General features: G+C 42.5%; 3 protein-coding genes and 1 long non-coding RNA gene across 9 annotated transcripts in view; all 4 read left to right on the top strand.

The window, feature by feature from the left end:
* The first annotated feature begins 24,439 nt into the window (after positions 1 to 24,439).
* LOC118375353 (von Willebrand factor A domain-containing protein 5A-like) lies at positions 24,440 to 51,257 on the top strand. Its single transcript, XM_052467988.1, is given in 24 exon segments — positions 24,440 to 24,578; positions 33,587 to 33,637; positions 33,855 to 34,057; positions 34,741 to 34,963; positions 35,305 to 35,480; positions 35,656 to 35,770; positions 35,956 to 36,131; positions 36,445 to 36,533; positions 36,692 to 36,836; positions 38,030 to 38,109; positions 38,438 to 38,552; positions 38,704 to 38,795; positions 38,797 to 38,860; positions 39,077 to 39,180; positions 39,806 to 40,023; positions 41,035 to 41,064; positions 41,249 to 41,365; positions 41,539 to 41,589; positions 41,727 to 41,744; positions 42,119 to 42,139; positions 49,759 to 49,800; positions 50,007 to 50,158; positions 50,440 to 50,563; positions 50,832 to 51,257. Coding segments are annotated over 23 exon segments (2,478 nt in total). The 5' UTR covers positions 24,440 to 24,578; positions 33,587 to 33,594; the 3' UTR covers positions 50,912 to 51,257.
* LOC118375350 (von Willebrand factor A domain-containing protein 5A-like) lies at positions 24,447 to 82,713 on the top strand. 2 transcript variants are annotated; one of them, XM_052467990.1, is made up of 19 exons: positions 24,447 to 24,578; positions 59,535 to 59,585; positions 62,822 to 63,024; positions 63,723 to 63,945; positions 64,279 to 64,454; positions 64,630 to 64,744; positions 64,963 to 65,138; positions 65,458 to 65,546; positions 65,705 to 65,849; positions 69,605 to 69,684; positions 70,011 to 70,125; positions 70,278 to 70,436; positions 70,653 to 70,756; positions 71,114 to 71,331; positions 72,345 to 72,476; positions 73,638 to 73,685; positions 74,836 to 74,993; positions 76,718 to 76,841; positions 77,110 to 82,713. In XM_052467990.1, the coding sequence occupies exons 2-19, from the start codon at positions 59,543 to 59,545 to the stop codon at positions 77,187 to 77,189; spliced, it is 2,388 nt and encodes a 795-aa protein (XP_052323950.1). In that variant the 5' UTR covers positions 24,447 to 24,578; positions 59,535 to 59,542; the 3' UTR covers positions 77,190 to 82,713. The 2 variants fall into 2 exon arrangements, with proteins under 2 accessions (XP_052323950.1, XP_052323949.1); XM_052467989.1 differs by lacking the exon at positions 24,447 to 24,578 and adding an exon at positions 51,774 to 51,916.
* A 1,989-nt stretch (positions 82,714 to 84,702) lies between these two features.
* On the top strand, positions 84,703 to 98,832 carry LOC118375354 (uncharacterized). 2 transcript variants are annotated; one of them, XR_008068334.1, is made up of 4 exons: positions 84,703 to 85,118; positions 92,309 to 97,287; positions 97,983 to 98,104; positions 98,382 to 98,832. It is a non-coding gene; the product is annotated as an uncharacterized LOC118375354 (long non-coding RNA). The 2 variants fall into 2 exon arrangements; XR_004823788.2 differs by having other exon boundaries at positions 84,704 to 85,118; positions 97,983 to 98,832.
* Positions 98,833 to 108,439: 9,607 nt separating this feature from the next.
* Positions 108,440 to 109,939, top strand: part of LOC118375349 (heterogeneous nuclear ribonucleoprotein R-like) — an 8,420-nt gene continuing 6,920 nt past the window's right edge. For 2 of the 4 annotated variants that reach the window (XM_035761864.2, XM_035761865.2), the window contains exons 1-3: positions 108,440 to 108,620; positions 109,492 to 109,658; positions 109,782 to 109,900. In XM_035761864.2, coding sequence (XP_035617757.1) covers positions 109,496 to 109,658; positions 109,782 to 109,900 — 282 coding nt within the window. In that variant the 5' untranslated portion in view covers positions 108,440 to 108,620; positions 109,492 to 109,495. The remainder of the gene's footprint in view (positions 108,621 to 109,491; positions 109,659 to 109,781; positions 109,901 to 109,939) is intronic. The other 2 variants (XM_035761863.2, XM_052467986.1) reach the window with 1 other exon arrangement.

Here is a 109,939-nt window from a genome sequence, read left to right as displayed (position 1 = left end):
ACTCAGGCATAATTTACAAACGATGCATTTATATTTACTGAGTCTGCCAGATCAGAGGCAGTAGGGATGACCACATGTTCCCTTGATAAGTGCGTGAATTGGACCATGTTCCTGTCCTGCTAAGCATTCATCATGTAACAAGTACTTTTGGGTGTCAGGGGAAAATGTATGGAATAAAAAGTACATTATTTTCTTCAGGAATGTAGTGAAGTAAAAGTAAAAGATGTCAAAAATATAAATAGTAAGGGCCTCCCGGGTGGCATAGTGGTCTAGGGCACTAGCTGCGCCACCCGGCTCTGTCGCAGCCGACTGGGAGGTTCATGGGGCGATGCACAATTTGTCTAGCGTCATCCGGGTTAGGGAGGGTTTGTCCGGTAGGGATATCCTTGCGCACTAGCGACTCCTGCGGCGGGCCGGGCGCATGCTAACCAGGTCGCCAGGTGCACAGTGTTTCCTCCGACACATTGGTGCAGCTGGCGTCCGGGTTGGATGCTTGCTGTGTTAAGAAGCAGTGCGGCTTGGTTGTGTTTCGGAGGACGCATGGCCTTCATCTCTCCCGAGCCCATGCGGGAGTTGTAGCGATGAGACAAGATAGTAACTAGTAACAATTGGATACCACGAAATTGGGGAGAAAACAGGGTAAAATCAACAAAAGAAAATATATATAAAAAGTACAGATACCACAAAAAAACTACTCAAGTAGTACTTTAAAGTATTTTTACTCAAGTACTTTACACTACTGATCCAATAAAGATAGCTGTTTACCTGAATTGTATAGCTAGTATTCCATTCCAGCCATTCCCTTGCCGTGTGTCTCACTAGTAACTCAGCCCAGGCAGTTAATCATATGATCCGGTTCAAGCAGTCAGGCGCCAGCTGACAGACCATCCAAGGGCCATTTTTTGGGGGAGGGGATGCATGCCGGCAAAGTCACAACACAACACATCACTAAACAATACATGAATTGCACTATAACGGTGAAAAACCCTGCACACAAGCTGTTAGGGCCTACATAAAGCTGTCCCAACAGCAGAGTCCCAACACCTTACCACTGCTAGATCTGGCTATCAGCGGAGCTTTTTCTGGCAGCGAAACAGTTCATTCAGGCTTATTTACTGCCTTTAAAAAAAACATAGCTACTATGGGGTGGTAGGGTAGCCTAGTGGCTAGAGCGTTTGACTAGTAACTGAAATGTTGCAAGTTCAAATCCCCGAGCAGACAAGGTACAAATCTGTCGTTCTTCCCCTGAACAGGCAGTTAACCCACAGGCCGTCATTGAAAATAAGAATTTGTTCTTAACTGACTTGCCTAGTAAAATAAAGTTTTTTTTTTTTAATTAAAAATGGCTGACTTGCTTAAACAAATGTTGTTTCTACTGACAATTGAGATGTACAAACTATGGCATAAGAGGACAATCCGTAATTTCGATTAAGACATTAATGAGCAAGTTAGGACAGACATAGTCAATATAAATATTTGTTCAGCACTTTTGAAATGTACAGCTACAGAATTCAGAACATGGGCCGCTCTTACAGTGTTCTGCCTGTACACCAAGTCAGAACCGTAGGATAAATAAATGGGACATTTAAGCAGACAATGAAAGCTCTTACAATATTCAATGTTTACATTTCTATTAAACAGGTTATAGGCTACATGTGCACCACCAAGTCAGAACAGTAGGTGAAATTATTAGGGCCAGGCACATGGGCTACTAACAGCTTACTACACAACATGAAGTTAGTATTACTTTCTTAGCTACAGTATACATGGTCTCCCTGGCAGATTACATAATTTATGCAGCAACATACAAGACATTTTGGCTGCCGTTTTACGACCAATTGTTCTACTGTGTATGTTTTTCGCGTTATTTGTAACTTATTTAGTACATAATGTTTCTGCCACCGTGTCTTATGACCAAAAAGAGCTTCTAGATATCAGGACAGTGATGACTCACCCCATACTGGAAGAATACTTTTCTTTCTTTCGGGCGGGCGGGAAGGATTTACTTTAGACGCCTAACAATGCCCTCATCAGCGTCATTCGCAGGAGAAAGAGATGGAGGGATTGAAGCCGAAGGTCCGGGTGCCTTGCAAGGATCCAGAGAGGGGGTAATCTACCTTTACCATCGGTCCTATTAGCCAACTTACAATCAATCGATAATAAAATAGACAAACTACAATCACGTATATCCTCCCAACGGGACATTAAAAACTGTAATACCTTATGTTTCACCAAGTCGTGGCTTGAAAGACAACAGGATTAACATACAGCTGGCGGTTTTAAGCTTTTTCGGCAGGATAGAACAGCGTCCTCTGGTAAGACAAGGGGTGGCGGTCTATGTATATTTGTAAACAACAGCTGGTGCACAAAATCTAAGGAAGTCTTTAAGTTTTGCTTGCCTGAGGTAGAGTATCTCATGATAAGCTGTAGACAACAGCTTGAGCTTTCATTTGTATTTTTTTTGTAGCTGTCTATATACCACCACAAACTGATGCTGGCATTAAGGCCGCTCTCAATGAGCTGTATACGGCCATAAGCAAACAGGGAAACACTCATCCAGAGGAAGCGCTCCTAGTGGCCAGGAACTTTAATGCAGGAAAACTCAAATCCGTTTTACTTCATTTCTACCAGCATGTTAAATGGGCAACCAGAGGGAAAAAACTCTAGACCAGCTTTACTCCACACACAGAGACTCATACAAAGCTCTCCATCACCCTCCATTTGGCAAATCTGAACATAATTCTATCCTCCAGATTCCTGCCTACAAGCAAAAACTAAAGTAGGAAGCACCTGTGACTCGGTCAATAAGAAACTGATCAGATGAAGCAGATGCTAAGCTACAGGACTGTTTTGCTAACACAGACTGGAATATGTTCCGGGATTCTTCCAATGGCATTGAGTAGTACACCACATCAGTTACTGGCTTTATCAATAAGTGCATCGAGGACGTCGTCCCCACAGAGACTGTACGTACTGTACATACCCCAACCAGAAGCCATGGATTACAGGCAACATCCACACTGAGTTAAGGGTAGAGCTACCGCTTTCAAGGAGTGGGACTCTAACCCGGAATATTATAAGAAATCCCGCTATTCCCTCCGACGAACCATCAAACAAGCAAAGCGTCAACACAGGACTAAGATCGAATCGTGCTACACCGGCTCCAACGCTCGTCGGATGTGGCAGGGCTTGCAAACTATTATAGACTACAAAAGGGAAGCCACGAGCTGCCCAGTGACACGAGCCTACCAGACGAGCTGAATTACTTCTGTGCTTGCTTCGAAGCTAGTAACACTGAAGCTTGCATGAGAGCACGAGCTGTTCCGGATGACTGTGTGATCACGCTCTCCGTAGCCGATGTGAGTAAGACCTTTAAACAGGTCAACATTCACAAGGCCGCTGGGCCAGACGGATTACCAGGATGTGTACTCTGAGCATGCACTGACCAACTGGCAAGTGTCTTCACTGACGTTTTCAACCTGTCCCTGACCGAGTCTGTAATACAAACATGTTTTAAGCAGACCCCCATAGTCCCTGTGGCCAAGAACACTAAGGTAACCTGCCTAAATGACTCTCCGACCCTTAGCACTCACGTCTGTAGCCATGAAGTGCTTTGAAAGGTTGGTCATAGCTTACATCAACACCATTATCCCAGAAACCCTAGACTCACTCCAATTTGCATACCTCCCCAACAGATCCACAGATGATGCAATCTCTATTGCACTCAACACTGCCCTTTCCCACCTGGACAAAAGGAACACCTATGTGAGAATGCTATTCATTGACTACAGCTCAGCGTTCAACACCATAGTGCCCTCAAAACTCATCACTATGCTAAGGACCCTGGGACTAAACACCTCCCTCTGCAACTGGATCCTGGACTTCCTGACGGGCCGCCCCCAGGTGGTAAGGGTAGGTAACAACACATCCGCAACGCTGATCCTTAACATGGGGGCCATTCAGGGGTGCGTGCTTAGTCCCCTCCTGTACTCCCTGTTCACGCACCAAGTCAAGGTCCAAAAGGCTTTTTAACAGCTTCTACCCCCAAGCCATAAGACTCCTGAACAGCTAATCAAAGGGCTACCCAGACCCCTCTTTTACGCTGCTGCTACTCTCTGCTTATAATCCATGCATAGTCACTATAACTCTACCTAGATGTACGTATTACCTCAATTACCTCAACTAACCGGTATCCCCTGTATATAGCCTTGCTATTGTTATTTTACTGCTGCTGTTTAATTACTTGCTAATTTTATTTTCTATTTTATACTAAACACATTTTGTCTTAAAAGTTCTCAAAGCATTGTTTGTTAAGGGCTTGTAAGTAAGCATTTCACTGCAAGGTTGTATTTGGCACATGTTAAATAAAGGTTAAATAAAATACAAATGTGACAAATAAAATTGGATTTGATTTGAGTATGGCATTCTCTGGATTTATGGTGCTTTCCAGACAGCTGGGAAAAAACAAGGTTGAGTCATGATGACGTCAGTGATCTTCAGGTCGTAGCTCTAGAAAGGCCCGAGTTCCCAACTTACAATTCCAAGTTGGATGACCTTTCAAAATGTGTTTTGCCGGTCGGAGCTAATTTTTTCCCGAGTTCCCAGTTGTCTTGAACTCACTGAAGTCAGATTTCCCAGTTCTGTGTTAACAGTTGTTTTGAGCGCATCAGAAATCATGCTGGATTGACAGCATGGCCAATGTTGAATGTCTATCCTTTTAAGCTTGGAATAGAGACCAATCAACCCAGAATTAGGACCACACACCCACTCCACTGAATATCAGGCTAGTGATTGCTTTGCAATGCTTGCAGTTAGCCACTGATTAAATCCCCTCTCTGACTGCTCTGCCTTCAGAAAAGCTGTTGGACACTTCTGTTCTCTCTCGCTCTCTCTGTCTCTGTCTCTGTCGCTCGCTCTCTCTTCTCCCAGGCTCTCTGATGGGTGACCCAGTGGTTATGTTGAGCCTATACCCAGAGTTCCCCAAGGATGTGATGTCATCGATGACCTCACACAGGGAGTTCCTGATCATAGTGGATCACTCTGGCAGCATAGAATACCCCATTCACAATGGATCTGGGTCACAGGACCGTATTGGCAGTGCCAGGGTATACACACACACACACACACACACACACAGCAACCCTATTCTAGTGAATGAACAGCTCAATCTGCACAGGATTCACCACATGGTAGTTTGGAGTTAAATGCAATACACAGTGGTTACTCTGTACTAGTTCTTTAAGACTGTCCTATAAAGTTTATTGAAGAGTAAAGACACTTGTTGGACTTCTCTCTTGCAGGATACTGCTGCTCTTGCTGAAAAGCCTGCTTCAACATCATCGGCTTTGGGTCCAGTTATGAGTCCTTCTTTCCGTGAGTGTTTTCTCCTTCCAACCCGTTAAAATCTGTTCAAGTCAGTGTCTGAGAAGTTCAGTTGTTTACAAACACATTTAGCTATGTCATTCTAGGGTTGTATCATGTATGTTGCACCAGGTAATCTAAATCCAAAGATAAACAGTGACATTGTTTGACAGTTCATGTTTACATCTAATTATTTGCAGCAGGTAGGGGAAAGATTCAAATGTCCATGGCTTCTATAACATTTTGTGGTAATGACCCTTTGACCTTGTGTGTGTGTGTGTGTGTGTGTGTGTGTGTGTGTGTGTGTGTGTGTGTGTGTGTGTGTGTGTGTGTGTATATCTATCTGGACATCAGTAAGAGTGTGGAGTACAGCCAGAAGACTATGGATGAGGCTCTGCAGAATGTGAAGGGAATGAGGGCTGACCTGGGAGTTACAGAGATCCCCAGCCTTTAAAACATATCGACAGTCAGCCCTGACAGGTAGTTAACACAGTTTACTCATACACCTTATACATACCTCATACACAAATACACACACACACTGTAATTCACATGGGCTCCTCCTGAAACACCTGAAACTCCTCCCACTTTTCCATGACAACAATTACATGAACCTTATGTTCACTACAATGGCATGTTTAGTTATACACTTCCACCCAACCAATGGCATGTTTAGTTACACACTTCCACCCAACCAATGGCATGTTTAGTTACACACTTCCACCCAACCAATGGCATGTTTAGTTACACACTTCCACCCAACCAATGGCGTGATTAGTTATTGTTACACCCAATCAATGGCATGTTTAGTTACAGAGTTACACCCAACCAAACAGTGTATTTTGAGTGTGTGGTATTTAGAGTAACACACCTGGCTTACTGGGACTGGAAACCTGTGTTTTTCTTAAAAAATGGTTCTTCACCAACATATTCAGTGTTGTATTCAAATGTCTGATCGTTAGTTTCACAGATTAATCTTAAGTAGTTTAATACTAAAATATAAATTACTATGAATAATTTACATCAAATAAAACGTTAATTTCAGTCATGTGCATTGACATACACAATTAAAACGGTGTTGGAGTTTGTGTTGCAGAGATGCACTTGGAAAGTAAAGGAAGAAATACACAAGATGGGTTGAATAAAAATATGTATATTATATTTTAGACATGTATTTTCTTTTTTACAAATAAATAATTTCATATGAAAACAAACAAAACAAACAAAAAGTCACAGCACACACTTACAGTGGAACCAGTGCTGGGAGAAGTCACAGCACACACTTACAGTGGAACCAGTGCTGGGAGAAGTCACAGCACACACTTACAGTGGAACCAGTGCTGGGAGAAGTTACAGCACACACTTACAGTGGAACCAGTGCTGGGAGAAGTCACAGCACACACTTACAGTGGAACCAGTGCTGGGAGAAGTCACAGCACACACTTACAGTGGAACCAGTGCTGGGAGAAGTCACAGCACACACTTACAGTGGAACCAGTGCTGGGAGAAGTCACAGCACACACTTACAGTGGAACCAGTGCTGGGAGAAGTCACAGCACACACTTACAGTGGAACCAGTGCTGGGAGAAGTCACAGCACACACTTACAGTGGAACCAGTGCTGGGAGAAGTCACAGCACACACTTACAGTGGAACCAGTGCTGGGAGAAGTCACAGCACACACTTACAGTGGAACCAGTAATGGGAGAAGTCACAGCACACACTTAAAGTGGAACCAGTGCTGGCAGAAGACACAGCACACACTTACAGTGGAACCAGTGCTGGGAGAAGTCACAGCACACACTTACAGTGGAACCAGTGCTGGCAGAAGTCACAGCACACACCTGCAGTGGAACCAGTGCTGGCAGAAGTCACAGCACACACCTGCAGTGGAACCAGTGCTGGCAGAAGTCACAGCACACACCTGCAGTGGAACCAGTGCTGGCAGAAGTCACAGCACACACCTGCAGTGGAACCAGTGCTGGCAGAAGTCACAGCACACACTTACAGTGGAACCAGTGCTGGGAGAAGTCACAGCACACACTTACAGTGGAATCAGTGCTGGCAGAAGTCACAGCACACACTTACAGTGGAACCAGTGCTGGCAGAAGTCACAGCACACACTTACAGTGGAACCAGTGCTGGGAGAAGTCACAGCACACACTTACAGTGGAACCAGTGCTGGGAGAAGTCACAGCACACACTTACAGTGGAACCAGTGCTGGGAGAAGTCACAGCACACACTTACAGTGGAAGCAGTGCTGGCAGAAGTCACAGCACACACTTACAGTGGAACCAGTGCTGGGAGAAGTCACAGCACACACTTACAGTGGAACCAGTGCTGGCCGAAGTCACAGCACACACTTACAGTGGAACCAGTGCTGGGAGAAGTCACAGCACACACTTGCAGTGGAACCAGAAGTCATAGCGCACACCTGCAGTGGAACCAGTTCTGGCAGAAGTCACAGCACACACTTGCAGTGGAACCAGAAGTCACAGCACACACTTGCAGTGGAACCAGCAGTCACAGCGCACACCTGCAGTGGAACCAGTGCTGGCAGAAGTTACAGCACACACTTACAGTGGAACCAGTGCTGGCAGAAGTCACAGCACACCCATGGCACCTCAGATCTACACTTCTGTGGGGAGCTTGCAGGCCGATCAAGCTCCCTGCGAGCACAGCAGATGGTGTCTTCTTTTATGTAAAATATATATTTTAACACATGAAAGTGATTAACATGCTTTTGCCAAATGTAGAAATACTACAGAAACAATATTAATTGATACAACTGAGAGAGAGAAAAACAAACAGATTCTGAAGTACCTGAGAATGGTGACATGGGTGGTGTGACAGAGGAGGCCAGGGAAGCGTTTCTCTTCCTTTTCTGTGCTGCAGTTGAGAGAAAAAGTAGTGTTAGACAGAACATGTTTCATGAAAACCCTTTTCAACTTTTCTACATCAATACCTCTGGAGGAAGCTGCAAGAAGTCTTGGAGGAGGTAGACATGCCTTGAGGGCTGGTGCTATGGACTGTAGATATGTAAAGGGAGAAAATAAAGTTTAAACATTGCAGTTTTATAAAACACATAAAGTGTGACTAAGCGAAGGACCTTGGGACTAAACACCTCCCTCTACAACTGGATCCTAGATCCAGGTGGTAAGGGTAAGGAACAACACATCCACCATGCTGATCCTCAACATGGCCCTCAGGGGTACGTGCTCACTCCCCTCCTGTACTCCCTGTTCACTCATGACTGCAGGCACAACTCCAACACCATGATCAAGTGACACAACAGTAGTAGGCCTGATCACCGACAATGATGAGACAGCCTATAGGGAAGAGGTCAGAGACCTGGTCGTGTGGTGCCAGGACAACAACCTCTCCCTCAATGTGATCAAGGCAAAGGAGATGATTGTGGACTACAGGAAAGGGACTGAGCACGTCCCGGTTCTCATCGTCAGGGCTGCAGTGAAGCAGGTTGAGAGCTTCAAGTTCCTTGGCGTCCACATAACCAACAAACTAACATGGTCCAAGCACACCAAGACAGTCGTGAAGAGGGCACAACAAAACCTATTACCCCTCAGGAGCCCGAAAAGATTTGGCATGGGTCCTCAGATCCTCAAACGGTTCTACAGCTGCACCATCGAGAGCATCCTGACTGGTTGCATCACTGCCTGGTTTGGCAACTGCTCGGCCTCCGACCGCAAGGCACTAGAGAGGGTAGTGCGAACGGCCCAGTACATCACCGGGGCCAAGCTTCCTACCATCCAGGACCTCTACATCAGTTGGAGTCAGAGGAAGGCCTCTGGTCATATACTGTTCTCTCTGCTACCACACGGCAAGCGGTACCGGAGCGCCAAATCTCAGGCCAAAAGGCTTCTAAACAGCTTCTACCCCCAAGCCATAAGACTCCTGAACATCTAATCAAATGGCTACCCAGACTATTTGCATTACAACCCCACCACCCCCTTTTACACCGCTGCTACTCTGAGGTTATCATCTATGCATTGTCACTTTAATAACTCTACCTACATGTACTTATTACCTCAACTAACCGGTGGCCCCGCACATTGACTCTGTACCGGTACCCCCTGTATATAGTCTCGCTAATGTTATTTTACTGCTGCTCTTGAATTACTGGTTACTTTTATTTCTTATTCTTATTCATTTAAAAAAAAATGTTTTTACTGCATTGTTGTTTAGGGGCTGTTGTATTCAGCACATGTGACTAATTCAAATTGATTTGATTTGAAACCACTTCCTGAACTGGTCCCTGTCAATGTAGCCACTGTTTGACTGTTCATACAAGGCTTGTGGGGGGGGCTCCAAGTGTGTAGTGCCACCTGGGAAACACTTGGGGTAGATGATAAAAAGGGGGATGTCCTCCCCAGCTGCGTTGAAGAAGGCCAGCACTGTGATGTGTTCCTTGGTCCCCGGAGCCTGCTGGTACACTTGTTTTGCGCCCCAGGGAGCAAGCACTCTGTGCCTGCTCTGGTCGCTTCAGAGTGCACAAATTCATGTTGTTCCTATGACCAGAAAAAAGTGAAATATTCCTCAATATTAAAACAGACATGACACGCTGCTAATAATAATAGAAATGCAGGGTTATCGATACACTTGGCCACTCATTCCTTGCAGCTGCAGCGCAAGTGGAAGTAGGGAGAAGTTTGTTTAATGTTTTGTAATAGTGTTGGATTAAACAATGTTGACAGTGCAGAATAAAAACTTAGAATGAACTCACTCATGGGCTCCTGAGTGGCTCTGCGGTCTAAGGCACTGCATCTCAGTGCTATAGAGGTATCACCACAGACACGCTGGTTCAATCCAGACTGTATCAACACGGGGCATGATTGTGAGTCCCATTAGGCGGCACACAATTGACCCAGTGTCGTGGGTTTGGCCGGTGTAGCCTGTCATTGTAAATAAGAATTTGTTTGTAACTGACTTGCCTAGTTAAATCATGAAAACAGCAGCTCTTTGCTGTATTCTTTGACAGTCTCTCTCTGGTCATAGTTTGAAAATCTCACGTAGGCTCGTATCAAGCTTTGCTGTGGCCAGGGTCTTGATTTGAGCTATCGAATTGGTCAACGCAGTAGGTGCACTGATTTCGCCACAGATCTCCCGGTCCACCTGTTTGTCTTTTCAGACAAATATTAAATAGTTCTAAAAAAAGGAACAAGCTTTTATCAAAGATAACTCTGTGCTTTTATCAAAGATAACTTTGTGCTTTTATCAAAGATAACTTTGTGCTTTAATCAAAGACAACTCTGCGCTTTTATCAAAGATAACTTTGTGCTTTAATCAAAGACAACTCTGTGCTTTTATCAAAGATAACTTTGTGCTTTAATCAAAGACAACTCTGCGCTTTTATCAAAGATAACTTTGTGCTTTTATCAAAGATAACTTTGTGCTTTAATCAAAGACAACTCTGCGCTTTTATCAAAGATAACTCTGTGCTTTTATCAAAGATAACTTTGTGTTTTAATCAAAGACAACTCTGTGCTTTTATCAAAGACAACTCTGTGCTTTTATCAAAGATAACTCTGTGCTTTAATCAAAGACAACTCTGTGCTTTTATCAAAGACAACTCTGTGCTTTTATCAAAAACAACTCTGTGCTTTTATCAAAGACAACTCTGTGCTTTTATCAAAGATAACTTTGTGCTTTAATCAAAGACAACTCTGTGCTTTTATCGATGGCTTTTCAACAGACATTTTTGGTGATCGACTAGGGATGCCTTGAAGATCGAACAGTTGATCATGATGATCAGTTGGTGACCATTACTCTAACACAATACTCTAACACAGAAAATCAATTTTTGGACCTAACTTACCACTTTTTCCATGTGGTTTCTTCCTTCATAGACACCATGAAATGATGGCCTTTTCCTAAATCTTTGGTCAAATTAATAATGTTGTGTATGGTTTCTGAGAAATAAATGTGGCTCAACTTACCCCTTCTTCCGTAGCAACGTCCCTCTAAGGCCCTTCTGCTAGCTTGCTATCTCCGGCCCGCTAGCTGTCTGAATCACCGTGTCTCCAGCCCGCCGAGCTACTCACTGGACCCCTATGATCACGCAGGCTACGCATGCTTCACCCTAATGTCAGTATGCGTTGTCCATTGCTGTTTTGGTTAGTGAGCCTCTAGCCCTGCTCAATATGCCTTAGATAACTCTTTACTTCCACCTCCCACACATGCTGTGACCTCACCTGGTTTAAATGATGTTTCTAGAGTCAAAATCTCTTCCATCGTCACTCAATAAATAGGTTTACCTCCACTGTATTCACATCCTACCATACCCTTGTCTGTACATTATGCCTTGAATCTATTCTACCGTGCCCAGAAACATGCTCCTTTTACTCTCTGTTCTGAACGTACTAGACGGCCAGTTTGTATCGTCTTTAGCCGTACCCTTATCCTACTTCTCCTCTGTTCCTCTGGTGATGTAGAGGTTAATCCAGGCCCTGCAGTGTCTAGCTCCACTCCCATTCCCCAGGCGGTCTCATTTGTTGACTTCTGTAACCGTAAAAGCCTTGGTTTCATGCATGTTAACTTTAGAAGCCTCCTCCCTAAGTTTGTTTTATTTACTGCTTTAGCACACTCTGCCAACCCGGATGTCCTAGCCGTGTCTGAATCCTAGCTTAGGAAGACCACCAAAAACCCTGACATTTCCATCCCTAACTATAACATTTTCCAACAACATAGAACTGCCAAAGGGGGCGGAGTTGCAATCTACTGCAGAGATAGCTTGCAGAGTTCTATCTTACTATCCAGGTCTGTGCCCAAACAATTTGAGCTTCTACTTTTAAAAATTCACCTCTCCAGAAACAAGTCTCTCACTCTTGCTATAGACCACCTTCTGCCCCGAGCTGTGCCCTGGACACCATATGTGAATTTTTTATTTTTTTTATTTTTTTTATTTCACCTTTATTTAACCAGGTAGGCTAGTTGAGAACAAGTTCTCATTTGCAACTGCGACCTGGCCAAGATAAAGCATAGCAGTGTGAACAGACAACACAGAGTTACACATGGAGTAAACAATTAGCAAGTCAATAACACAGTGGAAAAAAAATGGGCAGTCTATATACAATGTGTGCAAAAGGCATGAGGAGGTAGGCGAATAATACAATTTTGCAGATTAACACTGGAGTGATAAATGATCAGATGGGCATGTACAGGTAGAGATATTGGTGTGCAAAAGAGCAGAAAAGTAAATAAATAAAAACAGCATAAAAACAGTATGGGAATGAGGTAGGTGAAAAAGGGTGAGCTATTTACCTATAGACTATGTACAGCTGCAGCGATCGGTTAGCTGCTCGGATAGCTGATGTTTGAAGTTGGTGAGGGAGATAAAAGTCTCCAACTTCAGCGATTTTTGCAATTCGTTCCAGTCACAGGCAGCAGAGTACTGGAACAAAAGGCGGCCAAATGAGGTGTTGGCTTTAGGGATGATCAGTGAGATACAATTGCTGGAGAGCGTGCTACGGATGGGTGTTGCCATCGTGACCAGTGAACTGAGATAAGGCGGAGCTTTACCTAGCATGGACTTGTAGATGACCTGGAGCCAGTGGGTCTGGCGACGAATATGTAGTGAGGGCCAGCCGACTAGAGCATACAAGTCGCAGTGGTGGGTGGTATAAGGTGCTTTAGTGACAAAACGGATGGCACTGTGATAGACTGCATCCAGTTTGCTGAGTAGAGTGTTGGAAGCCATTTTGTAGATGACATCGCCGAAGTCGAGGATCGGTAGGATAGTCAGTTTTACTAGGGTAAGCTTGGCAGCGTGAGTGAAGGAGGCTTTGTTGCGGAATAGAAAGCCGACTCTGGATTTGATTTTTGATTGGAGATGTTTGATGTGAGTCTGGAAGGAGAGTTTGCAGTCTAGCCAGACACCTAGGTACTTATAGATGTCCACATATTCAAGGTTGGAACCATCCAGGGTGGTGATGCTAGTCGGGCATGCGGGTGCAGGCAGCGATCGGTTGAAAAGCATGCATTTGGTTTTACTCGCGTTTAAGAGCAGTTGGAGGCCACGGAAGGAGTGCTGTATGGCATTGAAGCTCGTTTGGAGGTTGGATAGCACAGTGTCCAATGACGGGCCGAAAGTATATAGAATGGTGTCGTCTGCGTAGAGGTGGATCAGGGAATCGCCCGCAGCAAGAGCAACATCATTGATATATACAGAGAAAAGAGTCGGCCCGAGAATTGAACCCTGTGGCACCCCCATAGAGACTGCCAGAGGACCGGACAGCATGCCCTCTGATTTGACACACTGAACTCTGTCTGCAAAGTAATTGGTGAACCAGGCAAGGCAGTCATCCGAAAACCGAGGCTGTTGAGTCTGCCGATAAGAATTTGGTGATTGACAGAGTCGAAAGCCTTGGCGAGGTCGATGAAGACGGCTGCACAGTACTGTCTTTTATCGATGGCGGTTATGATATCATTTAGTACCTTGAGTGTGGCTGAGGTGCACCCGTGACGGCTCGGAAACCAGATTGCACAGCGGAGAAGGTACGGTGGGATTCGAGATGGTCAGTGACCTGTTTGTTGACTTGGCTTTCGAAGACCTTAGATAGGCAGGGCAGGATGGATATAGGTCTATAGCAGTTTGGGTCCAGGGTGTCTCCCCCTTTGAAGAGGGGGATGACTGCGGCAGCTTTCCAATCCTTGGGGATCTCAGACGATATGAAAGAGAGGTTGAACAGGCTGGTAATAGGGGTTGCGACAATGGCGGCAGATAGTTTCAGAAATAGCGGGTCCAGATTGTCAAGCCCAGCTGATTTGTACGGGTCCAGGTTTTGCAGCTCTTTCAGAACATCTGCTATCTGGATTTGGGTAAAGGAGAACCTGGAGAGGCTTGGGTGAGGAACTACGGGGGGGGCGGAGCTGTTGGCCGAGGTTGGAGTAGCCAGGCGGAAGGCATGGCCAGCCGTTGAGAAGTGCTTATTGAAGTTTTCGATAATCATGGATTTATCGGTGGAGACCGTGTTTCCTAGCCTCAGTGCAGTGGGCAGCTGGGAGGAGGTGCTCTTGTTCTCCATGGACTTCACAGTGTCCCAGAACTTTTTGGAGTTGGAGCTACAGGATGCAAACTTCTGCCTGAAGAAGCTGGCCTTAGCTTTCCTGACTGACTGCGTGTATTGGTTCCTGACTTCCCTGAACAGTTGCATATCACGGGGCTATTCGATGCTATTGCAGTCCGCCACAGGATGTTTTTGTGCTGGTCGAGGGCAGTCAGGTCTGGAGTGAACCAAGGGCTGTATCTGTTCTTGGTTCTGCATTTTTTGAACGGAGCATGCTTATCCAAAATGGTGAGGAAGTTACTTTTAAAGAATGACCAGGCATCCTCAACTGACGGGATGAGGTCAATGTCCTTCCAGGATACACGGGCCAGGTCGATTAGAAAGGCCTGCTCACAGAAGTGTTTTAGGGAGCGTTTGACAGTGATGAGGGGTGGTCGTTTGACTGCGGCTCCGTGGCGGATACAGGCGATGAGGCAGTGATCGCTGAGATCCTGGTTGAAGACAGCGGAGGTATATTTGGAGGGCCAGTTGGTCAGGATGACGTCTATGAGGGTGCCCTTGTTTATAGAATTAGGGTTGTACCTGGTGGGTTCCTTGATGATTTGCGTGAGATTGAGGGCATCTAGCTTAGATTGTAGGACTGCCGGGGTGTTAAGCATATCCCAGTTTAGGTCACCTAACAGAACAAACTCTGAAACTAGATGGGGGGCGATCAATTCACAAATGGTGTCCAGGGCACAGCTGGGAGCTGACGGGGGTCGGTAGCAGGCGGCAACAGTGAGAGACTTGTTTCTGGAGAGAGTAATTTTCAAAATTAGTAGTTCAAACTGTTTGGGTATGGACCTGGAAAGTATGACATTACTTTGCAGGCTATCTCTGCAGTAGACTGCGACTCCGCCCCCTTTGGCAGTTCTATCTTGACGGAAGATGTTATAGTTGGGTATGGAAATTTCTGAATTTTTGGTGGCCTTCCTGAGCCAGGATTCAGACACGGCAAGGACATCAGGGTTAGCAGAGTGTGCTAAAGCAGTGAGTAAAACAAACTTAGGGAGGAGGCTTCTGATGTTGACATGCATAAAACCAAGACTTTTTCGATCACAGAAGTCAACAAATGAGGGTACCTGGGGACATGCAGGGCCTGGGTTTACCTCCACATCACCCGCGGAACAGAGAAGGAGTAGTATGAGGGTGCGGCTAAAGGCTATCAAAACTGGTCGCCTAGAGCGTTGGGGGCAGAGGATAAGAGGAGCAGGTTTCTGGGCATGGTAGAATATATTCAGGGCATAATGCGCAGACAGGGGTATGGTGGGGTGCGGGTACAGCGGAGGTAAGCCCAGGCACTGGGTGATGATGAGAGAGGTTGTATCTCTGGACATGCTGGTTGTAATGGGTGAGGTCACCGCATGTGTGGGGGGTGGGACAAAGGAGGTAACAGGGGTATGCAGAGTGGATCTAGGGGCTCCATTGTGAACTAAAACAATGATAACTAACCTGAACAACAGTATACAAGGCATATTGACATTTGGGAGAGACATACAGCGAGGCATACAGTAATCACAGGTGTTGAATTGGGAAAGCTAGCTAAAAACAGTAGGCGAGGCTAATCAGCTAGCACAACAAACAGCAGGTAAAATGGCGTTGACTAGGCAACTGGGCCGACAGATAAAACAAACAAGCAGAATGGAGTACCGTGATTAATGGACAGTCCAGCGTGCGTCAGCTATGTAGCCAAGAGATCAGTGTCCAGGGGGCAGCGGTGGATGGGCAGGGAAGCTGGGCTGGCGAGTGTTATCCAGGTTTTTTTTTAATTTTTTTTTTTTAAACTAACAATGACTAAATAGCTTGTAGCTAGTTAGCTGGTTAGTGTCTGGAGGTTCTTGAGTGAGTCATAAAAATAAAATAAAAATTAAAAGTGATAGCGATTCCGTATCACAGTGGGTGAGGCAGGTTTCCGGAAGGTATAAACAAAATAAAAATCAAAGAGAGATAGAAAGTAAATGGGTTCAGAGTGTTTGGGATGCAGTGAGTCAGATGGTTAGCAGGCCTGTGCTAACAAGCTAACAGTTCGTAGGCCCGGGCTAGACAAGCTAGCCGTTAGCAGGCCGAATTAGCAAGCAGGGAGATAGCGAGGGCTAGAGAGCTAACCTTTGGGGGACGTCGCGATGGGGTGAGTCTGTTTATTCCTCTTCTTGCGGTGATATCGACAGACCGGTCGTGGGCCCGGGTAATTGTAGCCCAGGAGTATGCTACAGGAGCTCTAGTACGCTGGGTGAGCTGGAGACACAGCGTTTCAGAAAGCTCGCGGGCCTTGGCCAGCAGATGGATCTTTGGCGATGTCGCAATGAAAAAGCCTGTTGAAACCACCTCGGACGATTATGTCGGCGGACCAGTCGTGATGGATTGGCGGGGCTCCGTGTCGGCAGTAAAGGGTCCAGGCCAATTGGCAAAAGAGGTATTGTTGGGCCTCTTCGGCTAGTCGGGAGATGGGCTTAGCTCAAGGCTAACTGTAGCTTGTTTTGGGACAGAGACGTTAGCCAGGAGTAGCCACTCGGATTGCAGCTAGCTAGTTGCGATGATCCGGTGTAAAGGTTCAGAGCTTGCGGTAGGAATCCGGAGATGTGGTAGAGAAAGAGCAGTCTGATATGCTCTGGGTTGATGTCGCTGGTGTCCTAGTTAGCTTAGAAGACCGCTAGCAATGGCTAACTGAGTACGAGCTAGTAGCTAGTTAGCTGGCTAGCTTCTGATGGTGGTTCCGGTTCTAAAGTAAAGTATAGAAAAAGCAGATCCGTACCACATTGGGTGATGCGGGTTGCAGGAGAGTATATTCAGCTCTAGTTTGAAAGTGAGATTAAAATATGTACAAAATATATACAGAAAAAAAACGAAGAAAACTATATTTACACTAGACAGGACGGGACAAGACAAAACACACGTCCGACTGCTACGCCATCTTGGAAATCAGTGAATCAATCAATTGATTGCCCCCCCATGTATTTTCAGAGCTCGTGCTGTTAGATGACCTAAACTGGGGACGTGCTGAACACCCTGGCCATCCTAAAATCTTGATGCCCTCAATCTCACACAAATTATCAAGGAACCTACCAGGTACAACCCCAAATCCGTAAACACGGGCACCCTCATAGATATTATCCTAACCAGCCTGCCCTCCAAACACACCTCTGCTGTCTTCAACCAGGATCTCAGTGATAACTGCCTCATTGCCTGCGTCTGTAATGGGTCTGCGGTCAAACGACCACCCCTCATCACTGTCAAACACTTCCTAAAACATTTCAGCCAGCAGACCTTTCTAATCGACCTGGCCCGGGTACCCTGGAAGGATATTGACCTAATTCCGTCAGTAGAGGATGCCTGGTTATTCTTTAAAAGTGCTTTCCTCACCATCTTAACCTGTTACTCCTACCCCCTACTTTTTCGAACATTCTGTTGAAAATCGCGCAACATTTCAGCGCCCTGCTACTCATTCCAGGAATATAGTATATGCATATGATTAGTATGTGTGGATAGAAAACACTCAGACGTTTATAAAACTGGTTACATCACGGCTGTGACTATAACAGAACGTGCGTTTCATCGAAAAGCGCAGGAAAATCTGATCACTGAAAATGGGAAAATATATCCATGCGCCACTAGAACCCATTGTTGAATGTGATCCACATTAAATGGGGCCGAGGTTGCAATACCTACAGCTTCCACACGATGTCAACAGTCTTGTCATTTGCCTACGATTTGTTTCTTGGTCAAACGGACACAAGGTAGCGCCTTTCTTCCGGTCTCCGACCGGATATTTTGGTTGAGATTTACCCGGACATTATTTCCAGACGTACAGCTATAGAATATACATCGCCTCGTGATCAATTTGATCGCTTATTAACGTTTACTAATACCTAAAGTTGCATTACAAAAGTATTTTGAAGTGTTTTGTGAAAGTTTATCGTCGACCTTTTTAATTTAAAAAAATGACGTTATGTTATAAAACGCTATTTTTTTCCTTGATCACACAGTCTTCATAGATCGATATCTAGGCTATATATGGACCGATTTAATCGAAATAATACCCAATAGTGATGTTTATGGGACATCTAGGAGTGCCAACAAAGAAGATGGTCAAAGGTAATGAATGTTTTATATTTTATTTGTGCGTTTTGTGTAGCGCCGACTATACTAATTATTTTGTTTACGTCCCCTGCGGGTCTTTTGGGGTGTTACATGCTATCAGATAATAGCTTCTCATGCTTTCGCCGAAAAGCATTTAAAAAATCTGACTTGTTGCCTGGATTCACAACGAGTGTAGCTTTAATTCAGTACCCTGCATGTGTATTTTAATGAACGTTTGAGTTTTAACGAGTGCTATTAGCATTTAGCGTAGCGCATTTGCATTTCCTGATGTCTAGATGGGATGCCTGCGTGTCGGGTAGGAGTAAGTGGTTAAATAAGCATGCCCCATTCCAAAAAAAAATAGAACCAGGAAAAGATATAGCCCTTGATTCACTCCAGACCTGACTGTCCTTGACAGCACAAAAACATCCTGTGGTGTACTGCATTAGCATCAAATAGCAGATGTTCATCTATAAGTTCTGAAAGAGCTGCAAAATCTGGACCCCTACAAATCAGACGGGCTAGACAATCTGGACCCTCTCTTTCTAAAATGATCCGCCGAAATTGTTGCATCCCCTATTACTAGCCTGGTCAACCTCTCTTTTGTATCGTCTGAGATCCCCAAAGATTGGAATGCTGCCGTGGTCATCCCCCAATTCAAAGGGGGAGACACTCTAGACCCAAATGGCTACAGACCTATATCTATCCTACCCTGCCTTTCTAAGGTCTTTGAAAGCCAAGCTAACAAACAGATCACCGACCATTTTGAATCCCACCGTACCTTCTCCGCTATAAAATCTGTTTTCCGAGTTGGTCATGGGTGCACCTCAGCCATGCTCAAGGTCCTAAACGATATCATAACCGCCATCGATAAGAGACAATACTGTGCAGCTGTATTCATCAACCTGGCCAAGGCTTTCGACTCTGTCAATCACCATATTCTTATCGGCAGACTCAACAGCCTCGGTTTCTCAAATGACCTCCTCGCCTGGTTCACCAACTACTTCTCAGACAGAGTTCAGTGTGTCAAATCGGGCCTGTTGTCCGGACCTCTGGCAGTCTCTATGGGGTGCCACATGGTTCAATCCTCAGGCCGACTCTTTTCTCTGTATACATCAATGATGTCACTTTTGCTGCTGGTGATTCTTTGATCCACCTGTACGCAGACATCACCATTCTGTATACTTCTGGCCCTTCTTTGGACACTGTGTTAACTAACCTCCAGACAAGCTTCAATGCCATACAACTCTCCTTCTGTGGCCTTTAACTGCTCTTAAATGCAAGTAAAACTAAATGCATGCTCTTCAAATGATCGCTGCCCACACCTGCCCACCCGTCCAGCATCATTACTCTGGACGGTTCTGACTTAGAATATGTGGACAACTACAAATACCTAGGTGTCTGGTTAGACTGTAAACTCTCCTTCCAGACTCACATTAAGCATCTCCAATCCAAAATTAAATCTAGAATCGGCTTCCTATATCGCAACAAATCATCCTTCACTCACGCTGCCAAACATACCCTCGTAAAACTGACCATCCTACTGATTCTCAACTTCGCCGATGTCATGTACAAAATAGCTTCCAATACTCTACTCAGCAAATTGGATGCAGTCTATCACAGTGCCATCTGTTTTGTCACCAAAGCCCCATATACTACCCACCACTGCGACCTGTATGCACTCGTCGGCTGGCCCTCGCTTAATATTCGTCGCCAAACTCACTGGCTCCAGGTCATCTATAAGTCTTTGCTAAGCAAAGCCCCGCCTTATCTCAGCTCACTGGTCACCATAGCATAACCCCCCCATAGCACACACTCCAGCAGGTATATTTCACTGGTCACCCCCAAAGCCAATTCCTCCTTTGGATGCCTTTCATTCCAGTTCTCTGCTGCCAATGACTGGAACGAACTGCAAAAATCACTGAAGCAGGAGACTCATATCTCCCTCACTAACTGCACCAGCTGTCAGAGCAGCTCACAGATCACTGCACCTGTACATAGCCCATCTGTAAACAGCACATCCAACTACCTCATCCCCATATTGTTATTTATTTTTCTAATTTGCACCCCAGTATCTCTACTTGCACACTCATTTTCTGCACATCTATCACTCCAGTGTTTAATGGCTATTTTGTAATTATTTTGCCACTATGAACTATTTATTGCCTTACCTCCCTTATCCTACCTCATTTGCACACACGGTATTCTATTTTATTATTGACTGTATGTTTGTTTATTCCATGTGTAACTCTGTGTTGTTTGTGTCGCACTGCTTTGCTTTATCTTGGCCAGGTCGCAGTTGTAAATTAAAACTTGTTCTCAACTAGCCTACCTGGTTAAATAAAGGTGAAATGAAATAAATAAAAATGTAGCTCAAATTACCCAACTCTCCCCGACAGTTATGTGTTTTAATTCAGTCTGCCCACAAGCACAAGAAAATGGTAGAAGTGATCAGGATTTGGTTGATAGCCTAATTTTGGTGTTTGATTACAACTAACAACAATAATAGTGTTTCCTGGGTGTGTCCCTGTCAGGTGTTTCTCCTTTGGGGTCGGGGAGGGGGCCAGCACTGCTCTCATCTCTGAGGTGGCCAGGCAGGCCAGAGGGCACGCACAGTTTATCACAGGACAGGATGCAGCCCAAAGTAAGATCTTATTAGTGCGTGTGTGTTGTGTGCATGTGCATACGTAAAGAGAGTGCTGTAATGGTTTTATACCTTTCCCACCTCCGTCACTCTCAGCAGTGTGGGAGAGTTCTACAGATTAGGGTGTTTCACCCTTGTGAGAAAACAAAAGCATTTCTGGGGTGGCCAAGCAGGCCAGAGGGCACGCACAGTTTATCACAGGACAGGACAGGATGCAGCCCAAAGTAAGAGAGCTTATCAGTGTGTGTACATGTGTAAATTGAGGGCTGTATTGGTTACAAACATTTTCATCATTTTCATCACCTTCCTTCATCACCCACCTTCCTTATTCTCTATTGTTTTATCTCTTTCCTTTTTTTAATGACATTTTTTACCACTCTCCCACCTCCTTAACACTCCTCCCTCAGGTGATGCAGTCTCTCCGGTTTGCCCTGCAGCCAGCTGTGGTGGACATCTCAGTCAAGTGGAATGTCCCAAAGGAGGTGTCTGTCACCCTTCTGTCTCCACCAATCAGAGTGCTCTTCCAGGGTCAAAGGGCTCTTCTGTATGCCCAGCTCACTGGGGAGGTAAGGGCTCTGCCTTCTACTGTTATGTGTGTTAATATTATTTAACATACAATTTTTCAATGTTCAAAGGACATTGGTACGGTCATAATTTATTTGCAAGACAACATTTCCTCTTTTGTTTTATCTCTTTTCCTCTCTCAAACCTCAGGGGACACAGAGGGCTCGATAACAGTGAAGTACAGCCTGGCCAAGCAGCCTGTTGAGAACCAGCTGAGCTTCAGTCTTAAGCCTACAGAGGACACTGGGTAAAAACAACACCGCAGGCCTTGGTCAGATGCATTAAGGGAATGTGCCACTATTTACAGGCAACACTGCTATGATGCTCCATTAACAGAAACTGTGCCAGCACTTCTAATGCACTTCAGCTATGTAGTATGATTTGATATATATAGTACTGTGGGTACCCCCATCTTATTATCGACCCTCATCTTTCCCACTCCGTCTTAATCTCTATATCCCTCCTCTCCCCCACTCCAACACTAAGACATCATTTACAAGCGAAGCATTTGTGTTTAGTGAGTCTGCCAGATCAGAGGCAGTGGAGATGACCAGAGATGCCCTGCACATCTGATGAGTGTCGGAGCCGGTGTAGTAGGATTCAATCTTAGTCCTGTATTGACACTTTGGCTGTTTCATGGTTCGTCTGAGAGCATAAGCGTCCAGATTAGTGTCCAGCTCCTTGAAAGAGGCACCTCTAGCCTTTAGCTTGACGCGAATATTGCCTGTAATTCGTGGATCCTGGTTGGGAAATGTATGTACGATCACTGTGGGGACGAAGTCGTCAATGCACTTATTGATGAAACTGGGGACTGAGGTGGTGTACTCCTCAATGCCATGGGTGAATCCTGGAACATGTTCCATTCTGTGCTAGCAAAATAGTCCTGTTGCGTATAGTATACTTTTTTCCCTCTGGTTGCACTTGTGACATTCTGGTAGAAATTAGGTAAAAAGGATTTAACTTTGCCTGCATTAAAGTCCCCGGCCGCTAGGAGCACCACTTCTAGATGAGCATTTTCTTGTTTGCTAATGGTTTTATTCAGCTCGTTGAGTGCGGTCTTAGTGCCAACATCGGTTTGTGGTGGTAAATAGATGGCTACTAATAATATATATAGTGTGGTCTACAGCTTATGAAGTATTCTACCTCAGGCGAGCAATACCTTGAGACTTCCTTAATATTAGACATCGCGCACCAACAGTTATTGACAAATATACACACTTCCCCGCCCTTCATTTTACCAGACGTATCTGCTCTGTCCTGCTGACGCACGGAGAAGTCAGCCAGCTCTATATTATCCGTGTCGTCGCTGGGGTATCTGTACTTTACTTTATTATTTATATTCTGGACAACTTTTACTCTCTGCAGGGAGCCTAGTGGTTGGAGCATTGGGCCAGTAACTGAAAAGTTGCTGGATCAAATCCTGAGCCGACAAGGTAAAAATCGGTCATTCTGCCCCTGAACAAGGCAGTAAACCCACTTTCCCCAGTAGGCCGTCATTGTAAATATGAATTTGTTCTTAACTGACTTGCCTAGATAAATAAAGGTTCAATTTCAAATACAAAAATGATTTTTACTCCATACATTTACTACTTTTTCTCCATACATTTACTACTTTTTACTCCATACATTTACTACTTTTTACTCCATACATTTACTACTTTTTACTCCATACATTTTCCCTGACACCCAGAAATAGTAGTTACATTTTGAATGCTTAGCAGGACAGGGAAATGGTGCAATTCACACACTTATCAAGAGAACATCTCTGGTCATCTCCACTGCCTCTGAATCTGGCAGACTCACTAAACACAAATGCTTCGCTTGTAAATTATGTCTTAGTGTTGGAGCGTGCCCTGGCTTTCCATTTTTTTTAAATTGTGCTGTCTCATTTGTTTAATATAAGGAATTTGAAATTACTTTTACTTTGGATACTTAAGTATATTTTAGCCATTACATTTGTTTTTGATACCTGAGTATATGTAAAACCACATACTTTTAGACTTTTTCACAAGTAGTATTTTACTGGGTGACTTTTACTTGAGTCATTTTCTATTAATGAATCTTCACTCAAGTATGACAATTGTGTACATTTTTCGCCACTGTTGAACACACCTGATTAATAGGGTCCATGAGGAGTGGTTCGGTACCTCCTTATGAGGATGAGTAGGCTAGAATAGCGCCCACACAGACACTCTAGGATGATTTTTTTCGGGAACACACTCTGGACTACGCTTCGGAATCTAACCTCCCCTGGAGTTGCAGGGATACTCCCAATACATCCTTCACACCGTCAGATCAACCCTACAACCCACTATTCTTAGCTGCTTCAACAGTGCCCAGACCTATTTTCAACTCACTTAATCTCTAAAAGCCTTTTCGTTTTTTCTGCTTTAGTGAAAGAAAACCATAACGTCTTATTAAACCTAATATGGGCAGCAGAATGTCGTAACACCATACTTCAATCTGACAGAAGATATCTAATGAATTGACTGTCTACAAGCACAATGACCAGACAGCTATGTTTAGTGTTCAGTCCATTGACGAATTGCTATAGCCAATTGAAATATGTGCCTAATAATACGTTTAAAGCATAAGGTAGAAAAAAACTGCACTACAGATGCAAAAACAACGATTGGTTGAATAGGCCCAATGTGTCTTTTCACCAATGGTAAGGAAGATAACAGGCGTGACTATGAACATTGGCCAATGAGTTGATTGCGCAATGTTTTCTATTGACGTTAATCTTTATATACCAGGAAGAAGTAGCCTACTCGGATGTTAATGCTACGGGAACGTTGAAACGGTTAGATTTTTATCTCCAGGACCAGTAAAAGGAAACCATTGAAAACTAGCCTATCACATATGTCAAGGTAATATGTTACATGACTGCGTCGTTTATAGGATGATTCTCCTATTTATCTCAAAATATTCAACATATGTTGAAATGGCATGAACCTACTTTGCTTATTAATGTTGGTGGCCAATAAATGTTAGACAGAAATAGCCATTCATTTTGATTACATCCACATATCATACCATACTTATTTTATGGATGTATTTTATGGAGGTTTAGGTTGCTAGAATTAACGCAATGACAGCGGAGCAACGAGCAAAGTGACCACGCCTCAGTGTCTGTTCTAGAGTGCGCAACGTTACAGAACGTTCAGAAATTAATCATTTTGGGGAGACCAGAGGCAATTGTGATTTTGTGTGTGTTACTCTATTGCCCGGAGCCCACTTGAACTAGGCCAGTCATTTTCTTATGTAAGACACTTCCATCCATAGCTGCTTGAAGTAGGGGTGTTGAGGGTGCTGCAGCACCCCCTGATAAACTTTAAAAAATAAACTCACTTAATTTATTTATTTATTTATTGTTGACGTCAGAAGTTCACATACACCTTAGCCAAATACATTTAAACTCAGTTTCACAATTCCTGACATTTCATCCTAGTAAAAAATCCATGTTTTAGGTCAGTTAGGATCACCACTTTATTTTAAGAATGTGAAATGTCAGAATAATAGTGATTTTTATTTCAGCTTTTATTTAATTACATACCCAGTGGGTCAGAGGTTTACATGCACTCAATTAGTATTTGGTAGCGTTGCCTTTAAATGGTTTAACTTGGGTCAAATGTTTCAGGTAGCTTTCCATATTAAGTTGGGTGAATTTTGGCCCATTCCTCCTGACAGAGCTGGTGTAACTGAGTCAGGTTTGTAGGCCTCCTTGCTCACACACACTTTTTCAGTTCTGCCCACATTTTCTATAGGATTGAGGTCAGGGCTTTGTGTTGGCCACTCCAATACCTTGACTTTGTTGTCCTTAAGCCATTTTGCCACAACTTTGGAAGTATGCTTGGGGTCATTGTCCATTTGGACGACCCATTTGCGACCAAGCTTTAACTTCCTGACTGATGTCTTGATGTTACTTAAATATATCCACAATTTCCCCACCTCATGATGCCATCTATTTTGTGAAGTGCACCAGTTACTACTGCAGCAAAACATCCCCACAACATGATGCTGCCACCCCTGTGCTTCACGGTTGGGATGGTGTTTTTTGGCTTGCAAGCCTCCCCTTTTTCCTCCAAACATAACGATGGTGATTATGGCCAAACATTTTTGTTTCATCAGACTAGAGGGCATTTCTCCAAAAAGTACAATCTTTGTCCCCATGTGAAGTTGGAAACCGTAGTCTGGCTTTTTTATGGCAGTTTTGGAGCAGTAGCTTCTTCCTTGCTGAGCGGCCTTTCAGGTTATGTTGATATAGGACTTGTTTTACTGTGAATATTCCTCCAGCATCTTCAAAAGGTCCTTTGATGTTGTTCTGTGATTGATTTGCACCTTTCGCACCAAAGTACGTTAATCTCTAGGAGACAGAAGGCGTCTCCTTCCTGAGCGGTATGACGGCTGCGTGGTCCCATGGTGTTTATACTTGCGTACTATTGTTTGTACAGATGAACGTGGTACCTTCAGGCGTTTGATCTAGAAGAAAAAGAAACGCACACCTATTAAGACGAGGTGCTGGCTAGCGGAGTAGAAACTTGAAAATAAAAGAAAGCCGCACCGTCAGGCATTTGGAAATTGCTACCAAGGATGAACCAGACTTCTGGAGGTCTAAAAATAAAATTCTGAGGTCTTGGCTGATTTCTTTTTTGGATTTTCCCATGATGTCAAGCAAAGAGGCACTGAGTTTGAAGGTAGGCCTTGAAATACATCCACAGGTACATCTCCAAGCTTCTAAAGCCATGATATAATTTTCTGGAATTTCTCCAGCTGTTTAAAGGCACAGTCAACTTAGTGTATGCAAACTTCTGACCCACTGGAATTGTGACACAGTGAATTATATGCAAAATAGTCTGTCTGTAAACAATTGTTGGAAATATTACTGTATATCATTAACGTTTATGAATTAGCAAATTATCTAGCCTAGGCAACCAATGTGCATATCTAGCCTAGTGCATATCGAACACGCATTATTGGCTTCCTAGGCTACATATCATCATCATATATAGCTATTTCTTTACGTAACCAATATTTACAGTTACACCCCTGTTTCTGCATGAACATTTTGTTCCTCTCAAAACATCTTGAGTAGTCTGATGGTGCCCAGAATATATTGTTTGCAACTTATTTGGCTTTCCACTTCTGGGAGTACTTGGCCCATCCACAGGGGGTACTTGAGAAGACTCATGAGACCATAGGCCTACTGGTAAAATATACATAAGGGGGTACTTCAGTGGTACTCTGAACAGAGCAAAATGTACTTGGTGTTACATTAACTGAATAAGGTTGGGAAACCATTGCTCTACAGGACAGCAAGGCTATTTAAAGACATTTTTTGTAGAATTCGTACCATCTTCAGGATAAAATCACTTGTTTTCATAATTCAGCTGCTTGGCTCAGGATCATTTTAATACTGCGCTACAATTGCTCCAACCCTAGCAGTCTTGACAACCTCACGGGCCTATCAAGAGACAACAATAGTCATGTCATTCATGCTATCCAACATATAGATGTTAATGCTCAGGACAGTACAATGACATAGTCCCCCCCCACCCCCAAAAGCGCAAACATTTGCCCATAAAACATGCAGATAGTGAGACTTTTCAAGCCGGGATAGGACCAAAATGGGCATACTGAGTGAGTTTCATCACTCTAGCTTGTATCGGTTTGTAGAAATTCAAGGTGTTTAATTTGCCTCCGGTTACAATTGCCCCTGGTCTCCCCTGAACAGACATGAATCACAGGCTCGAACTTATTTATCTGCTGTGGTTAATGTTGCACTATTGCATATTCTACCTCGGGTATGATGGGATAAAGTAGCCTAAATGCAAGTGTGTGTGTTTGTTCTGAGAAGCTTCTTGCAAAATGTTTATATAATCCTGGTTGATCAAACTAGTGTTAAATGTTTACTTGCATCTGTAACTCCGTTTGTGGTAGCCTAAATCTCTGAAAGATTACATACCTGACCTCCAGGTGGCAGGTAGGCCTACCTCCTGACATTATTGACTATATATATATATATATTTTTTTTTTTTAAATAATTATTTATTACAAAAAACACAAGGAAGGGGTAACATTAAAGTATTAGAACATGAAGGACAAACAATACAGCATCAAGACACTATCAAACATGTATCAGTCTTTCCGCAACAGAGCCATCCTTGTGTGAGGGTGCATGTGCATGATAGGGATATAAAATATGTAAGTTTCCTTTTTCATGATCACAATCTTGTGAAACCCAAACCCTCCAAGATCCCCCCCACACAGTTCCCCAATAGCCGTCCCTCAACCATTCGAGGCCCATCCCACAGTCCCCCCCCACCTAAAAAATAAATAGATACAATTAATTCCATTCCCCATCCCCAAGAACCCCCCGACTGCACCAACAACCAAGAGAATGAACTAAAGAGAAAAAAGACAGAAGAAAACAGCAAACAACAATACACTTTTTTTTTAAATATTTTTTTTAGAATACATTTTAAACAAAGGACATCAAGGACAACTGAAATCATAACAGCGATGCCTACTTTGTTTGTGTGCATTTCTGGCACTATTACATGTATGTGTGTGTTCTTGTATGTGTTTATTTGAATGCGAGTGTGTGCATATGCATGTGTACAAACACCTGCATGGAATCAGCCTCAGGCAAACTGGCATTAGTTGTAAAAACACTGCCACTTAGTGTCATTCTACTTTTACTATGTTTTATTTAGACTTTTTTTCTCTCTCTCTCACACAGCAACTTCACTCCCACTTGTCTCCAATTCCACACACCAACCCTCAGCTTCCCTCAGCCCATCCCATCTCTCTGCTGGCCACCCACTTCGTGTTTTTCTACGCAACACATATCTTTCAACTATGCTGTGATGTTTAATGTACAATTTCAATCTATCTAATCGTATAAAATCTACAGATTGCGTGTTGAAGATAAATACTTTTACTAAGAGTATTAGTAATTGACTTACCCGGTCTCTCCAAATCTCCTAACAGTACTATTTATTATTGACTATTGCATTCCATTCTATTTTAAAAAATCAAATCAAATCAAATTTTATTTGTCACATACACATGGTTAGCAGATGTTAATGCGAGTGTAGCGAAATGCTTGTGCTTCTAGTTCCGACAATGCAGTGATAACCAACAAGTAATCTAACTAACAATTCCAAAACTACTGTCTTATACACAGTATAAGGGGATAAGGAATATGTACATAAGGATATATGAATGAGTGATGGTACAGAGCAGCATACAGTAGATGGTATCGAGTACAGTATATACATATGAGATGAGTATGTAGACAAAGTAAACAAAGTGGCATAGTTAAAGTGGCTAGTGATACATGTATTACATAAGGATGCAGTCGATGATGTAGAGTACAGTATATACATATGCATATGAGATGAATAATGTAGGGTAAGTAACATTTTATAAGGTAGCATTGTTTAAAGTGGCTAGTGATATATTTACATTTCCCATCAATTCCCATTATTAAAGTGGCTGGAGTTGGGTCAGTGTCAATGACAGTGTGTTGGCAGCAGCCACTCAATGTTAGTGGTGGCTGTTTAACAGTCTGATTTTACCAGTTCAACCAGAGATTACACTGGCTGGACATATATTGACATTATTGCATCAGGCTGCTGTGGTTTCATACTTTGTTGTTAACAATAACTTCATGCTTGAAAATGTAAATTTCTGCACAAAGCTTCTGTTTTTTCAGGAATTACTGTATGTTCTGGAAAGACCAATATTGTATTACTGTACAAAGCAATGTTCTTTTTCAGCAACCAGCAGTTCTGGTGCATGATCAACCAGGGCTTGATACAAACTTAAACCAATTTAATGAAGAAGCAACATTAGCACGGGAATGCCCCTGTCAGTGCGTGGGTCAGGGTTCCACGTACAGGGCTGCACAGTGAAGCTAAACACTCCAGGCCAGATGATCATCCCTGTCAGTGCCAGTTAAAAAAAAAAAAATGTTTGTAATAATGCTATTTTTAATCAACCTATTTAATTTATTCAATTACAGATGGATTACCGAAGCTGTTTGTTGGTTATGTAGATTATTATTCACACGTGCGCTGTACACACAGCCTGTATATCAGGGATCATCAACTAGATTCAGCCACAGGACATATTTTTCTTGAGTAGATGGATGGGGAGCTGAACATAATTACAAATAATTTGTTGACTGATCTGTGGGCCACCATCTAGGGAACCCTGCCATAGATAGTCTCTGTCTGGCAAAAAGAATGTGCAGCTTTGAAACAGTTGGTTGTTGAGTGGTTCAAAGTGTTGGTTGAATCCTTGGGACATCCCTACCCTCACCCTTTACCTAATCATTGTACATTTCAACTTCAATAGCATGTGTTGCAGAAGACATTGCAGAGCTACATTGGAAGTGTGTGTGTAACTGACCACAAGATGGAGTAGAAGATGCTCTTTCCTCATCCAGAACAATTCATAAACTTCCATTGGAATAATACAACCTTAACCAAGGACTGTTTTACTTGAACTGATAGCAGGTGCAAATGGTAATACTATATGGGTACCTTTTTCCAACCCATGTTAGAGCCGACAGGGAAACCTTCTTACAACTTCAATCCAGTTCAATGGCAGTTCAATGGCAGTTCAATGGCAGTTCAATGGCAGTTCAATAGTTCAATGGCAGATCCCCAGGCTTAGTTCAATCCAATCCATTTGCACTAAAGCATTCTGCTTCAATGAAGGAGCACTTTCTTGGCACAGCTGTCAAAGGCCTTCTTTCCCAACCACAGTCAGGACTGCCTTTTTATACCATTCTGACCATGTGACCTGGACTGGCTGTGTGGAGCTTTCCCTGGCCAGTGACTTCTCTCTGTGATGCCATTCCATCCCTTCCCAACCCAATCCAACAGGAACTAACACTGGCATGCAGACCAAAGCATGAATTGCCTGAATGAATTTACTCCTACCTCCGCTCCCCCATTCTTAAGAACAGGAACTAACACTGGCATGCAGACCAAAGCATGAATTGCCTGAATGAATTTACTCCTACCTCCGCTCCCCCATTCTTAAGAACAGGAACTAACACTGGCATGCAGACCAAAGCATGAATTGCCTGAATGAATTTACTCCTACCTCCGCTCCCCCATTCTTAAGAACAGGAACTAACACTGGCATGCAGACCAAAGCATGAATTGCCTGAATGAATTTACTCCTACCTCCACTCCCCCATTCTTAAGAACAGGAACTAACACTGGCATGCAGACCAAAGCATGAATTGCCTGAATGAATTTACTCCTACCTCCGCTCCCCCATTCTTAAGAACAGGAACTAACACTGGCATGCAGACCAAAGCATGAATTGCCTGAATGAATTTACTCCTACCTCCGCTCCTACCTCCGCTCCCCCATTCTTAAGAACAGGAACTAACACTGGCATGCAGACCAAAGCATGAATTGCCTGAATGAATTTACTCCTACCTCCGCTCCCCCATTCTTAAGAACAGGAACTAACACTGGCATGCAGACCAAAGCATGAATTGCCTGAATGAATTTACTCCTACCTCCGCTCCCCCATTCTTAAGAACAGGAACTAACACTGGCATGCAGACCAAAGCATGAATTGCCTGAATGAATTTACTCCTACCTCCGCTCCCCCATTCTTAAGAACTGGAACTACAGTTTTGATGAATTCAAATATGTTCACTACTCATTTTGGGATCTTATGAGTGTTGAAACATTTGGACAGTGCAGTCTTTGTTTTCTTGTTTATTTATATGGGCTCCGAGTGGTGCAGTTGTCTAAGGCACTGCATCTCAGTGCTAGAGGCGTGACTACAGACCCAGGTTAGATTCCAGGCTGTATCACAACCGGCCGTGATTGGGAGTACCATAGTGCGGCGCACAATTGGCCCAAAGTCGTCCGTGTTAGGGTTTGGCTGGGGTAGGCTGTCATTGTAAATAAGAATTTGTTCTTTACTGACTTGCCTAGTTAAGTAAAAATAAACGGTGCAATCTGCCCCCCAAAAGAAGGACTGTAAAACAAATACGATGTGCTGCACATGTGAGAAATACATCTGCTAAGTCCATGCACACACACTTGCATATTGTCCTACATGTGCTAATTACAGTTGATTGATTTCTGTTCTTCATGTTGTTGTTTTGTATCTATCTTATTGTATTTGTATTTATTGTTGTTTATACACCTCGTGGGTGGGGGCAATAGTTTAAAAAAATGGGAGAAGACTAGTATTTTGTAGTTGAATTACTCATTGTACAGTATATAAGAATATATCACTATGTTGCCAAAAATGTTTGACTGTTATTGTTTCCCTTCAATAAAATGCATTCAAAACTACTTTCTGCATATTTCTGCTACTTTCTTAGGTAATCTCTTGCTAAAACAGTTATTTTTACACCTATGCTGTACCTTTAGCAATAATAATAAACCTCTACTTTAGTAAAGAAAACAACTATGACAGGTGTGTTGTAATAAAAATGAGTGGTGTCCACTGATTAAAGGCAGGCTCATTATGGGACACAGGCCAGGTAATTATCAATTATAAAAAGTGAGACCAAATCATGTGATTGGTGCAACAACTGAATGTTGGTAGCAGTAGACCCCAGAATAAATACCTGTCCACCGAGAGAGCCACAAGATTGAACTTCTCTACTCTCTAGAGTTTTCCCTGTTAACACCATCAGCATTTCCCTTTACCGTGTCAATTGGGATCGAATTGACGTAATATTAGCCACTTTAAATGCAACACACCAAAACATACTATGCAAGAGATTTTGTTGTAGGCAGAAGGCACCAGAGCAGGATTCTATGGTACTCCTTTTGTGCACGTCTCAGCCCCTACACTACACAGACCGGTGCAGCATTAACAATCAGAGTTGCAGCAGGCTTATATGCCAATACACTATTGCCATATATGGATGTGTGCAATTTACTTTTAACTGGTCTGTGTTTACAGCTGTGAACGTGAGTAGCTGTGCTTGATTTGAGAAGAAAGTTGCATGTGCAAATTTTGTTCATATCCTTTGCTCGTTAGTAATTAGCCCAGTTGTTATAGATCATTTGTAGTCAGAAATAGGGGAGTGAATGCTTCCTACAAGAGCACACAATGTGTGCTTGAATACGCTAAGTAGCCAATAGGCAGAGGGTAGCATAATTTGTCTGATTCTCTGTAATAATGGTATGGGAATAATAATGCATTATATTTTGTAAAGTGATTTATTGCATCAAACACAACATTTTCATTCACCTCCTTATATGAAGGACAAGTGGATAAACAGGTTAATGTCAAGCCCTGCATGTTTAAAAAAGATCTATAATTATTATTTTTTTTAAGTCTCATGTAATGTATTCATACATTGAACACCACACATTGGCTGTGACTGTAGGCTGAATGATAGAACAGCTATTTCCATGTTAAAATGTTATGGGATGCATTTTTCTCCATTGTTTTGATGGTAGGCCACTCTGGTAGACCTTCAGTAGGATCAAATGGCCACAGTAGCCTACTTGGACACGGTTAAAACTGTAACTGAAAGTGGGTACAGCCTCTGTGTTCACAATTAAACGCGTGCTGGAAGTTACACAATATTTAAAACATGTCCAGTTTGCTTTCAGCAGACTTGAAATTTGCTCCGTGGTAAAAAAAAATGTTTAGGGAACATTGTTGGAGGGCCCTGCCAACATGGTTAGATAAACCTCTCAATGACTGTCATCCTACTGTCAGTGGTTGCATTCTGTGGCTGCCTTTATAAAACAATTCATCATAGACACTTGGCATATTACCATTAACTGTTTACTGTTGTACTGCAATTAACTTTATTCATGTAAGATGCCGGTAAAAGGACAATGATATGACACCTGACTTCTCCATACAGGAGCCAAAATGGTGAACTGCTGTGGATTGGTAACTGTCAAGAATGAACCAGGTACGGTTTGAAAGCAGACATGATTGTTTACTTCCAGTGTCTGTTTCTCTTCCTTTTTATGAAATAAATACTTCAGAACATTTATATTGTTTTTCACTAAATTAAACATTTACATGAGATGAGCCATGAATTACATTGACTATTTCCAAGTTGTTCCCAAACATTGTCATTGTCAGTTCTCTCTTCCATCTGCTCAATCCATCCCTCCTTCTCTCAGTGCCTCTGAAGAGTATTGCTGTGGAAGTGAGTGTGCAGGGGCATGTGGCCACTGTGAGCTCCACTCTGCAGTATGAGAACCAGGAGCAGAGTCCTCTGGAGGCCATCTTTGTTTTCCCTCTGCCGGGAGAGGCTGCTGTCTGCAGGTTCAGCGCAAAGATAGGACAGACTGAGGTGGTGGCTGAGGTTCAGGAGAAACAGAAGGTGAGGAGAGATGACAAGTCAATAATGAGACAAATGCAACTATAGACATTTTTATGAAATTTTCTGAGATCTACAAAAGTATACTTTATTGCAGGATTTGGGTTGATTTCATGTTAATACCAATCAATAATATGTTAGTACAAATGTTGTTACTAGTGTAATTAGAGTGTTTACTACACAGTTTTAAGAGCAACTCAGTTCCATGGCAACCTAATAATCCCTTCATTCTTAATTGGTAAATATCACTCCTCACCTCCATCATGTTATCTGGTGTGTGGTGAGCATTCTGGTACAAAATGGTTGCTGGGTACTATACATTGATGGTGGATGAGATGAGTTCCCCCCTTACTATGTAAAGTGCTTGTGGTACCTCAGTTGGTAGAAAGGCTCTATATAAATCCAATCCATTACTTATTATTATCACTTTATGGTTAACCAGCAGTCTATGACCTAGGGGCCTTCAAAAGTTATTCAGATGTTTGTTGACAGCTCTCTGCTCTCAGTATTAGACTTTGACCCTGTAAAACTGGTTCCCAACCTACTGCTTTGTCAAAGCGACTCTCTGTCAAACTCCATTGACCTGACTAGTGTCAGTCAGACGGCACCCTCCCCTGGATGTATGCTGCTGTACTATACTGTGTCAGGCTGATGATGCGTCCTTGTGGTCCTCTGTCCCTCCTCAGGCACAGGAGCAGTATGATGATGCATTGAGTTCGGGCCAGCAGGCTTTCCTATTGGAGGAGAGTGATGAGAGCCCGGACGTGTTCAAGCTGAGTGTGGGCAGTCTGCCTCCAGGGGAGAAGGCCTCTGTCAGCCTGGACTATGTGACAGAGCTGGCTGTACAGGCTGACGACGGCCTGAGGCTCTGCCTGCCCGCTGTGCTCAACCCCCGTTACCAACCCCAGGGTAAGAACATGGGCCCCTGTATAGAGACACAAACCACTAATACATCATAGGGCAGTGCAAAACAAAGTAGAAACCTTGTGGGCAGCAGTGTGACTAGGAACCAGTACCTGGTCCCATAGGGCAGTGGTCTTCAGTCCTGCTATTGGAGACCCACAGGGGATGGTGCAGGCTTTCGTTACTTTCCCGTTTTAATGATTGAATCATTATTGAATTAATCAAAGTCTTGGTGAGTTGTTGATGAGATGAAAGGAGTGTTAGTGTTGGGCTGGAACAAAAACATTTGAATCTGTGGGTCTCTCGCCCCTCTCTCTTCCTCTCTCCCTCACCCATCTCTCTCTAAGGGTCAGACAGTGGTAGTGCTGGCAGTGCCCAGGTGTCCTCGGTGCCCGCTGGTTCTGTCCCCTACAGTCTGTCCCTCCGTGCCCATGTGTCGTCCCCTCATCCCATCTCTGGAGTAGAGTCCAACTGTCCCCTGGACCCACTCAACTACCTCAACACAGAGAAAACCCAAGCCACGGTACTGTGTGTGTGTGTTCATGTGTAAGTGTGTTGCTTTACGTACGTATGAATGTGTACACTGTGTATGTCTGTGTGCTTGCACTCTCACTAGCACCATAAACCATCAGAATCCTTCATAGTTGTTCAATTCCCTCTCTGACTGCTCTGCCTTCATGTGAATGTTCTAACTGCAGGTCAGTCTGGCTGCAGGTCATCAGTTTGACCGGGATGTTGAGCTGTTGTTGTATTACCAAGACACCCATCAGCCTACTGCTATAGTGGAGGCAGCACAGGCTTCTGCCAAGCCAGGTGAGGGGGGTGTACTCTGTTGTAGATTGGTGTAGATGAGATCAATGAGTAGTCTAGTCTACTACCGTCATCCATGTTTATAGAGAGGGACATGGTGAGACTGAAGGAGAGGCGTCCAATAGAAATGGAGAAAAACTTTTGGACACTTATTTCTTTCTCTCGTTCTCGTTCTCTTTCTCCCCCAGGCTCTCTGATGGGTGACCCAGTGGTCATGCTGAGCTTGTACCCAGAGTTCCCCAAGGATGTGATGTCATCTATGACCTCACACGGGGAGTTCCTGTTCGTAGTGGATCGCTCTGGCAGCATGGAATGCCCCATGCACTTTGGGTCTGGGTCACAGGGCCGTATTGGCAGTGCCAGGGTACACACACACACACACACACACACACACACACACACACACACACACACACACACACACACACACACACACACACACACACACACACACACACACACACACACACACACACACACACACACACACACACACACACACACACACACACACAGCAACCCTATTCTAGTGAATGAACAGCTCAATCTGCACAGGATTCACCACATGGTAGTTTGGAGTTAAATCCAGTACAGTGGTTACTCTGTACTAGTTCTTTAAGACTGTCTTATAAGGTTTATTGAAGAGTAAAGACACTTGTTGGACTTCTCTCTTGCAGGAAACTCTGCTGCTCTTGCTGAAAAGCCTGCCCATGGGCTGCTACTTCAACATCATCGGCTTTGGGTCCAGTTATGAGTCCTTCTTTCCGTGAGTGTTTTCTCCTTCCAACCCCTGTTTCAATCTTGTTTTACATCTAATAATTTGCAGCAGGTAGGTGAAGGATTCAAATGTCCATGGCTTGGGTCTGTATTATGTTGTGGTGATGACCCTTTGACCTTGTGTGTGTATATCTATCTGGACATCAGTAAGAGTGTGGAGTACAGCCAGAAGACTATGGATGAGGCTCTGCAGAAGGTGAAAGAAATGAGGGCTGACCTGGGAGGTACAGAGATCCTCCAGCCTTTAAAACATATCTACAGCCAGCCCTGCCTCCCCGACCAGCCCAGACAGGTATCTAACACACCTTACATTCCTTACAGTGCCTTAGACCGAGAGGCACAGCAGTCTCAGGCACTGCATTTCAGTGCTAGAGGCGTCACTACAGACCCTCGTTCGATTCCAGGCTGTATCACAACCGGACGTGATTGGGAGTCCCATAGGGCGGCACACAATTGGCCCATCGTTGTCCAGATTAGCGTTTGGCCGGGGTAGGCAGTCATTGTAAATAAGAATTTGTTCTTATCTGACTTGCCTAGTTGAATAAAAATAATAATATTCACAAACACTCCCACAGAGAAATGTCTGTACTTTCTGTAACAATGCTTCCATTGTAACAGAACCTCATGCGTTGCTTTACTGTGGGTTATACAATGACAGTCGGGATGATGTTTTTCGTCAGCTGTCCAGCCAAAATGATAGTTAAAATGATCTAGATGAAAATAATAAATTGTGTGCAATGTTATCAGGTAACAATAATGTAAATGCCTTTGCTGAGGCCTGCCACTGTATCCTCCAACAGACATTTCTTTGTAAGTTTCTGAATGTCCTTTTATCTACTTTAGTTTATGCATACGTGTATAGATGACGCAATGTATAAAGACTGTTACCCAAAATACAGATGATGTATTTTTGATGATGCCAAAGGAACCACTGTACCATGTTTGACTAGGTTTGTTTTTTAGTGTCTCAACTATCTGAGTGGTCAACAAAAATCTGTCAGTTATTGTATCATTGTGGAGTGGCATTTGAATATTTGTTTCTTATCATCTCACTCATTGGCCTTCTATATACCTTACACACACACACACACACACACACACACACACACACACACACACACACACACACACACACACACACACACACACACACACACACACACACACACACAGTGATTCATACAGGTTCCTCTTGAAACACCTGAAACTCCTCCCACCTTTCCATGTGTAACGCGCAGGCTATGAACCCTGGTCTCCCACGGGAGCAACCAATGTCTTAGACCATGAGGGAATTCCCTTTTGGGCTTTGGGCATGTTTAGTTACAGAGTACCACCCTAGAAAACAGTGTATTTTGAGTGTGGTATTACTGGGACACCAAATAGACCTGTGTTTTTGGTTACTCAGGAAACATTCTCAGTATCAGTGCTGCACGTACATTATTTAACGTTGACACATTATCAACATACCCGCTCTGTCCTCCACAGCTCTTCTTGTTCACTGACGGTGAGGTGGGGAACACCAAGGAAGTCCTGGATCTGGTGAAGACGAATGCCGGTTCTCACAGGTGGGCCCACAAGCACTGTTTCCCCTATCATTACCTCGTTTGGGCAGAGATCCCATAGCTAGCTCTGTCACCTCCCACCTGAAAGAATTGGACTAACTGGTTTTAATAGAGTTTGTTACAGAACCCATTGCACCTGTCTGGAAAGTAAAGGTCTAAACACTGGTCTTTTTGACTCAAAAGATGAATTGTAAAACCCAATCTAAAGTAAACCTACCCAACCTGTCTGTGTTTTCAGTCACCCCACGAGGACAAGAAAATGATACAAGTGATAAGGATTTTGGTGTTTGATAACAACAATAATAGTGATTCCTGGGTGTGTCCCTGTCAGGTGTTTCTCCTTTGGGATCGGGGAGGGGGCCAGCACTGCTCTCATTTCTGGGGTGGCCAAGCAGGCCAGAGGGCACGCACAGTTTATCACAGGACAGGACAGGATGCAGCCCAAAGTAAGAGCTTATCAGTATGTGTGCATGTGTAAATTGAGGGCTGTATTGGTTATAAACATTTATCACCTTCCTTATTCTCTCTTGTTTTATCTCTTTCCTTTTTTAATGACATTTTTACCACTCTCCCACCTCCTTAACACTCCTCCCTCAGGTGATGCAGTCTCTCCGGTTTGCCCTGCAGCCAGCTGTGGTGGACATCTCAGTCAAGTGGAATGTCCCAAAGGAGGTGTCTGTCACCCTCTGTCTCCACCAATCGGAGTGATTTCCAGGGCCAAAGGGCACTTCTGTATGCCCAGCTCACTGGGAAGGTGAGGACTCTGCCTTCTACTGTTATGAATGTTAATATTGTTTAACATGCAGTTTGTCAATGTTCAAATGACACTGGTAAGGTCATAACTTATTTGCAAGACAACTATTTTTTGGGTCACGGTCCACGTGTTTCACTCAACCCTGTATTTCCTTGTTTTCTTTCTCTCATTCTGTCTGTCTCTTTCTCGCTCTCTCTCATTCTCTCCCCTGCTCAGAGCTCGGGGGACACAGAGGGCTCGGTGACAGTGAAGTACAGCCTGGCCAAGCAGCCTGTTGAGAACCAGCTGAGCTTCAGTCTTAAGCCTACAGAGGACACTGGGTAAAAACAACACTGCAGGCCTTGGTCAGATGCATTAAGGGAATGTGCCACTATTTACAGGCAACACTGCTATGATGCTCCATTAACAGAAACTGTGCCAGCACTTCTAATGCATTTCAGCTATGTAGTGTGGTTTGATATATATATATATATATATATATGTATGTGTGTATATGTGTGTATATGTGTGTATGTGTGTATGTGTATGTGTATGTATGTGTGTGTGTGTCTTAATCTCTCTATCCCTCCTCTCCCCCACTCCACCATCTTAATCTCTCTATCCCTCCTCTCCCCCACTCCACCCTCTTAATCTTTCTATCCCTCCTCTCCCCCACTCCACCATCTTAATCTCTCTATCCCTCCAACTCCTCCACTCCACCCTCTTAATCTCTCTATCCCTCCTCTCCCCCACTCCACCCTCTTAATCTCTCTATCCCTTCTCTCCCCCACTCCACCATCTTAATCTCTATATCCCTCTAACTCTTCTCTCTCTCTCGCTATTTCCTCTAATTCCTCTCTCTATCCCTTCTCTCCCCCACTCCACCATCTTAATCTCTATATCCCTCTAACTCTTCTCTCTCTCTCGCTATTTCCTCTAATTCCTCTCTCTATCCCTCCTCTCCAGAATGACCGTCCACAGGCTGGGTGCTCGAACCCTAATCCAATCCCTGGAGGTGGAAGAGAGGGAGCAGGATGATGAGAAGGAGGGAGTGAAAGAGAAGGTGATAGAGCTCAGCGTCCAATCAGGAGTGAGCAGTGCCTTTACTGCCTTCATCGCTGTCCACAAAGGAGATGGAGAGGCCCTGCAAGGACAGCTGCTACACAGACATGTCCCCACACCAAGTGAGTGAGTGTTTGTGTGACGGGGAGAGGCCCTGCAAGGACAGCTGCTACACAGACATGTCCCCACACCAAGTGAGTGAGTGGTTGTGTGACGGGGAGAGGCCCTGCAAGGACAGCTGCTACACAGACATGTCCCCACACCAAGTGAGTGAGTGTTTGTGTGACGGGGAGAGTAAGTGCAAGGACAGCTGCTACACAGACATGTCCCCACACCAAGTGAGTGAGTGTTTGTGTGACGGGGAGAGGCCCTGCAAGGACAGCTGCTACACAGACATGTCCCCACCAAGTGAGTGAGTGTTTGTGTGACAGGGAGAGGCCATGCAAGGACAGCTGCTACACAGATATGTCCCCACACCAAGTGAGTGAGTGGTTGTGTGACAAGGAGAGGCCATGCAAGGACAGCTGCTACACAGACATGTCCCCACACCAAGTGAGTGAGTGTTTGTGTGATGGGGAGAGGCTGTGCAAGGACAGCTGCTACACAGACATGTCCCCACACCAAGTGAGTGAGTGTTTGTGTGACGGGGAGAGGCCCTGCAAGGACAGCTGCTACACAGACATGTCCCCACACCAAGTGAGTGAGTGTTTGTGTGACGGGGAGAGGCCCTGCAAGGACAGCTGCTACACAGACATGTCCCCACACCAAGTGAGTGAGTGTTTGTGTGACAGGGAGAGGCCATGCAAGGACAGCTGCTACACAGACATGTCCCCACACCAAGTGAGTGAGTGTTTGTGTGACAGGGAGAGGCCATGCAAGGACAGCTGCTACACAGACATGTCCCCACACCAAGTGAGTGAGTGTTTGTGTGATGGGGAGAGGCTGTGCGAGGAAATTATTTTATGCAGATATGTAAATGGCGCTAAATAAATTGTAACCGCGAGCTGAAGTGTCTCAATCTGTGCCCCCTGCACGTGTAAGACAGAATCCTCATCGTTTAGTCATTAATGAGTTTGGTGCGTGTACCTTCATGTTTGTAACCCAGTGACCTGTGTTTTTCCCTTCTTTCTCAGTGTTGAATCTAAGGGGATGTTCACTGACAGGTTTGTGCTACTTTGCCATGGTTATATTGTTACTGTTGCAGATTCATTTGATTTGAACAAACAATACAAGGTACTTATACAAATTGAATTGACTAATTTATTCTTTAAATTAATACCATTGTTGGTGTGGGTGGAAATCTAACCACTTTATAATTTGTATTGTGGATCTTCATGTTTTGTGCAGATTGTGATTTTAGCAGTAGTGTACTTGAGCGCGGTATGAAACTATCTGAACTCGATGACCGAGCTGATCAGCTTCTGTGCTCTGCGTCAGAGTTTGTGGTCGGCACAAAGAGTAAGTGTAAGTTGCACAAAAGAAGCAGTAAGCACCAAGTCTATTTGGTTTAGAAACAAATTTGCATGATTTGAGGATATTACCATATTTCAATTATGCATAAGTATCCGTTTATGAGTTTATAATAAACATAATAATTCTGGACCCTCTTAATACAATCACTGTTCATTTGTATTAAGGTATGTCTGCTAAAAAGAAGGCCGAAGGTTCGCTCGCCTCTAGGGTGAAGGGTACGTTTAAACTACACTTGTTTAGTTTTAAAAAAGAAATACATTTTAATTTGTGATTTTCGTTGAATGATTGAGGAAGTTACTAATACTGCTCTTCGTCCTTGACCTCCTGGTTTCTTGTGTCCTGGTGCAAATAGGATTCTTCTCTAAACAACGTATGTAATTTGCAAACTTTTTAATATTCTATTTTGACTGTATTATTCCCAGCACAAATATTTTACCACGATAATTAGGGTCAGGGTTCCAGTTAGGGTCAGGGTGACCCAGTTAGGGTCAGGGTGACCCAGTTAGCCACTGGCGATTATAATGGGGGGGTTGAGGTATTAGATAACAGTATGTAACCGTTTCGATCATTTGTTGTCCCATCAAACTTTGCCCATTCTGAAGGGAAGCCATTAGTGCCTGGAGATTTGTTTAGTTTTAAAAAAGAAATGCATTTTAATTTGTGTGATGCGCATTGAATGATTGAGGAAGTTACTAATACTGCTCTTCGTCCTTTATCTCCTGGTTTCTTGTGTCCTGGTGCAAGTTGGATTCTTCTCTAAACAAGGTTTGTAATTTGCAAACTTGTAAATATTTTTTTTATTTTGACTATTATTCACAGGACAAATATTTTACCGTGATGATTAGTGTCAGGGTGACCCAGTTAGCCACTGGCGATATAATGGAGCGGTTGAGGTATTAGGTTCCAGTAAATCAAATCAAATTTTATTTGTCACATAAACATGGTTAGCAGATGTTAATGCGAGTGTAGCGAAATGCTTGTGCTTCTAGTTCCGACCATGCAGTAATATCTAACAAGTCATCTAACAATTTCACAACAACTACCTCATACACAAGTGTAAAGGAATTAATAAGAATATGTACATAAAAATAAATTAATGAATGATGGCCGAACGGCATAGGCAAGATTCAGTAGATGGTATAGAGTACAGTATATACATATGATATACATATGAGAAGAGTAATGTAGGCTATGTAAACATTATATAAAGTGGCATTGTTTAAAGTGGCTAGTGATACATTTATTACCTCAATTTTTCCATTATTAAAGTGGCTAGAGTTGAGTCAGTGTATTGGCAGCAGCCACTCAATATTAGTGATGGCTGTTTAACAGTCTGATGGCCTTGAGATAGAATCTGCTTTTCAGTCTCTTGGTCCCCGCTTTGATGCACCTGTACTGACCTCGCCTTCTGGATGATAGCGGGGTGAACAGGAAGTGGCTTGGGTGGTTGTTGTCCTTGATGATCTTTTTGGCCTTCCTGTAACATCGGGTGGTGTAGGTGTCCTGGAAGGCAGGCAGTTTGCCCCCGGTGATGTGTTGTGCAGACCTCACTACCCTCTGGAGAGCCTTACGGTTATGGGCGGAGCAGCTGCCGTACCTGGCGGTGATGCTCTCGATTGTGCATCTGTAAAAGTTTGAGTGTTTTTGGTGACAAGCCGAATTTCTTCAGCCTCTTGTGGTTGAAGAGCTGCTGATGCGCCTTCTTCACCATGCTGTCTGTGTGGGTGGACCATTTCAGTTTGTCCATGTTGTGTACGCCGAGGAACTTAAAACTTTCCACCCTCTCCACTACTGTCCCGTCAATGTGTATAGGGGGCTGCTCCCTCTGCTGTTTCCTGAAGTCCACAATCATCTCCTTTGTTTTGTTGACATTGAGTATGAGGTTATTTTCCTGACACCACACTCCGAGGGCCCTCACCTCCTCCCTGTAGGCCGTCTCGTCGTTGTTGGTAATCAAGCCTACCACTGTAGTGTCGTCTGCAAATTTGATTGAGTTGGAGGCGTGGATGGCCACGCAGTCGTGGGTGAACAGGGAGTACAGGAGATGGCTGAGAACGCACCCTTGTGGGGCCCCAGTGTTGAGGATCAGCGGGGTGGAGATGTTGTTACCTACCCTCACCACCTGGGGGGGGTGGCCCGTCAGGAAGTCCAGGACCCAGGGTGGGGTCGAGACCCAGGGTCTCGAGCTTAATGACCAGTTTGGAGGGTACTATGGTGTTAAATGCTGAGCTGTAATCGATGAACAGCATTCTTACATAGGTATTCCTCTTGTCCAGATGGGTTAGGGCAGTGTGCAGTGTGATTGTGATTGCGTCGTCTGTGGGCCTATTGGGGCGGTAAGCAAATTGGAGTGGGTCTAGGGTGTCAGGTAGGGTGAAGGTGATATGGTCCTTGACTAGTCACTCAAAGCACTTCATGATGACGGAAGTGAGAGCTATGGGGTGATAGTCATTTAGCTCAGTTACCTTAGCTTTCTTTGGAACAGGAACAATGGTGGCCCTCTTGAAGCATGTGGGAACAGCATACTGGAATAAGGATTGATTGAATGTGTCTGTAAACACACCAGCCAGCTGGTCTGCGCATGCTCTGAGGACGCGGCCAGGGATGCCGTCTGGGCCTGCAGCCTTGCGAGGGTTAACTCATTTAAATGTTTTACGAACGTCGGCTGCAGTGAAGGAGAGCCCGCAGGTTTTGGTAGCGGGCCATGTCGTGCTTCTACACCTGCATTGCTTGCTGTTTGGGGTTTTAGGCTGAGTTTCTGTACAGCACTTTGAGATATCAGCTGATGTACGAAGGGTCAAATACATTTGATTTGATTTGATTTGGTCAGTGGCACTGTATTGTCCTCAAAGTAAGCAAAGAAGTTGTTTAGTCTGTCTGGGAGCAAGACATCGTGGTCCGTGACGGGGCTGGTTTTTCTTTTGTAGTACATGATTGACTGTAGACCCTGCCACATACCTCTCGTGTCTTAGCCTTTGAACTGCGACCCCACGTCTCTATACTTACGTTTAGCTTGTTTGATTGCCTTGCGGAGGGAATAGCTACACTGTTTGTATTCGGTCATGTTTCCGGTCACCTTGCCCTGATTCAAAGCAGTGGTTTGCGCTTTCAGTTTTGCGCGAATGCTTCCATCAATCCACGGTTTCTGGTTGGGGAATGTTTTAATAATATGTAACTGTTTAATTTGTTGTCCCATCAAACTTAACCCATTCTGAAGGAAAGCCATTAGTGCCTGGAGATTTGTTTGCTTAGTGCCTGGAGATATTGCATTATTCATTTCTGAAGTGGTTATTTCTGAAGTAAGTCTATCATGTTGCTCTGTCCCAATTGAGGGGGGATGAAGTATGTTTAAAAACATGCTCTTTCTCTGGTTGCTTGTACAGATTTGTATAGTATGACTCAAATGCATTCTGTATTTCATCCAATTTGCATGTAATCTTTGTTTTAGGGTCTTTTATTTTGAAAACGTTATTTTGTGCTTGTTTCCATCATTCAGCATGCTTGTATTAAGCCTCTATACCGTATTTATTGGTTTGCGATCAAGGAGTTGAGTTAGGCAAACACCCTTATGATCTGATAAGTCGCTCTGACCGACCCTACAATCCTTAAGCTTGTGCCTTTCTGTACTGCATATAAAAAAGTAGTCTAAATTGGAGTATTCAGTGTGGCGGGCTGAGTAAAAACCATATTCCCTATCTGACATATGGATGTCACGCCATACATGAAGGAGTGCTAAATCATGTAATATCCTATTGATCTTTTTAGCAACCAGGTTCATTTTCCTATTTTGATTTGTGCTGTCCTATTTTGAGTTTAAAATCCATATTAAAATTCCCTCCACAGATAAGAGTGCCAGAGTTTTTGTGGCAATTACTGTAATTTCTGGACTATTAAGCACACCTGGATATAAGCCGCACCCACTGAATAAAAATAAAAAAAAGTATTTTGTACATAAATAAGCTGCACATGTCTATAAGCCGCAGGTGCCTACCGATACATTGAAACAAATTAACTTTACGCAGCCTTTAAACGAAACAGCTTGTTACAAAAATTAATAGGCTCCGCTATCTTTGCATCAGTGAATTTGCGGAAGTTTGAAACTTTTTCCTCGTAGTTGGGAGGGAGCTGCTGACACAGACTCGTCTGTACCCTGATGGATAGGCCTTTACGTCTCATAAATCTTAGACACCACGATAGTCCACCTCTAAAATCCTCAAACTTCATTGCGGTGGTGATCGTTTTGGCTTTCAGTCGGATCTGCACAGTTGAAACACCTCGGCCGTCTGCTCTCTGTGTGTTGACCCAGTCTTCAAGCTCATTTTCTAGTTCTGGCCATCTGCTTTTCTTCCCTCTGAAAGCTTTTGTTGACTTTTTGCACTGAGTCAGTTCCTCACTCTGCTGTTTCCAACGTCTTATCATCGACTCATTAAGGCCAAGCTCCCGTGCAGCAGCTCTATTTCCTTTTCCAACAGCCAGATCGATCGCCTTCAACTTGAAAGCTGCATCATATGCATTTCTCTGTGTCTTTGCCATGATGAGGGTGACAAAATGACTACCGTAATCAGAATGATGGAAGTTTGAGCGCGCTCGATTTACGTCACATTATGTGACGGTGCTCAGTTTTTTGGCGGGAAAGCGGGAAAAATCCATAAATTAGCCACGTCATTATATAAGCCGCAGGGTTCAAAGCGTGGGAAAAAAGTAGCGGCTTATAGTCCGGAAATTACAGTAAATCAAACACCTTCCTGTACAAGACCATGTCACTCTCCAGAGGCACGTATGCATTAAATAATGTAAATTCCTTGTTATCCAGTTTACATTTAACAAATATAAATATATCCTTTTACGTCTGATATAAACTCAAAGTTAACTGAATTTGGGATCAAGATTCCAATGCCCCTTCTACCCATGTTATAAGAAGAAAAAAAGGTATTCCTATATGCCATTTTCTTGAGTTCTCGTGTTCAGGAGGGGATAAGGAAGTTTCCCGCCAGAATAGTATGTCAACTCTCTCCCGTTTCTTCTTTGCTATTACCTTACTTCTCTTGATGGCACTCCCCAGTCCGTTTGAGACTGATGACTTTAAATTCTCAATGACTCATCGATATAAACCATAAAACCTGTGCACCATAACAGCCTGCTTAATATGAACCTAAAAATGAACTCTAAAACAAGAACAATAAAAAGGTAAACCAAAGTGGGAAAATCGTTTGTTATTTGGACTCCCGTGTCAGTAGACTGTCTCTTGCCTCTGGAATTTGAAAGGCCCCTCACTCAAATATCAAAATCCGTGACGCACCTGTTGGAACCAAAAATAAAAAGGGCACCCTTTTCGTCACTTAAACAACACAATGTAACTCCAAGTCAATCACACTTCTGTGAAATCAAACTGTCCACTTAGGAAGCAACACTGATTGACAATACATTTCACATACTGCAAATGGAATAGAAAACAGGTGGAAATTATAGGCAATTAGCAAAACACCCCCAATAAAGGAGTGGTTCTGCAGGTGGTGACCACAGACCACTTCTCAGTTCCTATGCTTCCTGGCTGATGTTTTGGTCACTTTTGAATGCTGGCGGTGCTTTCAATCTAGTGGTAGCATGAGACGGAGTCTACAACCCACACAAGTGGCTCAGATAGTGCAGCTCATCCAGGATGGAACATCAATGCGAACTGTGGCAAGGTTTGCTGTGTCTCAGCGTAGTGTCCAGAGCATAGAGGCGCTACCAGGAGACAGGCCAGTACATCAGGAGACGTGGAGGAGGCCGTAGGAGGGCAACAACCCAGCAGCAGGACCGCTACCTCCACCTTTGTGCAAGGAGGAGCAGGAGGAGCACTGCCAGAGCCCTGCAAAATGACCTCCAGCTGGCCACAAATGTGCATGTGTCTGCTCAAACGGTCAGAAACCGACTCCATGACGGTGGTATGAGGGCCCGACGTCCACAGATGGGGGTTGTGCTTACAGCCCAACACTGTGCAGAACGTTTGACATTTGCCAGAGAACACCAAGATTGGCAAATTCGCCACTGGCGCCCTGTGCTCTTCACAGATGAAAGCAGGTTCACACTGAGCACATGTGACAGAGTCTGGAGACGCCGTGGAGAACGTTCTGCTGCCTGCAACATCCTCCAGCATGAGTGGTTTGGCGGTGGGTCAGTCATGGTGTGGGGTGGCATTTCTTTGGGGGGCCGCACTGCCCTCCATGTGCTCGCCAGAGGTAGCCTGACTGCCATTAGGTACCGAGATGAGATCCTCAGACCCCTTGTGAGACCATATTTTGGTGCAGTTGGCCCTGGGTTCCTTCTAATGCAAGACAATGCTAGACCTCATGTGGCTGGAGTGTGTCAGCAGTTCCTGCAAGAGGAAGGCATTGATGCTATGGACTGGCCCGCCCATTCCCCAGACCTGAATCCAATTGAGCACATCTGGGACATCATGTCTAGCTCCATCCACCAACGCCACGTTGAACAAATGAATGTCCAGGAGTTGGCAGATGCTTTAGTCCAGGTCTGGGAGGAGATCCCTCAGGAGACCATCCGCCACCTCATCAGGAGCATGCCCAGGCGTTGTAGGGAGGTCATACAGGCATGTGGAGGCCACACACACTACTGAGCCTCATTTTGACTCATTTTAAGGACATTACATCAAAGTTGGATCAGCCTGTAGGGTGGTTTTCCACTTTAATTTTGAGTGTGACTCCAAATCCAGACCTCTATGGGTTGATAAATTTGATTTCCATTGATAATTTTTGTCTGATGTTGTTGTCAGCACATTCAACTATGTAAAGAATATTTCATTCATTCAGATCTAGGATGTGTTATTTTAGTGTTCCCTTTATTTTTTTGAGCAGTGTATATAGGTCATACGTGCATATCATGAATCCTCCCCATGATATGCCTTTCTGCCACCCTGTTGTCCCTGTATCATTCATTGTTAGCTAATAGATATGTTATTAAGTTGACCAGACATAATGTGTCCATAAAGGCACATACTTTTGGCTACTCGCCCTTGCTCAGTATTGGGGAAAAATAGGGGAGACATTTACCTATTGTCAACCGTAACAACCCAATATGTCTAACAGCTAGCGGTAACTATTAAGTCTGTTAAATCTAATTCAGTGTTTTGCATCTTCTCACTGGAAATGCCTGAGTCTCTGTCGAATGTGAGCGTCCTCTTGCCGAGGTGACTTGCTTGAGTCTTTCCGCCGGTGAAGACTACTTTCTCCTGGTGGTATACTTCACTGAGATTCCCCTCGACTTCAGGTCCTCCGCCGCCTCGTCTGCATTGCTCGTATGTAACCGGGCCATTACATTTTTGCCGGGAATGGTGTTTAAAAGTGAATCCCGTTGTCTTTTAGTGCCTTCTTGATAGGGGTGTAATTCCTTGCTTCCTTTTCAGTATTTCTCCCGTGTAGTCATGATCAAAGAACACTTGTTGGCCTTGGAAGTTAACAGGCTTTTTCCAGGCTGCGCGGGAAAAAACAATGGGTTTTGGTGGGACACAGCTGGGGGTTTTTGAGGCCAGAACTCTGTGTGCTCGGTGTGCTCTCGAGTCCCAGGTCTGTGTCATTAAGTATTTATTTGAATAGACCCTCCACGAAGGTGGGCATCCAGTCTTTTTCTGTGCCCTCTGCCACGGAATAAAGTTATAATGTTATTATGAAGTGAAAAACTGTCGTTCTGTCACTTTTGGCTGTAGTGCATGATGGCTTTTCAAAGACTGTACAAGTGCACCCTTGACTGCAGTGTTATATGTGTCTGTTTCCCAAATGTGCTGATCTGCACCCCACATTTTTGTAGATATGCTGTGAAGTTATTTGTTTTCTATGAGTTTGTGGTTAATGTCCATGTTGAACTCCTTTAGTTATTTTTGTACATCTTCTCGAAGTTCCTCTTGAAAGCCTGTGAGCGCATTGCGCAAATCCTCCTTTATCACCTCATGAAATTAGGATACTTTTGCTGCTGCTAGCTTATTTGCGCTAGCATGAGCCATCTCTGTTTAGACTACGATTTTAGCTTCTCCTGTCTTGGCACAAACTATTGTTGTAGCTCCACAACCTTTCCCTACTTTCTTCTTTTCCATTTTAAATTAAGTTACTATAATGCTCAGAGTAAATACTTGAATTTAGGGGGGGGGGGGACAACCAATGTGCAGTATGAAAAATCAGGCAGCCATTTCCTAACTTGCGTCACAGGAAGCCCTCGACAATACACATTTTATAGCTTTATTTTACATTTCATAGATTTTACAGAAGTGTTGGAATCACATAATTAATATTGATTTATTTTAGATAGAAGTAAACTGTGATTAGATTATGTAGTTAATCAATTATTGATAGACTTGTGTTAATGGGAATATTCAACGAATATATGTTTTTCAGGTGCTTGTGAAGTATTAGAATGTGACGAAGACTGTGATGAAGGTAATTTGGGACAGGAGTTAATGTCTGTTTTAACCTAATTCCAAATACCTGCAAATTGTTACTGTGTTTGATGCTCCCTACGTAATTTTTTATTGTGACACAGCAAAAGGATTTAACTGCAACGGTTAGGATTAGAGTTCGGGTTGAGGTATTAATGTACATTAAGGAAGCATTTTGATTTCAATAATGTTGTCCAATCCCAATAGACTCTCCAGCCCCAACCTCTAAGCCTGTGAGGGACCCTCTCCTCCAGCTGATCTCCCTTCAGAAGGCCTCTGGTTCCTGGGTCCTGGAGGCAGCATTGGCTGAGGTGCTGGTGAAGACAGAGGAGGAGGTGTCCAAGCCAAAGCCTGAACAGGTAGGTCCACAGAATTAAACTGATACGACGTTTCGACAGGCAGCAGGATGAACCGAAAATAGATGAGCATGCTGCAAGATGATACACTTTCACAGAGTGTCTGCGCGTGTGCTCTACAGAAAGACCATCAGATCTGGACAAAGGCATGATGACCATTGAACTGAATCTCATGTCTCAGTGTCCTTATCTTCTGCCTCTTTCCTCTCTCTTTCTCATGATCTTTCTCTTTCTCTATCCCTTACTCTCTCTGTCTCTCATCTGTCTGTCTCTCCCTATCTAAGGTGGACCAGGAGGTGTGGGCCACAGTTTTAGCCCTGGTATGGCTCTATGGTTTCAAGATGGAGGCTCAGGAGGATTGGCAGTTTCTGGCCATGAAGGCAGTATCATGGATCCAGGCTCAGAAAGGTAGCTATAGCTTACACTCGTAGTCCTGGCCACTCTTGTCCTTCTGCCCTGATTTGAAATAAATTGTTCACGTGAAAGCAATTTCCTAGTAGAGATCCACCATATTACTTAAATGGCAAATATATTTGTATTTTGAATACAATCATTCACAATACAATGTTGGTGGTATTTTGTCTTCAAACAAGTGTTAAAGATACATTTTGCCCATCCTTGCCACCATGATGCCACAGTATAATGATGCCTGTCCTGGTGATGTTGTGTGTTTCAGTGGCCAGTGTGTCTGAGTGTGTCCAGGCTGGAAACACCCTTCTGGGTTGCCAAGTGCAGAAAGACACCCTGGGACTCTGACATGTTCACTCTCCCAGTCCTCAATCTGTCCCCCATACGCCTGCTACTCTACCTGGGGTGAGATATATACACAGTCCCCTACTCCAAGCAAACTGGTGGAGCTAGCAACTGTATCTGCCTAAACAATTTTATTGAAATCACGTGGAAACAACATTCTATGTATATTGTATGTATCCATTATCCATGTATATGGGGCCAAATGCATGCAGGAAGGAGTTGTGGATAATATGCAAAGCTGAGTGCCTATCCCAGTGCCTTTACTGTGTGATCATGTAACACTGTGTCTCTCTGTATTATTGTAATTCCTCATATATGACTGCACTTGATTAAAATCTATCACAATCTACATCTTAATTGGTTATTGTATCTATTTTCTTAATGACTTAACTCTGTTCCTTCTGCATGGAACCTAGAATAGGAGTAGCCAAACCCTCCTGGAGAGTCACTGGGAGTGCAGGCTTTTGTTCCAGCCCTGTTTGACCACACCTGATTAATATAGTCCACGAGGAGTGTTAGGTTGATGAGTAGGCTAGAAGACCCCATTAACGTCTTTTTAAGCCTAATATGGGCAGCGGAATGTGGTGACACCATACTAAACTCTGAGTAGATAACCAATGGATTGACTAGCCATAAACACAATAACCATACAGATATGTTTAGTGTTCAGTCCATTGACGAATTGCTATAGCCAATATAAATAAATGTCTAATAATACGTTTAAAGCATTATAAGGTCGTAAAAACCCGCGCTACAGACACAAAACAACGATTGGTTGAATGGCCCATTGTGTCTTTTCACCAATGGTAAGGAAGATAACAGGCGTGACTATGAACATTGGCCAATGAGTTGATTGCGCAATGTTTTCTATTGACGTTAATCTTTATATACCAGGAAGAAGTAGCCTACTCGGATATTAATGCTACGGGAACGTTGAAACGGTTAGATTTTTATCTCCAGGACCAGTAAAAGGAAACCATTGAAAACTAGCCTATCACATATGTCAAGGTAATATGTTACATGACTGCGTCGTTTATAGGATGATTCGCCTATTTATGTGAAAGCATTCAGGTTCTCAAAATATTGTACATTTTATTAGACATTTCGAAATGACGTATTACCTACTTTGCTTATTAATGTCGGTGGCAAGAAATAGCCATTAAATTCGATATCTTCCACATATCACACTATCCTTATTTTTTGGATGTTTGCGTCTATTCAAGTAACCGAAAACAATGACTGTGCAGAGCAACAAGCAAAGACCACACCTCAGGGTCTGTTCAGGAGTGCAGAACGTTCAGAAATCGGTCATGTTCAGGAGACCGGGGGCAATTGTGATTTTGTGTGCTTTTTAATTTTTTAAATTCTAATCCGCAGAGACCTCTTGAACTAATCCTGTCATTTTTTTATATAAAACACTGGGGGTACTTGTCTTATCCTGGGGCGGCAGGGTAGCCTCGTGGTTAGAGCGTTGGACTAGTAACCGAAAGTTTGCAAGTTCGAATCCCCGAGCTGACAAGGTCTGTCGTTTTGCCCCTGAACAGTTAACCCACTGTTCATAGGCCGTCATTGAAAATAAGAATTTGTTCTTAACTGACTTGCCTAGTAAAATAAAAATCCTCAGAGGGTACTTGAGAAGACTCATGAGACCATATGCTAACTGGTAAAATGCACTTCTGGGGGTTCTTCAGTGGTACTCTGGACAGAATAAAATGTTCTTGTTGGTACATTAACCGAAAGAGGTTGGGAAACCACTGCTCTACTTGACATCAAGGCTATTTTACATGTATTATTTGTATAATTCATACGATCTTAATTAAAGTTAAAATCACTTGTACTCATAATTTGGCTGCTTGGCTCAGCATCATTGTATTACTGTGCTACAATTGTCAGTCATGACGGAACCTGATGTGCCTAGCAAGAGACAGTAATAGTCACATGTCATTCATGTCAATGTTTATCCAACATATAGTTTGAATTGTTGGATGTTAATGCTCAGGACCGTACAACAAGTATACAAATTAAATACCTGACCTCCTGACATTATTGACCATTGCATTCCATCCTATTTCACTAGTTCAACCAGAGATTACACTGGCTGGACAGATATTGACATTATTGCATCAGGCTGCTGTGATTTCATTATTTGTTCACAATAACTTTAGCTTGGAAATGTACATTTTTACACAAAGCATCTGTTGTATGAGGAATTACTGTCTGTTCTGGAAAGACCAGTATTGTGTTACTGTACAAAGCACTGTTTTATCAGCAACCAGCACTTATGGCGCATGATCAACCAGGGCTCGATACTGCGACCAGAACAGTTGTATTTGTGACCATTTGACTTGGCAGTGCGACACACATTTTGAATTGGTCACAATGGTGCCAATGAGAAATGTACCTGGTCACGGTAGTTTTTAGTTCACCATTTGCTTTTCAAAATGAATTAAAATGAAATGATTTAATTAAACAGTAATGACCCAAATTGAACCAACCTTCTGAAGAAGCAACAACAGCAGGGGAATTCCCCTGTCCATGCGTGCATCAGGGCTCCACATACAGGGCTGCACAGTTAGGCTAAACACTCCAGTGCAACATTGACTGTCAGTGCCAGTAAAGAATGTTCTTGTGATAATGCTGTTTTTAATCTAGGCTATACAATTGATTATTAATCACAAATGCGTTGCACACATATAAATCAGATCATCAACTATATTCAGCCACGGCCAATATTTTTCTTGAGTGGATGGTCATGGACCATAACATAATTACAAATAATTTGTAGACTGCATATTGACTGCAAGAATCCCAAATATATTTGACTAAAACAATCATTTGAAACCTTGCATACATTTGTGTACAATCACTTGGGTTTCTCTATTATGTGTGGGAATACTTGGAATGTCCAAAATAAAAATCACTTGGAGCTCATTTCCTAGTGTTTACAGTTTTATATCCAACAATTAAAAATATATTTAAAAATGAAAATTGAAGTTAGGGAACCCTGCAATAGTCTCTCTGGAATAGAGAATGCACAGCTTTCAAACGTTTGGTTGTTGAGTGGCGTTGAAAGTGTTAAAGTGTTGGTTGAATATTTGCAATGCCAAATTCAGTCAACGGAATAAGCCTACCTTAAATGATATTTTGGCCTTGAAAAGTAATTGAAGTTATGGTAGCATATTTAGAAGTTCTACTGCTCCAATATAATTATTCTGTGATTTTATTTGATTTCAGTTCAGTTTATATGATAGATGTTGCCGCTTTCATTTTGTTTCCCACTGTGTCAATTGAAGGGTGTTGCACTAGTCTGTTGTGCTTGTTGAGGTAAAACCATGTGCGGTTATTATGAGCAAGGCATCAGATGTTTGTTTCAACTTGGTTTTCCATACAAGTGCATTGCAGTCAACTTGGCTTTCCATACAAGTGCCTTGCAGTCAACTTGGTTTTCCATACAAGTGCCTTGCAGTCAACTTGGCTTTCCATACAAGTGCCTTGCAGTCAACTTGGTTTTCCATACAAGCGCCTTGCAGTCAACTTGGTTTTCCATACAAGTGCCTTGCAGTCAACTTGGCTTTCCATACAAGTGCCTTGCAGTCAACTTGGTTTTCCATACAAGCGCCTTGCAGTCAACTTGGTTTTCCATACAAGTGCCTTGACGGTCTCCATGTCACCCCTGTTGATGAGGATGGAGTCTTGTCCAGCCTGGTTCCTCCTGAAGTCAACAATCAACTGCTTTATTTTGCTAATGTTGAAGGAGAGGTTGTTTACATGGTGCCACGCCATCAGAGTGCCTACCTCCTCCCAGTAGTCTGTCACGTAGTTAATGGTAATCAGGCCTACTACTGTCGTGTCGTCAGTGAACTTGATAATGGAATTGGAACTATGTTAGGCACGCAGTCGTGGGTACACGGGGACTGAGGACGCACCCTTGTGGGGCACCCGTGTTGAGAATCAATGTCAAGGAGGTAATGTTGCCTATATTCACCGCCTGGGGGGGACAACCCATTAGGAAGTCCAGGACCCAGTTCAGACCCAGGGCTGTCAGCTTTGTAATGAGCTTATAGGGCACTATGGTATTGAAGGCTGAGCTGTAGTCGATGAACAGCATCCTCACATATGTATCCCTTTTGTCAAGGTGGGTAAGGGCAGTGTGTATTGATTGCAATGTCGATTGTGTCAATTTCTTTATTTTCTTTGTTTGGAGAGCATGTGTCTGGTTTCTCCGTCATGTTAAATGTGTGAACTTGCGTGCTTGAGCATATATAGATATACACCTGGCCTGCCCTCCAAGATATGGCCGGCCACACCTATTCTTTAGAAGTGCCTGATTTGGGATGTTCATGTCTGTTCACGTTTGATAACTCAATGGGGAGGCTGCATTTAAGCCTAGGAGAACCCACATGTGCTTTGTATGGTAAGGATAGTTTTTTTTTTCCTGATAAGAGGCCATTTTCTTTTTGAATGCTCACATTTTAAAGTCAGAAGTTTGTAAATATAATTTAATTGTACATACATCACCATCACCAGCGCTGTGTAAATAAATCCAATATTCATTTGCACCTCTATCTGCCTGACTACTGCAAAATCTTTGTCCTTATGACTGCTACAAGGTCCCTATTTTACAGCAGTATGCTGTCTATTTAGTCAGGCAATGCCCACATTATTCTGACATATTTAGAATGTAAAAAATAATCATCTGAATGTCAATTCATAATGCCATTGGGTAGGCCTGTTAAAACATGTTATCCTTACGGTGGTAATATATATAAATATATATAAATATATATATATAAATATATATATATATATATAAATATATATAAATATATATATAAATATATATAAATATAATTCTGTTGGCTATTAAAACAGTTCCATTTTTAAATGTAGGTCCTTGTCAATACAATTCAGTGCTTGAAAAAGTCCTTTTAAAATTGTCTTGGTAATGTCTGTGTAAACCCTTCGTTGTGGCTACTTGCTCAGTCCACAAATGAAAGATCAAATCACCTGCTATTGAAATTATGCACTCATTCGCTTCCCTGTCACATTTTTACTTGGGCACAAGGGCATGCTAATTTAAAAGATGGCTTGTCATTATTAGGCAGGTTCTATATGGAATTCAGGCTCATTATGGAACACAGGCCAGGTCATTGTCAATTATAAAAAGTGAGACCAAATCATGTGCTTTGTGCAACAACTGAAAAAGTTGGTGTAGAGAAATGTTCCCTCTAAAGTGCGTAGTAGTGCGCAGAAGGTATAAAGTACCTGTCAAAAGTTTGGACACACCTGCTCATTCAAAGGTTTGTCTTTATTTTTACTATTTTCTACATTGTACAATAAAAGTGAAGACATCACAACTATGAAATAATCATGTTGCAACCAAAAGTGTTAAACAAATCAAACTATATTTTATATTTGAGACTCTTCAAAGTAGCCACCCTTTGCCTTGATGACAGCTTTGCACACGCTTGGCATTCTCTCAACCAGCACCTGGAATGCATTTCAATTAACAGGTGTGGGATTTCTTTCCTTCTTAATGCGTTTGAGCCAATCAGTTGTGTTGTGACATGGTAGGGGTGGTATACAGAAGATGGTCCTATTTGGCAAGAACAGCTCAAATAAGCAAAGAGAAACGACAGTCCATCATTACTTTAAGACATGAAGGTCAGTCTATCTGGAACATTTCAAAAACTTTGAAAGTATCTTCAAGCACTATGATGACACTGGCTCTCATGAGGACCGCCACAGGAAAGGAAGACCCAGAGTTACATCTGCTGCAGAGGATAAATTCATTAGAGTTACCAGCCTCAGAAATTGCAGCCCAAATAAATGCTTCACAGAGTACAAGTAACAGACACATCTCAACATCAACTGTTCAGAGGAGACTGCACGAATCAGGCCTTCTTGGTCAAATTACTGAAAAGAAACCACTTCTTGAGGACACCAAAAAGAAGACTTGCTTGGGCCAAGAAACACGATCAATGGACATGCGACCTGTGGAAATCTATCTTTTGGTCTGACGAGTCCAAATTGTATATTTTTGGTTCCAACCGCCATGTCTTTGTGAGACACAGAGTAGGTGAACAGATGATCTCTGCATGTGTGGTTCCCACCGTGAATCATGGAGGATGAGGTGTGATGGTGTGGGGGTGCTTTGCTGGTGACACTGTCTGTGATTCATTTAGAGTTCAAGGCGCACTTAACCAGCATGGCTACCACAGCATTCTGCAGTGATATGCCATCCCATCTGGTTTGCGCTTAGTGGGAGTATAATTTTGTTTTTCAACAGGACATTGACCAAACACACCTCCAGGCTGTGTAAGGGCTATTTGATCAAGAAGAAGAGTGATGAAGTGCTGCATCAGATGACCTGGCCTCAATCACCTGACCTCAACCCAATTGAGATGGTTTCGCATGAGTTGGACCGCAGAGTGAAGGAAAAGCAGCCAACAAGTGCTCAGTATATGTGGGAACTCCTTAAAGACTATTGAAAAAGCATTCCAGGTGAAGCTGGTTGAGGGAATGTCAAGAGTGTGGAAAGCTGTCATCAAGTCAACGTTACATGATTTCATATGTGCTATTTCATAGTTTTGATGTCTTCACTATTATTTTACAATGTAGAACATAGTCAAAATAAAGGAAAACCCTTGAATGAGTAGGTGTGTCCAAACTTTTCACTGGTACTGTATATCATCCCATGTATAGAACCACAAGATTGAACTTCAGTCAACGTTCTAGAGTTTTCCCTGTTAGTCCTTTTGTGACTAGGGGCTAGTGTTTTAATTTTTGGAAAAATAACGTTCCGGTGGTAATACGGGATATTTTGTCATATAATTATATATAATTGACAGCTTAGGATAGAAAACACTCAAGTTTCCCAAACTGTAAAAATATTGTCTGTGAGTATAACAGAACTGATGTTGCAGGCGAAAGCCTGAGAAAAATCCAATCCGGAAGTGCCTCGTGTTTTGAAAGTGCTGCGTTCCAATGAGTCCCTATTGAGCAGTGAATGGGCTATCAACCAGATTACTTTTTCTCCGTATTCTCCAAAGTGTCTACAGCATTGTGACGTAGTTTTACACATTTATGTTGAAGAATACCTGTAAGCGGCTACATTGCGCAAGTGGTCACCTGATGCTCCCAGAGTGATTCTCGCGTAAAATACAGAGGTAGCCATTATTCCAATCGGTCCTACTGAAAAACCAATTGTCCCGGTGGATATATTATCGAATAGATATTTGAAAAACACCTTGAGGATTGATTATAAACCACGTTTGCCATGTTTCTGTCGCTGTTATGGAGCTAATTTGGAATAGTTTTCGGAGTTTTCGTGATTGCAATTTCCGGGCGATTTCTCAGCCAAACGTGAAGAACAATTTCACCTACAAAAATAATATTTTTGGAAAAAAGGAACATTGGCTATCTAACTGAGAGTCTCGTGAATGAAAACATCCGAAGCTCATCAAAGGTAAACTATTTAATTTGATTGCTTTTCTGATTTCCGTGACTAAGTTACCTGCTGCTAGCTGGACAAAATGCTATGCTTGGCTATTGATAAACTTACACAAATGCTTGTCTAGCTTTGGCTGTAAAAGCATATTTTGAAAATCTGAGATGACAGGGTGATTTTCATGAATAGGAATATTTTCTAGGAATATTTATGTCCGTTGCGTTATGCTAATTAGTGTCAGTCGACGATTACGCTCCCTCATGCGGGATGGGGAGTCACTTAACACTGTCAACGTTTCCCTTTATTGTGTCAATTGTGATTGAATCAACACAATATTACCCACTATCAATTCAACATAACAAAACGAACTACGCAAGAGATTGTCATATGAAGAATTCATTAGAGTAGTATTCTATTGCGCACAACTGAGCCCATAGTTTACACCGAACGGTGCGGCATAACTAATCAGAGCTGCAGTAGGCCTATATGCAAATAGACCATTGCCATATTTGGATCTGTGGCACTTACTTTGAACTGGACTGTGTTTACAGCTGTGGTCTTGAGTAGATGTGCTTGTTTGGAGATCAAAGCGAGAGCAGCATGTACCCACGTGTGCACATTTAGTTCATATCCTTTTCTAGTTAGTGAGTTATTAGCCCAGTTATAGATCATTTTTAGTCAGCAATAGGGAGTGATTGCTTCCTGCAAGAGCACAAACCATGTACATTGTTTGTGTTGTACTTTGAGACAGGCTTGAATATGCTAAGTAGCCAATAGGCACAGGTTAGCATAATTTGTCTGATTCTCTGTAATAATGGTTTGGGAATAATAATGCATTATATTTTGAAAAGTGGTTTCTTGCATCGAAATAACACAACATATTTTGTCACCTTGTCTGAAGGACAAGTGGATAAACAGGTTAATGTCAAGCTCTGCATGTTTTAAGTCTCATGGAATGAAGCCTACATTGAACACCACTCATTGGCTGCTACTGTAGGCCGAATTATAAAACAGCTATGTCCATGTTAAAATGTTACATTTTCTCCTTGTTTTTGATGGTAGGCCACTCTGGTATACCTACATAATGATCAAATAGCCACAGTAGCCTACTTGGCCACACATGGCAATTAACTTCAGTACCAGGACAACTATATGACACCTGAATTCTTTATACAGGAGCCAAAATGGTGAACTGCTGTGGATTGGTAACTGTCAAGAATGAACCAGGTACGGTTTGAAAGCAGACATTGATTGTTTACTTCCAGTGTCTGTTTCTCTTCCTTTTTTATGAAATAAATACTTCAGAACATTTCACCACATTTACAGTTGAAGTCGGAAGTTTACATACACTTAGTTTGGAGTTATTAAAACTTGTTTTTCAACCACTCCACAAATGTCTTGTTTATAAACTGTAGTTTTGGAAAGTCAGTTAGGACATCTACTTTGCATGACACAAGTCATTTTTCCAACAATTGTTTGCAGACAGATTATTTCACTTGTAATTCACTGTATCGCAATTCCAGCGGGTCAGAAGTTTACATACACTAAGCTGACTGCCTTTAAACAGCTGGGAAAATTCCAGAATATGATGTCATGTCTTTAGAACCTTCTGATAGGTGAATTGACATCATTTCAGTCAATTGGAGGTGTACCTGTGGATGTATTTCAAGGCATACCTTCAAACTCAGTGCCTCTTTGCTTGACATCATGGAAAAAATCTAGAAGAAATCAGCCAAGACCTCAGAAATAAAATTGTTGACCTCCAGAAGTCTGGTTCATCCTTGGGATAAATTTCCAAATTCCTGAAGGTACCACGTTCATCCATACAAACAATAGTACGCAAGTATGAACACCATGGGACAACACAGCCATCATACCACTCAGGAAGGAGACACATTCTGTCTCCGAGAGATGAACGTACTTTGGTGTCAATGTGCAAATCAATCCCAGAACAACATCAAAGGACCTTGTGAAGATGCTGGAGGAAACAGGTATCTATCTATATCCACAGTAAAACAAGTCCTATATCAACATAACCTGAAAGGCAGCTTAGCAAGGAAGAAGCCACTGCTCCAAAACCGCCATTAAAAAAAGCCAGAATATGGTTTGCAACTGCACATCGGGACAAAGATTGGTACTTTGTGTAGAAATGTCCTCTGGTCAGATGAAACAGAAATATAACTGCTTGGCCATAATGACCATCGTTATGTTTGTAGGAAAAAGGGGGAGGCTTGTGTCGTGTCTTTGGCATCATTAAACATAAGACTTATTTATCAAATAACTCAGTAACTGATTAATCATGTAACTGCAATTAACTAGGAAGTTGGGGACCGAGGAAAATATTCAGATTACAAAGTTATCATTTCCTAAAATAAGTTTTCTGATATTTTATCTGATCAATTAGTCTTCAAATTAATGAATTATTTACTTTACCTCACGTTAGTCTCATTCCAAACGTCGTAAATTGTTGGTTATCTGCACGAACCCAGTCTTCACTATAAGTCATCCATACATCAATTGTCTTAAATCATGTATTTATTAAATAACTAAACAATCAGAAGTGCACACACAAACAAACAAACAAACAAACAAAGTAAATATGGTTACAAGAAATGATAGGGGAATGTGCCCTAGTGGGCTAAACCGGCATCGCGGCTTGTTAAACAAAAGGGGAGTGGGGGTCAGATGAGAAGTCACGACAGAGTTGATAATTATAACAATTGAAATGCGAATCCTTTGCACATGAACTCTCCCTCATTCGGGAACAATTGCAATCAATATATAAATTTATGCTCAGTGTGTCGTCTTGATCGCTGTTGAAAAGTTTGATTATTTTGTAGAATTGTCCGTCTCTCTCACTCTGCCATGGTTAGAATGGATAGTTCAGAGTGACATTCATTCATGTTGTTATAGAATGGATGTTTCAGCGGATGTCGTTCTTCGCGTTCAATGATACCGAATTCCTAGCTGCAGACTAGTAATTAATATCAAAGACTTGTTCTTATTCTGTCGGTATCGATAGTCTAAGAGTTTAACCACGTGGGATGGTTAAAAGATTCAGCCATCTACTCAAACCGTGGCCCTCTCATTATAGAGGTAAGCTGGTCTGCAACATTTGTCCTCTCGTGATTGAGAGAAACATGGTCTGTTGAGAAATTCTCACGGTGGGGTTTTATTGCAGAAAAGGGCCAGTACCAGGATGCCTTACCTTAACTGGGCTCATGGGCGGTCCTCTGATTTTAGTTCTACTCAAAGGGGAATTGGAGTTTCCTTCATTAAAAAGTCCAAAATCACATTACACAATTTTACAAACAGTATCATCCTCACTCATTCATCTTATACAACAATTAGATGTAAACCTCATATCTGAAGTTATTATATAAACAGTGTTATGGTAATGTGGCCGCACCGTCAACCATGAGCTTCACCAAATTGTACCAACCGGACCAGTTCGTAGCTGGATTCTTCACCGATCTTTTATACCTTATCCAGAACATAAATGTTGTTCGGACCTCAAGTTCTGTGAGGTGGAAGAAATTCCTTTGTTCTCTATGAAAATTCACTCTGTCTCCTCATGGCCACAGTATAGAGACAATCTCCTCCAGGAATTTACGACTTCTCTGACCACAGCAGCCTAGTTGTAGGAGAGAGAGAGATTGGGATGGTGCTCGCTGTACCCAAAGAGGGCAACGTCATGACACTTGCGCGCTGAAGAACACAACCATGAAGCACGGGGGTGTCAGCATCATGTTGTCGGGATGCTTTGCTGCAGGAGGGACTGGTGCACTTCACAAAATAAATGGTGTCATGAGGCAGGAAAATTATGTGGATATATTGAAGCAACATCTCAAGACATCAGTCAGGAAGTTAAAGCTTGGTCCAAATGGACAATGACCCCAAGCATACTTCCAAAGTTGTGGCAAAATGGCTTAAGGACAACAAAGTCAAGGTATTGGAGTGGCCATCACAAAACCCTGACCTCAATCCTATTGAAAATGTGTGGGCAGAACTGAAAAAGCGTGTGCGAGCAAGGAGGCTTACAAACCTGACTCAGTTACACCAGCTCTGTCAGGAGGAATGAGACAAAATTCACCCAACTTATTGTGGGAAGCTTGTGGAAGGCTACCCAAAACGTTTCACCCAAGTTAAACAATTTAAAGGCAATGCTACAAGTACTAATTGAGTGTATGTAAACTTCTGACCCACTGGGAATGTGATGAAAGAAATTTCAGCTGAAATAAATAATTCTCTCTACTATTATTCTGACATTTCATAATCTTAAAATGAAGTGCTGATCCTAACTGACCTAAGACAGTGAATTTTTACTAGGTTTAAATGTCAGGAATTTTGAAACTGAGTTTAAATGTATTTGGCTAAGGTGTATGTAAACTTCTGACTTCAACTGTATATTATTTTTCACGAAATTAAAAATCTGTTGCTCCATCCATCCCTACCTCTCTCAGTGCCTCTTAAGAGTATTGCTGTGGAAGTGAGTGTGCAGGGGCATGTGGCCACTGTGAGCTCCACTCTGCAGTATGAGAACCAGGAGCAGAGTCCTCTGGAGGCCATCTTTGTTTTCCCTCTGCCGGGAGAGGCTGCTGTCTGCAGGTTCAGCGCAAAGATAGGACAGACTGAGGTGGTGGCTGAGGTTCAGGAGAAACAGAAGGTGAGGAGAGATGACAAGTCAATAATGAGACAAATGCAACTATAGACATTTTAATGAAATTTTCTGAGATCTACAAAAGTATAATTTATTGCAGGATTTGGGTTAACATGTTAGTACAAGTGTTGTTACTAGTGTAATTAGAGCGTTACTACACAGTTTTAAGAGAAACTTGGTATAAAATGTTACCGGCCAGCTAACCTGGCCCCATTTCCATCATGGCAACCTAATAATCCCTTCATTCTTAATTGGTAAATATCACTCCTCGCCTCTCCACCATGTTATCTGGTGTGTGGTGAGCATTCTGGTACAAAATGGTTGCTGGGTACTATACATTGATGGTGGATGAGATGAGTTCCCCCCTTACTATGTAAAGTGCTTGTGGTACCTCAGTTGGTAGAAAGGCTCTATATAAATCCAATCCATTACTTATTATTATCACTTTATGGTTAACCAGCAGTCTATGACCTAGGGGCCTTCAAAAGTTATTCAGATGTTTGTTGACAGCTCTCTGCTCTCAGTATTAGACTTTGACCCTGTAAAACTGGTTCCCAACCTACTGCTTTGTCAAAGCGACTCTCTGTCAAACTCCATTGACCTGACTAGTGTCAGTCAGACGGCACCCTCCCCTGGATGTATGCTACTGTACTATACTGTGTCAGGCTGATGATGCGTCCTTGTGGTCCTCTGTCCCTCCTCAGGCACAGGAGCAGTATGATGATGCATTGAGTTCGGGCCAGCAGGCTTTCCTATTGGAGGAGAGTGATGAGAGCCCGGACGTGTTCAAGCTGAGTGTGGGCAGTCTGCCTCCAGGGGAGAAGGCCTCTGTCAGCCTGGACTATGTGACAGAGCTGGCTGTACAGGCTGACGACGGCCTGAGGCTCTGCCTGCCCGCCGTGCTCAACCCCCGTTACCAACCCCAGGGTAAGAACATGGGCCCCTGTATAGAGACACAAACCACTAATACATCATAGGGCAGTGCAAAACAAAGTAGAAACCTTGTGGGCAGCAGTGTGACTAGGAACCAGTACCTGGTCCCATAGGGCAGTGGTCTTCAGTCCTGCTATTGGAGACCCACAGGGGATGGTGCAGGCTTTCGTTACAGTCCCGTTTTAATGAATTAATCATTATTGAATTAATCAAAGTCTTGGTGAGTTGTTGATGAGATGAAAGGAGTGTTAGTGTTGGGCTGGAACAAAAACATTTGAATCTGTGGGTCTCTCGCCCCTCTCTCTCCCTCACCCATCTCTCTCTAAGGGTCAGACAGTGGTAGTGCTGGCAGTGCCCAGGTGTCCTCGGTGCCCGCTGGTTCTGTCCCCTACAGTCTGTCCCTCCGTGCCCATGTGTCGTCCCCTCATCCCATCTCTGGAGTAGAGTCCAACTGTCCCCTGGACCCACTCAACTACCTCAACACAGAGAAAACCCAAGCCACGGTACTGTGTGTGTGTGTTCATGTGTAAGTGTGTTGCTTTACGTACATATGAATGTGTACACTGTGTATGTCTGTGTGCTTGCACTCTCACTAGCACCATAAACCATCAGAATCCTTCATAGTTGTTCAATTCCCTCTCTGACTGCTCTGCCTTCATGTGAATGTCCTAACTGCAGGTCAGTCTGGCTGCAGGTCATCAGTTTGACCGGGATGTTGAGCTGTTGTTGTATTACCAAGACACCCATCAGCCTACTGCTATAGTAGAGGCAGCACAGGCTTCTGCCAAGCCAGGTGAGGGTGGGGGGTACTCTGTTGTAGATTGGTGTAGATGAGATCAATGAGTAGTCTAGTCTACTACCGTCATCCATGTTTATAGAGAGGGACATGGTGAGACTGAAGGAGAGGCGTCCAATAGAAATGGAGAAAAACTTTTGAACACTTATTTCTTTCTCTCCTTCTTTCTCTCGTTCTCGTTCTCTCTCCCTCACTCTTTCTCCCCTCCTCCCCAGGCTCTCTGATGGGTGACCCAGTGGTCATGCTGAGCTTGTACCCAGAGTTCCCCAAGGATGTGATGTCATCTATGACCTCACACGGGGAGTTCCTGTTCGTAGTGGATCGCTCCGGCAGCATGGAATGCCCCATGCACCTTGGGTCTGGGTCACAGGACCGTATTAGCAGTGCCAGGGTATACACACACACACACACACACACACACACACACACACACACACACACACACACACACACACACACACACACACACACACACACACACACACACACACACACACACACACACACACACACACACACACACACACACACACACACACACACACAGCAACCCTATTCTAGTGAATGAACAGCTCAATCTGCACAGGATTCACCACAAGGTAGTTTGGAGTTAAATCCAATACACAGTGGTTACTCTGTACTAGTTCTTTAAGACCGTCCTATAAGGTTTATTGAAGAGTAAAGACACTTGTTGGACTTCTCTCTTGCAGGAAACTCTGCTGCTCTTGCTGAAAAGCCTGCCCATGGGCTGCTACTTCAACATCATCGGCTTTGGGTCCAGTTATGAGTCCTTCTTTCCGTGAGTGTTTTCTCCTTCCAACCCCTGTTTCAATCTTGTTTTACATCTAATAATTTGAAGCAGGTAGGTGAAGGATTCAAATGTCCATGGCTTGGGTCTGTATTATGTTGTGGTGATGACCCTTTGACCTTGTGTGTGTATATCTATCTGGACATCAGTAAGAGTGTGGAGTACAGCCAGAAGACTATGGATGAGGCTCTGCAGAAGGTGAAAGAAATGAGGGCTGACCTGGGAGGTACAGAGATCCTCCAGCCTTTAAAACATATCTACAGCCAGCCCTGCCTCCCCGACCAGCCCAGACAGGTATCTAACACACCTTACATTCCTTACAGTGCCTTAGACCGAGAGGCACAGCAGTCTCAGGCACTGCATTTCAGTGCTAGAGGCGTCACTACAGACCCTGGTTCAATTCCAGGCTGTATCACAACCGGACCTGATTGGGAGTCCCATAGGGCGGCGCACAATTGGCCCAGCGTTGTCCGGATTAGCGTTTGGCCGGGGTAGGCCGTCATTGTAAATAAGAATGTGTTCTTATCTGACTTGCCTAGTTAAATAAAAATAATAATATTCACAAACACTCCCACAGAGAAATGTCTGTACTTTCTGTAACAATGCTTCCATTGTAACAGAACCTCATGCGTTGCTTTACTGTGGGTTATACAATGACAGTCGGGATGATGTTTTTCGTCAGCTGTCCAGCCAAAATGATAGTTAAAATGATCTAGATTAAAATAATAAATTGTGTACAATGTTATCAGGTAACAATAATGTAAATGCCTTTGCTGAAGCCTGCCACTGTATCCTCCAACAGACATTTCTTTGTAAGTTTCTGAATGTCCTTTTATCTACTTTAGTTTATGCATACGTGTACAGATGACGCAATGTATAAAGACTGTTACCCAAAATACAGATGATGTATTTTTGATGATGCCAAAGGAACCACTGTACCATGTTTGACTAGGTTTGTTTTTTAGTGTCTCAACTATCTGAGTGGTCAACAAAAATCTGTCAGTTATTGTATCATTGTGGAGTGGCATTTGAATATTTGTTTCTAATCATCTCACTCATTGGCCTTCTATATACCTTACACACACACACACACACACACACACACACACACACACACACACACACACACACACACACACACACACAGATTCATACCGGTTCCTCTTGAAACACCTGAAACTCCTCCCACCTTTCCATGTGTAACGCGCAGGATATGAACCCTGGTCTCCCACGGGAGCAACCAATGTCTTAGACCATGAGGGAATTCCCTTTTGGGCTTTGGGCATGTTTAGTTACAGAGTAACACCTTAGCAAACAGTATATTTTGAGTGTGGTATTTACAGTAACTGGGAGACCAAATAGACCTGTGTTTTTGGTTACTAAGGAAACATTCTCAGTATCAGTGCTGCACATACATCATTTAACGTTGACACATCAACATACCCGCTGTTACAAATCCCTTTGGCTCTAGTCTAGGGGGGATGGCAACGAGACCCGTAACATAACTCATGCAAATTACAACAGTGAAAAGGTAACAGTGAGAACGGACAACCACAGACAACTTAAATCTACCGTCAAACACTCATGGTTTATTTGGTAAACACACGGTAAAGGCGGGGGGTTTGGGGCAGAAAAAGGGACTGAGCTGGACCCAAGGAAAGAAACAAATGTCCAAAAACACCCCCAAGCAAGACTAGCCTACTTCAATACAGCTAACTAACCAAAAATACAGTGGTTGGTCCACCCAGTTCTAACTAGTGTTCTTAGACAAAGTATTCCTACGGGTAGTGTAGGCCCATGGGCGACTTATCTAAGTACCCCCTTTTCCCACCAGCATACAAACAGTCAAACACCATAACAAAAACAATAACTAATACTCACAGGGTAATGGACAAAGTGACACGTAGTTGCTAAACCAAACAAGAGATCGACAGAGAGATTGAGCTCTAGAGTAAACAACTGACAGGGTTTTTAAACCAAGGGAATGTGATAGGGTAAGGGAAAAGGAGCAGGTGTCTTCTGATTGGAGAATGATGATTGTCATCTGTGAGGGGAGAAGGAGAGACAAGAAATACACACCGGATACCTGTATCCGTAACACTCCCACCCTTAAAAGAGCAACCCCGGGGATTGCGACCACAGTATTTACAAAACATTCAAAAATCATAATTTTTAAACACGAGACAAAGCATCTGCCAACACTTTTTCAGAACCTTTTTTGTAGTGGATCTCCAAATGATAATTTGCACAATAAGCGCCCAACGCATAAGGCGCTGGTTCTGGTTGTACATCCGGTAAAAAACACTAAGGGGTTATGGTCAGTATATAGGGCCACTGGTAGGGCACTGGAACCAATATATACTTCAAAGTATTGCAGAGCTAACAACAAAGCTGAAGTATCTTGTTCGATGGTTGCATAGTTTGTCTGACATTTGTTAAATTTACAAGAAAAATAACAAACAGGATGATCCACTCCACTTGTCCTGCTGCAGTAGAACAGCACCAGCACCTCTGGCACTTGCATCTACCTCAAGTTTAAACGGTTGTTCAAAATCCGGAGCAGCAAGTACAGGGGTACTACATAAGAGTGCTTTCGCAGTATCAAAAGCTACCTTAAAATCAGGGGACCACTCAAATGATCTAGCTGGACTGAGCAAATCGGTCAGTAGAGCAACTACAGCAGAGACATTTTTACAGAAACTACGGTAGTAGCCAACCATCCCTAAAAAGCGTCGTAGCTCTCGTCTGGTGGTAGGTGTGGGAAATGCAGTTATAGCCAAGACTTTGGCATCAACGGGGCGCACCTGTCCATGGCTGACCTCTTTGCCGAGATTGGGAAGGCTACTGTTACCTAACTCGCACTTTGCCAAGTTCAGGGTTAGAGAAGCAGCTGCCAAACATTCACATACTACCCTTAGAGAGTCAACATGATCTGAGGTCCAACTTAGTTACATAAGTCACAGCACCAACAGTGTCGATACAGTCGTCCAGTCTGGATAACGGGAACGAATCTGGCATTGTGACAGAATTTACCTTTCGATAATCCGTACATAATCTGGATGTACCATCAGATTTATGAACCAGAATGCAAGGAGAACTCCAAGGGCTTGAACTTGGCGTAGCCACGTCATTCTCCAACAAATATCTCACCTCATCCCGCATTATCTTCCTCTTGGAAGCGTTGATACGATATGGGTGTTGCTTGACAGGGGCAGCATTTCCAACATTAATGTCATGTTCCAACACGTTGGTGCGAGTAGGAACGTCATTAAAGAGACATGGAAAACTGTGCAGTAGCCTCACAATATCGCCGGCCTGTCCGTCCGTTAAATGAACCAGAGAGACAGCAGCATTTCTGAGTTGGGCAATCTAATGCACTGCTGCTGAGTATTGCACAACTCTAATCCATCTCCATCAACATCATTAATATGACAGCCCACTATCATAGCAGTAGAAGCAGAGGAGACAGCAGTACCTTCCGCTGTTTTTGAACTATCTACCTGGGTGATGGGTCGGGTGTGGTATGCTTTCCACATGTTAATCTGGCACACCCGATACTTGCGTTTCTATCAGGAGTTTGAAGCACATAATCAGTTTCACTTAATTTCTTTTCAATGAAATACGGACCAGAGAAACGAGCTGACAGTGAAGATCCTGGAACAGGCAAAAACACCAGTACTTGGTCACCTGGCTGTAGTGGACAATAAACAGCCTGTTTATCATAATGTATTTTCATACTCCTCTGTGAGGCAGAAAGAGAACAACGGCATTTGGAGCTCAAAATGCGCCAGATGGAATTGGAGGCAGAGACCGCGAGGCCTCCTCACCAGCTGTCTTCCAACACTTTTGATATTAGTAGGCAGATTGCCTTAGTACCTTTGTTCAGAGAGTCAGAGGTTGATTCCTATTTTTGTGTTTTTGAACGTATAGCCGTAGCATTGAAATGGCCTGAAGAGGTATGGTGCCTGTTACTTCAGTGTAAATGAACTGGTAAAGCCCAAGAGGTTTTGTCAGTGCTATCTCCGTAACACCTGCTCTGTCCTCCACAGCTCTTCTTGTTCACTGACGGTGAGGTGGGGAACACCAAGGAAGTCCTGGATCTGGTGAAGACGAATGCCGGTTCTCACAGGTGGGCCCACAAGCACTGTTTCCCCTATCATTACCTAGTTGGGGCAGAGATCCCATAGCTAGCTCTGTCACCTCCCACCTGAAATAATTGGACTAACTGGTTTTAATAGTTTGTTACAGAACCCATTGCACCTGTCTGGAAAGTAAAGGTCTAAACACTGGTCTTTTTGACTCAAAAGATGAATTGTAAAACTCAATCTAAAGTAAACCTACCCAACCTGTCTGTGTTTTCAGTCACCCCACGAGGACAAGAAAATGATACAAGTGATAAGGATTTTGGTGTTTGATAACAACAATAATAGTGATTCCTGGGTGTGTCCCTGTCAGGTGTTTCTCCTTTGGGATCGGGGAGGGGGCCAGCACTGCTCTCATTTCTGGGGTGGCCAAGCAGGCCAGAGGGCACGCACAGTTTATCACAGGACAGGACAGGATGCAGCCCAAAGTAAGAGCTTATCAGTATGTGTGCATGTGTAAATTGAGGGCTGTATTGGTTATAAACATTTATCACCTTCCTTATTCTCTCTTGTTTTATCTCTTTCCTTTTTTAATGACATTTTTTACCACTCTCCCACCTCCTTAACACTCCTCCCTCAGGTGATGCAGTCTCTCCGGTTTGCCCTGCAGCCAGCTGTGGTGGACATCTCAGTCAAGTGGAATGTCCCAAAGGAGGTGTCTGTCACCCCTCTGTCTCCACCAATCGGAGTGATCTTCCAGGGCCAAAGGGCACTTCTGTATGCCCAGCTCACTGGGAAGGTGAGGACTCTGCCTTCTACTGTTATGAATGTTAATATTGTTTAACATGCAGTTTGTCAATGTTCAAATGACACTGGTAAGGTCATAACTTATTTGCAAGACAACTATTTTTTGGGTCACGGTCCACGTGTTTCACTCAACCCTGTATTTCCTTGTTTTCTTTCTCTTATTCTGTCTGTCTCTTTCTCGCTCTCTCTCATTCTCTCCCCTGCTCAGAGCTCGGGGGACACAGAGGGCTCGGTGACAGTGAAGTACAGCCTGGCCAAGCAGCCTGTTGAGAACCAGCTGAGCTTCAGTCTTAAGCCTACAGAGGACACTGGGTAAAAACAACACTGCAGGCCTTGGTCAGATGCATTTTAAGGGAATGTGCCACTATTTACAGGCAACACTGCCATGACACTCCATTAATAGAAACTGCCAGCACTTCTAATGCATTTCAGCAATGTAGTATGGTTTGATATATATAGTACTGTAGGTACCCCCATCTTATCATCGACCCTCCAACTCCTCCACTCCACCCTCTTAATCTCTATATCCCTCCTCTCCCCCACTCCACCCTCTTAATCTCTCTATCCCTTCTCTCCCCCACTCCACCCTCTTAATCTCTGTATCCCTCTAACTCTTATCTCTCTCTCTCTCTCTTTCCTATAATTCTTCTCTCTATCCCTCCTCTCCAGAATGACCGTCCACAGGCTGGGTGCTCGAACCCTAATCCAATCCCTGGAGGTGGAAGAGAGGGAGCAGGATGGTGAGAAGGAGGGAGCGAAAGAGAAGGTGATAGAGCTCAGCGTCCAATCAGGAGTGAGCAGTGCCTTTACTGCCTTCATCGCTGTCCACAAAGGAGATGGAGAGGCCCTGCAAGGACAGCTGCTACACAGACATGTCCCCACACCAAGTGAGTGAGTGGTTGTGTGACAGGGAGAGGCCATGCAAGGACAGCTGCTACACAGACATGTCCCCACACCAAGTGAGTGAGTGTTTGTGTGATGGGGAGAGGCCCTGCAAGGACAGCTGCTACACAGACATGTCCCCACACCAAGTGAGTGAGTATTTGTGTGATGGGGAGAGGCTGTGCAAGGACAGCTGCTACACAGACATGTCCCCACACCAAGTGAGTGAGTGTTTGTGTGATGGGGAGAGGCCCTGCAAGGACAGCTGCTACACAGACATGTCCCCACACCAAGTGAGTGAGTGTTTGTGTGATGGGGAGAGGCTGTGCAAGGACAGCTGCTACACAGACATGTCCCCACACCAAGTGAGTGAGTGTTTGTGTGATGGGGAGAGGCCCTGCAAGGACAGCTGCTACACAGACATGTCCCCACACCAAGTGAGTGAGTGTTTGTGTGACGGGGAGAGTAAGTGCAAGGACAGCTGCTACACAGACATGTCCCCACACCAAGTGAGTGAGTGTTTGTGTGACGGGGAGAGTAAGTGCAAGGACAGCTGCTACACAGACATGTCCCCACACCAAGTGAGTGAGTGTTTGTGTGACGGGGAGAGGCCCTGCAAGGACAGCTGCTACACAGACATGTCCCCACACCAAGTGAGTGAGTGTTTGTGTGACGGGGAGAGGCCCTGCAAGGACAGCTGCTACACAGACATGTCCCCACACCAAGTGAGTGAGTGTTTGTGTGACAGGGAGAGGCCATGCAAGGACAGCTGCTACACAGACATGTCCCCACACCAAGTGAGTGAGTGTTTGTGTGATGGGGAGAGGCTGTGCAAGGAAATTATTTTATGCAGATATGTAAATGGCGCTAAATAAATTGTAACCGCGAGCTGAAGTGTCTCAATCTGTGCCCCCTGCACGTGTAAGACAGAATCCTCATCGTTTAGTCATTAATGAGTTTGGTGCGTGTACCTTCATGTTTGTAACCCAGTGACCTGTGTTTTTCCCTTCTTTCTCAGTGTTGTATCACAGCTCCACGTACATCAAGCAGTCGTGTTTTATGGCTCGGTGCAGCCCCCTGATGATGGCGAGTAGTCTGCTGATGAGTCCCCAAGGCAAGTTAAAGTTGAGCAAAAAGAGTAAATGTACAGGTCAGCACCGAGTTTATTTGTTTAAAAAACAAGTTACATGTCTGCTTTTCAATATGCTTACGTATCACTATTATGAGTTAATACTCAACCCTGTTAATATGATCCCTGTTCATTTGTATTAAGATTGTGATCTTATGGGTTCATGTTTAAAGTCTGCATGTTTTGATGAAACTACATGTTTTATTAATTTCAGGGTTAATTCAAATAATTCAGTTTTACAAAATGTGTTTTGACACATTTCATAACTTTTACAGAAATGTTGGAATCAACATGGTTCATGTTGAATTATACTGAACAAAAATATAAAATGCAACATGCAACAATTTTAATAGATTTTACAGAGTTACAGTTCATATGAGGAAACCAGTCAATTTAAATGCATCCATTAGGTCCTAATATATTGATTTTACATGACTGGGAATATAGATATGCATCTGTTGGTCACAGATACCTTAAAAAAAATTGGGCCTTAGGATATCATCACGGTATTTTTGTGCATTCAAATTGCCATCGATAAAATGCATTTGTGTTCGTTGTCCGTAGCGTATGCATGCCCGTACCATAACCCCACCGCCACCATGGGGCACTCTGTTCACAACGTTGACATCAGCAAATCACTCACCCACACAACACCATACACATGGTCTGCAGGTTGTGAGGCCGTTTGGACGTACTGCCAATTTTTCTTAAAAGGCGTTGGAGGTGGCTTATGGTAGAGAGGTTAACATTCAATTATCTGGCAACAGCTCTGGTGGACATTCCTGCAGTCAGCATGACAATTGTATGCTCCCTCAACTTGAGACATCTGTGGTGTTGTATGAAAAAACTGCACATTTATTGTCCCCAACACAATATCATGCTGTTTAATCAGCTTCTTGATATGCCACACCTGTCAAGTGGATAGATTATCTTGGCAAAGGGGAAATGCTCACTATCAGGGATGTAAACCAATTTGTGCACAACATTTTATTTGAGCTTACTGAAAATTTCCGGCATCTTTTATTTCAGCTCATGAAACCAACACTTTACATGTTGCGTTTATATTTTTGTTCAGTGTTTTTTGGGTAGAAGTAGTGTAATATTGAATTGTGATCTTTAATAGATAGACTTCTGTTTGTGGGAATGTACGACACAACATAAACAATTTACATTGGGTTTCAGATTTGGATGATTTAGAAGTATTCGGCTATGACGACATCTGTTGTGAAGGTAATTATTTTAATTTAATTTTTATTTCACCTTTATTTAACCAGGTAGGCTAGTTGAGAACAAGTTCTCATTTGCAACTGTGACCTGGCCAAGATAAAGCGTAGCAATTCGACACATACAACAACACAGAGTTACACATGGAATAAACAAAACATACAGTCAATAATACAGTAGAACAAAAGAAAACAAAAAGTCTATATACAGTGAGTGCAAATGAGGTAAGTTAAGGAAATAAATAGGCCATGGTGGCGAAGTAATTACAGTATAGCAATTAAACACTGGAATGGAAGATCGGCAGAAGATTAATGTGCAGGTAGAGATACTGGGGTGCAAAGGAGCAAAATAAATAAATAACAGTATGTGGATGAGGTAGGTAGATAGATGGGCTGTTTACAGATGGGCTATGTACAGGTTCAGTGATCTGTAAGCTGCTCTGACAGCTGGTGCTTAAAGCTAGTGAGGGAGATGTGAGTCTCAAGCTTCAGAGATTTTTGCAATTCGTTCCAGTCATGGGCAGCAGAGAACTGGAAGGAAAAGACGACCAAAGGAGGAATTGGCTTTGGGGGTGACCAGTGAGATATATCTGCTGGAGCGCGTGCTACGAGTGGGTGCTGCTATGGTGACCAGTGAGCTGAGATAAGGCAGGGCTTTACCTAGCAGAGACTTGTAGATAACCTGTAGCCAGTGGATTTGGCGACGAGTATGAAGCGAGGGCCAACCAACGAGAGCGTACAGGTCACAATGGTGGGTAGTTTATGGGGCTTTGGTGACAAAACAAATGGCATTGTGATAGACTGCATCCAGTTTGTTGAGTAGAGTGTTGGAGGCTATTTTATAGATGACATCACCGAAGTCGAGGATCGGTAGGATGGTCAGTTTTACGAGGGTTAAGGGTTAATGTCTGTGTTAACCTAATTCCAAATACCTGTTATTCAAGGAATTGTAACACTGTTTGATGCTCCTCGGTGTTCTATTTATTGTGATAGTATTACTCAAGCACAGCACAAGGATTTTACCGCAACTGTTAGGATTCCGGTTAGGGTGACCCAGTTAGCCACTGACGCTATAATGGAACAGTTAAGGTATTAGGTATGTAATCATTTAGATCATCTCTAACCGTTCTAACCATTATGTTGTCCAATCCCATTAGACTTTGACTCTCCAGCCCCAACCTCTAAGCCTGTGAGGGACCCTCTCCTCCAGCTGATCTCCCTTCAGAAGGCCTCTGGTTCCTGGGTCCTAGAGGCAGCATTGGCTGAGGTGCTGGTGAAGACAGAGGAGGAGGTGTCCAAGCCAAAGCCTGCACAGGTGGGTCCACAGAAATAAACTGAGATGCCAGGGTTTTTCTTTGTTTTTACTATTTTCTACATTTTAGAATAATAGACAAGACATATACACTATGAAATAACAGATATGGAATCATGTAGTAACCATATGTGTTAAACAAATCAAAATATATTTTAAATTCTTCAAAGTAACCACCCTTTGCCTTGATGACAGCTTTGCACACTCTTGGCATTCTCTCAACCAGCTTCACCTGGAATGATTTTCCAAAATTCTGTAAGGAGTTCCCACATATGCTGAGCACTTGTTGGCTGCTTTTCCTTCACTCTGCGGTCCAACTCATCCCAAACCATCTCAATTGGGTTGAGGTTGGGTGATTGTGAAGGCAGGTCATCTGATGCAGTACTCCATCTCTCCTCTTCTTGGTCAAATATCCCTTACACAGTCTGGAGGTGTCATTGTCCTGTTAAAAAAAACAAATTATTCTCCTACTAAGCGCAAACCAAATGGGGTGGCATATCGCTGCAGAATGCTGTGCTAGCCATGTTGGTTAAGTGTGCCTTAAATTCTTAATAAATCACAGACAGTGTCACCAGCAAAGCACCATCACAACCCCTCCATGATTCACAGTGGGAACCACACATACGGAGATCATCCGTTCATCTACTCTGCGTATCACAAAAACACGCCGGTTGGAACCAAAAATCTCAAATTTGGATTCATCAGACCAAAAGACAGATTTCCACAGGTCTAATGTCTATTGCTTGTGTTTCTTGGCCCAAGCAAGTCTCTTCTTCTTATTGGTGTCCTTCAGTAGTGGTTTCTTTGCTGCAATTCGACCATGAAGGCCTGATTCACGCAGTCTCCTCTGAACAGTTGATGTTGAGATGCATCTGTTACTTGTACTCTGAAGCATTTATTTGGGCTGCAATTTCTGAGGCTGGAAACTTTAATGAACTTATCCTCTGCAGCATAGGTAACTCTGGGTCTTCCTTTCCTGTGGCGGTCCTCAAGAGAACCAGTTTCATCATAGCGCTTGATGGTTTTTTGTAACTGCACTTGTAGAAACTTTTAAAATTCTTGAAATTTTCCAGACTGACCCTCTTTCATGTCTTAAAGTAATGACGGACCGTTGTTTATCTTTGCTTATTTGAGCTTTTCTTGACATAATATGGACTTATTGGTATTTTACCAAATAGGGCTGTCTTCTGTATACCACCACTACCATGTCACAACACAACTGATTTGGCTCAAACTCAATAAGAAGGAAAGAAAATCAACAAATTAAGAAGGCTCACCTGTTCATTGAAATGCATTCCAGGTGACAACCTCATGAAGCTGGTTGAGAGAATGCCAAGGGTGTGCAAAGCTGTCATCAAGGCAAAGGGTGGCTACTTTGAAGAATCTCAAAAACAAATCAAAATATATGTTTAACTTTTTAGCTTACTACATGATTCCATGTGTTATTCCATAGTTTTGATGTCTTCACTATTATTCTATTCTATGTAGAACATAGTAATGAAGAGGTGTGTCCAAACTTTTGACTGATACTGTGTATTATGAGCATGCTGCAAGATGATGCACTCACAGAGTATCTGCACGTGCGCTCTATAGAACTACCATCAGCTCTGGACAAGGGCTTGATGAACATTGAATTGAATGTCCCCATGATACCCATGTCTCAGTGTCCTTATTTTCTGTTTCTCTCTCAATCTGTCTCTCTCTCTCTCACTCTCTTCCTCACTCAGGTGGACCAGGAGGTGTGGGCCACGGTTCTAGCCCTGGTATGGCTCTATGGTTTCAAGATGGAGACTCAGGAGGAGTGGCAGTTTCTGGCCATGAAGGCAGTATCATGGATCCAGGCTCAGAAAGGTAGCTATAGCTTACACTCATAGTCCTGGCAACTCTTGTCCTTCTACCCTGATTGGAAAGAAAATGTTTAGGTGAAAGCAATTTCCTAGTAGAGATCCACCATATTACTTAAATGGCAAATATATTTACATTTTGAATATAATCATTCACAATACAATGTTGGTGGTATTTTGTCTTCAAACAAGTGTTGAAGATACATTTTGCCCATCCTTGCCACCATGATGCCACAGTATAATGATGCCTGTCCTGGTGATGTTGTGTGTTTCAGTGGCCAGTGTGTCTGAGTGTGTCCAGGCTGGAAACACCCTTCTGGGTTGCCAAGTGCAGAAAGACACCCTGGGGCTCTGACATGTTCACCCTCCCAGTCCTCAATCTGTCCCCCATACGCCTGCTACTCTACCTGGGGTGAGATTTTCACACAACCCTGCCTGTTCCTAGCCCCCTACTCCAAGCAAACCGGTGGAGCTAGCAACTGTATCTGCCTAAACAAGCCTAATTATCAACATCTTGCCTATATCAGCCGATTGTCATTTACTGTTGGGACACTTATGTATCTCAATGTATTGGTTGTTATTAACATATCACCATTCATCTACGTGCTACGTATAAAGCTAAACTTGTTTAGACTTTGCTTTGGTTATCAATTCCATATAGACTACTGGAAACAATGTGTATGCAGTACTTGTCATCACTAACCAAAATGCTTGGTAAAAGGCCTTATTATTGTATGTATGCATTATCCACGTATATGAGGCCAAATGCATGCAGGGAGAAGTTGTGGATAATATGAAAAGCCAGATGAGTGCCTATCCCAGTGCCTTTACTGTGTGATCATGTAACACTGTCTCTGTATTCATGTAATTCCTCATATACATTACCGTTCAAAAATTTGGGGTCACTTAAATATTTTCTTATTTTTTAAAAGAAAAGCACATTTTTGTCCATTTAAATAACATCAAATTGATCAGAAATACACTGGAATAACACATGGAATCATCTAGTTACCATAAAAGTGTTAAACAAATCACAATGTGAGATTCTTCAAAGTAGCCACCCTTTGCCTTGATGACAACTTTGCAAACTCTTGGCATTCTCTAAACCAGCTTCACCTGGAATGCTTTTCCAACAGTCTTGAAGGACTTCTCACATATGCTGAGCACTTGTTGGATGCTTTTCCTTCACTCTGCGGTCCAACTCATCCCAAACCATCTCAATTTGGTTGAGGTCTGGGGATTTTGGAGGCCAGATCATCTGATGCAGCACTCCATCACTCTCCTCCTTGTTAAAATAGCTCTTACACAGCCTGGCGGTCTATTGGGTCATTGTGCTGTTGAAAAACAAATGATAGTCCCACTAAGCCCAAACCAGATGGGATGGCATAAACAGCCTTCTGCAGCGATAAGTGTTTCTTAAATTCTAAATAAATCAGTGTCACCAGCTGGGAAATGACTGACAACACAGCTCTTAGCTCCCTCAGTAGATGCCTACTGGAGAACTTATTTGTATTGCTTTTAATCTTTTTAAATGAATTTATCTTATTAACACTTTGTTCTAGCTAGCTATTTGTTTAGGTAGCTATCAAGTAAAACCACCCCCACATCATAACACCTCCTCCATGCTTTACAGTGGGAAATACACATGCAGAGATCATCCGTTCACCTACACCTCGTCTAACAAAGACAATCCAGACCAAAGGACAAATTTCCACCGGTCTCATGTCCATTGCTCGTGTTTCTTGGCCCAAGCAAGTCTCTTCTTCTCATTGGTGTTCTTTAGTAGTGATTTCTTTGCAGCAATGTGACCATGAAGGCCCGATTCACACAGTATCCTCTGAACAGTTGATGTTGAGATGTGTCTGTTACTTGAACAGTTACAAATACACGCTTTTATTTGGGCTGCAATTTCTGATGTTAACTCAAATGAACATATCCTCTGCAGCAGAAGTAACTCTGGGTCTTCCATTCCTGTGGTGGTCCTCATGAGAGCCAGTTTCATCATAGTGCTTTATGTTTTTTTGCGACTGCACCCCCCACCTTGTCACAACACAACTGATTGGCTCAAATGCATTAAGAAGGAAAGAAAGTCCACAAATTAACTTTTAACAAGGCACACCTGTTCATTGAAAATCATTCCAGGTGACTACCTCATGAATCTGGTTGAGAGAATGCCAAGAGTGTGCAAAGCTGTCATCAAGGCAAAGGGTGGCGACTTTGAAGAATCTCAAATATATTTAGATTTGTTTAACACTTTTTTTGGTTACTACATGATTCCATATCTGTTATTTCATAGTTTTGATGTCTTCACTATTATTCTACATTGTTGAAGATAGTCAAAATAAAGAAAAACCATGAATGAGTAGGTGTTCTAAAACTTTTGACAGGTATCGTATGACTTCACTTGATAAAAATGGATCATAATCTACATCTTTATTGGTCATTGTATCTATCTTCTTAATGACTCCACTCTGTTCCTTCTGCATTGAACCTACATCAGGAGTTACCAACCCCTCCCGGGGAGCCACTGGGTGACTGGCTTTTGAACACACCTGATTAATAGGGTCCATGAGGAGTGTTACAGTAGGTCCCCCCTGATGAGGAAGAGTAGGCTAGAAGACAACTTTTAACAAACACTATATAGACACAAGTATTTGTGTATTTTCAAATTAGCGGATTCGGCTGTTTCAGCCACGCCTGTTGCTGGCAGTTGTATAAAATCGAGCAGACAGACATGCAATCTCCATAGGAAAAACATTAGCAATAGAATGGCCTTACTGAAGAGCTCAGTGACATTCAATGTGGCACCATCATAGGATAGAGCTGCCTCAGTCAACCGTAAGTGCTGTTGTTGTGAAGTGGAAATGTCTTGGAGCAGCAACAGCTCTGCCAGTAGGCCACACAAGCTCACAGAACGGAACTGGACCGCCGAGTGCTGATGCGCTTAGCGTGTAAAAATTGTCTGTCTTCTACTGGAACAGTCGCTACTGAAATCCAAACTGCCACAATGTCAGCACAAGAACTGTTCGTCGGGAGCTTCATGAAATGGGTTTCCATGGCCAAGCAGCCGTACACAAGCCGAAGAGCACCATGCACAATGCCAAGCGTTGGCTGAAGTAGTGTAAAGCTCGCCACCATTGGACTCTGGTGCAGTGGAAATGCGTTCTCTGGAGTGATGAATCACACTTCATCTGGCAGTCCAACCGACAAATCTGGGTTTAGCGGATGCCGGGAGAACCCTACCTGCCCGAATGTATAGCCTCGTTATACTGCCAAAAATTGTATTAAACCATCTAGTGTTCAGCGAAATAACAACACAATATCAAATACAGGTAGCCTATTCAAATAATTAACATCCAATCACATTAACCGTTACTCTCTCACGGGAAACCTTTACTCTTACGCAGACATTTAGAAATGAAACATGACCATTTTAAAAACAATCCCCCCAGAGTTTTTTGCGTGAGAAAAAGACTACTTTCTAGTAGTAAGACGCATTAATAAGAAGGGGCTAGAAGCATCTTATATGGTGAGCTACAGAGTGGCTATGACAGGCAAGCCCCATGCTATTGTGTAAGACTTCATTCTTCCTGCTGCCGCAGTTATGGCTGGGACAATGCTGGGGGAAAAGGCCCAAAAAACTATACAGACCATACCTTCATCAAACGACAATGTTTCACGATGCATCAGTGACATGGCAGGAGATGTTTTGAAACAATAACTGCTTTGCATACAAGCCAGTGAATTATATGCGCTACAGCTGGATGAGTCAACAGACCTGGCCTGGCACAGGTCCTGGTACAGGCCTGGCACAGGTCCTCGTATAGGCCTGGCACAGGTCCTCGTATATGTCTGTTACGTTTATGGGGGGTCAATTAAGGAAGACATTCTCTTCCGCAAACCACTGGAAACCAGGACAACATGAGAGGATATTTTTAAAGTACTGGACAGGTTTGTGACATCAAATGGACTTTGGTGGTCAAGATGTGTTGGTATCTGTACTGATGGCGCAAAAGCCATGACAGGGAGACATAGTGGAGTGGTAACGCGCCTGCAAGCAGTTGCTCCCGACACCACTTGGGAATGCCTGACAGCTTGAAAAACGTTTTGAACACGACAGTGAAAATGGTTAACTTTGTTAAAGCAAGGCCCCAGAACTCTTGTGTATTTTCTGCATTATGCAATGATATGGGCAGTGACCATGTAACGCTTTTACAACATACAGAATTGCGCTGGTTATCAAGGGGCAAAGTATTGAAGTGGTGGAAGTGCAAATTAACTGAAGCTTACGGACAATGTAAAATGTGATATAGCGAAGCACCTGAGTCAGCTGGATGTGCAATTACGCAGGTACTTTCCCGAAACAGACGACATAAACAACTGGATTTGTTATCCCTTTCATGCCCTGCCTCCAGTCCACTTACCCATATCTGAACAAGAAAGCCTAATCGAAATTGCAACAAGCAGTTCTGTGAAAATTGAATTTAATCAGAAGCCACTGCCAGTTTTCTGGATAGGGCTGTGCTCAGAGTATCCTGCCTTGGCAAATTGTGCTGTTAAGACACTGATTCCCTTTGCAACCATGTACCTATGGGAGAGTGGCTTTTCGGCTCTCACTAGCATGGAAACTAAATACAGGCACAGACTATGTGGAAAATAATTGAAGACTCTCCAATACAACCCAACATTGCAGAGTAATGTGCATAATTTCAAGCACACCCTTCTCATTAACCTGTGGTGACTTATTCACAATGTTTGATGATCAAATAAGGTTTTATATGTAATATGGCTAAATAAAGAGCAAACTTATTGATTATTATTATTTGTGCCCTGGTCCTATAAGAGCTCTTGGTCACTTCCCACGAGCTGGGTTGTGACAAAAACACACTAATTCTTAGGTTTAATAAATGTATCGTATAGTGTGTGTGACAGGCTTACAATGATGGCAAACAAATATTTGAGAGTGCTAGAGGGGGTTACAGAACTATAGAACAATAAAACGTTTGGGAACAACTGTTCTAGAGGATTCTGTGCTTCCAACTTTGTGGCAACAGTTTGTGGAAGGCCCTTTCCTGTTCGGCATGACAATGCCCCCGTGCACAAAGCAAGGTCCAAAAAGAAATGGTTTGTCAAGATCACTGTGGAAGATCTTGTCTGGCATGCACAGATCCCTGACCTCAACCCCATTGGGATGAATTGGAAAGCCGACTGCGAGCCAGTGTAACCGGTGTGAAATGGCTAGCTAGTTAGCAGGGTGTGCGCTAATAGCGTTTCGATCGGTGACGTCACACGCTCTGAGCCCTTGGAAGTAGTTGTTTCCTTCCATAGCTGGTAAAGAAATTATTATAAGCCAGCTGGCTGACGATACTACACTTTTTCTGAAAGACGCTAACCAAATTCCCATATCGATCAATGTGATACAATCCTTTTCCAAAGCGTCTGGTCTATATCTTAACATTAAGAAATGTGAACTCATGGCTGTCAAAGATTGTGTGACACCTTCATATTATGGTATTCCAGTAAAAGAAGAACTTACATATTTAGGCATAACCATTACAAAGGATCAGAAGTCTAGAGGCTTACTAAATTTTAACCCTCTTTATTAAAAAAACCCAGAAGAAACTAAATCAATGGCTACAGAGGGACTTATCTTTAAAAGGTAGAGTCCTAATAACCAAGGCTGAAGGTATCTCTAGACTAACATATGGTGCTCTATCTTTATATCTTGACCGTAAAATAAGCAAGGAGATAGACCAGATGCTTTTCAACTTTCTTTGGAGAAACCGTACCCATTACATTAGGAAAACTGTTGTAATGAACACTTATGAGAATGGTGGACTGAATTTTCTGGATTTTACTACTTTAAATAATACTTTCAAGATCAATTGGATAAAACAATTCCTAAGAAGACCCACTTCTATCTGGAATTTTATTCCTCATCATGTCTTCTCTACTTTTGGTGGCCTTAACTTCATGTTGTTTTGCAATTATAATATTGACAAAGTTCCAGTGAAACTTAATGCTTTTCATCGGCAGGTTTTCTTGTCATGGTCCTTAATTTATAAACACAATTTTTCTCCACACAGATATTATATATGGAATAATCGGGATATATTGTATAAAAATACCTCTCTGTTTTTAGAATATTGGTTCAGAGATAATATCCTATTGGTGAGCCAACTGGTAAATGCAGAGGGTCTTTTACTCAGTTATAAAGAATTCTTATCACTTTACAAGGTCCCTGTAACACCTAAAGATTTTGCAATTGTTTTAGATGCCATTCCCTCAGGTGTTGCTATGTTATTCAGGAACATGTCAAGACCTGACCCTCAGAGCCTACCTTCTATTGACCCTGTTGACTCATCAGTAGGAAAGATTTGTTTCTCTTTTGGTCCATTCAACAACAGAGATACGATCCTTGTTTCAGCAGGATGTTGTATCTATACCTTATGTCATGCCTTATTGGAATGGATTTATTGATAATGTCTGTTGAAAAAAAGTGTGGATGTTGCCACAAACATACCTACTTGTTAACAAAATTAAGGAAGTTTCCTTTAAAATTATTCATAAATATTATCCTGCCAACCACTATATGAAGAAGTTTAAGGAAAACATCAACTCAAATTGCTCCTTTTGTAATGACCACCCAGAAACAGTTGTGCATCTTTTTGGCATTGTATGCATGTAAGAAAACTGTGGCAAGACATCAGTAGGTTTATAATTGAACACATTTATGAAGATTTTACACTATTGTGGAGAGATGTACTGTTTGGATTCTTTACATACAATAGAAATAAGCGGAATCATTTTTATGTAATTAATTTCATTATTCTTTTGGCCAAATTTCATATACACAAATGTAAATTTACAAACAGAAAACCACATTTTCGTATCCTACAAAAAGAAATTGAACTGTATTTTAAGACGGTTAAATGCTCTTCTAACAAAAAAGCTGTTAGAATTGTAAGTATATGCATGTCCCTTAAGGTCCTTGTGTAATTGTAATGTGATATTGTACCCCCTAGCTCGATTGTCCATTGTTTGTAATCTATGTATGCTTGTGTTCCCTCATGTGCTTTATGTATTGATTTGTTGTTAATAAAAATAAAAAATAAATAAATAAAAAAAGTTGTTTCCTTCCCGGCAGAGTTTGTGGAGCGATTAGGTAACGATGCTTTGAGGGTGTCAGTTGATGTGTGTAGAGGATCCCTGGTTCAAGCCCAGGTTGGGGCGAGGAGAGGGACGGAAGGAAGACTGTTACACCAGGCCAAATCAGACATCAGTGCTGGACCTCACTAATGCTCGTGGCTGAATGGAAGCAAGTCGCCACCTCAATGTTCATGTGGAAAGCGTTCCCAAAAGAGTGAGGCTTTTATAGCAGCAAATGGGCTTTCATTGTAAACGGTTTGCTTTTATAGCAGCAAAGGGGGACCAACCCATGACATATTTTTTTACATTACTAGTCACTTAGCGGACACTCTTATCCAGAGTGACTTACAGGAGTAATTAGGGTTAAGTGCCTTGCTCAAGGGTACATCAACATATTTTTTTCACCTAGTCAGGGTTTCAAACCAGCGACCTTTCCGTTACTGGCCCAGCGCTCTTAACCACTACGCCAACTCTGACATTTTGGAATGAGATGTTCGACGAGCAGGTGTCCACATACTTTTGGTCATGAGTATTGGTCAGTGTGTTATGATAATTGAAGACATAATTATTCAGAGACATCATACTATGTAAACTTACCAGTTATTTTACCCTATCCCGAGCAGCTCACCAACCATCCTACTTGTTGCTTAGTAACACTGGACCTCTTTCCCCAACTATAGGTGCAAGACAGGAAAACATCTGTACTCCAGTGGCTATGTCGCTCTTGCCCTTTAGGGCGAACTGGTTGATTGAGTATATTTGGCCTCGGCCTCTATCTCTGAGCTCTATTGCCATTTGCCACGTAATCTCCCGAGTGCAGAGCATATGCAGAGTTCAAATGCTATTCGGAACGAGAAAACGCGGAAATGTCAGATTTGCTAACTGGTTGTAGTTATATACGTGCCGCGTACATGGTTAGCAAGTGGGTAAATGTCCGAGTTTCCTAGCTCCGACTAGCACTTGAAAGCGGCAATAGGTACAAGGGGCGGATTGCGTAGCAGAGCAACACGAGCCTGTCAGAACCGGAGGAGAACACACGGGCAAAATCTTAGAGCATACAAGTTCAAGGGGGGTATTGTTTTAGTTTCCCCTGTGAAAACAAAACATTGAAACGTGGACATTGTTGATTAAGTAGGTAAGTGAAAGTAACGCTAATTAGGTTAGCTACTGTAGTTATATTTTCGACTGGTAGAGGTGGCGCAAGTATGTGCCAATATCAGTGTCGTTATGGCGAGCTACAGAATTCTAGCTAACATTAGTGATTAGCTAGCTCGCAAACGTTTCGTTTTTGACGTTGAAGTTCTTAACGTAGCTAGTTCCTATATCAGGCTAATAATTAGTTAAATATACCCTGATGCCAAATGTTTACATTATTGCATATGTTAGTCGGTCACATGTTGAGCTCGTACTTCTTCGTGGCTTCATGCACTGTTTGACTGACTTGAGCTTTAGCAACACTGCCCAAATTCGTTGAACAATCAATCAACCTGATAACTACGTGAAATGACACTTGCATATGGTTGTATGATCATCGACTTGATTTCCTGTCGACTACCTGTGGATCTTTCTCGTCGAGAAAACCGAAGATTAGGCGAACTAGTTTAATACTAACGTTACGTATGTATGAACAGTAACGTTACGTATGCATGAACATAAAACTGTAGCTATTGGATTCAACATGCTGTTCACATATTAAACTCAGCAAAACAAGAAATGTCAATTTTTCAGGACCCTGTCTTTAAAAGATCATTCGTAAAAAGCCAAATAACTTCACAGATGTTCATTGTAAAGGGTTTAAACACTGTTTCCCATGCTTGTTCAATGAACCATAAACAATTAATGAACATGCACCTGTGGAACGGACAAGCTTATAGATGATAGGCAATTAAGGTCACAGTTATGAAAACTTAGGACACTAAAGAGGCCTTTCTAATGACTGAAAAACAGAAAAACAAAGGAGTTAAATAAATAAATGCAGTAGGGGGAGAGGTCGTTGTTTGGTTTGATATAGGGAAGATATCATATCAACAGAATATTAGAATTGATACTGAAAAACGACTGGGTCTTGGGCTGAGACCTGTGGATATCATCTCAGTGAACCCTTTCCATTCCAGGGGGGCCACAGTCAGGCTAATATTCAATGCAGGAATAAAACTCACAACCCTGGTCTTTTAACCAATCTGCTCAAACCAACATCTCAAATCCTCACTTCTCAATCAGTCTCATGCAGGCTCTTTATTCTCTATGAGAGGCAGTGTCAACTAGTAGTCTGAGTGTCAGCATGTGAGGTTTGAGGCTTTTTAGGGTCACTTGTATAAATCGGGGCTGGTTAGTGAATTGCCTCCGGACACCCATTATACAAGATCCAACTTCCCCTTTCCAAGAGGAGGGGTTGTTTCAGGAGCCAGGCTACTCATATATATGAGAGAGAGATATCTCCTGCTGTGATAAGGAAGGGCAGAGCTGTTTAATATTATTCAGGGAAGATCTGACTGGGGTGATTGTGTTCTGTAGCCCAGTAGGCTTTATTTATCAGATTTTTTAAATTTTTACACTGTTTACATTTGATATAAAATGCAGTAATATCAGTTGGCACAATATAGAACAATATCCTAATGTATTTGCATCACATCATGGCCAATCCATATGAAATCCTGGGTCTGATGCATGTCCATAATGCCAAAAAAGCCTGTCCACTTTAAAAACTTTCACCAGCCTATTTATATTCTGACAGAGAGATGGATGTTAGACATTTTGACTGTTCAGTACTCCCAGAGTACTCAACAACAACAAAAAATATGGTATTTTTTTAGAACAGAAGGCCAGCACAGAAAAAAATGATGCATTTATCTATACAAAAAAATATAAATGCAACAATTTTATTGAGTTACAGTTCATATAAGGGAATCAGTCAATTTTAAATAAATTCCTTAGGCTGTAATCTATGGATTTCACATGACTGGGCAGTGGTGCAGACATGGGTGCGGCTTGGGAGGGCATAGGCCCACCCATTTGGGAGCCAGGCCCAGCCAATCAGAATTAGTTTGCCCCCACAAGTGGTCTGCGGTTGTGAGGCCGGTTGGATGCATTGCCAAATTCTCTAAAATGACGGAGGCGGCTTATGGTAGAGAAATGAACATTAAATTATCTGGCAACAGCTCTGGTGGACATTCCTGAAGTCGGCATGCCAATTGCATGCTCCCTCAAACATGAGACCTCTTTGGCATTGTGTTGTGTGACAAAACTGCACATTTTAGTGGCCTTTTATTGCCCCCAACACAAGGTGCACCTATAATGATCATGCTGTTTAATCAACATATTGATATGCCACACCTGTCAAATGGATGGATTATCTTGGCAAAGGAGAAATGCTTACTAACAGGGATGTAAACAAATGTGTTTACAATCTGAGAGAAAAGCTTTTTGTGCGTGTGGAACATTTCTGGGATCCTTTATTTCAGCTCTTGAAACATGGGACCAACGCTTTACATGTTGCGTTTTTATATTTTTGTTCAGTATATATGCCAACAGTGTGCAACAATGCCTAATTTATCATAACCATTACAGATAATGAATCCTAATTGCTAAATTGCCTATTATATAGTCAATAAAAAGTGCACTTTTAAGATGAATGAAACAGTAATATCAACTGGTTATATTAGTGCGTTTGGAAAGTATTCAGACCCCTTCACTTTTTCCACCTTTTTGTTACGTTACAGCCTTACTTTAAAATTGATGATTTTTTTTTTTTTTACCTCAATCTACACACAACTCCCATAATTACACAGCAAAAACTGGTTTTAGAAAATATTTGCAAATGTATAAAAAACTTTTTAAAAACTGACAGCCTCAAGTCTTCTTAGGTATGACGCTACAAGCTTGGCACACCTGTAGTTGGGGAGTTTCATTCTTCTCTGCAGATCCTCTCAGGTTGGATGGGGAGTGTCGCTACACAGCTATTGTCATGTCTCTCCAGAGATGTTCGATCGGGTTCAAGTCCAGGCTCTGGCGGGGCCACTCAAGGACTTTCAGAGACTTGTCCCAAAGCCACTCCTGTGTTGTCTTGGCTGTGTGCTTAGGGTCCTTGTCCTGTTGGGAGGTGAACCTTCACCACAGTCTGAGTTCCTGAGCGCTCTGGAGCAGGTTTTCATCAAGGATCTCTCTGTACTTTGCTCTGTTCATCTTTCCCTTGATCCTGACTAGTCTCCCAGTCCCTGCTGCTGAAAAACATCCCCACAGCATGATGCTGCCACCACCATGCTTCACCATAAGGATAGTATTGGTGATGAGAGGTGCCTGGTTTCCTCCAGATGTGACACTTGGCATTCAGGCCAGAGTTCAATCTTGGTTTCAACAGACCAGAGAATCTTCTTTCTCATGAGAGTAATTTAGGTGCCTTTTGGCAAACTCCAAGCGGGTTGTTATGTGCCTTTTACTGAGCAGTGACTTCCATCTGGCCACTCTACCATAAAGGCCTGATTGGTGGAGTGCTGCAGAGATGGTTGTCCTTCTGGAAGGTTCTCGCATTTACACAGAGGAGCTCTTTCAGAGTGACCATCGGGTTTTTGGTCACCTTCCTGACCAAGGCCCTTCTCTCCTGATTGCTTAGTTTGGCCTTGTGGCCAGCTTTAGGAAGAGTCCTGGTGGTTAGAAACTTCTTCCATTTAAGAAAGATGGAGGCTACTGTATTCTTCGGGACCTTCAATGATGCATACATTTTTTTTTGGTACCCTTCCCCGCATCTGCGCCTCGACACAATCCTGTCTCGGAGCTGTACGGACAATTCCTTCGACCTCATTGCTTGGTTTTTGCTCTGACATGCACTGTCAACTCTGGGACCTTTTATATAGACAGGTGTGTGAGCCTTTTTTCTAAATCATGTCCAATTAATTTAATTTACCACCGGTGGACTTCAGTCAAGCTGTAGAAACGACTCAAGTATGATCAATGGAAACAGGATGCACCTGAGGTCAATTTTGAGGCTCATAGCAAAGGGTCTGAATACTTATGTAAAATAAGGTATTTGTTTTTTTTAATCTATATTATAATGAATTTGCAATTTCTAAAATCCTGTTTTTGTGTGTGTGTGTAATGGCTCTTGCTTGTAGAAGTCTATGGCTGTGCAATGGCATAGCCTTGTCTTATTAATTATTGGCGCACCCATCCTGTTAGCAGGATCATTGCAGAGCGCCAAATTCAAATTAAATTGCTAAAAATATTTAATTTTCATGAAATCACAAGTGCAATATGACAAAACACAGCTGTGTTAATCTTATCTGGTGTGTCAGATTTCAAAAAAGCTTTACAGCAAAAGCTATCCAAGCGTTTATGTTAAGACATCTCTTTCAGCAGACAAAACATTACAAACAGCTAGCAGCAAAGTAGATTGGTCACGAAAGTCAGAAAAGCAATAAAATGAATCGCTTACCTTTGATGATTTTCGGATGTTTGCACTTATGAGACTCCCTGTTACACAAATGTTCCTTTTGTTCCATGAAGATTATTTTTATATCCAAAATACCGCAATTTGGTTGGCGTGTTTTGTTCAGAAATCCATAGGCTCGAGCGGTCACGACGGGGCAGACAAATTCCAAATAGTATCCGTAAAGTTCGTAGAAACATGTCAAACGTTTTTTATAATCAATCCTCAGGTTGTTTTTACAATATATAATCGATAATATTTAAACCGGACTGTAGCTTTTTTACAATGGGGGAGAGAGAAAATGTCTGCTGCAAGCTGTTGCGCATGCAAAACTCTGGGGGGACACAGCCATCCACTGACGCGATGTGATCCTTCTCGCTCATTTTTCAGAATAAAAGCCTGAAACTATGTCAAAAGACTGTTCACACCATGTGGAAGCCATAGAGAAAGGAATCTGGTTGATATCCCTTTAAATGGAGGGAAGGCATGCAATGGAACAGAGAGGTTTCAGGAAAAACAGCACTTCCTGGTTGGATTTTCCTCAGGTTTTCGCCTGCAATATCAGTTCTGTTATGCTCACAGACAATATTTTGACAGTTTTGGAAACTTTAGAGTTTTCTATCATAATCTGACAATTATATGCATATTCTAGATTCTGGGCCTGAGAAATAGGCAGTTTAATTTGGGTATGTTTTTCATCCAAACATCAAATACTGCCCCCTACACTCAAGTGGTTAAATTAGCTGACAAGATGCTCTTATTTCCCTGAGCCCTTATCACAGTCAAGACACCTATTTTATAGTCTATATATATATATATATATGAATGAAGTGATGCACATCTCAGGTCTAGAACAGTTATTCTCAGTGATCTCTTGATACGGGGCTCAAAATTTCTATTTAGATACACAGATGTTTGATTTAGTTGATTCTGCCTGTTCTTTGGAATTTTCTAATGGATGAACAATTCCACATTGAAAACTGCATGGGGATGAATTACGACCACGACATCTGTTTGGTGAGTATGCCTAGGCTTAATGACTCTGATAAATACGCTGATTGTCTTTATCAAACTGTTTTGCGTATTTTTAGTGTGGAATCTGTCTGTTTAGGGGGTTATAGCCTAGACTAACCAATTCCAACGCCTCATGTCCACCAGATCAGTCTTAACTCTTTGCGTTCTTGTGTAAGTCATTCCACAACGCTACATTGGGGATGCCGCACTGGGCTGCGGTGTGTCCTGTGAACCGCATGCCTTCAATATCTTCAACTCGTGCGTTGCTTTACTGTACGATGGTGCAAATGGAAGTACACACACAGACTTTAACTAGCTAGCTTTTAGCTCATTGAAGGCAAAGCACATGTATAGAAAATGTGGGTTCGTCAGTTGCCACAAAATTATAAACCCCACCTACTGTTAAAATGTATCTAATTAAAATCTGAACGTAAACCTTAACCACACTGCTAACCTTATGCCTAACCTTTAAAATAAGACCAAAATGCTTATTTTTGTTTTCATGAATCTTTACAATATAGCCAATTTTGGCGTTGTCTGTGGTAACTAGTGTTAACTGCAAAGTAGCCCAAGTGGAAAATGTATTTCAGCTTGTTGGAACACCTAATTCCCTACTTCAGTCAACCATTCCATTTGGAATTTGTGTTAAAACGTGTCATTTGGCAAGGAATGTAGCTGGTTTATCCCATCAGTAGTATATGTAATTATAGGCATTTCTGTATGACTAATGGGAGTTTGTGTACATGTGTTGAGGGAACGCAAGGGAATTTAGGGCGAACTGTTTGATGTTTGACCTGGTTTCTGCTTAGTTGTGCTCCGCGAATGCACTTGTACAAATGGAACACTAGAGTCAATAATAATAGTTTTGACATCCGTTTGAGTACTCGATTACCAATGGCCAACCCTACAAGGGAGGGGACAATTCAATGCCAAACAATGAGCTAAGGACTAAACATCCTTCTGGAAATACCAGGGTTGTGTTCAATAGGGCACACTGTGAAAATCTAGGTTGTTATTGTTGGACAAGTGCAGATGGTAAGAAGCATACCTCCCCTTTAATAATTCAGATACCAGCCTACCTCCCAGTTTTTATTCACTTTGAAAACGTTTTCTTCTTATTGAACATGACCTGGGTCATCTACCTATCAGTCGCTGCTGTGATATGAAAGAATACAGTAGGAGAGCCTCTCCACACAGTCAATCTGAAGGAAGTAGTCCAATACGTCAGAATGTGTGGAACTACTGCTGACTGGTTCAGACTCTCCCTGTCTGCAGCAACAGCCAAGAATGTTTCAGGCACTATGACACTGCTGAGTATTGAGATTGGGCCTCAGCCTGCACCAGTCTACCAGAATCCACGGTATATCATCCAGGAGAGATTAAAAATGACATGAAGGCCTTGCGTATATAATGACAGAATTTACACCACATCACTTTATGTAGCCTGGAATTCAGCATCCAAGAGATGTCGTACTCAAAACCCATATTTACATAGTGTGAAGTGACTATGTACATTTTGCTATGCTAAAATGTCCTTGTTAGCGGATAGTGTTTTTTTATTAGATTTTTTTTGTATATTAAGTAACAACAAAAATGTGCAGTGGTTCTGCTGCCCTGTGTTCGTTCGGTTGTCATTTCTATTTCTTCAGAGATCCTTCGGTGGAAGCGTTGCCATTAGACGTCATTTTTGACCATACTCTTGTGGTTTAGGATGATCCTTCATTTGGATTTGGCTAATTGTGTAATATAGATATGGTTAAGTAATGTAAAATATGGTTCTCTTGTCTCACTTAAGTCTTAGTCAGACTTAGCCCAAGGTACCAATAAACTAATGAAAATACATAGCTGTAGCCTGATTTGTATACTGTATGTTCTCTTCCTGGTCACAGGTGCGTGGTGTTGGCGAGCAAGTGGACCACCAATGACTGCACCTTCAGAACTGTAGAGGCAGTAACTGTCACTGCATCTGCAGGACTTGTCTGAGAGACTTGGCTGACCCTACGGAGTGTTGCAGTGTGCCTGCCCAGGGAGGGCGTCACCATGAGGCAGCTGAAGGGGAAGCCCAAGAAGGAGACATCCAGGGACAAGAAGGAGCGTAAGGCGGCCATGCAGGAGGCCCGGTCGCAGGTGGTCACAGTGGTTCTACCCACGCTGGCTGTGGTGGTGCTGCTCATCGTAGTCTTTGTTTACGTAGCCACCATGCCCAGGGCCTTAGAGTAGTGCCAGGTTCCACATACCTCCCCTTGGCCCTAACCCCTTGATGTTAGCATGTCTGTCGGGTCTTAATAGGTATAAGCAGTGTCAGCATTCTCCAACCCTGTTCCTGGAGAGCTACCTTGCTGTAGGTGTTCACTCCAACCCTAGTTGTAACTAACCTGATTCAGCCTATCAACTAGCTAATTATTAGAATCAGGTGTGCTAGATTAGGGTTGGAGCGAAAAACTACAGGAAGATATCTCTCCAGGAACAGCGTCGGAGAGCCCTGAGCAGTGTAGTACTACAGCGTCCACCATATTGCTCCTATCTAATAGATCTCGGCCAAGGGGAAGGGTAGGGGTTGAATCGGGTCCTGCTCTAGGATGGCCGGGCCCCGCTGGGGATGTATGCCTCAGCCCTGCCTCCATGGACTGGGTCCCAATTTACCCAGAGACTTGCTGCACCCAAAGGATGCCCCCCACCCCCGACTCCCAGCTTAATGTACTCATCCCTCATATAGCCGTTTTTTTAAATGTTATTTTATTTAACCTTTATTTAACTAGGCAAGTTTTCTGGTCACTCATTTCATCCTCTCACCCACACTTCACTATCTCCTTGTGTCCTCGGGGACCTGCCATTTGTCTTAATTGAAGATTCCTGCCAAGTGCCATTTTGCCGTGAGAGAATTGAGCTGCAAAACAATCATTGAATGGAGAAGTATTACAGGAGTGGCTTAATAGGTGCCTTTTTGATGGATGAAGATGTGTGGCAACTAAGGCAACCATGTTAGCTCAAGGGCAGAACTTTTATCCGCTACATCTCACTCATTCTGTAACGACAGTGGGATTCATGTTGGCTCTGGTGCTGTCTTACTTTCAATTTCCTGTTTACCAAAGGACTTTCATTACACACCTTGCCAAGTTTGATCTGGGGATGTTTTATTCAGGTGAAAGGTTGAAGAAGCATTTAATTAAAGTGTGACAAAATGAATCTACTGGCATTGTTTAGCAATGTGTTTTTCAAGATTAAGGTTACATGACAAAGAGCATTTGACCGTTTTTCAGACCAGCAGTCCAAGCTATGTCTAGAATGTATACATCCAAAAATGTGCGATTACAAAAAAAAAGAACATTTTCACATGCCAGCAATTGGTCCAGTCTGTTCAAATAGTTGAAAGCAACTCAGGATTTTGTCCTGATTTGAATGTGGTGTTTTTGTACTAGACAGATTGTGAATATGTCACACAGGAGAACATAATATATTAATGTACAATCACAGCGTTACACACTTTGTACCTTTTTTAAGTTATTGGCAACTTTGACTTTTGGGTCGCTCAATATGACATCTGTGCAGATGTGAAAATATGTGCCTTATAACATTTGACAATTCCTCTTTTTCAGTTAATAAAGAACTGAAAACTGTTTGTTGCTCGAGTCCCCTCAAACTCGATTCTGGACCTCGAAGCCAGTTTTTTTCCCATTGTTCCCCTCTATTCAGGGGCACGTTTAGACCTGGGTCACCTGGTGGGTGAAATGACCTCCTAGGGTAAGAGTTGAATAACCCTGCTCTAGTCTATTCGGTGTAATTGTGTACCTTTTCAAATCAAATCAAATGTATTTATATAGCCCTTTGTACATCAGCTGATATCTCAAAGTGCTGTACAGAAACCCAGCCTAAAACTCCAAACAGCAAGCAATGCAGGTGTAGAAGCACGGTGGCTAGGAAAAACTCCCTAGAAAGGCCAAAACCTAGGAAGAAACCTAGAGCGGAACCAGGCTATGTGGGGTGGCCAGTCCTCTTCTGGCTGTGCCGGGTGGAGATTATAACAGAACATGGCCAAGATGTTCAAATGTTCATAAATGACCAGCATGGTCGAATAATAGTAAGACGGAACAGTTGAAACTGGAGCCATATGACCCATATGCAGTAATGCAGGCAGCCTGATGGATCAGTAGTGTCACCTGGCATCCTCTAGGGACACTAAAGAGCAGTGTCCCTACTGTCCCCTAGGCGTACTGTACGTCTGTGTTGGCCCCTGCCCCTGTTGCCCAAAGTCTGACTTGCTTTGGATGAGGAATGGTTGGATTTTGCTCTGTCCTGTAATATATAATCTGAGAGTGTGCAGGCAAGGATGAACAAGGGAAAGAACATGATCTAAGATTGATTGCTCCTTAGAACTTCAGATGGAGCACTTAAAGTAAGGACAAATTCTGTAATATACTGAGATGGTGGAGAATCCTCTTGTGTACCAGATTGACGTATTTTTAATGAGCGGCTATCCATAAATGTCAGAGCAGAGAAAAGGCTTAACCTAATCAGTCTTGAGACCCCAACAAAAATAGTCTTCATTTATGACTTTCATTTATCTGCATGTCCAGCCCTTATTTAGCCTCAGTGTTTTACCATTTTATTTTCAGGACAACTAGGGCTACAAGTAAAATAATTTGACATAAAAAGTTGCATTCATTAGTTTTGACTAATGTATATTTATAAAAATATATATTTTAAAGTGGGACTTAATACAAAAACCTGAATATGAATGGTATATGTACATAAATTGTTTGGTCAGTGGGAAATTAATATCCAACTAGTCAGTGACAACTGTGCAGTTTGGAGTTTGTTACAGCAACTATGTGAGCTTATGTTTGAGTATTATAGACACTATGTCCTTGGATTTCCTATGATCTTTGTAGAATAACCCCATACCTTCTAAGGACTCTTATGTAGCTTGTGAGCGTCAACATGCATGTTTGTGAGAGTCAGCTTTTTATAGATCGCTTTTACGTAACTCTACCCAGCCCCGGGCCCCGCCCTTGTCCCACAAACACCGCTCTAGCTCAGCCCCTGTTAATCACAAAGCTGAAGCAGGAGACATAGACAAATCCAATGGTACAAATGTTTATTTTACCTTTATTTAACTAGGCAAGTCAGTTAAGAATTCTTATTTTCAATGACGGCCTAGGAACAGTGGGTTGGGTCAGAACGACAGATTTGTACCTTGTCAGCTCGGGGGTTTGAACTTGCAACCTTCCGGTTACTGGTCCAACGCTCTAACCACTAGGGTACCCTGCCGCCCCAAATCTAATGGTACCATTTTTAAACACACAATGTTTAAAAATGGTTAGAAGTCCAAATCGTGCCGGCGACGCGGTGGGACTCATTGGGACCCCTGTGAAATAGAGAAAGTTAAGCCGAGACACAAGCACCTCACACCATACCCCCTCCCTTCTTCCAACACACAGCTGCAACATGAAGTTAATCTACTTCCTTCTATACAGCAAAAATATCCAGCAGACCATTACCTTGGAGAAGCGCTGTAGTCTAACAAGATGTCTGTTTGAATGGATCCAGCCTCTTCCCTATTCTCTAGTCTCCCCTCTCTTCCTGGTGTCTCATTAAAAGTTGGAGGGAGACAGATGGTGTGGTGCAAGTCAAGTATGGCTGACTTCGTATGTCAGCTTCTCTATCTCTGTGCTCTCACTATCCCCATACTTGCTGAGTTAGAGGTGTGGTTTGGGGTAAGAAGACCTGAGTTTGGGGTCAAGTGCTTGAGAAATGTTAACAATTACTTTATTAGATAAAAATGAATCACATCTAAAAACATTTAAAAATTGGATTTTTTACTAAGACCATAGAATCATGTACACTGTTCATCTGAATAGTTTGAGATGTACAGTAAGACCTCTGATATAAACACGTTGAGAATGGAGGTGGTTCAGAACATTGAAATGTTCAAATCATTATGGAAAATAAGAGTATTTTTTTAAGTTGACCGAGAAAATACATTTATCTCCCTTGAACAGGATATTATATTGAAACCATCTGCCATCCTTCCTTTCTCCTCATTTGAGACCAAGTGTAACAGTATACTTTTAAACCGTCACCTCGCCCATACCCGGGCGCAAACCAGGGACCTTCTGCATACATCAACAACAGTCACCCACGAAGCATCGTTACCCATCGCTCCACAAAAGCCGCGGCCCTTGCAGAGCAAGGGGAACTACTACTTCAAGGTCTCAGAGCAAGTGACGTAACCGATTGAAACGCTATTTAGCGCACACCGCTAACTAAGCTAGCCGTTTCACATCCGTTACACAAGCACGGAGACACTGATGAATAGTCATTGACTGACAGTATTGGTTCAGTGAAGGTGGAGTGAAATGCAGGTGTGTCATAGTAAACTTGTTAGAAGGACAGAATGCCTTGTGAGGAGTTCAGATACACCCCAACTCTGTCAGTGTTTGAGGAAACAACGTTTGAGGAGTCTCAGGCGCCAGGATTTGTCATTGTAACAAAATAAACAGTTGAGCTCTTCCACCACACAGCCTCCCAATAACAACGTCCAGTCAAACCTTCTCTTCACAGCACCTGAGGATAGTCGTCAAATCTCTCGGTGTGATATAGATTATTCAACTAACATTAATCTAGCACCAGGATCAGCAGTGTTTAGCATAAACTAAATCAGATATTTTGCTAGCTAATTTAGCGAACGTCGGTAGCCTCGAACCCCGGCCATATTATATCATATAAATTAGTTAGCCTCAAACTTTGCCCGGTCATACTGCTAGTTGCAGTGACCGGCACCGTCATGTTTTATTAAAAACAACGCTGAAAAAAACATATAAACTATAACAGCCACGGAAACACATTGGTCTGTGTTAATGCTATCAAGGTAAATTAATTTACATACTAGCAAGATTGTTGCTTGCTTGCAGGGCCAGGTATACATAGATTAGACAACGGAGATGCTCAAAATCCTGGTAGTTCTCGATTTTTTTTGGACTATTGTCTTTATTTTTCTTTATAATTGACTTAAGACAAGCTACCTAAATGTGACTTATCGGCTAGTACTGAAGCAGGACATGTTTTTGAGTTACGTTTTTAGCCCAAAGCCTTGTATTTAAGCAAAACAACTTAAGGTAGGCAATTTATTCAGCCTGACTGGCTTTCATTTAAATGCTAACGTTAGCCGCGCTAGCTCGCGATTAGCATGAAGATACAGGAAGCTCACATAAAGCAAATTTGGCTAGTGACAAACTTTTAAAACCATTGCTAACGTTACATGTCAGCTTTCGAACAGAGTATACTAATGTGCACGTTTATTTTTAATATATTCCATCGAAGTTTATTAGAATAAAATAACTTCAGGCATATACCTAGTACTGCTTCAAAGGAATAGGGTTCCCATTCGAGCAAAGTCGAGCAACGTTTGTCATTTGTGTTAATGTTATGAACTACAAACAATCTATGGTTCTTGGAGTCAATGAATCAATTGAAAGTGACTACAATTAGACATTTTAAAACTGTGCCAGTAAAGATGACAAAGTAATCAATCTGCTCTTATGGTTCTGTTTACATTTTTTCCAGACACTTCAATCTGACACTTGTTACTGTTTGACGTCAGGCAAAACATCTTCAGCCACCGTAGGACGGAGAGCCGCTGGTTGGCATTTGACTGCAGTGTCTGTCTGGGTGTACCAGGAAAGAACGTTAGTAGTTAGGTCCCCATGATATCAAAGCTTCTTACCGTCTCCACTGCAGCCTAGTCGATATCGATCAAATAAAATAAACTGGAACAATGGATTGTACAACTCCAGTTTGCCTATTGCCCCAACAAATGTCAATTATACATTTTTACATACGTCAGAGTGCATTTTCTTTTATAGCTTTGCGTTCTACGCCATCCTTACCCACAAACTGGTTAGCAGGCTCTGGGTGTAAATCCTGTAATAAATTAGATTTTTTTACAAGAATGTGTATCCACAGAATGGACCTGACACTACCATGGTACACATGAGTACATGAAGGAGCTGTGGGACCTGACAATGGTGATAGGACAAGTTTCAGCATACGCAAAACAAAGTAGATGGTGATACTTGACCATTCTCCCATCTACTGTACATTGACATGGAGATGATCAGCAACTGGGCACCCAGATATCCTTTTCTGACCTCAGTTACTTCACTCAAAGTCCCACTTGTGCTTCTCCATTAACCTCAAACTTGCTGCACCACGACCTATGTACCAACTACAGTGTCTTTTATTGCCATAACACATGTAAAGGAAATGTCCATATTTACTGTAAGATTTATTTATGGTAACATTGCACATATTGTAACATAGTCCCTTGACATACATGACTTAACTACTTTGCATAATGCTCAGTTTACCCACTAAAATCATACATTTATTTAAATATTAAAGCTGCATTATGTAATACTGTGTCCAATTGATTCTGATTGGTTGTAATGTTTTTGAAAACTTTCACTACAACATATTTTTGCTGATGGACAATCCTGTCGGAAACTTTCATAATATCAATTATTTTGGGACACATCAATTAACATTGGTTGCAGTATTCTGAACTTACTAGGTGGTCATGCAATGACCGTTCTGGATAATTCCTCTTAAATTATTTAAATCAAATCAAATTGTCTTTGTCACATGCACCAAATACAACAGGTGAAGTAGACCTTACAGTGAAATGCTTACTTACAAGCCCTTAACCAACAATGCAGTTACAAAAAAAGTAAATAATTAAAGAGCATCAGTAAAATAACAATAGCGAGGCTATATACAGGGGGAGTACTGGTACAGAGAATGTGTGGGGGTACTGGTTAGTCAAGTTAATATATACATATAGGTAGAGATATTAAAGTGATTATGCATAGAGTAGCAGCAAATAGTCTGGGTAGCCATTTGATTAGATGTTCAGTAGTCTTATGGCTTGGGGGTAGAATCTGTTTAGAAATCTCTTGGACCTAGACTTGGTGCTCCGGTACCGCTTGCCGTGTGGTTGCAGAGAACTGTAGCTGTGGCTCCACTGTCAATCCCAGCCTAGGAATGCTGAAGCCCCCGAAGTGAAAATGAACCTGAAAAAAGGAAAGGTGGGGACATTAATGTCCATAAGTAACACTTGTTGGAGAACACAATACTCTGAAGTGAAAGTAGTTTAGGATTTAATGTATTACATTCTTAGGGTGCCCATGGAAGAATAAGGCTACAAAATGCTGTCCCACAGTTGTGAGAGTGATGAGGTGATGTTTTACCGATGTGGGCCATGTTACTTCAATGATCTCAGTCCCTCCAGAAACATATGACTCTTCTCTCTCTATTGCTCATTGATTGGTACCAGGTGGGGAGCGCTCTGCTTTGAAGAGAGAAGCTATGCCTTTGGCCAAAAGAGGTTTCTCAGCGTAGATGAAAACCTCTGAAGAGGCTTGAGTGTCTATTCGTGTAAGGCAGGAGACCTATACACTCCAGACCCTCTGTGAATCTATAAAGTAAAAAAAGTATATGAATTTGCCCTGAAGAATTTAACTAAACTTTACATTCCTTAGATATATGGAAACTCACTACTCAAGAGCATCCCGTATCCTGCTTTCTCAGTAGAACTTTGTGGCTGATTCCACCAGGGCATCCCTCACCAATGTACGAATGTATCTCACTGGACCCAACATTACCACTTCCTGTGCCTCGCAACAGTTTGTGCTAACTGGATATTAGATTGTTTATTGAACTGTTTTGGGACAAATTAGCAAAACAATAAACTGATTATCACTACCCTTTAAGATTGACTGCCAACAAAAATAAACCAAATCCATTTGGAAAAGTTCTGCTTTTTTCAAACTTAGTGCAAATTAACAGTAACATAACATCCATCACAATATAAAGTACTTACCTTCTCCAACTTCTCTCTGAAGTCATATTCCACAATTTCTTTCAGTTCTGGCACAAGAGGTTTTAGGCCAGACACTTGCCTGTACAGCCTCTCTGAAAAAATGTGGCTCTACACTCACATGTACCAGACAGACAGCAATCATGCGGCCCACCTGCTTGTATACGTCATCATAGAGTGCTGTCACACAGAAGACAAACAGTAAACAAAGGACACATTACATACAAAAATTAAATGTCTTACTCAAGTCATATATAATGCCAAAAACACATGTGTCTTTGTTGGTGTAAAAGTGTAACTCACCTTGAGAGTTGCAAGAAAGGCATTTTTGTCAATCAGGCCCCTCAAATATTGCAGAGGAATGGATGGCACTCATTAGCAGCTGGAGAAATTCTCGAGGGAACACCCTCATCAGCTGCCCCTTTTCCATCAGCATCCCTAAAAACCATGTCTATTTTTGCCTCCGGATTAAAGCGGGCTCTCTTAAAGCCTCATTGCACAATCATAAACGTTGTCCCTAATGACGTTCATTTGGTTGGCATCTCATTAACCTCAGCAGTGTTTGGAGGTCAACACTAAAAGAGACATTCAGAATAACAAAGCTCAGATACTTCCCACAATTCATCTGTAAAAACAAGACATTTCATTATTTACAGGGATGACTTACTCATTGTCATCACCAACATCAACAGAACAGTGTGGTGAAGGTGGCTGATAAGCCTCAGGGAATGGTGGAGGGGAGGCCACAGGAAGTGGTAAAGGTGGAGGGGGGCCACAAGAAGTGGTGCAGAAGATGGGTTGCCACAAGTGTAGCCTCGTTTGTAGAAGTAGTCTGTAAAGGGTCATTTAAAGGCTTATACATTTCAAAAACATGGAGAAAGCAATAAAGCTGTCCAACATAATGTGATTGCATTCTGAAAATTATTTACAGAAAAAAAATGTAGCCTCATGCATCACTCACTATAGAATGTAATCAATGTGTAGGTCAAGAAGAGGTTTTAAGGATGCATGTAGCTATATTTTTTAAATAATATTTTCAATATGCATTTGTTAGTGGAATTCTAAATTCCTCTGTATTATTTCCCAATCAGAATTATTACTCTGTCAATGCATTCTAAAGGGATTGTAAGACCCAATATTTCTATAAGAAATGGACAGAGCCCCGGTCTTAAAAGTCAGGTAACGGCGTTTAATTCAAGAGAGTACTGCCACATACACATTTTTCCACAGATTATAAACTGAAAATGACGTCAGCGTTTTCTAAATGTTCTATCTCTTTCATGACACCGGTAGAGAGGACCTATAGTTCTCGAGCCTTCGCTCCACGTCTGAAGTCAAGGTCAGTCAGTATAAATCAGCATTCTAGACAGTCTGGAGATAGTCCGTCCCTGCCATCTGGAGATAGTACATTCATTTGTACAAGGAACAGACCGTCATTGTTCTTAAACTCCTGACTACATTATATACAATTGGGAATGGGAGCAAGAGAGAAAATTCATATATGTACAGTATATTATAGCATTTCGACTAGTCAGTTCTGATTGGAATGTATACATAATTAGTCATTTCAACCATCATTTCCTCCAATAGCATTACATTCAACAAGCAGACAGTGTTGTTTTCTCCTCCATGGTCCGTCCTAACTGGAGGGAACACCATATCTGGAGACAGCATTCACAAAGCAATCCATTACAGTACTGCTGCCATTGTTGCTGGAAGCACGGAGGAACAACAAGGCGGCTGTACCCATCAATGCCACCATGTATGACTATCCTCCACCTAAATCAGAAAACAGCACTGGGTGATACAAAAGCTGAACACATGAAATATACAAACATCACCCTCGTCCTTTACCACTTAGATGCTGCATCAGGTTCCTGCAGTATATAACAAAGCAGCAGACCAGATATTAAATTAACATCCAAAATGTGGGACAATGTTGATAAGTCAAGAGGACAGACTCTCCTGTTGTTCACACTTAGGCACAAATACTTTGTTCCAACCGTTTTTGCCTCAGTATGTCCTCAATGTAAGCATGTTTGTTAATTTCATGATGCAGATATTATATCGATCACAGAAGTAGCAGAATCACAATAAAACAATTATTATCCACCTGACTGACATATTGGGCCATTGCTTGCTAAACTGAACTGTTAGTTGTTGATGAACAATTTTACATGTACAACTTCTCACCAGTGATATTGATAATACATCTATCAGTTTGTGGTTTCCATCAAGGTGCCATAACGAGTTTGGTCCAGCAACACGGTATGACCTTCTATGTAGCCTCTGCTTCATGGCTCTGAGGGCAGCCACCCTCGGGTTAACACGAATCATGCTGTCCCTCACTCTGCGTCTCTGCACCCGAATTCCCAATGCCCTTAATTGTGCTCGAACAGCTTCCGGTCCAAGTTTGTCGTTCCCAGCCTAGAAGTCCTTAATCTTTTCATCCAGAGCCAAGTCTGACATGTCAGAAAATAATGGTGCATGTGACAGATTGAAGTGTCTGGGGGAAAAAATTGTAACAATGGACAGGGATGAGGTAATGTATATCATCATAGTCATTTTAAAGTCATGTATTGATTGTAGTCATTCTAAATTGTTTGATTGGTAAGAAACTGGAAACCATGCATCTAAAATCTGTAGTTTATAGCATTTCGCCCAAGAACAACTGACCTTAGACGACGTTTGAGTGTTGATTGGAACACATGTTGAATATCTGAGACATCTGAGACACACTGAAAGCACACAACATCAGAAACCTCAGTTGCTCTTGAGTGATGTTGCAACAAGATGCACCTCTAGCTCCTCTCCAAGTCCGAGGAGCCTGGTACCCGGAACTGGCTGTAACAATAACACTGTGTTTAGGCTGCTTAATGTATTGTCACACCGCCCGCCCCCCTCATTCCAAAAACAATAAAAAATTATAGTAACTGTCACGAATTGTGGCCAAGTAATGTTTTTATAATATTGGATTTTAAAGCCAAGACATAAATAGAAATGTTGACCAAGAACGAATACAACGGGCAGCAGGAGAAGGAAGAGTGAAAGAAACAACAGTAAACCCAACCCACTACAATGCTGCTTACCTTGTTGTGCATGCCAGCCAGACGAATTAATCTCCTGAATGAACTGAGATACTTGATCAATTGGATCATCTGCTGAAGCATCATTGATCAGCCTCCCCTAGCCCAGGCTCCTCTGCATGGTTTCCATTCTGCAAGACAACAGTTTTGTGAAAATAGAGAACATAGGACTGCGATTCCTGTTAAAACAGTGTCATAGTACTAACGTTAACGTTCCTGCTTCTGAAGTTGTTAAATTCTGCATCGTAGGCTTCGATGACATATACAAATTTCAAAGGGTATTCAAAAGTAATATCTGTGCTGTTGGAAAGCTGGTATGTTGTAGATATTAGCAAAGTTTTTAGAGGGTTGTCTTAGGTCAAATGAGCTTTATGTGAGTTTTGTAAATGTTTTCATGCGAATCGCGAGCTAGCACGGCTAAGGCTAAGTGGCATTGCAATTATAGCTAGCCAGCCTGAAAATTCAAAAAATGCCTAAAAATACAAAAACATGTTTCACGTCAGTACTCCTCGACAATAAATCACCTTTACGTAGCTAGCAGGGCTGTAAAAATGTTACAAGACTGCGCCGTTCACTGCGGCAATGGCCGGGGTGTGCAGATCAACTTTATGATTAATGGTATTTAAAAAATAATCAACCTTGTTAACGTGGACTCAAGGGCATCAAGTCCAGGATTATCAGAGAGCAGAAGCCAAATGCAGTCATTTAGGGTCTGTTTGCAGTGGATAAGGAAGTTCCTTCTCACCATCTTCAATTGACGTGTTGTTGCATCAAATTGACTGTACACTGATTATTGAAACCTGGTTGAAAGAAGGAGCTAGGGAAATTGGCTAGTAAAATTAGCATATTAAGGAACTCATTAAATTAGCGTGTGTAGGTGTATATTTAGCAGCTGTAGGCGTTAACTTGACGTGTGCAGGACCGATTGCAGACGTTTATTTAGCACATTAGAACCACCTGCAAGCACATTTGCACACGCTTATTTGATGAGTGTAGGCGTTCAATTAAAACTTCTTAGGGCTGAGATCCCGTTAACGGGATCGATATGACAACAGCCAGTGAAAGTGCAGGGCGCCAAATTCAAAACAACAGGAATAATTAAAATTCCTCAAACATACAAGTATTTTATACCATTTTAAAGGTAATCTTGTTGTTAATCCCACCACAGTGTACGATTTCAAATAGGCTTTACAGTGAAAGCACCACAAACGATTATGTTAGGTCAGAGCCAAGTCACAGAAAAACACAGCCATTTTTCCAGCCAAAGAGTGGAGTCACAAAAAATCAGAAATAGAGATAGAATTAATCACTAACCTTTGATGATCTTCATCAGATGACACTCATAGCACTTCATGTTACACAATACATGTATATATTGGCGCGTTATGTTCAGTAGTTCCAAAAACATCCGGTGATTTTGCAGAGAGCCACATAAATTTACAGAAATAATCATTATAAATGTTAATGAAAATACAAGTGTTATACATGGAAATATAGATAAACTTCTCATTAATGCAACCTCTGTGTCAGATTTCAAAAAAGCTTTACGGAAAAGCAAACCATGCAATAATCTGAGTACAGCGCTCAGAGACCCAACAAGCCAAGAAGATATTCGCCATATTGTGCAGTCAACAGAAGTCAGAAATAACATTATAAATATTCACTTACCTTTGATGATCTTCATCAGAATGCACTCCCAGGAATCCCAGTTCCACAATAAATGTTTGATTTGTTCGATAATGTCCATAATTTATGTCCAAATAGCTACCTTTGTTAGCGCTTTTGGTAAACAAATCAAAACTCACGAAGCACGTTCACTAGTTGCAGACAAAATTTCAAAAGGTTCCGTTACAGTCCGTAGAAACATGTCAAACGATATATAGAATCAATCTTTAGGATGTTTTTAACATAAATCTTCAATAATGTTCCAACCGGAGAATTCCTTTGTCTTCAGAAAAACAATGGAACGGGAGATACCTGTCATGTGAATTCGCATGACCAGCTCGTGGCTGGTGACGCGCAGTAGAAGCCTCAAACAAGTTTCTAAAGACGGTTGACATCTCGCAGAAGCCTTAGGAAGTGCAACATGGCCAATATCCCACTGTGTCTTCAATAGTGGCTAAATTGAAAATCGACCCAACCTCAGATTTCCCACTTCCTGTTTGGATTTATTCTGAGGTTTTTGCCTGCCATATGAGTTATGTTATACTCACATACATCATTCAAACAGTTTTAGAAACTTCAGAGTGATTTCTATCCACATATACTAATAATTTGCATATATTAGCAACTGGGACTGAGGAGCAGGCAGTTTACTCTGGGCACCTTATTCATCCAAGCTACTCAATACTGCCCCCAGCCATAAGAAGTCATTTAACGTGTGAATATGTTAATTTAGCATCGGCACCTGTTTACTGTACACAACGTAGCATTTAAAAGATCATGTTTTGACTACGTGCTTTAAGACCCAAGCGGCGTTCCATACTCCTGGGCCTGGGGGATTCTTACCTGGGGGTTTCATTTGGAGTATCGTGGATGCTTTGGATGAAGTGGCGTCAGTGAGTCGAGCTGGTCTTATTCTGATGTATGTCCGCGGAACAGAAGAAGCGTGCTTTGCGCCTCAAAATGATTTTTGAATGTTTTCATTATGGATTACCTGTCACGACTTCTGCCGAAGTCGTTGCCTCTCCTTGTTCGGGCGGTGCTTGGCGGTCGACGTCACCGGCCTACTAGCCATCATTGATCCATTTTTCATTTTCCATTGGTTTTGTCTGGTCTTCCCACAGACCTGTTTTCAATCCCATTCATTACCTGTTGTGTATTTAACCCTCTGTTTCCCCTCATGTCTTTGTCAGAGATTGTTTTATGTCAAGTGTTGTTTTATGTTGTATAGGTGCGCGACGGGTCCTCGTACCCATGTTCATTTATGTATGTACGTATTTAGTGTTTGGAGCATGTTAAGTGGACTTTTATTAAAAGACTCCATTTACACTCCGTTTGACTCTCCTGCGCCTGACTTCCCTGCCACCTATACACACGACTCTGACATTACTGAAGCAGGGTGCCTGTCAGAGGGGTTATCTCTGGGGTTTTTATTTTTTTATTTAACCTTTATTTAACCAGGTAGGCCAGTTGAGAACAAGTTCTCATTTACAACTGCGACCAGGCCAAGATAAACCAAAGACCGAGGTAAAGCCAGTTTCAGGATGGATATTCAACGGATATTCGCCTGTAGTTTTCCTTGCGGCCACCAACAGCAGTTAGGGACCGTCTACATAGTGACAAATCAACATTTTCACATTTCAATTGCTCTTTAACCATTACTCCTAAAACTTTCAAAACTGGTTGTAGCTAACCCGATGGCATAGACACACATTGCACACACTTTTTTTGTTGATTTACATCTCACACTATTTACATTTTTGAATTTCAATAGCTCATTGGTCATGTGACCTACTGGTTCAGAATGTCCACTGACTACCCTTCTATATTGTACACCCGTTAGTTTATCCATTTTCATCTCACAAGATTTTACTTCTTTTTTTTAAAGAAAACATTTCTATAGCTCCTTGGTCATGTGACCTTCTGACTTCACACCCTTTAGGTTGTCCATTTTCATTTCACATGATTTTACATACAGTGAGGGAAAAAAGTATTTGATCCCCTGCTGATTTTGTACATTTGCCCACTGACAAAGAAATGATTTGTCTATAATTTTAGTGGTAGGTTTATTTGAACAGTGAGAGACAGAATATCAACAAAAAATCCAGAAAATGTTATAAATTGATTTTCATTTTAATGAGGGAAATGGTTATGGTTATTATGGTTACATAATGTCTCTAGAGGCACCTGTTAAGCCAGGTGAGGTCACCGCATGTGTGGGGGGGTGGAACAAAAGGGCTATCTAAGGCATGTTGGGCAGGGCTGGGGGCTCTACATTGAAATAAGACAATAATCACTAACCAAAATTGTATTTTATTTGTAAGTCGCTCTGGATAAGAGCGTCTGCTAAATGACTTAAATGTAAATGTAAATGTAAATTTCACCTTTATTTAACCAGGTAGGCTAGTTGAGAACAAGTTCTCATTTGCAACTCCGACCTGGCCAAGCTAAAGCAATGCAGTTCGACACATACAACAACGCAGAGTTACACATGGAATAAAAGAAACATACAGTCAATAATACAGTAAAAACATCTATATACAGCATGAGGTAGGATAAGAGAGGTAAAGGCAATAAATAGGCCATGGTGGCGAAGTAATTACAATATAGCAATTAAACACTGGAATGGTAGGATGTACAGAAGATGAATGTGCAAGTAGAGATACTGGGGTGCAAAGGGCAAGATAAATAAATACAGTATGGGGATAAGGTAGAAAACAGCAATTGACAAGGGATATTGACATTAGGGAGAGGCATGTGTTAGCCGAGTGATCATAGTGATCAATGAGCAGCACTAGATGAGTCAGGGAGCCAGGGTTGCACATTCAAGTGGATGCAAATGTTATACCTGAGGAAGTAGGTGAAGTGATTGTAGTGCTCATCTATCTATCTCATTGTACTTTTTTTACAAGTCTCTCCCTTCTCACTAGGCTTTACGGGGGCGGCAGCGTAGCCTAGTGGTTAGAGCGTTGGACTAGTAACCGGAAGGTTGCGAGTTCAAACCCCTGAGCTGTCGTTCTGCCCCGGAACAGGTACTGTTCCTAGGCCGTCATTGAAAATAAGAATGTGTTCTTAACTGACTTGCCTGGTTAAATAAAGGTAAAATAAATAAAAATTAATAAAAAATGATATACCCTATAATAGTTTTGTGCATAATCCCCTCCAGTGTTATAAATGCAAAAGATGTGGGCATGTATGGAGATGGAAATTATATCATATACCAGTTGAGGTTATATGCTGCAACTATGGTCGCGAATATGTTCCCGGATTGCCCTGATTTTCTTTCCCCTTTCATATTTAATTTCTGGGGTTTACACCCCAGTCCAGTTTGTGGCGGTAATGCAGCTTTTGGTTGCCAACTGCCATTTTAGAAGTCACAGAAGAAGAAGAAGTCTTATTTTCGTGGACAGATTTTCGGCAGAGTAAATCAATGGAGTAATGCAAATGATACTTTAGTTCCTCTCGTTTCGCGACTTCCGCTCTGCCGAAACATATTAATATTTTCCATATTGGATAAATATTTTGGTTAATTGCTCCAAAATATATTTTACGATATTCTTATTTTCCTGGAAAAGATAGGTAAGTGTTGGCTAACTGTTAATTGTTCATATTCTTTGGCCGGTGGTTTATTTGATTCCTGTAAAGGTGTCCAGCAAGCTAACAAGGCCTTGGCTGTTACTAGCTGGCTAACGTTAGCACTGGTAGCTAGCTATTTGCTTAACTACGCGTATGAACCTTGATACTAGGTTTTATATATTTTAAGTGTTGTATTTCTATCGTTAAAGCGATTATTTAGCTGGATGTAAAAGTTACAAATTGTGACAATCCAGTCAGCTTTAACTCGGTAGCTAACGTTAGGGGGCGGGACGGTGCTTAGCCGGAGACTTAACTAAGAAATGCACACCGCCATCCAAGCTAGCTTCAACTCACAACGTTTTAGTTTGCTTGACCACAGATTTAATGTTGGCTTGACTAGTTCGCTAGCGAGCTTGCCACCAATATAAACGTAGGATTCACTTGTCTCCATGTATTTTATATTTGACCTCATGGTTGTCTGCATTGAAATTAATGGTTTAGCTTTTCTGATGCAGTTACATATTTAGCCAACGTTACCATCGGAAAGAAACGTTATAGATCGTTATAGAAGATACCAACTCTTACCTTTACGATTCTTTACACTGAGCAGCAGCGTAAACAAGCGTAACGGTAGGGTCTTTAGCATCATGCTAACCTTTTACAGTCCTTTAGAGGTTTTTGCTCAATGGGAGTAACTATTGCAGCAGGGCATCATTTGCAAATATACATGTTTAGAAAAGGGAACGTTTTTGTTCCCTACAAGTTGCTAGTGTCCATCTGTAAAAAACAGCTGAAACAATATATTTGGGTTTTAGATTGGAATGTCAAATTGAAAACGTGTTTTTATCTGATCTATTTTTCCCCTTTTTCTCAGGAGAATGGCTGCTGCTGAGGTGAACAGTAGTTCTGCTCCGGTGATGGAGGAAAAGGAGCCTATAGAAGTCACCACCGAAGGCGAGCACACAGAGAACTACCAGACACTAATTGATGCCGGACTGCCGCAGAAAGTGGCTGACAGTCTCAACAAAATATTCTCTACTGGTGGGGCATCCGTCATACAATGGCTGAGTAATCTATTTTCCAAAGAAATATGGTGTTGCTCAAGAATGCATGAAGTGGATAAAGGCCAGATTGTAATAGTACAAATCTGTCTTGTACCAACAGGGTTGCTGGCATACACTGACCTAGATGAGAGGGCCATCGATGCTCTGCGGGCGTTCAATGAAGTGGGAGCGTTGTCTGTACTGTCGCAGTTCAAAGAAAGTGACCTGACCCATGTCCAAGTGAGTTAGTGTGATCGGAATGAAAGAGAAGTCAGTTTA

This window comes from Oncorhynchus keta, chromosome 18, assembly GCF_023373465.1.
Source record: "Oncorhynchus keta strain PuntledgeMale-10-30-2019 chromosome 18, Oket_V2, whole genome shotgun sequence".
Lineage (NCBI taxonomy): Eukaryota > Metazoa > Chordata > Actinopteri > Salmoniformes > Salmonidae > Oncorhynchus > Oncorhynchus keta.
Note: the sequence above shows the minus strand (reverse complement) of the source record. Positions and strands in the feature narration are given on the sequence as shown.

Coding starts and splice junctions, on each gene's coding strand:
- LOC118375350 (XM_052467990.1), top strand. CDS start 59,543: ATGGTGAACTGCTGTGGATTGGTAACTGTCAAGAATGAACCAG. Junction 63,946..64,278: donor CCCCCGTTACCAACCCCAGG/GTAAGAACATGG, acceptor TCTCTCTCTAAG/GGTCAGACAGTGGTAGTGCT. Junction 72,477..73,637: donor CAAAAAGAGTAAATGTACAG/GTCAGCACCGAG, acceptor ATTGGGTTTCAG/ATTTGGATGATTTAGAAGTA.